This window comes from Panthera tigris, chromosome C2 (genome assembly GCF_018350195.1).
Source record: "Panthera tigris isolate Pti1 chromosome C2, P.tigris_Pti1_mat1.1, whole genome shotgun sequence".
In the NCBI taxonomy this organism is placed as follows: Eukaryota; Metazoa; Chordata; class Mammalia; order Carnivora; family Felidae; genus Panthera; species Panthera tigris.
In genome coordinates, this window is record NC_056668.1 from 81,427,017 (window position 1) to 81,571,195 (window position 144,179).

The 144,179-nt window shown below is 39.8% G+C and overlaps 2 protein-coding genes across 11 annotated transcripts in view; one reads left to right on the top strand and one right to left on the bottom strand.

Annotated features, from left to right (window-relative positions):
- Nucleotides 1-2,907: 2,907 nt before the first annotated feature.
- CC2H3orf70 (chromosome C2 C3orf70 homolog) lies at nt 2,908-96,096 on the top strand. 3 transcript variants are annotated; one of them, XR_006207566.1, is made up of 3 exons: nt 2,908-3,324; nt 91,141-91,780; nt 94,224-96,096. XR_006207566.1 is itself a non-coding variant. In XM_007083647.3 (2 exons), the coding sequence occupies exons 1-2, from the start codon at nt 3,129-3,131 to the stop codon at nt 91,695-91,697; spliced, it is 753 nt and encodes a 250-aa protein (XP_007083709.2). In that variant the 5' UTR covers nt 2,908-3,128; the 3' UTR covers nt 91,698-96,096. The 3 variants fall into 3 exon arrangements, 1 of the variants encoding a protein (XP_007083709.2); XR_006207567.1 differs by having other exon boundaries at nt 91,141-91,776; XM_007083647.3 differs by having other exon boundaries at nt 91,141-96,096.
- Nucleotides 96,097-111,788: 15,692 nt separating this feature from the next.
- VPS8 (VPS8 subunit of CORVET complex) overlaps nt 111,789-144,179 on the bottom strand; it is a 250,022-nt gene continuing 217,631 nt past the window's right edge. For 7 of the 8 annotated variants that reach the window (XM_007083608.2, XM_042956660.1, XM_042956662.1 and 4 more), the window contains 2 exons: nt 115,348-115,428; nt 111,789-112,505 (listed from right to left, as the gene is read on the bottom strand). In XM_007083608.2, coding sequence (XP_007083670.1) covers nt 112,356-112,505; nt 115,348-115,428 — 231 coding nt within the window. In that variant the 3' untranslated portion in view covers nt 111,789-112,355. Of the gene's footprint in view, nt 112,506-115,347; nt 115,429-126,660; nt 126,742-144,179 lie in introns of all 8 variants that reach the window. The other variant, XM_042956666.1, reaches the window with a different exon arrangement.

A 144,179-nucleotide genomic window follows, 5' to 3' on the forward strand; every position in this document is an offset into this window, starting at 1 on the left:
AACAAGAATGAGTTAATACATTTTTGTGTATTTTTCGTTTTCCATAATAATACTTTAAAAACTTGTATCTGGGGGTGCCTGTGTGGCTCAGTCGGTTGAGCATCCAACTCTTGATTTTGGCTAGGTCATGATCTCATGTTTCGTGGGATCGAGCTCCGTTTTGGGTTCTGTGCTGACAGTGTGGAGCCTGCTTGGGATTCTCTCTCTGTCTCTCCCTGTCCCTCTCCCCCTTTCAAAATAAATAAATATTAAAAAAAAAACAAACTTGTATCGTGACAACACATCCTGAATGCTGTACGTATATATGTTTGAGAGGTCACAGGACACTTATTTCCTCCTGCTCCACTGCAGAGTAGAGGTTAATAGCATCTTTAGGGCAAGGGGATGGAATGAGTTTTGTGTTACAGAAAATGTAAAGGCTTCTCAGCTTCAAATCTTGTGGCTAAACATAAAGAAGGATATTTGGGTAATTTACCTTGCCTCCTGGTTATAAGGTGCTCTATTGCATTATTTCTCATCCTCATTTGTCACTAAGATGGTATGGTTTCATATGTAATAGAATCTTATAACGTGGTTTTTACCCTAGAGTAAAAGGCAGCGGGAGGATGCTGTTTAAATATTAGTAAAATGCTGAAAAGATTCTGTTATAAGGCCTTATATAATCTAGGAAGTATTAAAGAGCTTATGGGTGGGGAAGGAGAAAAATAGGGTAGAAGAGATGGAAATCCCCCTTTGTTAAAAAAAATTCTGGGTTGGCTTGCTACAGCAATACTGGATTAAGGATTTATTTGATTAAGTTTTCCTTTTACTCATGTTATTCTGAGGTGGGTCAGACTGAAATTAATAGCCAGCATAGATAGATTTTATGAGTCAGGGATGTATTTCATTAGGATTTTTTCAGGACAGGGGCACCTGGGGCTGAAGCTGAAGAGCTGATGCTTCATATTTATAACTGTTTCAATGTTATTGGGGGAACTGTATTTCGTGATTTTGATTTATATCTTTGTTGAAAATTCCTTTGCCACCAAATTAAGTCTCTCCCTAACCCCTAATAAATGAAGACTTCACTAGAGTCAGATATATGCAAATTACATTTCCCTTCTCAAGCTAAGGTTAAATAAAAGGGAAAATTATCAAAGATTGCTTATGGCAGCAAGGATTTTCAGTGCTTGAAGATGAATTTCGTTATTTCAAAACCATGATGAGTCTCCTCAGTCAGTGCAAAGCAGGAAAGGAATAAAGTAACGGAGAAAAGCGGACCTGGGCATAAACATGTTCCCACACAACATTTGTGCTGAAAGGCTTTGTTGGTGTTCCCTGAACCTTGGCAATTACAGGCATTTTCCTTTGCTCGGAAAAACGTCTGGCAAATACCGAGAGTAGGTTCCCTCCTATTCTGTGTTCAAGGCTAGGTTCTGGCCTTGTTGCAGGGAAACACTAATTCCTAACCATGCTATGCTCCCTGGGAGCAAATGGTTTGTTTTCTCTTCACTGAATCCAGCCTGGGGTGGGTTCTCAGCAGCTGAGCCTGGCATGGAAAATCTATTTGGAGCAACTTGTCCCCAGGAGGGAAGAAGGCAAGCTGATTGTGCGGAGGAGTCGCAGCCACACTCCGGGTCAGCCACACTCGCTGGCCAGTGCAGGCATCAACACACAGAGGCACACACGAGAGTCCACAGCAAACAGGAGTCCTGTTTGTGTGCCCACACCCGCACGTATCACGCATACCCAGCTCTACCCATATATGCACTGTGCACCCACACTTGACATACCAGTCACATGTACCACAATGACACACAGACACCATACACACATACACAACACGTATATAACCACATCCACCCGCACATCGTGTACAAATACACACACATACACAGCTGCACATACTACACAGACCACATATACTCCACTCCACACACACACCACCCACAATCCACCCTGGTCATATACATCCATACCACATACTCCTGTATACACACACCTCATCACACACCATGTAATGTCACATGCATCACGCACACCACATACATTCCGTACATACCATGTACACACTTGAACACATCCAACTACACACACATACCCACCACACATACTCCGCATAGCAACCATACACACCTACATACCACACACACACACGCAACACATTCCACACACCAGTCCTGTGCACCACAAATGCATCTCTGTGTCTGAGACACCCACACACCCACCCCGGTTACTTTCCCGCTCAGCAAGGCGGGGCTGCAGTCCCCTGCGGGACTGGGGCGGGCGGGCGCGCTCAGGGCCGGCGGGCCTTGGTTACCGCGGGCGGCGAGGCGGCAGGGCTGGGGTCTCGGGGCCGGCGGCTAGAGCCCCGGAGGCGTGGCTGAGCGGCCACACCTGGAGCGGGTGGCTTGCCCTGGGGTAGTGCGCGCGAGCGTGAACGTGCGCGCGCCTCCGAGGGGCCTCTGTGCCCCCTCCGGGAGGTGTGTACTGGGGGAAACGTGAGCCGCTCGAGGGGAGACGCTGTGTGTGCGAGAAAACCTCGCTGGCGGATGCGCAGGGACCGGCCCCCCGAGCGGTTAGGGTGGGCGTGTCCTCGGTGCGCCCGGCCCTCGCTGGAGTTCTCCAGACGACCCAGCTCGGCTGGAAGTGTGTGTGGGAAGCGCGCGCGCAAGCCGCTGTGCGTGTGAACACCAAGCCGCCAAGGCGTGTGTGTGTTCATAATGGCCGTCCGTCGGTTGGGGTCGGTCTCGGAGGAATGAATGAGTGTGTGTCAGAGACTCGCTGTGACAGGAGGGGACGCCGCTAGTGTGTGCCAAGAGGCCAGGCTAGCTGACGGACGCCTGGCATCGGCCGGCGCCGGTCGGCGCGCGCGCGTGTGTGCGCGTGCGTGTGCACGTGGGGACGCGGCGCGCGCCGCGGCGGAGGGAGGCGGGCGGCGGCAGGCCCAGCCCCCGGTCGCAGCGCCCGGGGCGGCTCCTCTGCGAGCCTGGGACCGCCGTGCTCCCGCCACCACCACCGCCGCCGCCGCCACGCGCTGGCGTGACTCCCGGCCCGCGCCCTCCCACGTCTGCAGCCTGCTCGGCTTTTTGCCCGCCCAGACGCCGCTTCTCCCGGCTCCCGGCCTCGGCTCCGCGGAGGGAGCGGAAATGAGTGCGGCGTCGGCGTCGGCGTCCGAGCGGGGTTGGAAGAGCGAGAAAGTGGACGAGGCTCAGGCCCTGGCGCGGAGTTGCGCTGCCCGAAGACCCGACTTCCAGCCGTGCGACGGGCTCTCCATCTGTGCCACGCACAGCCATGGCAAGTGCTTCAAGCTGCACTGGTGCTGTCACCTAGGATGGTGTCACTGTAAGTCGAGTCGCGTCTCCCCTCCTTCCGCCGCCGTCCCAGGGCGCTCGGTGTCCCGGGTCGCGGTTGCCACTCTGCGGTCGCGGGTCTCGGCTCGGCGGGGGCTATCCAGCTGCTAGCTGGAGCCACCCTGGGCTCCCGGCGGGCCAGGCGGGAGCTGCCCGAGGCGCCGGACGCCTCGGTTGGCGCTGCCTTGGCAACGAGATGAAATCCCGTGGGGAGCTTAGCTTTAGCCACTTCTACAAAAGGGGATCTCCCCGTCCCAGGAAAACTGGAGGGTTTTTTTTTCCCCCTTGCTTTTTTATCTGAAATGACCAGGCACTGTGTTGAGAAATGGTAGAGCGCCGTCAGAGTTGACAGCCAGAGGGGAAGCCTTTTTTCAGGGCTAGTGGAAATGCTCCCCTTTCTTTCTCACTTTTGTTTTTTCAGGCTGCTCGTTAAAAGAAAGAGCCCTTGGAAATCGAATTGTGGCCCATTTATTGTATCCAAATTGAGAAAACACTGAAGTGTAAGAGAAAGCTTTCGAGAAGTTAACATTAACAGTTTGGAAGGGTGAACTCCTTCAATACTCAGTTGTAGCGTATAGAGCCAATATATTTGACTGTTTTAAAATTACGAAATAAAATAAAGGAAAGTAAGCTTTAATAATCTCAAACCAATTTACAAAAGCCAGAGCTAACTGGTCTAGACCTTTTCTCTATGTTTATCCTGCCTGTGATTTTTAAAACGTATTAAACTTAAGTAGCCATTTAATCAGAATTCCACAATTTGATTAGTTCACGATATTAGGCCTGCTGTATCCAATAAATCATCATTTAAAGAAATATGTTATAAACTTAAGTTTCAGCATACTCTTATAATAGAGGTTTTTGGAGTGTTTATTCAGGACACACATTCTGGAAGTGATCTTAAGTTAAAATTGTTTTTTCCTTGTTGGTTAGGAAAAAATGGCTCCCAACAAGAGATGCAGTACATTGACAAGTCCTTGTTTACGTTAATTGAACACAGGGGGATATTTTAAATTGAATTTATGATTTGAAGAATAGGAGAATTCCTGCCTTTTGTTTACATTGAACAGTATTGATTTTTTTGTGTTGTCTGCTGAAGGGTCAGGTTCTTCCTATATTTCATTATTCCTATTGCTCTCAGATCCATTCCTCATTATAAAGCATCATTTCAGTGGGGGACAGGATACAAAGTTGGAAGTAGCAATTGTAAGAAACCTGTGATGCTGAAGTGCACAAGTACGATGAATCTGGTGAGAGTCCATTTTCTAGGGAGGTATAGAATCATAGTACAGAATATGAGGAACATTAAAGACGGTCAGGTCAGTGCCTGTCTTATTTCAGCAGTCTCTCCACTAAGTACCAACATTCCTGATAGGAACCTTGCAGTCTTCTCAGGTAGCTTTGATTCTTAAAAATAGTCTCATATGGAGCTAAAATCAGTTACTTTCTAACTTCTTTCCACGGGTCTTATTTCTACCTTATGAAATCATGTAGAACAGTCCAATCCTTTTTTAGATCATGTTTTGGTTTTTTTTTCCAGCCCTTCAGATATACATAGACGGACATATACATATTCCACGGACATAGACTGTCTTCTCTCTGTATTCCCAGCCATTGTCACAATGTCTGGCCTGAAATAGATTTGAAATTCATGTTCATTGAGTGACTGAATGAAAGTAGCCATCGTTTTCCTCTCGGGCATTGTTTTGTCCTGTTTATAAATCTCTAGTCCCTTCTGCCTCTCCTTGTGTGGAATAGTATCCAGACTCCAGAGCATCCTGGTTGTTCTTTTCTGAATTTGTGCCAGTATGGTTATGATCCTTTGAAGACTGTGACCCTTAGAAGGGTACGTAATATCCCAATTGTGGTTTGAGTCGAGCAGGACTGCTGTCTCCCATGTGTGAGATACTGCTACTGCTGCATCTAGCAGCACATTAGCTTTTCTCATATCCTCATCATATTGAGCTTGCTGCTGTCAGATTGAACTAAGATTGCTGTCGACTAAAGACATTAAGCCCCTTTTTTGTTTGTTTTACGTACATGGCAGTTAAGTCATGATGCTTGCCCATTGCACAGTTATATATGGATTTCTTTGGACTCTGATACCTTAGATGTTTTTCCCCATTAAATTTCATCTTCATTAGAATTATCCATTTATCTGGCTTATCGTTGTTTTTTCAGATCCCAGCTCTTTCTTAGTCCATATTTGAGCCCCCTAGTTTCGTGTGAGTCCTATATGGGATGCCAACAGTAGTATAGTAACCTTTTGCATCTTCATTCAAATTATCGATAAAATTGTTGAATAGGAGAAGGCCACATATAAGAATCCTGAAGCTCACAGGTAGGACTGACCTTTAAGTTGATGGCAGTTCATTAAGAAGCACTCATTGTTATGGTCATTCAAATAATTAGCTAGCCACTTAGTATTGTATTTATCTTATCCATGTGGTATAATGAGAGCCTGGTCATATACCTTGTTGAAATCCTACCTTGTTGATATCTGACACTATTTATATTGCTTCTTTTTAATACATGATCTATCTATAAACACACTCTCTAAAGAAGAAAGGAAATTTGATTAGTCTGGTTATTTAGTTTGGCTCCACAAATGCTTACCATTTTCTTTTCTTAGGGATTAGAAGCTATTTTTTAAATAAAATATCTGAATTAGGAAAGGATTGATGTCGAGTCTGCTGGACTATCGTCAGTTCTTTTCTTTAAAAATCAGATCTACGTTTATTTGCTTGTTTCCAGTCTTTGGCAACCCTCCGGGTATCCATGCTTCCTCCACTGGCAGCAATTCAGTGATCACATTCACAAGAAGCTTCATTTCATTGAGAGCAGCAGCAAGGTGCTTTGTTACAGTCTTCTGTCCTATACTGGGAATCAATTCTTTCTATCCCTTTTTTAGTCCAAATATCATTTTTCTTGAAAAGATGCAGAGCTCACACATTTGAGAAGTTCTACTTTCTTTTTGGCACTCACAAACATTACAGCATCAGTTCTAAGCCGAATTTTTAAATTCTGTTTAATGTATATTGAGCACTTTTTTCTTTGTGAGACATTATTATGGAAGTTAGGGATATAAATATGAATACAGCTGGACCGTGCCATTTAAGCAGAGTATAAGGACATGATTAATACTATATTTATTTTTGTATTCCTTTAAAATCACAAATGAGGGACATCTGGGTGGCTCAGTCGGTTAAGTGTCCGACTTCAGCTCAGGTGATGATCTCATGGTTCATGGGTTCGGGCCTGCGTCAGGCTCTGAGCTGACAGCTCAGGATTCTGTGTCTCCCTCTCTCTCTGCCCCTTCCCTGCTTGCACTCTGTGTCTCAAAAATAAATAAACATAAAAAAATTTTTTAAATAAAATCATAAATGGTAAGGGTGAGAAAACTATCAACTTGTTCACCAAATCAGAAAATGGTAAAATGAGAGGACCACTTTGATATTTGAGAGAGGAATTTCAGAACAAATGAAGAAAGTTCAGTTATATATGGTTCGTGTTAAACTTGTGAAATTCATAACCTTAGGAAATAGAAAAGACTGAAAATATATACATGTTCATAAAAGACATATAAAACATGTATATATTCATAGATGTGGTACTTGATGTATTATTAAAGGAAATAGTGTTTGGATAATGGCAGAGTTTGAGAATCATGTCTGGGAGGAAAACTATGATACATACTGTAGGTGTCACTATCAAAAATAGGTTATTTAGTTGAAGAAACTATGGCCCTGAATGTGTAACTTTTTTTCTTCCCTCAGTAAAGAGCGATATTGGATGGAATTACTGAGTGAAGGATTCCAAGAGGAGTTTTGAGAGGAAAAAAAAGACATAGCTTGGCTAGGGAAGAGGATTGGGAAAGAATAAATCACATGCAGAGACAAAGTAGATTTTGTGGCGAGAATAGGTAGAACATGTACAAGGCATAACAAATTAGATTGTTGAAATGAACAGGGAAGGTGGGAAGTCTGAGGTTTCAGTTGATAGAGACCTTAACATGATAGCAGTGATATGGGCAGTAGAGGAATGAAACTACCAAGGGAGATTATTTTGTTATTAGTGTAAAATAGAAATTCATTCAATAATATCCATAAATGGAAATTGGAATAGATTATTAATTTGGAGATAGAGGAAGAGAAAAGTTACAAAGGATAACTTCTAGACTTCCGCCTCATGCATATAGGATGGATGGTAGTGCCATTCATTCACTAACAAAAAGAAAATATTAAAGAAGAGCTAGGGTTTGGCTGAGCATGGATTGTGAATCCAGTTTTGAATCGTGAATCCTGGGAGACCAGGAATTCAGTTTTGGATCTATTGAGTTTAAGCTGCCTTGTCATCACATAGTAATAATGTGAGTAGGCAATTGGATGCAGAGATCTAGAACTTAGAGGAGAGGTCTTCACTAGAGATAAAATAGAAGTCATTTACTTATTTTTAGATTACAGTTGTGGCCATGGTGAAGCCAGAAGATCACCAAGGGAGGGACTATGGTATGAGAAATGAAAATCTTTAGGCTTTCCCTTTAGAATGCTAATATTTAGAACACTAATATCTGGGTACAGGAGGATCAGCTTGCAGCAGAGTCCGGGAGGGAAGAAAAATATGGAAAGTTATTTTTTTGCATATTTTATTGCAGAAGCAGAGGGAAATGAGTGTTTTAAGAAACAGTATGAAAATTAGGGGTGCCTGGCTGGCTTAGTTGGAGTGTGTGGCTCTTGATCTCGGGGTGGTGAGTTTGAGCCCCATATTGGGTATAGAGATTACTTAAAAATAAAATCTTTAAAAAAAGGAAGTATGAAGACTAAATCAGTTTTCGGCAGCTTATTTCTTAGAAATTGGCAAAATATACAAAGAGTGATTTTCTTTATTGCTGAAAAAGAGGGTAAAAGGTTTAGTCTCACAACAGTAACTTCAAAAATATATTTAATTGCAGGGGCACCTGGGTGGCTCAGTTAGGCATCTGACTTCAGCTCAGGTCATGATCTCACAGCTCCTGGGTTCGAGCCCTGTGTCAGGCTTCTGTGCTGACATGACAGCTCAGAGCCTGGAGCCTGCTTTGGATTCTGTGTCTCCCTCTTTCTCTGCCCCTTCCCTGCTCACACTCTGTCTCTCTCTCCTTCAAAAATAAATAAACATTAAAAAAAAAAAAGAATATATTTAATTGCAGTATTAGTCAAAGCTATTTGAGACAGTAAATTCTTCAAACTAGAAAGAAAAGAATAGAATGACAGGAGCTGAGAATTAGGACACAGAAATTACAGTTAATATTTATTGAGTGATTACTGTGTACCAGAGTAAGCTTATTATGCTAAGCACTAAATAGACAATTATGTCATTATGTCCATTCTACAATTGAGGAAGGAGGCTTAGGGAAGTTAAGCTAGTAAAAGTAGAGCCTGGATTTGGGTCCAGGCCTGTCTGATTCTAGGACCGAGACTCTTAACCACCATAGGTTCTACAGAGTAATTTAAAATTAATGCACAAAATCAACAGTTTTTGGCTCCACCAAAGCCAGTGATGGGAAAAATTGTTAAAGAAATGAGTGGAAAATTGTAACACTTGCAAAAATGAAATACAGAAGAATGAGAACTGTAAAGAGGTCATGAGATGTGATGGGGAATGACATCTAAGTTAAGAGTTAAGGAAGAAAAAGTGATTAGAAGGTGACAGGGGTGGGTGGGTAGTGTACGTGGTATGATGTTGGTGCCACCAGCAGAACTCAGAGTTGGCTTAATAAAATCACATAATAGATTAGTTCAGTTTTTTGCAGAAGACATCTTAAAAGATGTCTGTCTTTTTCAGATTGAAAGCAGGAAGAGTGGGACTTGATGTAGTCTAATAGATGGTATTAACATATCTAAAGAAAGACTGTCGCAGCAGAAGGTGGATGGGCAGCATGGAAATATAGAAAAATGGGTATTGGAGAGGCAGAATTTGGAAGTGTGTTTTTCAGAACTGTTCAGAGAAGGTGATAGCACTGCCTAGAACTTAAATATCTGGTCTGTATGATTGGACTGTCCTACAAATATTTGGCTATAAGTTGGTTTCCTATTTATAGATTTTCTATAGAGAGAGGAGCTGATTAGAGAATTTAACTCTTACGACCTTTTAGCAAATATACTTGTCTCCACTAGGTAGTGTATTAGCATTGTGGTTTTTGTGTCATTGTATTTGTTTTGGTTTCCTGCTTCTATACAACTTAGGGTAAATCCACAAAATCAAGTTCTGACTTAGCCAGGGTAATGCCTGCTGGTTTTCCTAAGGGGCATCTCAATCATATCAATAGCAGTTGCTACAGAAAAATATATTTAAGAAGTTTGATGGTGAAAACTATCAAAAAAAAAATGGAGTGGTAGTTTTATTGGATGAAGGAGTCAACGGAAGCTTTTTTTTCCCCCTAAGAATGAGGCTTCTTATCATGTCTAGTGGCTGAAGGAAGAGGATATGGATGTTAAGAAGACAAGTGTGACGTGAAGTTCTGAGTGAGATTCCTCAAAGCCTTTCAAAGAAAGAGAAAACTGATGGGTGTTTTTCCATCCACATGGTGCTTCAATCATAACACATCAACTTCAACAGTAACAATAACGGTGCTTATTGCAGGCATCTCTTTTTGCATGCAATCTTTATATATGCAGGCATCATCTTTTTGCATGTGTCACCTCACTTAAACCTTAGAACAACCCTGTGAGGTAGGTATTGCTACTACCCTCATTTTTTAGATTAGGAAACTTGCTGAAGGGTTACCAGTAGTCGCTTTGGCTGTATATGGCAAATGTACATCAGAATCTTACAAACCAAGTGCCAACCAGGGCTCTGGGGCACTTGGTTCCACTCAGGGTACAGTGAGGATGACCTTCAGCTGTTTTAAATTCTTTCTGGAAAAAGCAGGAATTCAGTAAATAAAGTAAAATAAGAACGGTTTCTGATTTTAAAAGAAGGGCAATTGTATGCAGTATGAGCATTTTCAGAGTGGTTGCAAACACTATAAAAACTGTGCTTTTAAAAACTACTTAACAGTGTATTGTATAATATGAATCTTCAGTCACCTCATATCCTCAGCTGATCCCTAACTGGTGCAAACCCTTTTGGTTGTTGTTAGATTTGCATGCATACCATTAATTATTGCTGGCTTCCAAGCCTGTTGCATTTAGGGATTTGAACTGGATAGCTTTTGAGGATGTTTCTGTGGTAATTTCCTACATTCCAAGACCCCCATTTTGTTTAGGTTTATTCTCTCATACTGTAGAATTTCATTTATTAAAAGAATATTAAAGAGAAATGTTATTAATTCCAAAGAATAATAGTAACACATGTTTAACAATCAAAAGTTGTCTAGTAGAAGATTGCTTTATGTAAGATTTGCTTACATAAAACGAGGAAGGCACAGTATAATCCTAGAAGGGACAAGGGCCATGGAGTCTGATACACCTTAATTGGAATCATGATTCCTCCATTTATTGGCAGTGTGACCTTGGACAGGTTAGTCAGCCTCTCTCAGTCAGTCTTAATGTTCCCTCTGGAAAACAGGAATAGAGGTTCCTATTTCACAGGGTGGTTGTGAGGATTAAGTGACACACGCAAAGTACTTAGTGCAAGTATTTAGTAAAAGTGGCTTGAGCCCCTCCTCAAGAAAACCAAACAAACAATATATAGAAATACCAGCTAGTATAATCATCCTGAGGGCAGGCTCTGGCTTGGACTTGGTGTTTGAATGCTGGATCTGCCCACTTGACCAGTTATATGGTTTGAGGGAAGTTAACCTCTTTCAGTTTCCTCACTTTTAATACAGAGATAATAATAGCACCAGTTTCATGGTGTAATGACTGCCAGTCTCCAGCTCCTTCTCCCTTCCACAAATGTTTAATGTTTAATCTGAAATTCACTTTGTGACCATACTCATTTGTTCAGTTAAACACTCAAAACAGCAAAGGTAGTATATACATTGTGAAAAATATATTTAGAAATTAATCAGTTTTTTGTTACCCTCCATTGGAAGGTCTGTTTTGTAATAGTTACTATGTGATGATTATCTACTTCTTGTCATGAAATCTGACAATGTCCTCCAACTCCCATGCCCCTCCTGCATCCTGTTTTCCACCATTGTTAAGCAATGGATAGTTCTGGTTTATTAGATATACCAGTTAATAGCTTTCATATATAGCAAATAAGGGTCAGAAGGTTTCAAAGGATCAGAATATAAAAGTTACATTGTATTAAAGTGAAATGAACATGTTTAATTTTAATGATTTAGAAGCTTTGTTAGGATCCTGTGGTCATACTTGGCCATCATTTGGAATGCTGATTTTATATGGAAAAATGGCAAAAGTACTAGTTGATACAGTAGTCCTGGCTGCTAGAATGTTGGACAAAGGACACTTAATTGTAGTCTTTGCAAATTACTTTACTTAGGTTGACAGAATTTTCATTCTGTGTTTCTCCTGTTATAATTGTTGGTTCTTCAATTTTCTGATAGTTAACAATATTCTGTCAGCACACTGCCAAAAACGTTCAGTACCGGAGTGCCAACAATATATAATAAATCCCTCCAGCTGTGTCTGCACAATGCCCTAAAACAGTCCTTTCAGGACAAATTCTTTAAACTTGCCTAGTGCTTATAAAACTAGATTATTTTGGTGTGATACAGATGTGTATTTCTTCCTCTGTATCTCATTACAACAGACTTTAGTGAAATAAAAACACTAAGAGTGTAATGATTTGGTATTTTCAGCATGCCTTTCTTAAGAATGAGGACATTTTCCTATATAATTACAATACTAGTCACATCTAAGATAATTAACACGAACTCAGCAGTGCTATCTGATATACAGTTTCCTTAATTGTCAAAAAATGACTTTTATAGCTGACTTTTTAAAAAATTCAGGGTCCAATCAAGATTCATACATCGGATTTCATTATTATATCGTTTTATTTTAATCATTCTAGAATAATCACACTTCTGGGGGGATGACATTGAAATTTTTGAACAATCCAAGTTAACTGCCTGTAGCATTTCACATATTTTAAGTTTGCCTAATTGTTTAATCATGATTAGATTTAGGTTAACATTTTCATTGAGTTATTACAGAGGTGATATTGTATCCTATCACATGAGGAGACATAGACTGTTGAGGTGTTCCACTACTGCTAATGCTAAGGTGGTAACTGACAAGTCTTTTATAAAGATACATTTCCCCTTTATTGTTTTTCTTTTTAGAAACCTTTTTTATTCCTTTTGTTTTTAACATACTATCTGTGGGATACTTTGACAATGAATATTCTGTTCTCTAACAGACTTTATCCTAGTCATTTTAGTATTGACTGAGGAGTCTTAAGTGGATCACTTATTACATTGGTGGTTGCATGACAGTGATTTTCTAATTCTGCCATTCTTTCTACCATTGATGGAATTGTTTTATAAAAAAGAGGTTGGGGGGGGGCACCTGGGTGGCTCAGTTGGTTAAGTGTCCGACTCTTAATTTTTCGCTCAGGTCATGATCTCACAGTTTGTGATATCAAGCCCTCATGTGGTACTCTGCCCTGACAGCACTGAGCCTGCTTGAGATTCTCCATTTATTCATTCATTCATTCATTCATTCATTCCCTCTCCCTCCCCCTCTCCCCTCTTTGTGCGCATGCCCTGTTCTGTCTCTCAAAATACATAAATACACTTTTTTTTTTTTAAAAAGAGGGTTTTCTTTTCTACCTGCATACCATCTTTTTTAAGTATTACTATAGATTACTTGGTTCTTTTTTATTCGTTGTAAGTAAACATCATAACTCTTTTTGATGCTCAAACTGTCTTAAATTTGGTCAGTGAGAGCCCCTTCAAGCTGGCTTCTGTGTCCTTTTGACATGTTCCTGTCAGTTTTTTTGAGTACTTCCCTATTTTCTGGAACAAATTGTTCCAGGCTTACCTAGTAATTTCTGTGCCTCAGACCAGAAATGCATTGTTTTTCTAAGGATCCCAGATTCCGTTTAGTGATGAATGGCATGGAAACCATTATCTGGGCTTTTGGTGTGCTTATTTCTCCTGAGATGTTACTGCATTTAGGCCCTTTCAGTGGATAGGGTGTGTGTGTGTGTATGTGTGTGTGTGTGTGTGTGTGTGTCCGTCCGTCCGTCCGTCCGTCCGTCCGTCCGTGTGTGTCCGCCTGTGTGTGTCCGCCCATGCCCATTCCCATCACCTTTCCCCAATACATATTTGTACCTTGCTTCTCTCTGGGTAAAAATCCTGGTTTCCAATACATCATAATATTTACTCATTTCCTTTATTCTCAGCTACACACAGGATAGTTTAGGGATTAGTACATTAGTACCACTACCAACAACAAACTGATGAATAAAGTTCAAGAATCTTTGCATGTTTTGGTCTTTAGGCTATATCCTAGGTACAATGTATAGTCAGAGCACTCTGTTCAAAAGTTTCTTGAGTTAATTTTTTTTCTGTGTTATCAAGTTCATTGATTTCTGATTCTAATCAATTTCATGTTCACATTTTAATTTTTTTAATTGGACTTTTTATTTAGAAATAATTTAGCTTTACATGCAGTTGTGAGAAATAATACAGAGATCTGGTATATCCTTATCCAGTTTCCCAGTGGTAGCATCTTGCAAAACTGTACTATGGTGTCACAACCAGGAAATTGACATTGATACAGCCAAAATAATATTTCCATCATTGCAAGGCACCTCGTGCTGCCCTTTAATTAGTGTTTATTTTCAAGAGAGAGAGAGACAGAGGGTGATCAGGGGAGGGTTAGAGAGAGGGGGAGACACAAAATCTGAAGCAGGCTCCAGGCTTCAAGCTGTCAGCACAGAGCCCGATGATGCAGGGCTCAAACTCACAAACTATGAGATCATGGCCTGCGCCGAAGTCGGATGCTTAATTGACTGAGCCACCCAGGCGCCCCTGGTGTTGCCCTTTTATAGACATACTTTCCCTCTTGCTCCAGCCCCTCATTAATCTCTGGCAATCACTAATCTGTTCTCCGTTTCTATAATTTTGTCATTTCCAGAAGGTTTTATAAATGAAATCATACAGTATGTAACCTTTTGGGATTGGCTTTTCTTCACTCAGCATTATCTCTGAAGATTCATCCACGCTATTGAGTGTATCAATAATTTGTTCCTTTGTACTGCTGAGTAGTATTCCATGGCGTACATGTACCATAGTTTAATCATTCACACATTGAAAGGCATTTTGTGTTGCTAGTTTGTAGTTATAAATAAACCTGACATAAACAAATGTGTACAATTTTCTGTTTGAGGAGAAGTCTTCATTTCTCTGGGATAAATGCCCAGGAGTGCAACTGCTGGGTTGTATGGTAGTTGCATGTTTAGTTTTTTAAGAAGCTGCTAAACCATTTTCCATAGAGATTGCCCCATTTTATATTCCCATCCACAATGTATGAGTGATCCAGTTTCTTCGCCACATTCTTGTCAGCATTTGGTGTTGTTGCTCTTTTTATTTCACTTTTATTTCAGCCATTCTGATAGGTGTGTACTGATAGTTCATTTTGATTTTAATCTGTATTTACCTATTAACATTCATGTGCTTATTTGCCTTTTGTGTATCCTCTTTGGTGAAATACATTTTATCTTTTTTTTTTTTTTTTTTTTTTAGGACTTTACTTTCTTAGAGCAGTTTTAGGTTTACAGAAAAATTGAGATGGAGGTACAGAGATTGCTCACATATTTTGCTGCCACACATGTGCAGCCTCCCCTACTCTACTATCAATATCATTCATCAGAGCAGTACATTTTTTACCAAAAGTGAACCTCCGTTGACACATCATAATCACCTTGACTATAGTTTACCTTATGGCTCAATCTTGGTATTGTACATCCTATTTGGACAAATGTATAAAGACCTATATCCATCATAATATCACTGCCCTAAAAATCCCTTCTGCTCTGCCTCTTTATTTCTTCCCACATGTCCCTGGCAATCACTGATCTTTTTATTATCTCCATAGTTTTGCCTTTACCATAATGTCATATAGTTGGAATCCTATAGTAGCCTTTTTAGATTGGTCTTTTTCACTTAGTCATATGCATTTTAAGGTTCCTTCATGTCTTTTCATGGCTTGATAGCTCGTTTTTTTTTTTTTTTTAAGTGCTGAATAATATTCCATTGTATGGATGTATTCCATTTTATTTATTCACCTACTGAAGGATATCTTGGTTCCTTCTAAGTTTTGGCAGTTACAAATAAATCTGTTGAAAATACTCATATGTGGGTTTTTGTGTGGATGTTTTTTCACCTCCTTTGGGTAAATACCAAGGAGGGAGCACTATTGCCAGATTCTATGGTAAGAGTATGTTTAGTTTTCTAAGAAACTGACAAGCTATCTTCCCACCAGCAATGTATGAGATTTCTTATTGCTCTGCATCTTTGCCAGCATTTTACGTTGTCAGGGTTCCATATTTTGGTCATTCTAATGAATGTGTAGTGGCATCTCACATTGTTTTAATTTGTGTTTCTATGATGACATATGATGTGGGTGGACATATGATGTGGGATACTCTATGTGGAGTATCTTTGACATGCTTATTTGCCATCTGCATATCATCTTTGGTGAGTTGTCTGTTAAGATCTTTGGCCCACTTTTAAATCAGAGTTTTAAGAGTTCTTTGTGTATTTTGGGGGCACCTGGGTGGCTTAGTCAGTTGGGCATCTGACTTTGGCTTAGGTCATGATCTCACAGTCTGTGAGTTCAGGCCCCGCGTCGGGCTCTGTGCTGACAGCTCAGAGCCTGGAGCCTGCTTTGGATTCTGTGTCTCCCTCTTTCTCTGCGCCTCTCCTGCTTGCTCTCTGTGTCTCTCACTCTCAAAAATTAATAAACATAAATTTTTTAAAAATTTAAAAAAGTTCTTTGTACATTTTGGATAATAATCCTTTATCAGATATGTGTAATTCTTTTTATTATGTATTACTGAATTTTATTTGCTAATAGCTTTGTAAGGATTTTTATGTCTATATTTATGATGGGTGTTGGTCTGTAGTTTTCTTTTTTGTATTCTCTTTGGTTTTGGTATCAGGGCAATAAAGGTTCATACAATGAATTGAAAAGTTTTCCTCTCTTTTTTCTGAAATAAAGTGTTTAGACATGATGTGAATTTTTCTTTTAACATTTGGTGAATTCTCTAGTGCAACCATCTAGGTCTAGAGATTTTCTTCTTGGGAGTTTTAAATTACTAGTTCAATTTCCTTAATAGTTAAGAGGTTCTTCAAATTATTACTAATGAGTAAATTGGGGTAGTTCATTTTTTAAAGGAATTGGTTCATTTCATTCTAAGTTGTCAAATTTATATGTGTAGAGTTTTTGTAGTATTTCCTAATTATACTTTTGATGTTTGCATGGTCTGTAGCGATACCCCTTACTTCATTCCTAACATTGCTAATTTGTATCTTGTTTATTCTTTGTCAGTCTGCTAAAGGTCTGTCAATTGTATTGATCTTTTCAAAGAAACAGTTCTTTGTTTCCGTAATTTTCTCTGTTGTTTTTGTTTTCAATGTCTGATTTCTGCTGTTGTGTTTATTATGTCCTTCTGCTTGCTTTGGGTTTGTTTTATGCTGCTTGTTTTAGCTTCTTGAGGATGAGAATTTAAGATTGTTGGTTTGAGATTTTTCCTCTTTTCTAATATATGCATTAAATTTTTTTTAATGTTTATTTATTATTGAGAGAGAGAGACAGAGTGTGAGCAGGGGAGGGGCAGAGAGAGAGGGAGACATAGAATCCAAAGCAGGCTCCAGGCTCTGAGCTGTCAGCACAGAGCCTGACATGGGGCTCGAATTCACAAACCGCGAGATGATGACCTGAGCGCAAATTGGTAGCCAACAATTTGAGCCACCGAGGCACCCCTAATATATGTATTTGTTGCTGTAAAATCCCTCCCACAGCACTGCATTAGCTGTGTACCACAGATTTTGAGATGTTTTATTTCCATTTTCATTCAGTTCAGTGTATATTTTGATTTCTTTTGAGACATCTTTCCGACTCATGGATTCCTTAGTGTTGGGAGACTTTTCTGTTATTTTTATGTCAATTGATTTATAGCTTGATTCTGTGTGGTCAGAGAATATACTGTGTACGATTTTAATTCTTTTAAACTTGTTGAATTTTGTTTTATGGCCCAGTATATGGCCCAGGTGTCATGGGCAATTGAAAAGAATGGGAATTCTGCTTTTGTTGGGTGAAACTCTCTCTATAAATGTCTGTTAGATCCTGTTGGTTATTATGTTGTTGCTTATTTTATGTCTATGTATTATGTCAGTTGTCAAAAGAAGAGTGTTGATGACTCCAACAAAATTATGAATTTGTGTATTCTCCTTTCAACTCTGTCAGTGTTTGCTTCAGCTCTGTTGTTTGGTGCATATACATTTAGAATTGTCATTATCAAATGTTCCTCTCTGCTATGGTAATGTTCTTTGCTCTTAATTCTACTTTATCTGATATAAGTATAACATAACTGCTTTCCTTTGATGTATGCCTCCATAATATATCTTTCCCCCACCTGTTGCAATACCACTGACTAGATTTCTTACTCTGTACCTCTTATTCTCATGACTTACTCATTCTGTAACTGGAAGCCTGTACTTGCCATTCCCCTTCGCCCATTTAGCCTATTCTCCCACTGGCAGCCATCAATTCTCTAGGTTTCTAAGTCTAATTTTTAATTTCTAGGTGTGATTCTGCTTTTTGTATATTTACATGGTTTGTGTTTTAGATTCCACATGTAAGTTAAATCATAAAGTATTTGTCTTTCTGTGACTGACTTATTACCTTAGCATAATACTCTCATGTTCCACCCCACATGGCAAGATCTCATCCTTTTTTATGGCTGAGTAATATGCTATTGTACATATATACCACTTTTTCTTTATCCATTCATCTATTGATGGACATTTGGGCTGCTTCCATAATTTTGCTGCTGTAAATAATACTTCAGTAAACATAGGGATGTGTATGTCTTTTTGAATTAGTGTTTTTATTTTCTTTGGTTAATACTGAGTGATAGAATTATTGGGTCATACGGTATTTCTGTTTTTAATATTTTGAGACCTCCATACTGTTTTCCACAGTGGCTGTACCAATTTACATTCCCAGCAGTGCACAAGGGTTCCTTTTCTTCCACATCCTTGTCAGCACTTATTATTGTCTTTTTGATTCTAGACATTCTACCAGGTGTGAGGTAATATCTCAATGTGGTTTTGATTTGCATTTCTCTGATGATTAGAGCATCGTTCCATGTGACTGTTTGATATCTGTATGTCTTTTCTGGAAAAATGTCTATTTAGGTCCTCTGACCATTTTTAATCAGATGCTGATGCTGATGGTTTGGTGTTGACTTGTATAAGTTCTTTATATATTCTGGATATTAACTCCTTATTGGTTATGTCATTTGCAAATATCTTCTTCCATTCAGTAGGTTGCCTTGCCATTTTGTTGATGGTTTCCTTTGCTCTGCAGAATCTTTTTATTTTAATGTAGTCCCAATAATTTATTTTTGATTTTGTTTCCCTTGCCTTAGGAGACGTATTTAGAAAAATATTGCTACCGCCAATGTCAAAGAAATTACTGCCTGTGTTTTCCTCTAGGAGTTTTATAGTTTTAGGCCTCACATTTAGGCCTTTAATCCATTTTCAGTTTATTTTCGTTTATAAGAAAGTGGTCCATTTTAATTCTTTTGTGTATAGAATCCAGCACCATTTGTTGGAGAGGCTGTCTTTTCTCCATTGTGTATTCTTACCTACCTAGTCATAGATTAGTTGATCATTTGTGTCACACTCACACATTTGAGTGTGAGTTTATTTCTGGGCTTTTTATATTCTGTTCTATTGATCTTTGTGTCTGTTTTTGTGCCAGTACCATACTGTTTTGATTACTGCAGCTTTGTATTGTAGTATATCTTGAAATCTGAGATTGTGGTACTTCCAGTTTTATTCTTATTTTTCAAGGTTTCTTTGTCTCTTTGTGGGTCTTTTGTGGTTCCATACAAATAATAGGATTGTTTGTTCTGGTTCTGTGAAAAATGCTGTTGATATTTTGATAGAGATTGCACTGAATCTGTAGATTGCTTTGGGCAGTATGAACATTTTAACAATATTTTTCCAGTCTGTGAGCATGGGATATCTTTCTATTTATTTGTGTCATCTTCAGTTTCTTTCATCAGTGTTTCATAGTTTTCAGAGTATAGGTCTTTAACCTCCCTTGGTTAAGTTTTTTTGGCATTTTATTCTTTTTGGTGCAACTATAAATGGATTTGTTTTCTTAATTTCTCCGTCTGCTACTTCATTATTAATGTATAGAAATGCAACCAATTTCTTGGTATTAATTTTGTATCCTGCAGCTTTACTGAATTGATTTATTACTTCCAGTAGTTTTTTGGAGGAGTTTTTAGGGTTTTATGTAATAGTATCATGTCATCTGCTGATAGTGATGGTTTAACTTCTTTCTTTCTAATATGAATGCCTTTTATTTTTTTCTTGTCTGACTGCCATGGGTAGGACTTCTGTACTGTGCTGAGTAAAAGTGGTGAAGCGGACATCCTTGTCTTGTTCCTCATCTTAGAGGAAAAGCTGTCAGTTTTCCACCATCAAATATGATGTGAACTGCTGTTTTTTCTTATATGGCCTTTATGTTGAGGCACGTTTCCTCTAAACTCATTTTGCTGAGAGTTTTTATCATCAGTGGATATTTAATTTTGTCAAAGGCTTTTTTGTATCTATTGAGATGATCATACGATTTTTATTCTTTGTCAATGTAGTGTATCACGTTTGTGAATGTTAGGTCATCTTTGTGTCCTTGGATTTAATCCCACTTGATTGTGGTGAATTATCCTTTTAATGTATTGTTGAATGCAACTTGCTAATATTTTGTTGAGGATTTTTGCATCTATGTTCATCTGTGATATCGGCCTGTAGAGTGTGTGTGTGTGTGTGTGTGGTGTCTTTGTCTGGTTTTGGTATCAATGTAATGCTGGTCTTGTAAAATGTGTTTGGAAGCCTTTGTTCCTTTTCTACTTCTTGGAATATTTTGAGGAGAATAGGTATTAGCTCTTCTTTAAATGGTAGAATTCACCTGTGAATCCATCTGGTCCTGTCCTTTTATTTTTTTGGTAGTTTTTTGATTACCAGTTCAATTTTATTACCAGTGGTTGATCTGTTTAGATTTTCTGTTTCTTCCTGATTCACTTTTGGAAGACTGTATGTTGCTGGGAATTTACTTATTTCTTCTAGGTTGTCTAATTTCCTGGCATAAATTTTTTTTTTTTTTTTTTTGTGGTAGTCTCTTATAATTCACTGTATTTCTGTGGTGTCTCTTGTTACTTCTCTTTTGTTTTCGATTTTCTTTATTTGGGTTCTTTCTCTTTTTTTCTTCATGAATCTGGCTAAAAGTTTATCAGTTTTTTTTTTCTTTTCAAAGAACCAGCTCTTGGTTTAATTAATCTTTTTTTGTTTGTTTAGTTTCTATGTCATTTATTTCTGCTTTGGTCTTTATTATTGTTTCACTTCTCACCTTATGCATTATTCTTTTTCTGGTTTGTTTAGGTGTAAGGTTAGATTGTTTGAGCTTTTATTTGTTCTCAAGTTAGGCCTGTGTCACTGTATTTCCTTCTTAGAACTGCTTTTGCCATATCCTAAAGAATTTAGATCATAGTGTTTTCATTTAAATTAAATTTTTTTAACATTTATTTATTTTTGAGAGAGAGAGAAACAGAACATGAAAGGGGGAAGAGAAGAGAGAGAGGTAGACACAGAATCTGAAGAGGCTTCAGGCTATGAGCTGTCAGCACAGAGCCCAATGCAGGGCTCAAACCCACAACCTGTGAGATCATGACCTGAGCTGAAGTCAGACACTTAATTGACTGAGCCACCCAGGTGCTGCTCATTTAAATTTAAAGTGGCTGTCTTATATATAGCATATATTATGTCTTTTTTAATAATTAAATTTTTTTTCTTAATGTTTATGTATTTTTGAGAGATAGAGACAGAGACAGGACATAAGAGGGAGAGAGGCAGAGAGAAAGGGAGATACAGAATCCAAAGCATGGTCCAGGCCCTGAGCTGTCAGCACAGAGCCTAACTTGGAGCTCAAAGCCATGAACTGTGAGATCATGACCTGAGCCAAAGGTGGATGCTCAATCCACTGAGCCACACATATGCCCCATATTAGTCATGTTTTCTAAGCCACTCTGCCAGTCTTTCTATTTTAATTGCTGTGTTTAGACCATTTATATTTAATGTAATTATTGGTAAGTTAGGGATTAGGTCTGCCACTTAATTTTTTGCTTTATTTGGTCTTCCTGTTTTTTGTTTCTCGTTATTTTCCCTGTTTTGCCATGAGTTACTTGGCCATTTATTTAGAATTTCATCTTGATTTATCTGTAATATTTCTGAATATTCTCTTTATGTAGCTTTTTAAGGTTTGCTGTAGTTACTACATTATATATCTGTAGATTATCGTAGTGTATTAGTGTCCATTTTGAGTGAAGTATAAAAACCTTCCCTTTTTGTCATTGTTTCCTACACTCATTTATAATATAACTATTTTAATATAACTATATCTCTATATACTTAGAACCATGTCACACAGGGTTATAATTTCTGTATTAATTGTCAAATATAATTTAGAAAATTCGGGGTAGAGCAGGAAAGTATTTTTCTACATTTCGCTTATTGTTTTTTATTTTTTCCTTTCAAAAGTTTCTTCTTTTATTATTCCCTTTCTGTTTATAGAACTTCCTTTAGCCATTCTTTTACAATAAGCCTGTTGGTGACAAATTCTCTTAGTTTTTTTTCACATGAGAATGTCTTGATTTCTCCTTCATTTTTGAAGGATATTATTATTATTGGGTATAGGATTCAGGATTGATGTTCTTTCCTTTTTGGCACTTGAAAAAATTGTGCTACTTCCTTCTGGCCTCCATGATTTCTTCTTCGTTTTTTTTTTTTTTAATGTTTATTTTTGAGAGACAGAGACACAGGGTGAGCAGGGAAAGGTCAGAGAGAGACACACACACAGAATCTGAAGCAGGCTCTAGGCTCTGAGCTGTCAGCATGGAGCCCAACATGGGACTCAAACTCACAAACCATGGGATCGTGACCTGAACTGAAGTTGGCCACCCAGACACCCATGGCCTCTATGATTTCTGATGAGAAATCCACAGACATTTGTATTTTTTCACCTTATAGGTAAGGAATTTTTTTTCCCTGGCTGCTTTTAAGATTTTTTTTCTTTTTCTTTAGTTTTCAGAAGTTTGAATATGATGTGTCCTGGCCTGGATTTGTGGGGGCTTACCCTGTTTGTGGTTTGCTCAGCTTCTTGAGTTGGTATAATATGTCTCTAGCCAAATCTGGAAGGTTTTCAGCCATTATTTCTTCAAATAGTTTCTCAGCTCTGCTTTTTTTTTTCTTCTGGCAGCTTCATTAATGCAAAACATTAGACTTTGTTGTTATAATCTCATGGCTTCTGAGGCTTTATCCCTTTTTTAAGTCTATATTCTCACTGTTGTTCAAATTGGGTAATTTCTATTGTATCTTCTAGTCCATTGAAACTTTCCTTTTCCATTCTTCTGTTGAGCCCATCCACTGAGCTTTTTGTTTTAGTTGTGTTTTTCAGTTTTCATATTGGTTTGGTTCTTATTTTTCAATTTCTTTGCTGAGACTGTTTCTTTTCTGGGGCTTGCTTTATTTGCCACTGCTTCAAGCATATTTATAATGGCTCACTGAAGTGTTTTTTTTGAAATAATGGCTGCTATAAATTCCTTGTCAGATAATTCTAACATCTCTGCCATCTCAGTGTTGGCATCTATTGTCATTTTTCATTCAGTTTGCATTCTCCCTGGGTTTTTGGTGCAACAAGTGATTTTTAGTTGAAACCTGGACTTTTATAAGACTCTTGATTCTTTTTTTAAAGTTTTTTTATTTTGAGAGAGAGAGAGAGCACACGCACAGGAGGGGCAGAGAGAGAGAGAGGGAGGGAGAGGGGAACCCAAGCGTCTCCACACTGTCAGCATTGGAGTCCAGTGTGGAAATTGAACTCATGAAACATGAGATCATGACCTGAACCAGTCAAGAGTCAGTCACTTAACTGACTGAGCCACCCAGGTGCCCTGTAAGACTCTTGATCTTAAACCCTCAGTTTTGACTGGATATTTTTTTTTTTTTGACAGTGCACTATGAAGGGAAAGGGACACTGCCTCATTACTGATAGGAAGAGGTAGAAGTCCAGGCACCACCTTCAGCCTTTACTGACACCTAGTGAAGAGGAGTGTTCCTTGTCTCCTTGTTTCTGGTGGATGGGAGTGGGTTCTGGCTCTCCATGTGGTCTCCACTGGCACCACAGTAGAGATGACCTCATTACCAGACTTTCCACTGGGTCTCTGACACCACCAGGCTGGAGTGTTGAGAAACCTTTATTAGAGCCTCTCCAGATTAGAAGTGCAGATTCTTTCTCTCCTCTTGGTCTTTGCTGTCATGGATTGGGTGGAGTACACAGTTTTTTCCCCTGATGTTTGGTTGGAATAGAGTGATAATTGTCTTAAAGTTTTCTGCTCCTTGTCCTTTGGCCAGAGAGAGCAGACATTTGTTGGGGTATCTTTTGTCTGGTTCCATTGGCTTTTTGTGGTTGACATTTTCTCCAACCCTGGCATATAAACCCACACAAAGAAACTGGGAACTAACTGTCATGTTAGTCCCTGAGGACGCTTGGGCCCTGAGGTCACTAACTGGTCAGCCTTCTTTTCTCCCTTGTTAGAGTCATATTCTTTTATATTTAATGTCTAGGGTTTTTAGTTGTACTTATTAGTAAGGAAGAATAGGAAAAAGTATGTTTACTTAATTTTGCTGGAAGTATTTGTTTCTATTTTCTTGATTTGATGTTAATTTTTGGATACATATTCAAAAATCAAAACTATATAAAAGAATACTGAGAAAAATCTCATTTGTATTTCTGTGCCTTCAACCCTATTCCAATTCACCTCCTCCTATTCATTTTTTATTAATTTTCTGTTGTATTCTGTGTTTCTTTTTGCAGAAGTATGTGTATTATATGAGTGCACACATACATTTGTGTATTTATGTATGCATACATATTCTTATTTTTCCTTCTTAAACAAAGGCTTATCATACTGTATTACTTGTGTATTTATATACACATATATATTTTTTTCTCCTTCTTAAAATCCTATATATACTCTTATTATTTACTGCATTGTGCTTTTTAATTTTGCTATTTATTCCTAAAAACCATTTCATAGCCAGATCCTTCTCATTTCTTTATGCCTGTATAGTGCTCTGCTGTGTCTATATGTGCAATAGGTTTTTAACTTATTTTTTATTGCTGGATATTTTTTTGTCATATTTTGTTACAAATAATGTTGCAGTGCATAACTGGCACATATACTGTTATATTTTTGTGGTGGTGTTTCTTTAAAGTTTTAGAAGTGACGTTGCTGGACCAATTATAAATGCATGCATATATTTATTTATTTTGGTATTGCCAGATTTTGCTCCATGTGGGTTGTACCATTTGCCTTCTTGCTAGCAGCATATAAGCATACTTATTTTGGGGGCACCTGAATGGTTCAGTCTTTTTGAGCATCCACTCTTGATTTCAGTTCAGGTCATGATCCCAGGGTTGTGGGATTGAGCCCTGCCTTGGGCTCTGAGCTGAATATGGATCCTGCTTGAGATCCTGCTTGCCTGTTCTCTCACAGCCTTTCCAGTAGAGTGTATTGTCAAGCTTTTGAGTTTTGGCTGGTGTGATTGGTTAGAAATGGTATTTCATTTTAATAGCTTTAGCTTTCATTTCTTATGTTATGAGTGAGGTGGAGAATATTTGTTTTCACCCCCATTTTTCAAAGATATTTCCATTGAGTAGAGACTTCCAGTATATTGAATATATCATTCCACTTTCTTCTCATCTCATTGGTACTGTGGAGAAGTCAGCTGTCAGTTTGTTCACTTGAAAGTTATTTCTTCACTCTTAAGGTAGTCTCTTTGTCTTTGGTGTTCTATATTTCTTTGTGTGTCTATATGTGGAATTATTTTTCTTTATTCTGTTTGGGATTTGTTTAGAGTCTTCAGTCTGTAGATTGATGTCTTTCATCAGTTTCAGAAAATGCTTGAGCACTCTTCAAATTTTATGATTTCCCTATTCTCACTATTTTCTTCTGAAACTCTAATTATTGAATTTTATATTTTCACTTTATCCATGTCTTTTAACTTTGGTTTCATGTTGTGAATCCGTTTGTCACTCTCTCTTGCATTCTCAATGATTTCTTTTTTTTTTTTTTTTTAATTTTTTTTAACATTTATTTATTTTTGCGACAGAGAGAGACAGAGCATGAACGGGGGAGGGTCAGAGAGAGGGAGACACAGAATCTGAAACAGGCTCCAGGCTCTGAGCTGTCAGCACAGAGCCCGACGCGGGGCTCGAACCCATGGACCGTGAGATCATGACCTGAGCCGAAGTCGGCCGCTTAACCAACTGAGCCACCCAGGCGCCCCCTCAATGATTTCTTTAGATATGCCTCTGACTAGCTCTTCAAGTGGGTTTAAGCTGTTATTAGTTTAATCCATTGAGTTTTTTACTTGATTATGTTATAGACATTCTATTTGATAGTTTATGGAATAATCATTTTGAAAAGACTTGCTCATTTAATAGTTAACTTGTTTTTACTCATCTTTTCAGTTCCTTTTATTTCTATAAATATAACAAGTATATTTACTTTATATTGTTTCTGATTGGTCCAGTAGTTGAAACTTTATAGATCTGATTCTACTGGATTTCCTAAGAGTCTTGTTCATTTGTATATTTTGTGATTTTTTTTTTTTAACTGTGAGTGCCTCCTTCTTGGGATGTTACCCATAGGAATCCCTCCAGACAGGATTTGTGTTTATTTTTGCCTGATGTCATATGGGTACTATTAGTACAGGATTGCTTTAAACTAAACAAATAGCTTGATGTATTTGGACAACTTAGGAGGATGAAGTTTGGTTAAACCTGTTGAAGGACAGCTTTTGCTTATGAGATATTATTTTGCTTCCTTCTCTCCTCATATGTCTTAAGTTTCAGATTTGTAAAACCCCTGCAGGAATATGTTTATTTCTAATTTTTGTTACTACACTGATACCAACTTTATGGGGAGTTTCTTCTTAGACTATTTATGGCAAGAATTAAGCTTTGTCTCTTGGACCCTGAGCTCCCAAAAGGTCATAAACCAAAGCTCAAGTTCACCTGTTTCTGCAAATGTCTGCAAAGTAAAAATCATGTTCATTCATACACTTATTTTTCTGAATTTCTACTTTTAATTAGATTTTGGCTTGATAATTCCATACTTTTTTAAGTTCATCAGCGTAGTGGGAATATTAAAATTTTTTTTGGCTTTTAAAAATTGTTTTTGTCAGGATTAGTTTGGTTGCCTAGTAAACCATACAGTCAGAAACAAGTCTATTTTTAAAATTCCTAACATATGGTATGTCTTTTTAAAAGTTGCTTCAAAGCTTTTTTGGAACAGCATAGAATATAAATACATTCACATATGAATTCATTATAGTAAAAGGTAGTAAGTATAATAATGATCTGGTTAACAGACATTAGACTGTAGGCAAGCTCTAACTATAACAAAATATCATCACTTGGTTCCTTTTGTGGAGTAGTAAGTGCTTCCATTCAAACATTGAAGAAATTATCACCTGATCATAGACTTAACTGTGGTTAATTTTTGGGTCAAATGATCACTTCTGTAAAATTATTTTGATTTGGGTAAGGCAATAGTCATTTGATTGCTTATAATTTTAGGCCAGCAGGTCATTTAAGAATTACTTTTTAAAGCCACAGTGCGATACCACTTCACACCCACTATGAGGCAATAACAAAAGGGAAGATAATAACAAATGTTGGCAAGGATGTAGAGAGGTTAGAACCTTCGTGCACTTTACATTGGGAATGTAAAGTGGTATCCATTTTGGAAAACAGCTTGGCCATTACCAAAAATGCTAAACATGGAGTTATCATATGACTTAACAGTTTCACTCCTAAATATATACCCAAGAGAAGTGGAACATGTCCACACAAAAACTTGTCCAAAAATGTTATAGAAGCATTATCCATCATGTCCAAAAAGTAGAAACAACCTAAATGTCCGTTAGTTGATGAATGAATAAACAATATGTGGTATATCCACACATGGACTGTTATTTGGCAGCAAAAATGAATGCATTACTACTGGTACATGACTACAATATGGATGAACCTTGAAAACATTATGCTAAGTACAATAAGCAAGCCACAAAATCCACATATGGTATGAGTCTTTTTATATGAAATACCCAGAATAGGGAAATCCATAGAGACGGAGAATAGATTAGTGATTGACACTAGCTGGAGGAGGGAAGAGTTGAGAATGTTTTAGGGTTCTCCAGAGAAGCAATCTGTAAAAGATGTGCATGCGCACACACACACACACACACAACACAACACACAACACACAACACACACACACAAAAGATTTATGATGGTGAATTGGCTCATGTGATTGTGGAGGCTAAGTCCTACAGTCTGCCATCTGCAAGCTAGAGACCCAGGAAAGCTAGTAGTGTAATTCATTTTGAGTCTGAAGGTTTGAGAACCAGGGTAGCTGATGGTTTGAATCCCAGTCTGAAGTTTGGAGAAGATGAGGTGTCCCGACTTAAGCAGGCAGGCAGGAAGTAAAAAGGAAAGAGTTCTTTTTTCCTTTTCTTTTGTTCATTTTAGGCCCTAAAGAATTGGATGATGCTTACCCACATGGGTGCAGGGGGAAGATCTTCTTTACTAATTCCATCTAGTCAAATGCTAACCTTATCTGGAAACACTTCTACAGACACACCCTGAAATACTGTTTAACCTAGGCACAATGTGATAAGTCACGTTGACATAAAATTCATCACAGAGAGTGACTGCTAAGGGGTATGGGGCTTCTTTTCAGGCTGATGAACATGTTATGGAATTAGATAATGGTGATGTTTGCACAACTTTGTGAATATACTAAAAACTGCTGGCTGATACACTTTAAAAGAATGAATTTTATAGTGTGTGAATTATATGAATAAAAATTGTATGAAAAAATTTTAATTTTATGTCTTATATTGAGAAACAGATTTCCTTCATTATATTTATTTTTAGCCCAAACCTCAGGAAAATATTTTTACAGGGTTATTTTGTTGTATAATTTATATAACATGAAATGACTTCATAAGAAGAAATCAGCAGGAAGAATGTGTTTTGTGTATGTGGGTGTGTTTTGTTTCTTGTGGTTGTTTTTTTAAGTAGTGTCAATTTACTTTAGTTAAAAGATTATGTGTGTGTGTGTGTATATACATATATATATATATATATATATTTTTTTTTTTTTTTTTTTTTTTTTTTGAGAGAGAGAGAGAGAGTGAGTGCACATGGGGAAGGAGCAGAGAGAGAGAGAAAATCCCAAGCAGGCTCTGTGCTGTCAGTATGGAGCCTGCTGTGGGGCTCCAACTCAAACCATGAGATCACGGCCTGAGTCAAAGTCAAGAGTCATACGCTTAACCTACTGAGCCACCCAGTTGCCCCACTTAAAAGGTTATATTTTAAGAGGTGCACGGAAGGATAAGCCAGCTCTTATTTTAGTTGCTCACTTTGAGAATGTCTGTAAACCAAATTATCAGTGGATATTTAGCTTTCATTGTATAACTAAGGTAGAAATATTACTTTTGTTTTAATCTGTTTATTCTTAATATAGACTTTCCTTTTTGGGTGTCATATCTTTTATTACTCTTAAGGCTTCTCTTAACTCAGAATATGAACAAGTGTGTTATAATTTTTTGTTTGAATATTTATATATTTTGGTAATAGAAAAGGTCTAAAATTGCCTTCTTAATAGTAAGAAGATTAATATTATCAGATTTGTTGTTAAAATAACTGCCTTTTTTATATTTACCTTTAATAAGTTTATACATTCATTATATTTCCACCTCACCTTTTTGCCCTGGTAAATTGTTAACCTTGCTCTTGTTATTAATTTTGTTGGATGGCACAGTGTTTGTCTTGTTAGCCATGTTGCTCTGCCTATGTTATATAGTGGCTATTTTTTTTAAGTTTATTTATTTATTTTGGGAGAGAGAGAGAGGGAGGGAGGACAGGAGGGAATATGAGTGGGGGAGGGGCAGAGAGAGAGGAAGAGAAAGAGAATCCCAAGCAGGCTTCAGTGCAGAGCCCAATGCAGGGGTTGAACTCAAAAAAAGCAAGATCATGACCTGAGCTGAAGTTGGATGCTTAACCGACCGAGCCACTCAAGTTCCCCTATACTGGCTGTTTTTATAAAATAATTTTATTTAAAAAAAATTTTTTTTTAACATTTTATTTATTTTTGAGACAGAGAGAGACAGAGCATGAATGGGGGAGGGGCAGAGAGAGAGGGGGAGACACAGAATCGGAAGCAGGCTCCAGGCTCTGAGCCATCAGCCCAGAGCCCGACGCGGGGCTCGAACTCACGGACCGCGAGATCGTGACCTGAGCTGAAGTCGGACGTTTAACCGACTGAGCCACCCAGGTGCCCCTAAAATAATTTTAGATTTATAGTCATAATTCTGTTAATTCATCATTTAGTATATAACATATGAGAGCCCTAATTATTTATGAATAATATTGACAAGAATGTAAAATTGGAGAAACTTAAACTATCTGAGTTTAACTTGTTACTTTGAATATTTTCTATAATCCTTTTTCAAAATGGTCATCAGCCTCTACAGAGGCTTAGGATGCTATGGATTCTATCTTTGGCAGTATAATTATTAGCAAGTTGTTTCTTAAATTGAGAAGTCCTACTTCTTAGTCCACCTCTGATTTCTGCTCTTTGTCCTACCTGTCCCTACTATCCATCCACTATTTACTTAGCACCACCTGTGTGTAAAGCCCTGAGCTAAGTGCTGGGAATATTGCCTTGAATAAGATACCCATGATTACTACGTCGTGGTGCTTGCATTCTAGCAGGAGAGGCAGGCATTAAACAACTTATTACACAATTAAGTGTTTAATTACAAGTGCCATTTTTATTATGAAGGAAAGAGAGCTTAGAGTGTGATACCAATGGGTGGGGTGACAAGGGGAAAGGCTTGTTTGAGAAAGTGATGCTTGAGTTGAGAGCTGAAGTACAGGTAGGAACTATATAAAGGACTCTGGGGGAGTGGAAGGAAAAGAGAGAGCCATCATAAAGGGGTGGTAGGGAGGGAAATGCATGAAGATCCCTTGGGAGGAAAGGAGATTGGTTTCAAGGAGTCAAAAAAAGGCCAATATCAGTCTTCATTGTTGTCATTTATTTGCTTGTTGGACATGGAAGTGATCTAATCAAGATTTGTATTTTATTTACTTTTATTTAACTCTTCATTTTGAATAATTTTAGACTGAGGAAAATACTATAAAATCAGTATACATTCTTTACCCAGATTTCCCCAAATATTAATATTAATCTTATATATCTATGGTATAACTATCAAAATCAGGCCTACCGCATGTTTTGTAAGACCTGTAAGTTAAGATTGATTGTACATTTTTAAAGAGTTATTAAAAAAGAAAAGGACTGTGTGATGGAGACCTTATGTGGCCTACACATCCTAAGATATTTATTATCTGGCCCTTTACACAAAGGTTTGCTGATGCCTGATCTAATCCATAGACTATTCAAATTTCACCAGTTGTCCTACCAACATCCTTTTTCTGCTCCAGGATCAAATCCACGATGCCATGTTGCCTTTAGTTGGTATGTCTCTTTTACTATGGAACAACTCCTCAGTCTTTCATGACCTTGATACTTGAATGACTACTGGCCAGTTATTTTATTGGATATCCCTCAACTTGGGTTTGTCTTGTATTTCCTCATGATTAATTTCAGGGAATATACAATTTGGTAAACTAGCTTTTTAAAAAAATGAACATTTTATATAGATTGCAATCACATTGTTACAGAATTATATCTCTAGGTTTTCAATATGAGAGCAATACAGTCATACCTCATTTTATCATTCTGTTATGCTTCACTTTACAGTAGTACTTTGCAGATACTGCATTTTTTACAAATTGAAGGTTGGTGGCTACTATGGAGCAAGTTTATTGGTGCCATTTTCCAACAATTTTGCTCACTTCGTATTTCTGTGTCACATTTTGGTATTTCATTACATATTTCAAACTTTATCTTTCTAATGGTGATCTGTGCTCAGTGATCTTTGATGTTACTATTGTAATTGTTTTGGGGTGCCACAGACTGCCCATATAAGATGGCAAACTTAATAAATGTTGTGTGTTCTGGCTGCTCTACCCATTGGCCTTTCCCCCTATCTCTTTCCCTCTCCTCAGGCCTCCCTATTCCCTGATATACAACAATATTGAAGTTAAGCCAACTAATAACCCTCCAGTAGTCTGTAAGTGTCAAATTAAAGGAATAGTCAATTGATATGGCAAACTTCATTGTTTTCTTATTTTAAGAAATTGTTGGAACTCCTGGGTGGCTCAGTTGGTTGGGCATCTGACTTCGGCTCAGGTCATGATATCACGGTCTGTGCGTTTGAGCCCCGCGTTGGGCTCTGTGCTAACAGCTCAGAGCCTGGAGCCTGCTTCGGATTCTGTGTCTCCCTGTGTCTCTGACCCTCCCCCGTTCATTCTCTGTCTTTCTCTGTCTCAAAAATAAATAAACATTAACAAAAAAAATTTTTTAAAAGAAATTGTCACAGCCACCACCTTGGTCAGCAGCCATCAACATTGAGGCAGGACCCTCCACCAGCAAAAAGATAATGACTTGCTGAAAGCTCAGATGATGGGTAGTATTTTTAGCAATAACATATTAAAAAAATTTGTTTAATGTTTATTTTTGAGAGACAGAGAGTGCAAGCGGGGGAGAAGCATAGAGAGGGAGAGACAAAATCAAAGAAGGCTTCCGGCTCTGAGCTGTCAGCACAGAGCCTGATGTGGGGCTCGAACTCGTGAATCACAAGATCATGATCTGAGCTGAAGTCTGACGTTTAACCAACTGAGCCACCCAGGTGCCCTAATAAAATATTAAAAAATTTTTTTTTGTTTTAATATTTGTTTATTTTTGAGAGAGACAGAGTGTGAGTGGGGGAGGGGCAGAGAGAGAGAGGGAGACACAGAATCTGAAGCAGGCTCCAGGCTCTGAGCTGTGAGCACAGACAAGGGGCTCGAACTCACGAGCTGTGAGATCATGACCTGAGCCGAAGTCAGATGCTTAACTGACTGAGCCACCCAGTCACCCCTCCAATAAAATATTTTTAAGTTAAGATGTGTATATTGCTTTTTTTTAGACATAATGCTATTTCACACTTAATATAGTATCACATAAACATAACTCTTTTATATGCACCAGGATACCCCAGAATTAATTTGATTTGCTTTATTGTGATACTTTATTGCAGTGTTCTGGAATGTAATCTATGATATCTCTAAGGTATGATTGTACAAACCATAGATGACTCCTCTTCTGTCCCAGTGTTAGAATGATTATTTTTCTATAGATTCTGAATGGTGCTAGTCTTTTGTTTTGTTTTCACAATAACAGGAGATAGTCTCTGATGTTATTTATAATGGCTTTTTGTTCAAGAACTACTGACTACATTAGCACTGTTACCAAAAATGAAGTTTTGTTTTAGTTTTGTTGGTTGCTTTTTGAGATAAAATTATTATATTTAGATTAAAGAGCTAATAAGGGTTTTATTATAATTTGGTTTAATTTGATATTGACTGATGCTACCTGTAAAGTGCTTTTATTATTTTATCATTTAGCAATATCAAGCCTCATTTAAATAACAAAGACTTATTAACAGTTTCTAGCAGCTTGAGAAGCTGTTTTAGAATTGATATGCATTTCATATCATGCATGTGAATTTAAGTTGTGCAAATTTGCTAAAGTGGTGATACTAATATTTTATATTCAGGCTATGATCAGTGTTGTTAATTTCTGTATTTAAATTTGGATTTACTTTAAACAGAATTATGGATTCATAGGAACCTCCATGAAAAGTACAACTGTTTTATGTACAACTATCTACTTTATGTACAACTATCATTTTGATAGACCTTTATTTTGAGAAGTGTGTAAAAATGGTAACTTAATCACTAATCTCAATCATTGCATTTCTCAAAAATGTAATAATTTAAAAATCAAGCTTATATACTTAGAAACTTTCTGTTTAGGAAAAACAGGTAATTGAATTTAAAAATGTAATCAATGTGGAAGACCCTCAGTGAATATTTGTGGAATGATTTAACACAGATAACATTATTTTAAATTACTTGATTAAATACCATGCATTCATAGTGTGATAGAACTTAACTCTTAAATTCTGTAGAATGTAGAAAAGAAAGTACCAGAGATCATATGTTTCAGAGTTTTTCAAATTATGCTACAAAGTAGGGTCACCCTTCCAACATGTGAAAGTAACCTATTTATTTATTTATTTTAAAAATATTTATTTTTGAGAGAGAAAGAGAGAAGGAGCACAAGTGAGGGAGGGGCAGAGAGACAGGAGACACAGAATCCAAAGCAGGCTCCGGGCTCTGAGCTGTCAGCACAGAGTGGGGCTCAAACCCATGAACAGTGAGGTCATGACCTAAGCCAAAGTTGGACGCTTAACTGACTGAGCCACCCAGACGCCCCAATTTATTTATTTTTTAAATATTTATTTGTTTTTGAGAGAGAGAAAGTGAGAGCTCGTGTGCTTGTGCACAAAAGTGGGGTGGAGCAGAGAAAGGAGGCACAGAATCTGAAGCACATTTCAGGCTCTGCGCTGTTAGTGCAGAGCCTGATGTGGAGCTCGAACTCACGAACCATTGAGATCATGACCTGCACCAAAGTTGGATGCTTAACTGACTGAGCCACCCAGATGCCCTGAAAGTAAACTTTTTATATCAAGTTCTAAGCATACTGGCTTCTTATTTTATAAACAAAGTACAATAATAATAGCATCACCACTAACATTTCTTTTATATCTTTTTTTTTTTTTTTCTGTTCCTCTCTCTTCTTCTTTTTAACTTGTAACCAGGAATACTGTTTGATTTTTAAAAATAGCTGGTTATTTTGGGCTTTTTTTTTTTTTTACTACTGGGCTCTTTTGAAAGGAATTTCTACCAAAAGTTTGCTACCAGATTTGAGTACAGTGATTGCTGAAGTAATTGACTTTACTGCCTCTTGGATTTTTGTTTCCCTTACCATACTCAGTATTCTAAAACGTACAACCATTATTGTTTCTTACAAAGTCCCTTTATTTGTTAGTTAACTCTTCAAAGACGTTTTAACTTACATGTTTAATGCCTTTTGGCTCTAAGAGCTCTTTTTTTAAATTAAGTTTTTATTTTAATTCCAGTGTAGTCAACATACATTGTTTTATTAGTTTCAGGTGTACCATATAGTGATTCAACACTTCCATACATCACCCAGTGTTTATCATGACAGGTGCCTTCCTTATTCCCCATCACCAATCTCACCCATTCCTCCACCGCTCTCCCCTCTGATAACCATCAGTTTGTTCTTTGTGGTTAAGAGTCTGTTTCTTGGTTTCTCTCTCTTTCTTTCTTTTTTCCTTATCTCATTTGTTTTGTTTCTTTTTTCTTTTATTTATTTATTTTGAGAGTAAGCGTGAATGTGGAGGGGCAGAGAGAGAAAGGGAGAGAGAGAATCCCAAGCAGGCTCTACACTCATAGTGATGAGGGTTTCAGTCCCATGAACAGAACCATGAGATCATGCCCTGAGCTGAAATCAAGGCAGACACTTAACTGACTAAGCCACCCAGGTGTTCCTCATTTGTTTCTTAAATTTCACATATAAATGAAATCATATGGTTATTTGTCTTTCTCTGATTTATTTCACTTAGCATTGTACTCTGTAGCTCCATCCACATCATTGCAAATGGCAAGATTTTATTCTTTTTTATAACTGAATAATATTCCATTATAAATATATATGTATATATTATACAGATATATGTATATATGGATATATATGGATATATATATATATTTAATTTTTTTACGTTTATTTATTTTTGATAGAGAAAGAGCACAAGTGGGGGAGGGGCAGAGAGAGGAGGAGACACAGAATCCAAAGCAGGCTCCAGGCTCTGAGCTGTCAGCACAGAGCCCGATGCGGGGCTCGAACTCACAAACTGCAAGATCATGACCCGAGCTGAAGTCGGATGCTTAACTGACTGAGCCACCCAGGTGTCCCTATGTATATATTATACACATATATACCACATCTTTTTTATCCATTCATCTATCAGTGGACACTTGGACTGCTTCTATAATTTGAGTATTGTAAATAATGCTGCTATAAACATAGGGGTACATGTACTCTTCTGAATTGGTGTTTTTGTATTTTGGGGGTACCCAGTAGTATGATTACTTGATTGTAGGGGTGGTTCTATTCTTAACTTTTTGAGGAATCTCCATCCTGTTTTCCACAGTGGCTGCACCAGTTTGCATTCCCACTAACATGCAAGAGTGTTCCTCTTTTTCCATGTCCTCGCCAACACCTGTTGTTTCTTGTATTGTTGAGTTTAGCCATTGTGACAGGTGTGAGGTGATACCTCATTTTAGTTTTGCTTTGCATTTCTCTGATGATGAGTGACGTTGAACGTCTTTTCATGTGTCTGTTGGCCATCTGAATGTCTTAGAAGTGTCTGTTCATGTCTTTTGCACATTTTAAAATTGAATTATTTTGCAGTGTTGAGTTTTACAAGTTCTTTATATATTGTGGGTACTAACCCTTTATCAGGTATATAATTTGCAAATATCTCCTCCCACTCAGTACGTTGTCTTTTAGTTTTGTTGATTGTTTCCTTTGCTGTGCAGAAGCTTTTTATTTTGGTGTAGTCCTAATAGTTTATGCTTGCTTTTATTTCCCTTGCCTCAGGAGACATATCTAGAAAATTGTTGCTATGGCCTATATCAGAGAAATTACTGCCTGTGCTCTCTTCTAGGATTTTTACAGTTTCAAGTTCTTAAATTTAGGTCTTTAATCCCTTTTGAATTTATTTTTGTGTATGGTGTAAGAAAGTGGTCCAGTTTCATTCTTTTGCATGTAGCTGTCCAGTTTTTTCAAGAGCATTTATTGAAAAGACTTTTTTCCCACTGGATATTCTTTCCTACTTTGTTGAAGATTAATTGATCATCTAATTGTGGGTTTATTTCTGGGCTTTCTATTCTGTCTTATTGATATGTGTGTCTATTTTGGTATCAGTACTGTACTGTTTTGATTATTACAGCTTTGTAATATAACTTGAAGTCTGGAATTGTGATGCCTCCAGCTTTGCTTTTCTTTTTCAAAATTGCTTTGGCTGTTTGGGGTCTTTTGTAGTCCCATACAAATTTTAGGATTGTTTGTTCTAGTTCTGTGAAAAATGTTGTTAGTATTTTAATAGGGATTGTATTAAATCTGTAGATTGCTTTGGATAGTATGGACATTTTAACAATATTTGTTCTTCCAATCCATGAGCATGGAATACCTTTCCATTTATTTGTGTCATCTTCACAATTTCTTTCATCAGTGTTTTCATTTTAGAGTATAGGTCTCTCACCTTTTGGGTTAAGTTTTTTCCGAGGTACTTTATTATTTTTGATGTAATTGAAATGGGATTGTTTTATTTATTTCCTTTTCTGCTGCTTTATTAGTATATAGAAATGGAATCAGATTTCTGTACATTTATTTTGTACCCTGAGACTTTACTGAATTCATTTATCAGTCCTAATAGCTTTTGGTGGAGTCTTTTGGATTTTCTATGTGTAGCATCATGTCATCTGCAAATACTGAAAGTTTTATTTCTTCCTTACCAATTTGGATGCCTTTTATTTCTTTTTTTTCTTTTTTTTTTTTTTATTTATTTTTGAGACAGGGAGAGACAGAGCATGAACAGGGGAGGGTCAGAGAGAGGGAGACACAGAATCTGAAACAGGCTCCAGGCTCTGAGCTGTCAGCACAGAGCCCGACGTGGGGCTCGAACTCACAGACTGCAAGATCATGACCCGAGCTGAAGTCGGCCGCCCAACCAACTGAGCCACCCAGGCGCCCCTGATGCCTTTTATTTCTTTTTGTTGTCTGATTGCTGTGGTTGGGACTTCCAGTACTATGTTGAATAAAAGTGGCGAGAGCGGACATCCTTGTCTTGTTCCTGACCTTAGGGGAAAGGCTCTCAATTTTTCCTCTTTGAGTATGTTTGCTGTGGGTTTTTCATATAAGGCCTTTAATATGTTGAGGTATTTTCCCTCTAAACTTACTTTGTTGAGGGTTTTTATCATGAATGGATGTTGTACTTTGTCAAATGCTTTTTCTGCATATATTCAAATGATCATATGGTTGGGGTTTTTTTTATTATTATTATTTTAGACAAAGAGTGCAAGCAGGGGAGAGGGGTAGGAAGCAGAGGAAGAGAAAGAATCCCAAGCAGGCCCCATGTCCAGTGCATAGCTAGAAGCAAGGCTCAATCCCACAACCCTGGGATCATCTGAGCTGAAATCAAAAGTCAGATGCTCAACTGATTGAGCCACCCAGGCATCCCAATCATATGTTTTTTAGCCTTTCTCTTATTGATGTGTCACATTTGATTTACTAATATTAAGCCACACTTGCATCCCAGGAATAAATCCCACTTGATCATGGTGAATGATTCTTTTAATGTATTATTGGATTTGGTTTGCTACTATTCTGTTGAGGGTTTTTGTATCTGTGTTCATCAGAGATATTGGCCTGTAGTTCTCTTTTTTTGGTGGTGTCTATCTGGTTTGGGTATCAGGGTAATGCTGGCCTCATAAAATGAGTTTAGAAGTTTTCTGTCCTCTTCTATTTTTTGGGAAAAGTTTGGGAAGAATAGATATTAACTCTTCTTTGAACATTTGATAGGATTTGCCTGAGGATCCATCTGGTCCTGGACTTTGTCTGTTGGGAGTCTTATGATAACTGATTCAGTTTCTTTGCTAGTAATTGATCTGTTCAAATTTTCTATTTTTTCCTGCTTCAGTTTTGGTAGATTATATGTTTCTAGGAATTTTTCCCTTTCTTCTAAGTTGTCCAATTTGTTAGCATATAATTTTTCATAATATAGGCATATTTTTTATTGTATTCTCTTTTAATTGTTTTTAATGGTATTGGTTATTTCCCCTCTCTCATTTGTGATTTTATTTGAACCCTTTCTCCTCCTCCTTTTGCTTTTTTAAAATTAATTTATTTTTTGAGAGAGAGAGAGAGGGAGGGAAGGAGGGAGGGAGGGAGAGGCAGAGAGAGAGAGAAAATCCCAAGCAGGCTCCTCACTGTGAGTGTAGAGCCCGATGCAGGGCTTGAACTCCTGAACCGTAAGATCATGACTTGAGCCAAAGTCAGATGCTTATCTGACTGAACCACCCAAGTGCCCCCTTTCTCGTTTTTTCTTGATTAGTCTAGCTAGAGGTTTATCAATTTTGTTGATTTTTTTTTTTTCAGAGAACCATCTCCTAGTTCCACTGATCTATTCTTTATTAAGTTTCTGTATCATTCATTTCTGGTCTAATTTTTATTATTTCCTTTCTTCTGCTGATTTTGGGTTTTGTTTGTTGTTCATTTTCTAGCTCCTGTAGGTGTAAGCTTGGTTGTTTATTTGAGATTTTTCTTGCTTTTTTTTAAAGTTTATTTATTTTTGAGAGAGAGAGAAAGAGAGGAGCTTGCATAAGTGGGGTGGGGAGAGAGAGAGAGGGAGAGAGAGAATCCCAAGCAGGTTCTTCACTGTCCATGCAGAGCCTGATGTGGGGCTCAAATCCACAAAACCATGAGATCATGACCTGAGCCAAAACCAGGAGTTGGACCCTTAACTGACTGAGCCACCCAGGTACCCTGAGATTTTTCTTCCTTCTTGAGGTAGGCATGTATTGCTATAAACTTCCCTCTTAGTACCACTTTTGCTGCATCCCAAAGGTTTTGGACCATTGTATTTTATTTTCATTTGTTTTCATGTAATTTTTGATTTCTTCTTTCATTTCTTAATTGACTCATCTATTGCTCAGTAGCATGTTATTTAACCTCCATGTATTTGTGGTCTTTCCAGATTTTTTCTTGTGATTTCTAGCTTCATAGTGTCAGGAAAAAATGCGTGGCATGGCTTCAACCTTTTTGAATTTGTTGACTTGCCTAATATGTGATCAGTTCTAGAGAATGTTCCATGTGTGCTGGAAAAGAATATGTATTCTGCTCTTTTAGGATGGAATGTTCTGAATATGTGTTAAATCCATTTGGTCCAGTGTGTCATTCAATGCCACTGTTTCCTTGTTGATTTTCTGTTTAGATGGTCTGTCCATTGGTGTAAGCTGGGTGTTAAAGTCCCCTATTATTATTGTATTACTGTCTATCAGTACCTTCATATTTTTTATTGACTTTTATATACTTGGGTGCTTCTATACTTGGGTGCATAAGTATTTACATTTTTTATATCTTCGTATTGGATTGTTTCCTTTATTATTATATATTATTATTATATATTATTATTATTATTATTATTATATAGTATTTTTTGTCTCTTGTTACCATCTTTGTTTTAAAGTCAATCTTGTCTTATATAAATATTGATACCCTGGATTTTCTCAGAGTTTTTTTGGAGAGTCTCTGCTCTATGACAGTGAACACATGGGCTGTGTCCCTTATGATCTTCCTTGAACTTTAATGTCATATTTGTACAACCTCTCAACAAGGCAGACAATATGTATTTGCAGTATTTTATTAATTTTAATACAAAGCTAAAGTATTTTTTTTCTATTTCAGTTTTCCTAAAATATGAACTATGGAGATATTGTAAAGTTTATATTACTTACCTTTGTGAATTTGTTCTTTCTTTAATTACTTCAAGAACTATTCTTTGATTTGTTGATTCTTGTGTATATTCCACTTTTAGTAGCATTCTGACTTGGAAAAGACTTACAGAATGTGTGTTGTAGAAGGCATGGTGCTTTTTATTATTAAAAAAAAAAGACATTTTTGTTATTCAACAAATTGCTCTTGAATACCTAGTGGTGCCAAGTACTGTTCTAGAAGTTGAGGCTTTAGCAGTGAACAAAACACAAAAATGCCTATTATTCTAGACTTTCTAGTGGTCATTAACAATGAGGTATACTTTTGATTATGAGATTATGAGATCATAGTCATTTAGAAAATACTCGTCTTTGGGTATTATCTTAGGTACTAGGAAGATAATTTTTGTGTGTGTGCATTTTCTTTTTTTTAGTTAATGTTTGGATAACATGATCACAGAGATACTATACAAAGCACAGAGTTTGGGGAAATCATAGTCTTTATTGTCAGATACACCTGAGTTTGAATTCTAGCTTTACCACTTACATTCATTTGGCTGGGCAGTGTTGGATAAATAACTTATATGAGCTTTAGTTTACTAATTTGTCAACTGGAGATAATAGTTATATTGTAGAGTTATTGTGAGAATTAGAAATAATGTAATATTTTGTAGCATCAGCAGCTACCATTATCTTGTCATTATATTCTTTATAATCCAGGTTCATAGCCAACAATGACAGCAACAATAGGAAGGCAAGGGCCTAGGCCCCAAGATTCAAAGGCTTCTGGATATCCATCTAAGTATTCATTGGGATTGGGACTAGGTACTGACAATAAAGGGACATTGGGGGAGGCTGGTCAGGCCTTTTAGATTCAGAAAGATTGGTCAGGTTAATGTCAACAGCATTGTCTTAGAAACATTGTTCTAACTTGCATTTAGGGTCCTAAAAAGCTATTACATTTTACTCAACACTTAAAAATTTTTTGAATGTTGATTTTATTGTGCTAATACAGGATACCTAAACTTGGGGTTCTTTGGGCAAGAAGAACAGATAACCAGGCACTGTAGAGCAATAGCTATGTATTTGCTCCTGAAAGAATCTCTTTATATAAGCCTGAACCAAGGACATGGGTGCCTTGACAAGGCTTTTACTTCAGCAATTTTCTAAACTGATACTGTTTATTTTGTTCAACATTTATTTATGGGGAGTGAAGAGAACTAAAAAGTTGTATATCTATGTTCATAAGTAGAGTTTATTGTAGATTACTAAATGGAATATAACATTTTATTCTCACCTGCAAGTTGGAAAATACAGTAAAACCTTGGTTCGTGAGCATAATTCGTTTCGGAAACATGCTTGTAATCCAAAGCACTTGTATATCAAAGCAAATTTCTCCATAAGAAATAATGGAAATTCAAATTATTTGTTCCACAACCCAAAAATATTCATATAAAAATGATTACAACGGGAACCCTCTTGCACTGTTGGTGGGAATGCAAATTGGTGCAGCCGCTCTGGAAAGCAGTGTGGAGGTTCCTCAGAAAATTAAAAATAGACCTACCCTATGACCCAGCAATAGCACTGCTAGGAATTTACCCAAGGGATACAGGAGTACTGATGCATAGGGGCACTTGTACCCCAATGTTTATAGCAGCACTCTCAACAATAGCCAAATTATGGAAAGAGCCTAAATGTCCATCAACTGATGAATGGATAAAGAAATTGTGGTTTATATACACAATGGAATACTACGTGGCAATGAGAAAGAATGAAATATGGCCTTTTGTAGCAACGTGGATGGAACTGGAGAGTGTGATGCTAAGTGAAATAAGCCATACAGAGAAAGACAGATACCATATGGTTTCACTCTTATGTGGATCCTGAGAAACTTAACAGAAACCCATGGGAGAGGGGAAGGGAAAAAAAAAAAAAAAGAGGTTAGAGTGGGAGAGAGCCAAAGCATAAGAGACTGTTAAAAACTGAGAACAAACTGAGGGTTGATGGGGGGTGGGAGGGAGGGGAGGGTGGGGGATGGGTATTGAGGAGGGCACCTTTTGGGATGAGCACTGGGTGTTGTATGGAAACCAATTTGACAATAAATTTCATATATTGGAAAAAAAATAAATTAAAAAAAATGCAAAAAAAAAATAAAAATGATTACAGTACTGTAATATAGTACAAAACAATAAAGAAAATACAAAATATGAAGAAAAATAAGTTAATCTGCACTTTACCTTTGAAAACCTTCATGGCTGGTGTGAGGGAGACGAGAGGAGAGGGTTATTGTGTAGGACAGCTTTCACTATCACTAACAGAATCACTGCTGTATATTGGCTCAATGGAATCTTTTTCTGCACGGGGTCATTGTATACATTTGCAAGGTTGTTGACTATAGTATTGATAAACTCTTGTCATATCTTGTATTTAATGTAACTGGCGATAAGGCAGCAGAAGAAAGGGTCTATTATCTGCAGGCAGTCTGACCCAGAATGAAGCAAAGCATTCCTAAGCTTACTCTTGTATGGAAAGCAAAGGACTGTCTGTAGGTGCTTTGAAGTGACAAAAAATACACTAGGGCCAGTTGTGGGCACCTTCCAATGTTCTGAAAAATCACTGGTTTCTGCCAGACACTGGCCTGACACTGAGCATCTGAGCATGGGAGACAATCACCCACAATCCCACAGAGAGAGAGAGACAGAGACAGAGAGAGAGGAACCATTGGCTCAGTTGTGATCATGTGACATTTGGCGTCATGTACTATTCTTATTGCAAGACATCGCAGGTTTATCAAGTTAAAATTTATTAGAAATGTTTGCTTGTCTTGCAGAACACTCGCGGAGCAAGTTACTCGCAATCCAAGGTTTTACTGTAACAGAAATAGGTGACCTCAGCACTTTCCATATAAAAAGCTGGGGTACCTGGGTGGCTTAGTTAGGCATCTGACTCTGGGTTTTGCTCATGTCATGATCTCATGATCTCATGAATTGGAGCTCTGCACTGACAACACAGAGCCTGCTTGGGATTCTCTTTCTCTCTCTTCCTCTTCTTCCCTCCCTCCCTCTCCCTCTCTCTCTGCCCTTCCCCACCTTGTGCGCACTCTCTCTCTCTCTCTCAAAATAAATAAATAAACTTTTAAAAAAAAGCTATCTACTTAGTATAACACATTCTAGCTCCATCCATGTCATTGCAAATGGCAAGATTTCATTCTATGTTAAGTGAAATAAGTCAGAGAAAGACAAATACCATATGATTTCACTCATGTGGAATTTAGGAAGCAAAATAGGTGAACATGTGGGAAGCAGAGAGGTGGGAAGAGAAGAGAGGGAAATAAACCATAAGAAACTCTTAATGATAGAGACAAATAGGATTAATGGAGGGAGGTGGGTAGGAGATGGTCTATATAGGTAATGGGTGTTAAGGAGGGCGCTTGTGATGAGCACTGGATGTTGTATATAAGTGATGAGTCACTGAATTCTACTCCTGAAGCCAATATTGCACCTTATATTAACTAATTAAAATTTTTAAAAAGCTATCTCTTCAGCCACAACAGTTCTGGTTTGTACTTCTGTTTTTACTATATCTTCATAGGAAAAGAACCTTGTTAGGCCAGTAGTACCTTAAATTAGAAATAAAAGAGCATTGTTCCTATGCCCATGTGGAAGATGGGCTCTATGAGCCCTATGGACATGGGCTCCTATGTCTCTGGAAGAGACAGATCATTCTGCTATCCATTTATATGGACAGTTTATCCCTATGTGTCAAGTGCATGCACACTAGACTTACTTTTTGAGCACCTTTTATCTACCAAGCTCAGTACTAGATTTGTTAGAAAATAAAAATATGAGTAAGAAACAGCTGCTTCTCTTAGGAATTTAGAGTCTCTTAGAGATGGAAGAAAACTAACATTTATGAGCACCTACAGTGAAAAGCTATTTCACCTACAGTGAAAGCTGTTTACATGCATTGTCATATGCATTGTCTTATGTGGGTCTCTGTAAATGGGTAGATAGTATAGGGGTTCAGAATATGGAATCCACAGTCAGACTACTTGGGTTCAAATTTAGACTCCCAACACTACTTTTTCCAGCCTATCTTCTATCTTCTCTGGACTTCAATTTCCTCATCTGTAAGATGTAATAATACAACTAACCTCATAAAGCTATTGGGAGGATTGAATAAATTAATATGAACAAAGAGGTTAGAAAATTATGTGGTATGTAATAAGCACTAAGTAATTATTTATTTAAAAGTTAAATAGCTATTCGTCAATTGATGGAACTGGAATTCAACTATCTCTTTCCCTTTCCCTTTTAGTGGACATTGATATAAGACAAAGGGACAATTTACTTCTTTTGTTAGAAGAAATAAAAAAAAGTTAATAGCAATTCAGAGGAGAGAGTACTTAGTTCTGCACTGGGGATTAGAAGGAGTCCTTAATCTGGGTCTAGATGGATGAGGGAAATTCCATTTGGGAAAGGGATATTCTAGAAGGCAAATTCCTATAAAGCAGATACTATGTTTTTTTTGATTGTTTATTTTTTAATTTTTTTTAACGTTTATTTATTTTTGACACAGAGAGAGACAGAGCATGAACGGGGGAGGGGCAGAGAGAGAGGGAGACACAGAATTGGAAGCAGGCTCCAGGCTCTGAGCCATCAGCCCAGAGCCCGACGCGGGGCTCGAACTCACGGACCGCGAGATCGTGACCTGAGCCGAAGTCGGCCGCTTAACCGACTGAGCCACCCAGGCGCCCGATACTATGTTTTTATAATCTTGTACCTCTCATACCCCAAGTAGGAAGATAGTAGGCACTCAATAGCTAGTTATCAAACTGAATTGAACTTAATAAGTGGAGAATGGAGAATGTATTGAAGGAGAATAGCTGAATGGGTCAAGCTGTGAGGGTGCTAGATCCTTGGTTACTTCCTTCTCTGTCTGTTCTGGAGTTTTACTTTTTGTTTTCATTTATCACAATCAGGAATGAGCTCAATTATCCATATCCTATATGAATGTAAGTAAAAATCAGTGTAGGAAAAATTTCACAGTACTTTGTTATTCTGGTTTGACAGAGACTTGAAGAGAAGATCTGATAAAAAACAGTTGTTTCCCTTTCTTTGAAAATGTGTAAACATTATTTACTACTCTGGCCCATCAATGAAGTGAATCAGCAGATTTCTCTGGCTGGATACTTTGTATCTGGGTCTGAAATGATATAATTTGTTACTCCTAAAAATGGGAAGTGGAATAAATTAATTTAGAGAGACTAGCAGGGTGGAGGAAGTTACCTAGTGTCTAGATATATTTTGAGCCATTTTTATTGTTTTGATATCATGGCATAGGATTTTTTTCTATTCTCACATTTTATATCCTAATTTCAAAGATGTGACAGGTTACATGTTATTTCTGCTTGCTTGTTTTAAAGTTATTGAACATTGGGATTTATTTGCAAGTTGTTTATTTGTTTTAAAGCATTTTTAGGATAGGGTAGGGATAAATTATTAAATAATTTCTGAGATTAAAGACCTTTCTTTCCACATGGATGTACACTATTGTTTCATGACCTTATTTTAAAAATGTAAAATGTAATGTTTTTAGAAGTATTGTTTCTACAACTACAGTTGTTGCTTAGTATCTGAGAAATGAAGGGTGTAAGTGTTGTGAATAACTTATTTACAACAGAATATAATTTAAAACTAACTTCTGATTAGGTTTTAAAAATAAGAATTTGAGGGGGAGGGGCCAACATGGTGGAGAAGTAGGGGGAATCCATATTTCCCACGTCTCTCAAACAAAGAAGTGTAGAAGCCAAAGGACTTTGAACACCAGAGCCTGGGAGGAAAAGAGACTGAATCTACTAGGAAGAAAATGGGAAAGCGGAGATAAAAAAGGCCACGTGGGCATGGAGGGGAGGGACCCCCTTCTGTGGAGAGACAAAAGGAAGAGAAAGAGTGGCTAGGGAAGTGTAGGACCGTATCTGGACAGGAGAAAGACCTGGGACTGAGACTGAGAGGGATCCGATCTCTAACTGGGGGGCCTTCTTCGGACTGGAGCTGCTCCCTGTTTGTGCACCTGGGGAGGAGGTCTTGGGTACAGTGGTAGGTCAGGGGCTCAGTCCACAGCTGGAAAAAGTGATTCCCTCCCTGGAAGGCTGCGTGATAGTACAGAACCTGCCTGCGTCCACCACTCCCCGGCACAGTGGCTGGATTGAGGACGCAGTCTGCAGGAGGAAAAGGAGGCCATCTCCCTGTAGTGCTGTGGGAAAAGACAAAGCCTGCCTGCGTCCGCCATCCCAGGGGCTCGTGGCGAGGGCAGTGGCTCAGTCCACAGTAGGAGAAGGCTGTCCTCCCTGAAGTGCGGCGACACAGACAAAGCCAGCCGGGACCACATATTGCCGCACTCAGAGGCGCTTCCCTGGTGCCAGAGCACATGAAGCGGGACTTTGAATCCTAGCCAAGCGCAGGGTTAGGGGAGCTGGTGGAGAGAGAAAGACCACCCCCTCTGCGCCCACAGCACAGTGAGGACGACTCAAACAGTCCACTGGGTCCGGATCCATGGAGAAGAGACTGGGGAACCACCGTTTCTAACCCCCTGCCCCCATCACCACCACCAAGGTGGGGCCTCAGGGATCACTCCCAGGGCCAATAGTAGAGATGGGTTCGGATTACGCCAAGCCACGCCCCTTTGCACTGGGTAACTGCGTTTCCATTGGAGCGGCACAGACCCTGCGGACAGCTACTACCTACAAGCGATGCAGCATTTCCTGGATTAACTCTAGGTCAATTCTGGATATATAGATATATGCTACCTTACCCTGCCATTTCTCCTCCTCATATCTTCCCTCCCCTAGGCTGGTTACTCTGGTTATTGGTCTGTCTAAACAGGCTTATTTAATCCATTGTCTTGATATATGTTCTATACCTCCTTCTTTACACTCTTTTCTCTCTCTCTCAAATAATCAAGCCATATAGTTTGGGTAACTTTATCTTCATTTCATTTTCCCTGCCTTCTTTATTTTCCTTTCTCTCTCTATTAAGCCTTTTAGTCTCTCTGCCTAATCAGTGTTTATTCCCCCTGCCCCCGTTCCTATCATTTCTCTTTGTATGTGCTTTTCATCAGCACCGCCTCCACCCTCTTCTTTACTTGTAGTCAGTGTCTTTGGGTTTTTGTTTTTAGTCTTTAGTTTTTCGTTTTTGTTTGTTTATTTGTTTGTGTGTTTGCATGTTTTTGTCTCCTGTTTGTTTTCCTTTACAGGGCTACTCCAAGGAACAAATCAAAGCACACCTAGTGGAGGGTCCGAAATATCACTACGAGTAGGGTAATAAAATAACCAAAGTCACGACAACAGAGGGCAAGTAACAGTCTCGGAAAAGACACCTCCTGAAGAGCCGGGCCATGGACAGTGTATGACCCTCCTTTAATACAGTGGTGCTCACAGGTGCAGAGCACACAACAAGCTTTTAAAATGCATAAAGGACAGAAAACTAGCCAAAATGACAAAATGGAAGAATCCTCCTCAAAAGAAATACCAGGAAGTAGCGACAGCTAATGGATTGATCAAAACCGATTTAAGCAATATAATGGAACAAGAATTTAGAATAATAGTCATAAAATTAATTGCTAGGCTTGAAAAAAGCATAGAGGACAGCAGAGAATCTATTGCTACAGAGATCAAGGGACTAAAAAATAGTCATGATGAATTAAAAAATGCTATAAGTGAGGTGCAAAATAAAATGGAGGTGGCCACAGTGCGGATTGAAGAGGCAGAGGGGAGAATAGGTGAATTAGAAGATAAAATTATGGAAAAAGAGGAAGCTGAGAAAAAGAAAAATCCAGGAGTATGAGGGGAGAATTAGAGAACTAAGTGATGTAATCAAATGGAACAATATCCATATCATAGGAATTCCAGAAGAAGAGAGTGAGAAAGGGGCTGAAGGTGTACTTGAACAAATCATAGCTGAGAACTTCCCTGATCTGGGGAAAGAAACTGGCATTGAAATCCAAGAGGCCCAGAGAACTCCCTTTAGATGTAACTTGAATCGATCTTCTGCACAACATATCATAGGTGAAACTGGCAAAATACAAGGATAAACAGAGAATTCTGAAAGCAGCTAGGGATAAACAGGCCCTGACTTACAAAGGTAGACACATAAGGGTAGTAGCAGACCTATCTACCGAAACTTGGCAGGCCAGAAAGGAATGGCAGGAAATCTTCAATGTTATGAACAGAAAAAATATGCAGCCAAGAATCCTTTACCCAGCAAGTCTGTCATTCAGAATAGAAGGAGAGATAAAGGTTTTCCCAAACAAACAAAAACTGAAGGAATTCATTACCACTAAACCAGCCTTATAAGAGATCCTAAGGGGACTCTGTGAGTGAAATGTTGCAAGGACCACAAAGTACCAGAGATCACACTACAAGCATGAAACCTACAGATATTACAATGACTCTAAACACATATCTTTCAATAAGACTGAATGTAAATGGACTAAATGGCTCTAACCAAAAGACATAGGGTATCAGAATGGATAAAAAAAAACCCACAAGACCCATCTATTTGCTGTCTATAAGAGATTCATTTTAGACCTGAGGACACCTTCGGATTGAAAGTGAGGGGATGGAGAACTATCTATCATGCTACTGGAAGTCAAAAGAAAGCTGGAGTAGCCATTAGTAGCCAGTAGTAGACAAACTAGACTTTAAAGGTTGTAACAAGAGACGAAGAAGGGCATTATATAATAATTACAGGGTCTATCCATCAGGAAGAGCTAACAATTATAAATGTCTATGCCCCAAATACAGAAGCCCCCAAATATATAAAACAATCACAAACATAAGCAACCTTATTGATAAGAAAGTGGTAATTGCAGGGGACTTTAATACTCCACTTACAACAATGGATAGATCATCTAGACACAGAATCAATAAAGAAACAAGGGCCCTGAATGATACATTGGATCAGATGGACTTGACATATATTTAGAACTCTGCATCCCAAAGCAACAGAATATACTTTCTTCTCGAGTACACATGGAACATTCTCCAAGATAGATCACATACTGGGTCACAAAACAGCCCTTCATAAGTATGAAAGAATTGAGATCATACCATGCACACTTTCAGACCACAATGCTATGAAGCTTGAAATCAACCACAGGAAAAAGTCTGAAAAACCTCCAAAAGCATAGAGGCTAAAGAACACCCTACTAAAGAATGAATGGGTCAACCAGGCAATTAGAGAAGAAATTAAAAAATATGTGGAAACAGATGAAAATGAAAATACACCAATCCAAATGCTTTGGGATGCAGCACAGGCGGTCCTGAGAGGAAAATACATTGCAATCCAGGCCTATCTCAAGAAACAAGAAGAATCCCAAATACAAAATCTAACAGCATACCTAAAGGAAATAGAAGCAGAACAGCAAAGACACCCCAAACCCAGCAGAAGAAGAGAAATAATGAAGATCAGAGCAGAAATAAACAATATAGAATCTAAAAAAACAGTAGAACTGATCAGTGAAACCAAGAGTTGGTTTTTTGAAAAAAAAAAAAATTGATAAACCTCTAGCGAGGCTTCTCAAAAAGAAAAGGGAGAGGACTCAGATAAAATCGTGAATGAAAATGGAATTATTACAACTAGTCCCTCAGAAATACAAGCAATTATGTATGCTTTATGAATTATGAATACTATGAAAAATTATATGCCCACAAACTGGACAACCTGGAAGAAATGGACAAATTCCTAAGCACCTACACACTTCCAAAACTCAAACAGGAAGAAATAGAAAATTTGAACAGACCCATAACCAGTGAAGAAATTGAATCAGTTACCAAAAATCTCCCAACAAATAAGAGTCCAGGACGAGATGGCTTCCTTGGGGAATTCTACCAGACATTTAAAGCAAAGATAATACCTGTCCTTCTCAAGCTGTTCCAAAACATAGAAAGGGAAGGAAAACTTCCAGACTCATTCTATGAAGCCAGCATTACTTTGATTCCCAAACCAGACAGAAACCCAGAAAAAACAAACAAACAAAAAAAAACTACAGGCCAATATCCCTGATGAATATGGATGCAGAAATTCCCAACAAGATACTAGCAAGTTGAATTCAACAGCATATGAAAAGAATTATTCATCATAACCAAGTGGGATTCATTCCTGGGATGCAGGGCTGGTTCAATATTCGCAAATCAATCAATGTGATACGTCACATTAATAAAAGATAACCATATGATCCTGTCAATCGATGCAGGAAAAGCATTTGACAAAATTCAGCATCCTTTCTTAATAAAAACCCTCAAGAAAGTTGGGATAGAAGGAACATAAACATCATAAAAGCCATTTATGAAAAGCCCACAGCTAATATCATCCTCAGTGGGGAAAAACTGAGCTTCCCCCCTGAGATCAGGAACACGACAGGGATGTCCACTCTCACTGTTGTTGTTTAACATAGTGTTGGAAGTTCTAGCATCAGCAATAAGACAGCAAAATGAAATCAAAAGCATCATAATTGGCAAATATGAAGTCAAGTTTTCACTTTTTGCAGATGACATGGCACTATACATGGAAAACCCGATAGACTCCACCAGAAGTCTGCTAGAACTGATACATGAATTCAGCAAAGTTGCAGGGTACAAAATCAATGTACAGAAATCAGTTGCATTTTTATACACTAATAAGCAACAGAAAGACAAACTGTTCCCATTCACAATTGCACCAAGAATCCTAAAATAACTAGGGATAAACCTAACCAAAGATGTAAAAGATCTGTATGCTGAAAACTATAGAAAGCTTATGAAGGAAATTGAAGAAGATACAAAGAAATGGAAAAATATTCTGTGCTCATGGATTGGAAGAATAAATATTGTTAAAATGTCAATACTACCCAAAGCAATCTATACATTCAGTGCAATCCTAATCAAAATTGCACCAGCATTCTTCTTGAAGCTAGAACAAGAAACCCTAAAATTTGTATGGAACCACAAAAGACCCTGAATAGCCAAAGTAAAATTGAAGAAGAAGACCAAAGCAGGAGACATCACAATCCCAGACTTTAGCCTCTACTACAAAGCTGTAATCATTAAGACACCATGGTATTGGCACAAAAACAGACACATAGACCAATGAAATAGAATAGAGACTCCAGAATTGGACCCACAAACGTATGGCCAACTAATCTTTGACAAAGCAGGAAAGAATATCCAATGGAAAAAAGACAGTCTCTTTAACAAATGGTGCTGGGAGAACTGGACAGCAACATGCAGAAGGATGAAACTAGACCACTTTCTTACACCATGCACAAAAAGAAAGTGGATGAAGGACCTGAATGTGAGACAGGAAACCATCAAAACCCTAGAGGAGAAAGCAGGTCAAAAACCTTTCTGACCTCAGCCGCAGCTATTTCTTGCTTGACACATCTCCAAAGGCAAGGGAATTAAAAGCAAAAATAAACTACTGGGACCTCATCAAGATAAAAATCTTCTTCCTGCAAAGGAAACAATCAACAAAACTAAAAGGCAACCTATGGAATGGGAAAAGATATTTGCAAATGACATACCGGATAAGGGCTAGTATCCAAAATCTATAAAGAACTCACCGAACTCCACACCCAAAAAACAAATAATCCAGTGAAGAAATGGGCAGAAGACATGAATAGACACTTTTCTAAAGAAGATATCCAGATGGCCAACAGGCACATGAAAAGATGCTCAACATCACTCCTCATCAGGGTAATACAAATCAAAACCACACTGAGATACCACCTCACACCAGTCAGAGTGGCTAAAATGAACAAATCAGGAGACTATAGATGCTGGAGGGGATGTGGAGAAACAGAAACCCTCTTGCACTGTTGGTGGAAATGCAAACTCTGGAAAACAGTGTGGAGGTTCCTCAAAAAATTAAAAATAGATCTACCCTATGTCCCAGCAATAGCACTGCTAGGAATTTACCCAAGGGATACAGGAGTACTGATGCATAGGGGCACTTGTACCTCAATGTTTATAGCAGCACTTTCAACAATAGCCAAATTATGGAAAGAGTCTAAATGTCCATCAACTGATGAATGGGTAAAGAAGGTGTAGTTTATATATACAATGGAATACTTCTTGGCAATGAGAAAGAATGAAATCTGGCCATTTGTAGCAACGTGGGTGGAACTGGAGTGTGTTATGCTAAGTGAAATAAGTCAGAGAAAGACAGATACCATATATTTTCACTCATATGTGGATCTTGAGAAACTCAGTAGAAGACCAGGGGGGAGGGGAAGGGGGAAAAAAAAGTTACAGAAAGGGAAGGAGGCAAACCATAAGAGACTCTTAAATACTGAGAACAAACTGAGGGTTGATGGAGGGTGGGAGGGAGGAGAAAGTGGGTGATGGGCATTGAGGAGGGCACCTGTTGGGATGAGCACTGGGTGTTGTATGGAAAACAATGTGACAATAAATTTCATATAAAAAAAGAAACCAATTTGACAATAAATTACATTAAAAAAATAAAATGCTAAAATAAATAAATATAAATTAAAACAAAAATGAATTTTACATTCTTAACTGTATTTCATAGATTTGTTGATCATAAAGGTATGACATCTGGTTTGATGAAAAATTTCACTTTTTAGAGCTGACACACTCAAAGAACATGTGCTGTGGCAGGAGTACCATGGTCAGGTTTTAAGCAGTAATTAACTGTCTAAAACTCAGTATTATTTGTCACATTAAATTAATTTAATTAATTATACAATTATTGGTTTTGTTGCTTATATATTTCATTTGGAAATTAGTTTCTGCTTTGAAGTTGTATAAGAGCTATAAGCATAAGAGGTTTATATTTAATTTTGTGTTTCGGTGTTAGCATACTAATAAAATAATTGAAGCTTGAGCAGAAAATCTTCTGGGTAAATTATCATGTGACTTAACTCATTAAAATCTCTGTCTCTCAGTTTTTTGCTTGTGTTGATCTGCTCTCCTTGTTTGCCACGTGTCGGTTATATGGATTTTCTGAGGGGGTTCAGTTTACTTGTACATTAAAACAAGTGTTTTTATAAGGAATAATTTGTAGATCTTCTTAGATCCTTTCTGTAAGTTAATCTTACATATCTTTTCAAAGAGTTGGAGGTTAATTAGAGTTTTTCTTAAAAATTGAGATAAAAATGATAAAAACCTTACAGTTCTACCATACTTTTAGCTTTTCAGTAGTACTTTCATGTTTATTATATCATTTTTAGATCCACTGTTTAAACTGATTAATTTCTTTCCAGAAGAGTTAGCTTGTTTTAGGCTTAAGGACAGAATGCATTGGTGTTTTACGTTTATTATCACATCCTGTGGTTCTGGATAGACAGCCCCTAATGCTTTTCAGGCATAGAAAGGGACATGATATAGGCAGTGATGGAAAGATGTTTTCTGTTTTTCCTGGGTATGAGATAAAAGAGATGGAGAATTTCAATAGAAAAGATAAAAGATACCTGGAGAACTTTTCTGACACAGTAAAATGAATTTTTAAAAAGCTGTGGAATCTCCTCTGGAGATTTGAATGTGAAGATTTAAAATAATATTTTTATGGTATAGTTATCAGTGCAGTAAGGGAATGGACAAGAGATCTCTTGCATGTTTGTGAATTTGTGCACTGTACCTTCTCCCTGCAGCTGGTTTTGTGGCCATGTGACAGGGCAGTTGGACAGGCCCTACTCTTAGAAGGGCTTTGTGCTCAGTTTAATTATTTGCTGTTATCATCTTGAAATTCTGAAAGTTTGAGGAAGTCTGGATTTTCATTTTGCATTAGGAACTGTAAATGATGTAGCCTGTTTCCCAGCATTGTTTGAAGATGAGTTAAACATGTGAAAGTCCATTCTGAGCCTCCCCCAGTGCACTGTGAGTTCTCTTTCCTATGTTATTTCCTGGGTCTCTCTTGTCAGCTGCATGTACCTTGAGGCACCCAGAGAAGTTATTTGGGACTCCTTGCTCTAATAGTAATGACTCTTTTCTATAGCTATTTTGTCACTTATCCCTGAATTTCACTTATCTGAAAATACAGTTCCTTTAATGTGGGACTCACGTATCCTTTCTATCATCTTGCAACAAGTTCTCTAAGCTGTCTTACCTACAAAAACAACCCAGAGCTTTCAGCTGTCAGATTTTGTTAGCTATGTTAAGACACTGGCAGCCTGAACTCAGACTACTATATTATGTAATTTGGTATTTTTTTAAATCAAGAAATTAGTTAAGTTAAAGATGGTGTTACAATGATAAAAATATATATAAGAAACTGCTTAGTGAAGTTGAACATTATAGAATTGTAAGATACTTCTCATTTTTACCTTTATTTTTTCATTGGTGCCCTTTTTGTACTTTCATGAGCTTTGTTTTCTTTTTTTTAGAAAGTAAGGCTTGTTGACACATCTCACATACAGTAAAATTCATACATTTTAAGGTGTATAGTTCTGTGCATTTTCTACAGACATATGCTGTTGTAAAACCACCCCCACATCAAAGTGTAGACTATTTCTGTCACCCCAAAAGATTCCCTCAGGCCCCTTTGTGGGCAGTCCCCCATTCCTGGTCCCAACCCTAGCAACCTTTAATCTGTTTTTGTTCCCTGTAGTTTTGTGTTTTCCAAAATGTTTTATAAATGGAATCATACAATATGCAACCTTTTTAGTGTACTTTTTATAATATTCTAGACTGTTATATAAATGGAATTACATAATATGTAGCTTCTTCCACTTGACATAATGCTCTTGATATTCCCATGCTGTTTACTAATGCAGTAGTTTGTTCCCATATATTGCAGTTTAGTATTCCATTGCACTAATATACTACAGTTTCTTTATCCATTCATTAATTAGTTGTTGGACATTTAGGTTGTTTATAGTTTTTGCTGATTAATAACAAAGAAGATATAGACATTTGCATGCATGTTTTTATGGGGACATAAATCTTCATTTCTGTCGAGTACATATCTAGGAATGGGATTGCTGGATTGTATATGTTTAGTTTTCTCCAGAACTGCTAAGTGTCTTCCAAAGTGGCTGCACTATTTTGCCTTCCCACCAGTAATGAATGGGTGTGCCTTTCGCTCTGCATCCTTGTCAGCACTTGGTGTTGTCAATTTAAAAAAATTATCCATTTAAATATGGGAGTACTATTATCTCATGGTGGTTTTAATATGATTTCTCTAATGAATAATGATATTGAGCGTCTTTTCATGCATTTATTTGCCATCTGTTATAATCTTTGGTGAAATGGTTAAATTATTTGCTTAATGATTTGTTTGAATAATTTATTTTTTACTGTTGAGTTACGAGAGTTCTTTATGTATGTCAGTTATCAGTCCTTTGTCAGATATTTGTTTGCAAATGTTTTCTCCCAGTCTGTGGATTGTCTTTTCATTTTCTTGCAGTGTCTAGAAAGGGGTTTTAAAATTTCATGACACCCATTTTAACAATATTTTCTTTTATGATATGCTTTTTTTTTAATGTTTATTTTTGTGTGAGAGACTGTGAGCGGGGGAGGTGCAGAGAGAGGGAGACAGAGGATCCGAAGCAGGCTCTGCACTGACAGCTGAGAGCCTGATGCAGGGTTCAAAATCACAAACCCTGAGATCATGACCTGAGCCAAAGTTGGATGCTTAATTGACTGAGCCTCCCAGGTGCCCCTCTTTTATAGTTTATGCTTTTTGTGTTCTCTTTTATAGTTCTTTGCCTACTCTAAAGTCACAAAGACTTCTTCCCATGTGTTCTTCTAGAAGTTTTATAGTAGAAATTTCATATTTAGTTAATGTGATTCTTCCATTTCAAGTTAGTGTGTACCTTGTGTATGGTGCTAGATACTGGTTGAGGTTTTTTTTTAAACACATGGATATTCAATTGTATCAGCACCCTTGTTGAAGATTCCTTTCTCCATTGAATTGCCTTAGTCTCTTTGCTGAAAATCTATTGGCCATAAATGTGCTGGAGCCATCTATTCTCTTCCACCAATATCAAAGTGTCTTAATTACTGTGGTTTTGTTATAGGCCTGAAAGCAGGCAGTGTGAGTCCTCCAGCTTTATTGTTCTTTTTCAAAATTGTTTGGGCTATTGTAGTTCCTTTTTCTTTCCATATATGTTTTGGAATCACCGATTTTAAAACAAATCTCCTGGGATTTGAATTGGATTTGCATTGAATTTGCAGATCAGTTTGGAGAGATTTGATTTCCCTTCATGTATTTTGAAGCTCTGTTGTCAGGTCTATACATATTTAGGATTGTTATGTCTTTTTGGTCAGTTGGTCCTTTTATGTAAGGGACTTTATGTAGCATCCCTCTTTATCCTTGGTAATTTAACCCTTGTTCTGAAGTCTGCTTTGATATTAATATAGTCATTGCAGCTTTCTTTTGATTAATGTTTGTATGGCATATTTTTTTATCCTTTTACTTTTAATAAGTTTATATCTTTAAAAAATTTTTTAATGTTTATTTATTTTTGAGAGAGACAGAGACAGAGTGTGAGCAGGGGAGGGGCAGAGCGAGAGGGAGACACAGAATCCAAAGCAGACTCCAAAGAGCTGTCAGCACAGAGCCTGTTATGGGGCTTGAACCTGTGAACTGCTGGAACATGGCGTGAACTGAAGTCAGATGCTTAACGAACTGAGCCACCCAGGTGCCCCTTAACCAGTTTATATCTTAATGTTTAAAGTGGGTCTCTTGTAAATAGCATATTGTTGGGCCTTGCATTTTTTATGCAGTTTGGCATCACGACTTTCTTTGGTTGTCCTGCATGATCTGGCTTTGTCGTTTCTCCAGTCTCACCTATCTCATTGCACTGTCTCTCCTCACTGCTGTCTATCAGACTATCATTAATTTAGTTTCTGGAACTCCTACCATGCTTTCTTGCTATAAACCATTGTTCTTGCTGTTGTCTCTGCCCTGAATATTCTTATCCTACCACTCTTTTGCCCTGCAGCCCCCGCCCCATGCCATGCTGTAAACTTCTAGTAAATACCCTTCTTGTCCTTTAAGTCTCTTCTTCATAGACACCTTTCCTGATTTTCCTATCTAGAGCAGGCCCTTTATATCTGTAACAGAGTCATGCTTATTTCCTTCTAGCTATACTCCTAATAGTGCACGTCAGTTTGTTTACCATACGGGAGATACGTGGGAGATATTGTAAGTTTAGTTCCAGACCACCGCAGTAAAGTGAATATTGCAGTAAAGCAAGTCAAATGATTTTTTTTTGGTTTTCTAGTACATAAAAAGTTATGTTTACACTGTACTGCACTCTGTTAAATGTGTAATAGCATTATGTCTAAGAAAAGTACATACCTTAATTAAAAATACTTGTAGCTAAACAAATGGTAGCCATCAGCTGAGCTTTCAGTAAATTATAATCTTTTTGCTGGTGGAGGGTCTTGCCTGGATGTTGATGGCTGCTGACTGCTCATAGTGGTGGTGGTTGAAGGCTGGGGTGGCTGTGGCAATTTCGCAAAATAAGACAATAATGAAGTTTGCTGCATTGATTTACTCTCCCTTTCATAAACAATTTCTCTGTAGCATGTGAGGCTGTTTGAAAGCATTTTACCAACAGAACTTCTTTCAAAATTGGAGTCCGACTTCTAAAACCCTGCTGCTGTTTTGTCAACCAAGTTGATGTAATATTCTAAATTCTTTGTTGTCATTTCAGCAGTCTTCACAGCCTGTTAATCAGAAATAGATTTCATTTCAATACACCACTTTCTTTTCTCATCCATGAGAAGCAACTCCTCATCCATTAAAGTTTTATCATGAGACTACAGCGATTTGGGCTCAACTTCTACTTCTCTTGCTGTTTCTACCACATCTGCAGTTACTTCCTCCATGGAAGTCTTGAGCCCCTCAGAGTCATTCATGAGGGTTGGAATCCACTTCTTCCAAACTCCTGTTAATGTTGATATTTTGACTTCTTTCCATAAATCACAAGTTTTCTTAATGGCATCTAGAATGGTGAATGGTGAATCCTTTCCAGAAGGTTTTCAATTTACTTTGCACAGACCCATAAGAGGAATCACTGTCTATGGCAGCCATAGTATTATGAAATGTATTTCTTAAATAATAAGACTTTAAAAAATTATTCCTTGATCTATGGGCTGCAGAATGAATGTTGTATTATCAAGAATGAAAACAACATTCATCTCATTGTTTGCCTCCATCAGAGTTCTTGAGTAACCAGGTGCATTGTCAGTGAACAACACCACTTTGAAAATCATCTTTTTTTTCTGAACAGTAGGTCTCAATAGCAGGCTTAAAATACTCAGTAAACCATGTGTAGACAGTTGTGCTCTCATCCAGGCTTTGTTGTTTCACTTCTAGAGCACAGGCAGAATAGGTTTAGCATAAGTTTTGGGTCCTAGGATTTTGGGGATGGTAAATGGACAGTGGCTTCAACTTCAAGTCACCAACTACATTAGCCCCTTACAAGAGAGTCAGCCTGTCCTTTGAAGCTTTGAAGCCAGGTATTGATTTTTCCTCTCTAGCTATGAAAGTCCTAGATGGAATCTTCTTCCAATAGAAGGCTGTTTCATCTGCACTGAAAATCTGTTGTTTGGTGTAGCTACCTTCATTAATTATCTTAGCTAGATCTTCTGGGTAACTTGCTTGCAGCTTCTATATTAGCACTTGCTGCTTCACCTCATACTTTTATGTTACAGAGATGGCTTATTCTCCCCTAAACCTCATGAACCAACCTGAGCTAGCTTCAGACTTTCCTTCTGCAGCTTTCTCACTGCTCTCAGTCTTCATAGAATTGAATGGAGTTAGAGCCTTGCTCTGGATTAAGCTTTGGCTTAAGGGAATGTTGTGGCTGGCTTGATCTTCTATCGAGAACATTCAGACTTTCTCCATATCAGCAATAAAGCTGTTTTTGCTTTCTTATCATTCATGTGTTCACTGGAGTAGCACTTTTCATTTCTTTTAGGAACTTTTTCTTTGCATTCACCATTTTGATCGCTGTTTGGTGCAAGAGGCCCAGCTTTTGACCGGTCTCAGCTTTTGACGTGCATTCCTCACTAAGCTTAATTATCTCTAGTGTTTTGTTTAGAGAGAGAGCTGATTAGGAGAGATGGGCAGAGGGAGAGAGAATCTCAAGCAGGCTCCACGCTCAGCACAGAGCCTGATGTGGGGCTTGATGCCATGACCTTGGGATCATGACTTGAGCTGAAATCAAGAGTCAGGTGTTCAACCAACTCAGCCACCCAGGTGCCCCAGTCATCTCTAGTTTTTTATTTAAAGTGAAAGACCTACAACTCTTCCTTTCACTTGAACACTTAGAGGCCATTGTCGGGTTATTAATTGGCCTAATTTCAATAGTTTTGTGTCTCAGGGAATAAGGAGTCCTAAAGAGAGGGAGAGAGCAGGGAAACGGCTGGTCAGTGGAGCAGTCAGAACACACACAATATTTATTGATTAAGTTTGCTACCTTACATGGATGTGGTTTGTGGCATCCCAAAGCAATTATAATAATAATATCAAAGATCACTGATCATAGATCAGTATAATAAATATAATAAATAAAAGGTCTGTTGCCACAGACCTTCAATTTGTACAAAATGCGATATCAGTGAATTTCAATAAATCCAAGTGCAATAAAATAAGGTATGCCTGTATTGTCTACCATCTCCAATTGGAATGCCAATATTATGAAGGTAAAGGGATCTTATTCTGTTCTCCATTGAATGGTTGGCATTCACTAATAAAATGTCTAGCATATAGTATATACTTAATGAACAAATTTCTAAAATTTGGCTCTTTCTAGCAGTTATATAATATATGTATATTTGTATGTGTATGATATATGTGCATATATATGGTGTATGTTTATATGTGTATACATTCATATATATGGTGTGTATGTATGTGTGTGTGGTTCATTGTATATATCCTCCATTAGGCAGAACTGTGTTTATACTTGCTAAATTACTCTTTGCATATTAGCTGTCCCACATCTCAAGTAATCTGTAGTGGTGCTATTATATGACCAAGTATAGGATCTTTGTAAGACACTTTATAAAACTTAGCTTCATTTTTCTAAAAGTACCTGAAATTCTAAAAACTGCAGATATAACCAAGAGACACAAAACTAAAGATAGAGAAGTGATATACTTTTATGACAAATTCAGAATTAGATTAATTGAAAACCTAACTCAAAACTTCATAATCAGACATGCTTTTCTGTTCATTTTCCCATTTGAATATGTAATGAGATGTGGTGCAGTGTTTAAATTTGACATTTGATAACTAACATAAAGTGGTAGTAAACTAGTAGTAAGATGTTAGAGCTAATTTATCGTTAGTCCATTAGGATCAACAAACATTGGTGGTGGGAAGAGGGACAAAGTCTGCTTAGAAAGTAATTAGTACTTCTATTTTTAAGGGACATTAATGAAGACTTTAATGTTATGGGTGACATATTAAAGAGTAACTGATGGTAGTAAGGAATTTTCTGGTGAGATAATGGAATTTAAAGATAAAGGAATGTCCTTTTCCTGCTGCAAACCCAGATACATTTTGGATTAAATATAGCAACAACAAAAAAATCTTTTCACGTATAGCCACGTTTGAAGTCTGGGGAGGCAAATATCCTTGTGCCAGAGGGAACTCAGAGATTGGAAGTTAAAGTCTAGAGGCCTATGAGACAGTAATTGGACTGGAGATTGGCCTCTGGGGTTTTAACCCAGGCTGGGGATAAGAGTGGAGGTCATGGGCTGCATATATAAGTAGAAACTAGACAAAGACAGCTTATTAAAGATTTTTTTTTAATGTTAGAGTGCATGTATGAGTTGGGGAGAGGGGCAGAGGGAAAGAGAATGAGAGTGAGAGTGCGAGAGAGGCGGGGGGGTGGGGAGAGAGAGAGAGAGAGAGAGAGAGAGAGAGAGAGAGAGAGAGAGAGAGAATTTAAGCAGTCTCCACGCTCAGCATAGAGCCAAATGCAGGGCTCCATCCCCTGACCCTGGGATCATGACCTGAGCTGAAATCAAGAGTCAGACTCTCAACTGACTGAGCCATCCAGGGGCCCCTAAAGAGTATTTTTATCTCATGAATCAAATCAGATACAAGAAAGAAACTCAAAAAATTTTAAATTCGTGTAATCCAATTGTTGCTCTTGTTCAGTAAAATAGAGTGATTGGGCAATGGATTATCTATTCAAATTTGAATGAAACTCAGTTTTTTGCCATTATTCTTCTTTTAGGTCTTATCTCTGCCTTCATTGAGTTTTCATTTTATTGTATTTTGATTAAGTTGTAAGGTACAGAAAAGGGTAGTGTTTTGGCCATTAGCCTTTTATTTATTTCTTGAAAGCGTCACATGTTCTTGGTTAAGGAGAAACTAGCTCATAAGCATGGCAAATGTGTAGTCATTTATGAGCTGTGACAGAAGCAGCCAAATAATATAAACTTCTATCCTTGTATTGTTTTAAAGATTGTCTATTAAGGAATCATTGGTGGGACACCTGGGTGGCCCAGTTGGTTAAGCGTTCAGCTTCGACTCAGGCTCAGGCATGATCTCTTGGCTCATGGCTCTGTGCTGACAGCTCGGAGCCTGGAACCTGCTACCAATTCTGTGTCTCCATCTCTCTCTGCCTCTCCCCTGCTCGTGCTCTGTTTCTCTCTCTTTTAAAAATAAATAAACATTAAAAAAAAAAGAATCACTGGCAAAACATTTAATGTTTCAAAAGTCTGGAGGGATAGAAAATGTGTTAAGAAAAATGAAGTTGCATTAGCAACCAACTCTTCTCTCAACATAAGGATGTAGGAGAAATTTACAGATACCATTATGTTGCCCATAAAGGGTTAACATCATTTAGAGTGGAATCCTTAAAGTATCCTTTCAATAATGGAATAACATGGTAGAGTGCTTCTTGAGATATCAGTATTTTAAAATGAGTCAGCTTGTACTGAGTGCAACCTTCAACTTTCTTATTTTCCTAGAACTGATTTATTATTTAAATTATTTTTAAATTTTTATTTAGTGTTCTGTTTCTGCTTTTAAGTTTTTTTTTTATTTTTTAGTTTTTTTAATATTTAATTTTGAGAGAGAGAGGGGGAGGGGAGGGGTAGAGAGAGAAGGAGACACAGAATCTGAAGCAGGCTCCAGGCTCTGAGCTGTTAGCACAGAGCCCAGTGCAGGGCTTGAATCCACGAACTGTGAGATCATGACCTGAGCCGAAGTTGGAAACTCAACCTGCTGAGCCACCCAGGCGCCCCTAAGTTTTGTTATTCTTAAAGCACACCAAGGAGAATATTGGTAAAAATGTTTTAAAAGCAATTTTGTAAGGTCACAGCCCTTTCTGGATAAGCTTTAATGTAATTTAAATGTTGGGGTTTTATTTCAGGCTTTATTTTTATCTTTGTAGTGTTTTCACTCAGTAGGAGTTTCTGCAGACAGGTGTGGACCTGTGTAATAAAATGCAGCATATGTACCTCTGTACTCATTCAAACATTAACTGAATGCCCCCTCTGTGTTAGGCACTGTGCTACCTGAAGAGCATATACAGATGACTGACACAGTGGGAGAGACAGGGAGAGATAAGTACAAAGAAAACTACAGTCAAGTGTGTATGCTGTATAAAAATATATTCGGGATGCTGTGAGAACACAGATGTGGAGTATCTAACTTGGCCTTAGAGATCAGGTTAGTTTTCCAGAGTAAATGATGCCGAGCTGCATTTTAAAGGAAAACAAGAACTGGCCAGATAAAGAAGAGAAAGTTGTTCCAGATAGAAAATAGCACCCTGAAAAGACTTGTAGATATAAAAGAACACTCATTTACTTACTTGACAAATCTTCATTGAGCATTTACTGTATGCCCAGCTTATGTGAAACCTGCACTGGGGACATATTGGAGAGTAGAAAATACTTCCTGCCCTGTTGGAGTGTACAGTCTGTAGGAAAAAGAGATAAGTAATCACACAAATAATTTATAGAAACTATAGTTATGATAAATTCAATGAAGGAGAAGTCCAAGGTGTTGTGAAAACATGTAATAGAGTTGGAGTTGGGGCAGTGTTCCTTGAAAAAGTAACACTAGACCAGACAACTAAAGGATAGGTTTGTAAACGAGCATTACACGCGGTTGTATTGATCTCATTTTTCCTGTGGTTATTAAACATAGGTTCTTGGGTATCTGTAAAGATCTTCAAGGAGTACAGAATGGTTGGAATTTAGGGTACATATGGGAGAAGGAAAGGAGATGAGGCTGGAGAGGTGCACAGGAGCAAGATCATGGAAAGCCTTGCATACCAGTCTGGGAAGTTCAGTTTTTATCTTCAAGATGATGGATTGAAGGAACCATTGAAGGACTTAAAGCAAGGCTGGGAGAAACATAATCAGATTTGTGTTTTAGAAGGATCTTTTTGAGAAAGGTTACTGTGGAGGATAGGTTAGAGAAGGCAAAACTACATTAATACCCACTTCATTCTTTGTCAAGTAATACATCATGCTTTTTATTAATATTTTAGTTCCTTTATTTCTGTCACATTAGTGGCTATTCTTCTGTCTTTATTTGTGATATACGCACATATGGTGAGAACCATGGTTTTAACCTTTAGTAGTAGGCATGGCTTTTAAAGATTTCTCACAGGTCTTATAAGAGCAAGATTTGGAGAAAATGCATTTCATATATTTAAAAGTGATATGGCACAGCTCTAGAAATAATACTAATATTTTTAGGAGGAAAAACAAGTAGGGAATACCTAGCTTATGCTTCTGTTTGCATTTTTATTGACATGGTTGCTGATTTTAAACGTAAGAGGTTCTGCTTCAATGAATGACTTACAATAATTATTAATATTTCCTTAACTGTAATTTCTCTTCTATAAAGTGCTGGACTAGTTGAGCTGTAAAGACCTTTCTGGCCATTGTAATCTGTGATTCCGTGTTTGGTTTTTCAACAGGTAGTCACACTTTTGCTTTCCTGTACTGACACACCAAATTGAGGCAGTGATTCCAAACAGTGGGTGATTCTGGTACCTAGGGGACATTTGGCATGTCTGGAGACATTTTTGGGTGTTAGAACTAGGGGAATTGCTACTCCTATCTAATGATGTAGTAAGGGCCCTGGATGCAACTAAACTTAGTAGAATGTAGAGAACAGCCCTCCCCAACAAGCATTAGCCCATTCTTTCGGAGGTGGTGGATATAGTTATGGAATACATTATGGTGATGGTTTCCGTGGGTATATTCTTCTCTCTGAACTCATCAAGTTGTGTACATCAAACATGAACAGCTTTTTGTATGTCAGTCATACTTCAACAAAGTGGTTTTGGGGGAAAAAAAAGAAGAAACTGTTCAGCTCAAAATGACATAATGACAAGGTTGAGAAACCCTAAATTAAGGCAAGATTGTTAAAACTACCTTTGGTTAAAATATAGTCTTTGAATAGATCTCTTCTGTTGTCTTAGTCACCTTGGGCTGCTGTAACAAATAGACCATAGTGGTTTAAACAATAAATCCTTATTTCTCATAGTTCTGGAAGCTAGAAGTTCAGGATCAGGGTGCCAGCACAGTTGTGTTCCTGGTTTATAGATGGCCACTTTCCTGATGTAACCTCAGGTGGTAGAGAGACCTTTTCTTCTGGGTCTTTTCTTATAAGGGCACCAGTCCCATTTATTAGGGCTTCACCCTCATTACCTAATTACTTCCCAAAGGCCCCACCTCCTATTACCATCACAGATGGGGTTAGGATTTCAATGTGAATTTTGGGAGGACACATTCAGTTTGTAAAACGATATTTATTCACTCACTCTGAACATTGCCAAATGATAAGCACATTATCTTTGCATTCCTGTGGAATTGTCAAATACAGAGTAGGCCTTGTTGAGGTATCTGGGAGGACCCAATAAAACAGCATTGCTCTTCATTTACTGAATTCTAAAACAGTTGCGAAGTAGAACAAGAGTAAATATTTGGGAACCAAAATATTATCCTCTTTCTAATAAAATGTGAATTAGAGGATGCAGCTTGTATTTGTTGCCAGGTGGGCTTCTAAATTCTGAAACTCAGAAGCCTTATCAACAGTCATAGCAGCACTGGACTGGGAGGAGTAACGGAGACTGTCCTTAGAGAACGAGGTCAGAATTTGTGTTCTCTGTGCTTGGCTCATTCCCAGGAGGCACAAGGAAGGAGCTGAGCCAAGCATATACAGTTTATTCCTCCAAATTTGCCAACTAATAAACCATTCTGTCTCCTTGGATAGAGGGAGGAAAGACATAGATAGAGAGGGCCAAGACTTTGATACTAATTGAGCTCCCTCCATAAAGAAAGGTACACTAGGGAAGAGGAAGGTTTCTTCATCACAGGACTCAAGTGGTATAGAATCTACACATACCATGAATTTCTGCAGAGTCTAAAAGGGACTTTTTTCTGGATTTGTGTGCATATATGGTGTCTACCCATTAGTTAACCTACAACCAAAACAAGGAAAAAGAAATTTAAATTTTATATGATAAAAGGGACCTTCAAATATTAGTCAGTGGGCCTTAGTCTTGGTTGTACATTAGAATCACTTGGAAACTTTAAAAAATACTGATGCCAGCGGACAATCCCAGAACATTTAAAATAGAATCAGTGTGGGATAGGACCTGGGTGTTGCTGTTTTTAAAAGGCCACTCAAGAAGATTCTGCTGTATAGGCAAGATTGAGTGTCACTAATCCAGTCTAACCTTCTCATTTTATAGATAAAAACTGAATCCCAGAGTTTTGGTGACTTTAAGGCTATGGTTAGTGAGAGCTGGAGTAAGAATCTGGTCTTTTTCTACCTCAGAGTCTATGGCTTGTTATTGAAAACAAAGCTTTTGGTGGGTCCTTTTTTTTTTTTTTTTTTCCCTCCCCAAATTTTAGCTCAGCAAAAGAATTTACAAAAGCACTAGTCTTATGTTGGGAGACTTGGGCTTTAATCCTGGCTCTGGCACTAGTTGGCTGAAACATTTGGCCTCAGTTTCTTTATCTTTTAAAATTAAGGGGTTAGACAAGATCATTTCCAAAGGTTTTTTAGTCAGTGAAACTCTGTGCTTCTTCTGTAGTTTCACAGACTTATTGCTTCTTAGATGGTGTTAATTGCTATTGTGGTTTCAACTTTTACTAAGAATCCATTGTCTCAGGGAAGGAAAAATAACATAAAATAGAGAGGAAGACAAACCATAAGAGACTCTTAAATACAGAGAACAAACAGGGTTGCTAGAGGAAGGTGGGTGGGGGAATGGACTAAATGGGTGAGGGGCATTAAGAAGGACACTTGTTGAGATGAGCCCTGGGTGTTATATGTAAATTATGCATCACTAAATTCTACTCCTGAAACCATTGTTACACTCCGTTTTAGCTAACTTGGATTAAATTTAAAAAAAGAATCCAGTGTCTAGCAAGTGTGATGCTAGCTGCTTTCATATACATGAACTCATCGTAATTGAAATATTTTAGGATAGGGCTAATGGGGAATCTTCAAAATAATTATTAAAATCTAGATATTACAACCAGTTAAAATTATGTGTTGAAAATCTGAGCTGCTTTAATTTGTTTCATTAGTTTACTGTAGAGGTAGCCTCTAGGGATATGTTAACGTGGTAAAGAATATCAGGAAAAATGCTTCTAATTTTTCTTGGCTATTTCCAAGTCTGGGTATATTCAAATATCTGAATAATTATTTCAGTCATTTTAATGTAATCCTAATATTTCTCAATATATAAGTAAAACCTGAAACAAAATTATTTAATCCAGTTATGTTCTTTTAGTTATTTTTGTGTTCATTTCATCATTTTATAGTAATCAACTTAGTATTGTTTGAAATTTAAATTGTTAATTGTTTCAGCTTGTATTTCTAAGGGCAGGGCCTGTTCTATTCCAGGGATTAAGTTATGTACCTTTCCCTTCTGTACCCTACATAGCTCTGTCCCTGCCACTTAAGAAGTGGTTGGCTTAATTACTGTTTTATACTCTGGTATTAACAGTCCACTGTGTCTTGTTTTTCCATATATATCACAAACTGGAATTTCCTTTTGGCACTATTTGATAATGAATTGTAATAGAAGGTCACTATGACTAATGAATAGAATTATTTCATTAAATGTTTCTACTAGTGTTATTTATAGTCACTTATATGCTTATCCATTATTTTATGACTTGATAAGGTTTTCCTAACTTCTTTCTACATAAATCTCAGGTGAGGCAGGAATGAAGATCTTACTGTTTTCAGCCATGTTTGAGAAAAAGGAATACTCTCTTTAGGTGATCATATGTCTTTCAACTCCTATTCCTATAATTCTATCAAAAAAAAGTATGGCACAGTTCATTCTTTAGGAGTCTCATTTGTCTTTCATTTTAACTTTCTACATATTGTGTACCTTTTTTTCTAGTCTAGATAAAAGCTTCCATGGGAAGCCAAATATTAGATATGCTACTTTACTTTTGCTACAGTTCTCTATAGGACTTGTGTGCATGTCAAATGGCAATTATCAGTTTGGAGTAAAAATATTAAAAATTTAACTCCTGTTCAGTGACTCGGGTTTTGAAACAATGCCATAGGAGTTTTTTCCTGAATTTGCAGATTCTGGAATTTTTCTTAAGTACCATGATCATTATTAAGTATTATTTATTACATAGTGTTGGTTTATTACATAGTGAGAGTTGGTTGTATGTACTATACAAAAGGTAAAATATTTTAATTACTGTAGACATATGGGGTCTAGAGATACAATGAAAAATATATTAGATAAAAATTTAAGCAAGGGGTACCTCTTGCAGTGATGGAGTTGGGAGAGGGCGGAATGAAATTGAGAATGAATAAACAGAGACGACTTCAACTATATTGCTAGTTTTATCTTTTAAACTGGATGGTGGGTACATGGGAGTCCTTTATATTTTTCTTTATACTTTTGTGCAAGACAAATATTTTCCAATGATTATTTTTAAAATGCTCAAAGTAAACTGGATGAAAATAGGTTGAATATGCAAACACCATAAGTGTAAATTTTTTTAGCCTATTGGGGATACTAATATGAATTATATATTGAAAAACTTTACAGAAATAAGTTTTCTAGTGAAATTTGAAAATACTGGAATTAGTTGGCAGTATAAGCAGAGTGTTTCCAGTCTAACAGGCAGGATGAAAGAAAGCAAGAATAGAGAAAAGGGATGCTTGCTGGGAAGTAAGGGAATGAGAGCCAGGTGGCAAATGACCATTGACTCAACCAGTTTCTTTTGTGAGTCCGAATATTGTCACAAAATGAGCCATAAGGGACGACTGTGTGCTTGACACAAAAGTCATCAGTGACACCTGCTGAAGTCTTGGGACTGGGAGGAATTTGAGAGTAAGGGAAACCAAAGACCTAACTTTTCTAAAGGAAGACCTACATAAATTTCACTTACGTCTTTGAATTTTTTGTTAATAAAAGCTTAACTTCTACTTGAGCATGTTGCTTTCCATAAAGGCTTAAATCAATACTTTTCACTACATGTGAAATTCCACATCTTTTTGGAGTAAGACTGAGTCAGAATCCAAGCTGTAAATTTCAGGCTGTCTGTGCTGGCAAATGAAGACTACCAGGCTCTTGAGAAGTCATCCAGACTATCTCTTGGCCGGGTTCCAGGGATATCCCAATTAAAACATCTCTTGGGAACTGAATTCCCTTTTGAGAAATTTGAGTTTAAAATACTTAACCATTTCACAAATCACAGAAAGCAAATATGCTTGTAAATTGCATAATGAAATATTTTTGTACAGTTTCTAGATATCTCAAGTTTGATCTTTGACAAAGTTGTGAAGCCTTTTTCTTTCTTTCTTTCTTTCTTTCTTTCTTTCTTTCTTTCTTTCTTTCTTTCTCTCTCTCTCTCTCTCTCTCTCTTTCTTTCTTTCTTTCTTTCTTTCTTTCTTTCTTTCTGTTTATTTTTGAGAGAAACAGAACATGAGCAGGGGAGGGGCAGAGAGAGAGGGAGACACAGAATCGGAAGCAAGCTCCAGGCTCCAAGCTGTCAGCACAGAGCCCGATGCAGGGCTCGAACCCATGAACCACTAGATGAGGACCTGGGAAAGTCAGACGCTTATCTGACTGAGCCACCCAGGTACCCCAAGCCTTTTTAAGCTGTCTTCTCGGTCTGTAGCCTCTCCTTGTTTCCCTTCTTCCTTTCAGTGTTTACCACTGTCTCTACTTTTATTGTCCAGTTACACTTTGTTTTTTCACTCCTTCTCTGTCACAGAGAAAGTATCTGATATTACTTACTGCTAATTGATTGATTATTCTTTAGTCTCTAAAAAGTTGAATGGTAGCTCCCAAAAGATACTGTCCAAATCCTAACCCCTGGAACCTTGAATATGACCTTATTTGGAAAAAGAGTCTTTGAAGGTGTAATGGATTTAAGGTGGTGAGATCATCCTGGATTATCTAGATGGGCCCTAAATCCAATGACGGATGTCTTATAAGAGACATAAGAGGAGAAGACATCAAAAGAAGGCCTTGTGAAGACAGAGGCAGAGATTAGAATTATGTAGCCATGGGCAGGGAAGCCTGGAGCCATCAGAAACTGTAAGAAGCAAGGAAAGATTCTTCCCTAGAACTTCTGGAGGGAGGATGGCCCTGTTGACCCCTTGATTTTAGACTTCTGGCCTTCAGAGCTGTGAGAGAATAAATTTCCATTGTTTTAAGTCACGAGATTTGTGGTCATTTGTTATGGCAGCTACAGGAAGCTAATACAGATTTCATGAGATTTCTTGTTGGTGTCAAGAAAAGTAGGTATTGATCTACTTTTCTGGACCCTGAGTTTTTAATCTGTAAGTTAAGATAGATTATATCTAAGGCCTTTTATTTCTATGAATGCTTTAGAAACAAATAATCTCAAACCAATTAAATGCTACAAATTCAAATTAGGGAGAGGGAGTGCCAGAGAAGCTGGCATTAGCCAAAAGAGGCAGTTTTTTAATAAAATTACATGATTGTTTCTTCATCAGTGTAAGCGAAGAATACAGTTCTTCGTGTATTTGTCAAAACAAAATAAACTCTTCAGATGAAAAGAAAGTTTTAAAACCACCATACTAGAAAACAAAACAAAAATTTAAATATTTATTTATTTGGGAGGGCAGAGTGAGGTAATTCTACTATATGGTAATTCTGTTTTTAAACTTTTAAGGAACATATTCTCTTCCACAGTGGCCATAAGAATTTGCATTCCCACCAACATTCCACAAGGATTCTTTTTCTCCATATCCTCTCCAACACTTGTTGTTTCTTCTGTTTTTGATTTTAGCCATTTCAGCAGATGTGAGGTGACACCTCATTGTGGTTTTGGTTTGCATTTCCCTGATGATGAGTGATGTTGAGCATCTTGTCATGTGACTATTGGCCATCTGTAGGTCTTCTTTGAACAAATGTCCATCCATGTCTTCTGCCCATTTTTATTTCAACGTTTTTTATTTTAGTTTTTTTTTTTTTTTTGGGGGGACAGAGAGAGACAGAGCATGAACGGGGGAGGGGCAGAGAGAGAGGGAGACACAGAATCGGAAACAGGCTCCAGGCTCCGAGCCATCAGCCCAGAGCCTGACGCGGGGCTCGAACTCACGGACCGCGAGATCGTGACCTGGCTGAAGTCGGACGCTTAACCGACTGCGCCACCCAGGCGCCCCTCTGCCCATTTTTAATCAGATTATTTGTTTTTTGAGTGTTGAGTTGTGTAAATTCTATCCAAATATCCAAAATATATTTTAGATATTAACCCTTAATTGGATATGTCATTTGCAGATATCTTCCCCCACTCACTAAGTTACCTTTTAGTTCTGTTGATTCTTTCTTTTGCTGTACAGAAGCTTTTTATTTTGATGTAGTCCCAATAGCTTGTTTTTGGTCTTCCTTCCCTTGCCTCAAGAGACATATCTAAGAAAATGTTGCTGTGGCTGATAGAGAAATTACTGCCTGTGCTGTCTTCTAGGGTATTTATGGTTTCAGGTCTCACATTTAGGTCCCTGATCCATTTTGAGTTTATTTTTGTATATGGTGTAAGAAAGTGGTCCAGTTTCATACTTTTGCATGTAGCTGCTCAGTTTTGCCAACACCATTTGTTGAAGAGACTCTTTTCCCATTGCATATTCTTGCCTCCTTTGTTGAGGATTAATTGACCATATAATCATAGATTTATTTCTGGGTTTCTTATTCTGTTCTATTGATCTGTATGTTATCTGATCTGGTACCATACTGTTTTGGTTACTACAGCTTTGAAGTATATCTTGAAATCTGGAATTATGATACTTACAGTTTTGTTCCTCTTTTTCAAGATTGCTTTTGCTATGCAGGGTCTTCTGAGATTCCATACAAATTTTAGGGTTGTTTATTCTAGTTCTGTGAAAAATGCCGTTGGTATTTTGATAGGGATTGCATTAAATCTGTAGATCATTTTAGATAGTATGGACATTTTAACAGTTCTTCCAATCCATGAGCACAGAATATCTTTCCATTTATTTGTGTCATCATTAGTTTCTTTCATCAGTGTTTTATAGTTTTCAGAGTACAAGTCTTTCACCTCCATGGCTAAATTTATTCCTAGGTATTTTTTTTTGTTCAATTGTAAATGAGATTATTTTCTTAATATCTCATTCTGCTTCATTACTATTATATAGAAATGCAACAGATTTTTTATATTGATTTTTTAATATTGATTTTGTATCCTGAGACTCCACTGACACTGAGCATCTTTTCATGTGTCGGCCATCTGTATGTCATCTTTGGAAAAATGTCTATTCATGTCTTGTGCCCATTTTTTAATTGGATTATTCATCTTTTGGGATGTTGAGTTTTCTACATTCTTTATATATTTTGGATACTAATCCTTTATCACATATGTCATTTGCAAATATCTTCTCCCATTCACTAGGTTGTCTTTTAGCTTTGCTGATTGTGCTTTGCTGTGCAAAGCTTTTTTATTTTTGTATAGTCCTAGTAGTTTATTTTTGCTTTTGTTTCCCTTGCCTCAGGAGACATATCTAGAAAGAAGTTTCTATGGTCGATGTAAGAGAGGTTTCTGCCTGTGTTCTCTTCTAGGATTTTTATGGTTTCAGGTCTCACATTTAGGTCTTTAGCCCATTTTGAATTTATTTCTGTGTATGGTATAAGAAAGTGGTCTAGTTTCATTCTTTTGTATGTAGCTGTTCAGTTTTCCCAGCACCATTTGCATTTCTGTAAATATTCTTGAGCTTAGTTCTGGAAGCTAAGTCAGTTAATTAGAAATAATTTTATCCTATCAGCAATAGCCAAACTATGGAGAGAGCCCAAATGTCCATCAGCTGATGAATGGATAAAGATGTGGTATATATACATACTTGGGGTGCCTGGGTGGCTCAGTTGGTTAAGCATCCAACTTTGGCTCAGGTCGTGATCTCACAGTTTGTGGGTTTGATCCCCACATCGGCCTCTTTGCTGACAGCTTGGAGCCCGGAGCCTGCTTCAGATTCTGTGCCTCCCTCTCTCTCTGCCCCTCCTCTGCTCACACTCTCTTTCTCTCTTTCTCAAAAATAAATAAATGTTTAAAAAAACTTAAGAAGATGTAGTGTGTGTATACACACACACACACACACACACACACACACACAATGGAATATTACTCAGCCATCAAAAAGAATGAAATTTTGCCATTTGCAACGACGTGAATGGAGCTAGAATGTATTATGCTAAGTGAAATAAGTCAATCAGAGAAAGATAAATACCATATGATTTTGCTCATATGTGGAATTTAAGAAACAAAACAGATGAACATGTTGGAGGAGAAGAAGAGAAGAGAGGGAAACAAACCACAAGAGACTCTTAACTATAAAGAAAAAACTGAGAGTTGATGGAGGGAGGTAGATGGGAGATGGACTAGATGAGTGATAGATATTAAGGAGGGCACTTGCTGTGATGAACACTGGGTGTTGTATGTAAGTGATGAATCACTGAATTCTACTCCTGAAATCAATATTACACTGTATGTTAACTAAAATTTAAATAAAAAAAAATAGTTTTATCCTTTCTGGTTTTGCTTTTATGATTTGTTAAGTAGGTTATAAGCAGTGCTCACTCAGGGCTAATTTTTCTCTAGTACGAGGCAAGACCTTCCTTAATACTGTCCTCAATGCCCTGAAAATTATGAATTTTTCTAATCTACCTGGTGGGGCCAGCTCTTTACAAGTGAGTAGTAGACCCTGTTCCCTCTGATCCTTTTCAGTCTTTTCTTGGCTGTGGTAGTTTCCTCATCAGTATGCTATTGAATACTCAAGGGGACCCTCTACAGGTCTCTGGGCTTATCTCTCTATGTAGCTCTCTCCTCCATGGTAGTCTAGCTTTCTTAGTTTACCGAGACTTTTAAGCTTTGTTTTTTTTACATTAATGAGAAATTTTTTGAGGTTTTTACTATTTTCTCCTTCCCTGTGCTGTGGCCAGGAAATTATCTCAGGGCAGTAAGTTTGGGGACTTGTAAGGCTTACCTTTTTTTTTTTTTTTTTTTTTTTTTTTTTTTTGTCTTTTGGCATAATTGTCTTTTGTTCTCTGATGTTCATTGTCTTGAAAATAATTGTTTCATGTATTTTGTTGGGTTTTTTTGTTAATCTTGTTGTGAAAACTAATAACGTGGGACTCACCTTTGTCCCTTCATTTTCCCTTCCTTTACACATCAAATTAGCATGTCTCACAGAATTTATCCCTTTCTAACCTACTCCTTTGCCATTGCCTTAATTCAGTCTCTTTCTTTCTCTCCTGCAACCTAAGTTGTCTTCCTGACCCTTTAGTCTGTCTTCATACTGTTGACAGAATGGTCTGTCTAAAACATAAATATTATCTGGCCCCATTCTTCTTTATTTAGAATCCTTCAGTGATTCCACATTATCTTCTGGATAAAATCTCTATACCCAGTCTCTATAGCATGCTCTAACACAGACTTTTGTGATCAGGGCGTTGCTCATCTATTTGGACTCTTTTCCTTCTTAACACCTACGACTTTAAAGTGGTACTAAAGTGCTTTAATTCTTTGAAAACCTTTGCTTTTGTGCATCTTTGTGCTTTTACACGCCACACTGTCTGCTTGGAATGTCTGACCTTTCCTAGCCCCACTAAGCCTCCAACCACCATACTCTGCTCAGACATCACCCCTTATGAGTGTTTCCTGAACCACCTGCCCTCCTGTGGTTGATTCCTCTCCTCTTTCTTTGTTCTTCCTCTGTGCTCTATATATCATCCTATTAAAACACTTGCCACATTGTAGTGCAGTTGATATTTCTGGACTGTTATCCAAGATAGAAATGACAGCCATTTAATAATAATCGTGAGTTATATAGGCATTTTGTAACTAGAAAAAGGATAAAGTATGCAAAATTTGAACTAGAATCCTATGAACAGTATCAAAACTCAAAATTCTTTAACATAATAATTGAAAATAAGTAAAATAACTGAAAGTATTTTAGGTACTTTTAACATACTTTTAATTTGATTTTACAGCGTTGGATTGGAACATAATACTCAGAATGCAGTTTGTCCTTATTCACTGTCACACCAGAATGAAAATGCATAAAGAATAATGTCAGGAAAAAAATTGGTATTTAAAAATACTTAAGAATCTACACTGTTGGTAGCCAAAGTAAGTGGGGAAAAATCATGCTGACAAGCAATATTAGAACACGTGATGGAAAAATCTGAAAATAACCCATCAGTGTATATGAATTCTGTCATTTTGTTATATGTGAATGAGACTAGATCTAGGTATATAATTTAATTTATTTAAAAATGTTACACATGTATGTATGCCCTTAAAAGAGGGAAATTGGGACTTCTCAGTGCTACTTCTCACCAGCTGGCAGAGAGACAATGATGAGGTAGAAGATCCCCTTTCGGGGTGGTATCAAGAAACAAGGGCACTGGAATAAGGAGTTGGGTATGTATTTTTCCTTATTAGTGGAAATTCACGTTGAACATATTTGATTATATTGCCATGCCAGTATCTTACAATCTCTTATTATCATTGCAGGTAAGTTGAGTCCTACTACATTAGAGGTTTCTCTAGAGAACAGAGCAAAGAGGATATGTGTGTATATAGAAAGGTTTATTATAAGGAATTGGCTCATACCATTATGGAGTCTGGTGAGTCTAAAATCTGTAGTGTGAGTTGGCAGGCTGCAGTCTCAGGAGGGCCAATGGTGCGGATGAAGTCCAAAGACAGTCTACTAGAGAAATCCCTTTTGTTCAGGAAAGCTGGTCTTTTTGTTTTAATCAGGCCTTCAACTGATTGGATGAGGCCTACACCCACATTATGAAGGACAGTAAGCTTTACCCAGAGTTCACTGATTTAAATGTTAATCTCATACAAAAATACCCTCCAAATTGACACATGAAATTAGCCATTGCACCCACTGAGTGGCAAAATGAGTAGTTTTGTAATCAGTTTCCTCGGGCATTATATTAATGCATCTTTTTTTTTCTTTGCGGGTTCATAAAAATGTTTACTGTAAAGGAAAATTCTATTTGCTTTTATCACATCATTTTGTAATCATTTGACATTTTGTGGGAAAACTATAGATCTTCTGAATTATCATTAATGAACTCTTGGGATATTTGTTTTGGTTAGAATGTGGCCTGCTTGTATTCTAGACAGAAGCAGTAATAGCCTCATTATTCTGTTTGACACCATCAGGAAGATCCCACCTAACATTTTAGGTTCATGGTCTGCAAAGGATTCACAGAAATAATATTTGGTTCTTCATTAGCAACATATTTTTTTAAATCCATAATTAGTATGCCTCTATCAAGAACATTTGGGGATCTCTGAGCCAGCCAAATGCACAGTTAGATAATTCCCAGGATGGTTTTATCTGCTTAGATTATCCTAGGCACGTCAGAACCACTGCATCTGGACATGCTTCATCCTTGCTATGGGGCTGGTGACCCTGGAAGTGTTTTTAACCACAGCCTGTCTGTCAAAGGCCTGTGGCTTTGTTTTTCTGCAGGAGACCTATTTGTATTAGTGATATCTTTGTTCCCTTATATTTTCAAGTGATAATTTAAAAAGTTCATCAAACCCATAGAAATCTTATTTGGCCTTGAAAATCTGCATTATCATATTATCAGATCTCATAGATGTATCACTAGGCTAAAACCATACAGACATGTGCTGTGGTCATAAGTTACCATACACACAATGTGGGCAAACAGCTCCCACAGTGCCCATCATGGTGCTGAATGTCTTAGGCTTCTTTTGTATGCTGCTCCAGTTTGTTACTTTACCTGTAATCAGAATTTCTTTTCTTAAGTGGTTGATTCTGCCTTACTTTACGGGTATGGGTGATTCCTCCTTGTCCGTCTCCATTGTTCTCTTCCTAGGCAGTTGTATCCCAGGCTGTAGGGAAAAGAGCTGTATTACTATACTTTGCCAGCCACAGTGATGATCTGTTCTCATTCATAAAACTACTGAAAACCTACCCATTGATTTTTTTCAGTCTGGAATTAAGATTAACATATGTTGGTCTATTATGAAGCCTGGTTCAGAATATTCTTTCCTGTTATTTTTTTCAGGGAAAGCACTTTTACTTCATAAGTTTTATATGTCATTCCTATGGAGGAGCATACTCAAGGATATTCAATAAGCTCTCTTTGTTTTATTGTTTTTTGACATTATTGATATAGAAATATTAAGCAAATATAGCAAAAACAGTGCTTCTTTAAAAAAATAGGTTTTAGAATGCATTCTTCCAAAATCCCCTTCTGTTATATTAAAGTTAATTGTTTATCAGTTTTCTAATTTTCAACATCTAAAGAATTATTAGTATATTAATACATAACAGTATCTATTAATAGTCTAGGTTCCAAATCTATACACAACTTAATTTCTTAATATCGTGCTTATATTTTCTCAGTAGACAAATCAGGAAAGTGCCACCTACCAGAAATCCCACACCTTAACCTTGATCACTGAATCAGTTTGAGTCCAATCAGGAAAATGGAAACCACACAATAGATTACTCGGGAAGTTTAATATAAAGAATTATTAAATTCTAAGAAATAAGTTAGTATAAGATGTAAGGAAAGTCTGTGTGGTTCCCATGGGCTGAAGGAAAATACCCACGAAGGATAAAGGTAGAAGGCAGTACCCTCCCCAAGGTTGGGGTTCAGCCCTCTGTTGGAAAAAATGTCATTCTCCCACAGGACAGCAGAGAAGCTTGCTGCTTTACCAGGCTTTACTGGTATGCAGTTACTTGGCAAGCAGGAAGCAACCCTCTGGAGTGCAGGGAAGGCACAGGCAATCAGCAGTTAAGGGTGTGGGTGTGTTGAGGGAGTAAAGGCTTGGGTGGGCAGGAGGGCTTTGGAATGCTGGTTTCAATGTGGAGAGGGCCATGGGAAGCCTATCACCAGGCCAGGCCAAGACTGCAAATTTGCTAAGGCACTGCATGTTCTGAGTGCCTGGCTGGGGCAGAGCTCCAACAGATTTCTTCATGTCTGACCCCTCACATGTGCGGCAAACAGTAGAAGAGCCCCTTACTTCTGCAGTGTCCCTCCAGTACCCTCTCCTGAGGAAATTTACCATCATGCCGACTGTAGTGGAAAATGCATTAAAAGCCGTGGGGGTGCCTGGGTGGCTCAGTTGGTTAAGCATCCAGTTCTTTATCTTGGCTCAAGTCATGGTCTCATGGTTCCTGGGATTGAGCCCCAGATCAGATTCTACGTGGACAGTGCAGAGCCTGCTTGGGATTCTCTCTCTTGAGCTTTCCTCTGTCTCTGCCCTTCTCCTGCTCATGTGCGCAGGTATTCTCTGTCTCTCAGAATAAACTTTTAAAACAATTCTGTGCATTATAGCAGAGTGTATATTGAAGGGAATGTTTGGAATCGAGAGGCAGTTAATTGATATGTAGCACATTTCTTAAAATATTTTTGAGAGAGAGGGAGACAGAGTATGAGCAGGAGAGGGGCAGAGAGAGAGGGAGACACAGAATCTGAGGCAGGCTCCAGGCTCCGAGCCATCAGCACAGAGCTGGAAATGGAGCTTGAACTCATGAACCACGAGATCATGACCTGAGCTGAAGTCACACACTCAACCAACTGAGCCACACAGGTGCCCCGACATGGTAGCATATTTATAATCTCATTGTAATCTGGACCCCTTTTTCCCTCTTTACTATTAGTGTGAAGTGGGGAGTGACTCCCTCCATATATTTACAACCCAACTATTGTCATGAAGAAGTAGTCCACAACACAGCTCCAAGTTGGGTTTTGGTGCCATCATCTGAGCCCCCTTGTCCCCATTCAGGAGGACAGGCATATCTCTTTCTATTTTGCTTCCCTTATTGTACTGTTTTACAAATTGAAAGTTTGTGGCAACCCTGTGTCCAGCAAGTCCATCAGTGCCATTTTTCCAACAGCATTTGTTCATTTTGTGTGTCTATGTCACATTTTGGTAAGTCTAACAGTATTTCAAAGTTTTTTTATTATTGTATTTGTTCTGCTGATCTGTGATTAGTGATTACAGCTCACTGAAAGTTCAGATGATGGTTAGCATTTTTTAACAATAAAGTATTTTTAATTAAGGTATGTACATTAGCATAATGTACATAGACATAAAGCTACTACACATTTGATAGAGCACAGAATAGTGTAAACATAATTTTTATATATGCTGGGGAACCAAAAAATTCTTTTGAGTCACTTTCTTTCTTTCTTTTTTAAGTTTATTTTGAGAGAGATAGCACAAGCGGGGGAGGAGAAGAGAGAGAGAGAATCACAAGCAGGATCTGTGCTGTCTGCACCTGACACAGGGTCAATCGCATGAACCACCGTGAGATCATGACCTGAGCTGAAATCAAGAGTCGGACACTTAGGGGCGCCTGGGTGGCTCAGTGGGTTGAGCGGCCGACTTCGGCTCAGGTCATGATCTCGCGGTCAGTGAGTTCGAGCCCCGCGTCGGGCTCTGTGCTGACAGCTCAGAGCCTGGAGCCTGTTTCAGATTCTGTGTTTCCCTCTCTCTGACCCTCCCCCGTTCATGCTCTGTCTCTCTCTGTCTCAAAAATAAATAAAAACTTAAAAAAAAAATTAAAAAAAGAGTTGGACACTTAAATGCTTAATCGACTGAATCACCCAGGTGCCCCGTCTCACTTTATTTCAGTATTCACGTTATTGCAGTAGTCTGGAACCGAACTCACAATATCTCCACGATATGCCTGTAGTTAAGTGGATAGTTAAGTAGAGACCTGTTTAGTTGTGAATACCAAATTTGTTACTTCTTACTCCTTAACTCTTTGGATTCCGTGATTGGCACTGATTTTAAAATTGGCTGGCTTAGAGGCACCTGGGTGGCTCAGTTGGTTGAGTGTCCGACTGTTAATTTCAGCTCAGGTCATGATCCCAGGGTCAGATCCCGTGTCGCACTCTTCAGGAGCATGGAGCCTACTTGGGATTTGCTATCTCCCTCTGTCCCTCTTCCCTGTTCATGTGCGTGCTCGCTCTCTCTCAAATTAAAAAGAAAATAATAGTAAAATTAGCTGGCCTAACCACAGGTCCAAGAGAAATGAAAGGTAATTATTACAACTGATTAAAGAAAAAACATACTTTTATATATCAAGAAATATAAATTCTTGTATATAATTAGTAATAATTTGATTTGAAATTACATCTCATTGATAATTTAGAATATTTCATTGTGATTAATAAAAAAGTTCTAGAATGCCATATTGGTTTGTATAAATTTGAAAATTAAGTTTTTGAGTATGTACATACATGTTCCCTACAAAAATAACCTACAACAAAGATACATTTTCAAAAATTCAGTAAAAATCTGCTGAATCCCTGCTGAGGCCCTGTGCTAAGCAGATACTTCAGATGTTTCAAGATGTTATTTTTCTTAAATCAGGTTAACTGGTTAGCATCCTTTTCTTGTGAATTTCTGAACTTTTCATCCCCAGATCAATAGATAAATGTGACAGATGTCTTATTCCATTTCCCTTAGCATTAGTCTGTCAAGAATATCTGTCCGGGGGCGCCTGGGTGGCTCAGTCGGTTAAGCGTCCGACTTCGGCTCAGGTCACGATCTCGTGGTCCGCGGGTTCAAGCCCCGCGTCAGGCTCTGGGCTGATGGCTCAGAGCCTGGAGCCTGCTTCCGATTCTGTGTTTCCCTCTCTCTCTGCCCCTCCCCCGTTCATGCTGTGTCTCTCTCTGTCTGAAAAATAAATAAACGTTAAAAAAAATTAAAAAAAAAAAAGAATATCTGTCCGTTGAATTAATGGCTGCTAATAACTTATTTGGGACCTGTAGAACTATATAGCTGTATGCTAGTAGAATGGTAGAAGCCCCACCAGGGTCATCATGTTCTAGCTCTCCAGTTTTGCTGCCTTCCTTAGGGAATTTCTTTGTTCTCAAATTTTTCTAACTGCAGTTTTAGAAATCTGTTGCCTAGTTTATGGACTGGGTAACTCAGCCCATATACTAGTGGTTTTTGCAGAAAAAGGTAGGAGGCTGAGATGGTCACATAAAATGCCCATAAGGTCAAGGCTTGTTATAAAGAAATCAAAGGTAATGACTATTATTATGATCATGCATCTTTAGATTAAAAAGGGTAGCACTCATAAAGCTTTTCTTACCTTGTAATGATCCGTAATTAGCCATTTTCTCATTAATTCCTCTTTCTCTCCATCAGGCTTATTAGTGTTTTCGTGCACTGTGATGTACAGACCCTTAATACATACTGGTTGAGTCTCTGTGTGCCCTGTCAGCTGCCATCTTTTTCTTTTTGAACATACTGTTTTCATCATGTCACTGTCAGTGGCTGACCCATCCTTGGGAGAAGACTCCCTCAGCTGTCCCTTTTTCTAAACAATTTACTATGTTTACAAACGCTCTACAGAGCAGCTCTAGTGAATAAGTAGGACTTACAAATTAAGTGAAAAGAGGTAGACCTTTATACGCTCCTACATGTGAAATAATGTTTGGCCACCTAAAAGGAAATGGTCCCTTGTTTGTGGCCTTATTTGGTCACCTAAGAGGAAATGGAAGCCTGAGAGTTCTCCTTCTCTGCCCATTTTGTTTTGTTTAACTGTGGATTGTTTTAGCCAGACTTATCTGTTAGGATGTTTCTGAACTCTGGCCTTAGAAGAGGCTCTTTCCCAACTGGAATCATCTGTGTCTACAAGTCCAGGGAATTCCATTGTGCCAGCTTACTTAGCAGAGTATCTCCTATTGTATATAGTCTTCTAAGGCAAGGGAAGGGTGTTGCTCTCTTTCCAGATTATCTCGGTGGTGAGACTGGTCTTGGTCATAGGAGAGCCTTGTGTTCCAGTCAGGCTGGTCACCCCACCATCCCTCCAATATCCCATACTTTTTCCACCCCTGGATTTTTGGAATGCCACTTTCTTTGGTCCAAGTCCCAGCTTCTCTTCAGTTTACATTCCATATTTTCTCTCTCTTTTTTTAAAAATGTTATTTTGAGAGAGAGAGAGAACGCATGTGCGCATGCACATGCGCACACAAGTGGGGGAGGGGCAGAGAGGGAGAGAAAGGATCCCAAGCAGGCTCTGTGTTGTCAGCACAGAGCCCAGTACCAGGCTCCATCTCATGAACCGTGAGCTATTGGCCTGAGCTGAAATCCAGAGTTGGATGCCTAACCAGCTGAGCCACCCAGGTGCCCCCATTCCATATTTTCTAAGCCCTTCCAGCCCTCACTTTTCTCTGCGGTCCTACACTGTGTATAGTACATGCCTTCACAACTTAATACTTACCTTTCCTCTTGTGCTGTTTTGGATGTTTTGTATGACCCAACTAGATTGTAAGAGGGATGAATTTTATACTTCTTCTCTTTCCCCCTTGTTGTTTACTGGCAGGTATTTGTAGAGTTTTTATTTCTTTTTCTTTTTTTTTTTTTTTGTTTTGGTATTTGTTAAAATACACAAGAGAGTGTGTTGTATGGAAACCAATTTGACAATAAATTTCATATATTAAAAAATAAATAAATAAATAAATAAAATACACAAGAGTGTGTTACTTTTATCTGTCCTTAACTGTCCCTTAAACCAGAAGAATTGGCTTCAGGTAGAACCAAACATGGTTTAAAAAAGTATAGAGCCTTCACTATACCTCTGTTCAGACTGGTTGCTTTATAAAATGATAAATGTGGCAAACAGCTTCTCTTTCTGTTGTTGGTTTATGGCACTTTCAGAAATGATATTTTTAGGGAAGGTCTCACTATAACACCTGCCCATACCTCAAGGTGTCAGAAGTGTGGCTCAGAGCACTGTGGATTGTAGAAGTCTGTTGGTAAAGGGCTCCTGCGCAGTACCAGCTGCTAAGTGGTATTTCTTCTACCTCCTCCAGTTCTTCTCCCACTTATTTGACTGAAGTCCAGATCTGAGTGTGAAACTGGGAGAGAAGATGGTAGCTTAATTGTTAAGTCTGTTGAGTGCTTTGGATTAGCTTTGTGCCAAACTGTGAGAGGAGCAGATAGAAATGGAAGTGAGTAGAAAGGCAAAGCTGGTCACATTACTCTCTCCTTAAAGCTGTGCGGTGTCTTTCTAGCGTGCAGGATAAAATCCCCAATCTTTAACATGGTCTCTAGGGCCTTACATGGTCTGGCCCCCTCTTATTCATCATGCTTCAGCCACTCTGGCTCTTCTCCTTCTTTGCCTGGTAACCCCCACTCAGTCCTGAGGGGGCATTACTATGTATGGTCATCTCAAGGATGGCTTGCCTGACACCACCCTCCCCTCCTCCCTCCCCTGGTCCAAATCATGCATCCCACATGTAATTGCTAATCACTAATTTTGCTTTTTCTATCGCTTTTGTCTATCACTTTCTATGGTTTGTAATTGTATGTTCAAATATACATATTCCTTCCATAAGGGCAGGGATGTGGTCCCTCTTCTTGCTATTTTAACCCCCTGACCCCTAATTTAAGGCCTGGCACACAAGTGAGGCTCAGTAAATACTAGTTTGAGGGAGAAGTGAAAGCATATGTAAAAGTGGATTGTAGGGTTTGTAGGGTAGGTGATGAAGGTAGGGTGGCAGACAGCTGTGGTCAGAGAGAAGTTTACAGGCTAAACTGAATCAGGAAACTGGGTGCATTCAGAGAGTTGTAGAAACTGAGGACTAGGGGTGGTTATGGGCTTTGCAGGGCTTGGCCACATAGCAATCTGAAAAGCCAGTAGAGTGGCTTAGAGACTGGTAGGCAGCCCCTGCCTTCTGTAAGTAACACCAGTAATAGAATGTTTACAGTGTGCCAGACACTGAGTTAAAGCTTTTAAAAGGTAGACTCTGTGAACCTCCAGTGCCAACTGATCCTTCCAGCTCTGCAACTGGTCTGGAGCAGTTCTATGTGCTACTCCACAGGTCCGTATCTTTTACTAGCCGTATAAATTCCTTCAGTGAAGCCTGCAATCCTATTCTGGTGCTCGGTGAATGCCCTTGTATATTCTTACAGTTTTACTCAGTTATTGATTTCATTTTACTTTTTATCTTCTACCCTAGTTTGGAAACTTCTTGAAGCATCACTACATGTTGTATTTCTTTTTATTTCCCTGTAGCACCTGATTTAGCGGTATGAACTTGGTAGATATTCAATAAATGTTTGTTAAATGAATAAATAATTCATGCCTCTGGTATTCCGTCTCACTAGGGTTTTGTTTCACATTAATAAGTTCCATTGCACTAAAGGTTATGTAGTTTGAAGAATGAAGAAACTACGATCTTGCATAAAGTTCTCATTGGGGACTTTAACATATTGGGCAGTATATGAACTTCAGTGTTCTCCTCGATTGAAGTACAAATACATGGTAGGGGCACCTGGTGGCTCACTAGGTTAAACGTCTGACTTTTTTTTAAATTTTTTTGATGTTTCTTTATTTTTGAGAGAGAGACAGTGCGTGAGGGGACAGGGTCAGAGAGAGAGGGAGACACAAAATTGGAAGCAGGCTCCAGGCTCTGAGCTATTAGTGCAGAGCCTGACGTGGGGCTTGAACTGATGAACCACAAGATCATGACCTGAGCTGAAGTCAGACACTTAACTGACTGAGCCACCCAGGTGCCCCTTGACTCCTTTTTTTTTTTTTTTTTTTAAAGTTTATTTATTTGGTGGGGGAGGGTCAGAGAGGAAGAGAGAGAATCCCAAGCAGGCTCTGCACTGTCAGTGCAGAGTCCGACACAGGGCTCAAATTCACAAACTGTGAGATCATGACCTGAGCTGAAATCAAGAGTCAGACACTTAACAGATTGAGCCACCCAGCACCTTAAGCATCTGATTCTCGATCTTAGCTCAGGTCTTGATCTCAGGCTTGAGTGTAAGCCCTGCAGTAGGCTCTGTGCTGGGCGTGATGCCTACTTAAGAAAAATAAAGTAAAACAAAAATATGATACATTGACTGCCAATGGAGCAAGGTACAAGGTAAGGCCACAAAAAATGTTGGTTATAATAAATATGTTCCTTTGTTTTTAGTTTGTGATATGCTGCTCAACTTAGTAAATGTATATTGCAGAAATAGCTGAATAAGGATATTTAACATTACTTTCAGTGTAATGAATGCCCTTGGGAATAAAATAAACATAATTGTGATTCACTATATAAAATCAAAGAACTGAACTGTGGATGCAATTTCCCTTAGGCCACTCAATTTTTTTTTCACTAGATTTACCTTTCTAATTATGTTTTGCTTAGGCTAATTTTAAAATTACTTTGCATTCCCTGAGAGCAGTGTACTTCATGTGTCAAGGGGACACACATTTAATAGTCATAAAACTATCTGTAAAAGCAAAAAGCTCATTTCCCTCCCAAAGGATCTTTTTTAAGAATCAAAATGCACAACTGTTCTTTAAAACATAGTTTAACAAAGTGCATACAGTAGCTTAACAGGGCATATAAATTATTTTTTACATTTACTGGGGTTTTATTTTTCTCTTCCCTTTGCGCTCTAGAACCAAATGAAAGAAACTCCTTCAAGGAAATAGATCTGCTGTTTATTTTTTTAATTTTTTTTAATGTTTATTTTTGAGATAGAGACAGAGCGTGAGCAAGGGAGTGGCAGAGAGAGAGGGAGACACAGAATCTGAAGCAGGCTCCAGGCTCTGAGCTGTCAGCACAGAACCCCATGCGGGGGTCAAACCCACGAACTGCGAGATCATGACCTGAGCCAAAGTCGGACGCTTAACCGACTGAACCACCCAGGCGCCCCAATCTGCTGTTACAAATTGGAATATTAGCTGTAGTTAATGGTAGAGAACAACAGTATAAGCTAATAAGAGCATTATCTAAACCTTATTAATGAAGTAATGAGTGCCCTCATAAAGAACACAGATGTCACAAGGCTTGGGTCTTAGAACTGACTTCTGTTGTGTTATGTGATGTTGAAAAAGTAAGTCTTCCGTTTCTTCTTCCATTTTTTTTTTTTAAACCGAAGAACTAGGATGAGAACATAAATCTTTTTTAGTGTCTCATCGAGGCATTGTTTAAAAAGTATGTATTGGGGCACCTGGGTGGCTCAGTTGGTTGGGCGTCCGACTTTGGCTCAGGTCATGATCTCATGGTCCGTGAGTTCGAGCCCCGCGTCGGGCTCTGTGCTGACAGCTTAGAGCCTGGAGCCTGTTTCAGATTCTGTGTCTCCCTCTCTCTCTGACCTTCCCCCATTCATGCTCTGTCTCTCTCTGTCTCAAAAATGAATAAACATTAAAAAAAATTTTTTTAAGTATGTACTATATATTATTGCTAAACACCAAAGGGGAAGAATGATAAGGAAAGTTATGAACTCAGACTCCTAAAGAATACTAGAAGTTACTTATGTAGTGGTTTTGATCAGTCCTTGGTTGAGAAATAGCTGAAGGTGTTGGGCCAGGTTCCCAAAAAGAAACGAGATGTATGAAATTTATTTTTCACTTACAGATCACAACTGTTTTTTTTTTTTTAATCTTGCTGTTGTATAGTCTATTTCATTATTAAGAAAGTGATTTCAGCTCCCTTGAAAAATATTCCAGATAAATTAATGGGTTTGTGACATTAATTTTTTATATTATTTTTAATGGGAATTAAGTACTGTAATGAGATTTAGTATTCACTTTCCTCTGGATGAGTTTAGTGAGTGATGGAATGAGTCATTAGCAAGCAAAGACTCTGCTTCATGGGAATATTTTGAGAACAAACTTAAGAATGTGTTTAAGTTCGTAAGTGAAGGACTAGGGCTCCTTGGAGAAATGACTGATTCCTGGACTGGGGCAGGGGAGTACCAGATAAGCCAGTAACATCTATGGTGCCAGAAAGCATGGAAGTCTTCAAAAAAGGATGATGGGGGCACGTTGAAAGGACTCAGGTGCTAACTTGAAGGAACTGCCAGCAGTTAAATATGGGACAATTTGAGGAGCAAAGTAAATATGATAGTAATGGATTACAATCCATAGAACAAAATAAATAGCTGTGAATCATATTTAATTTAAATAATTGAAAAAATAAAGGGGAATTGCTTACATGGAATTCTATTAATAAATATAGGAGTAATGATGGAAATAGGAAATAACTGTTGGGAAAAATACTAACTCTTCAGTGGAGAAACCTGGACAGATACCATATTAAACAAGTGTTCAAAGTTAATATGAGATGGAGCCACAGCATGTTACCTCCTGATAAATAATGCACCAGAAAGGGTACAACATCACTTCTATAGTGATTTTTCCCTGTTGTTTTGAATTATATTTTTTAGTTTGAAAAAATTGAGATTCAGATGTAGTTTTACAAATAATACAGAGATTCCATGTATCCTTTACCTACTTTCCCCTAGTGACAACTGTAGTTGCAAAACAGTAGTTCATTGTCATAACCAAGATACTGATAGTGATGTAGTCAAATTACAGAGCATTTCCATCACGACAAGGATTCCTGGTGTTGCTCTTGCATAGCTTCACTGCTTTTTAAAATTGGGCTGCTTGTTTTTTGTTACTGAGTTGTAAGAATTCTTTACATATTCTGGATCATATGGAGTTTCCCCTCCATATAATGAATTATACTAATTATACTATTAAAAATCATGTTAAAATATACATAAAATATACCATCATAACTGTTTTAAAGTGTTCAGGTCCGTGGTATCAACTACATTCATATTGTTGTACAACCATCACCACTATCCATCTCCAGAACTCTTTTCATCCTGCAAAACTGAAACTCTGTACCCATGAAACAGCTTCCTGTTTCTTTTATCTACTGGCCCGTGACAATCACTACTCTGTGTTCTGCCTATATGATTTGATTAAATTAGGTGGCTTATATAAGTGATACCATACAGTATTTGTCTTTTTGTGACTGGCTTATTTCACTTAGCATAATAGCTTCAAGGTTCATCCATGTTGTACCCTGGATTTCCTTACTCTCTAAGGCTGGATAGTATTCCGTTGTATGTATATCCCACATCTTGTTTTTCCGTTCATTGATCTGTCAATACACAGTTGGGTTGCTTTCTCCTTTTGGCTACTGTAAATAATGCTGCTATGAACATGGTTATGCAACTGCTGTCTCTTTGAGACCTTGCTTTCATTTGAGTATATGCGCAGAAGTAGGATTGCTGGATTATATTATATCTAGATTTTTCTTTTATTCTCCCTCTACTTTCTACTTCAAGCCCTGTCTATCTCTGAGTACCTTTTCCTTTTAGAGATTTAACTTTTAAAAGTTCTCATCTACTTCTTTCTTTTTTTGTTTTTAAAAGTTTATTTATTTTTGAGAGAGAGGGAGAGATAGAGTGTGAGCAGGGGAGGGGCAGAGAGAGAGGGAGACACAGAATCTGAAGCAGGTTCCAGGCTCTGAGCTGTCAGCACAGAGCGTGATGTGGGGACCGAACTTACGAGCCATGAGATCATGACCTGAGCTAAAGCTGGACATTTAACCAACTGAGCCATCAAGGTGCCTGCCAGTACTTATTTCTTTAAATAACATAGTAAACTCTTAATTAAAAGGACTATTCAGAGAATAAAGTATAGTGGTTGTGGAGTTTTGGCCAGGACCCCCCCCCCACCCTTTGTCCATGGTATTGTAGTGTGTTAGTTCATTTTATTCCCTTAGTAAGTACAGTGTAGCAGACATAATTGAATTTCTCTGATAATTCAGGATCTTGTGATGCTTTGGGGCTATCATTACAAACATAGATTCACAGTATAGTAAGCCACAGGGCAGAAGTTACTGGGGAATGGTGCAAAGTACAAACCCCTCTGGACTCTTTACAAAACTAAATCCTTGATTTCTCCTGTTATGTATTTATAAGAAAATTAAACAATATAGTTTTATATAATTAATTGATGTTTGAAAGATGTTTACTAAACTTAGTTTCTCATCTGGCTGCCTCTGCTATTTTTCTTCTCTGCCTTCCTCTTTGCATCTGTGTCCCCATATCACCAGATAAATGGGCTGTCACCTAACTCAGAGTAAGCATATTTAACAAGTACAACTTATAGAAGCAAATGAAGTGTAGAATACAGTATTCTGCATACTTTGTCTCCCAGCTGCATTTCCCTTTCTTTTACTACACTTCAAGGAAGAAAAACAGTTTTCGAGAAGACAGGGTTAGAGAAAGGAAGAGGTGGAAGAACTGAGATGAAGAGAAAGAGCAAAGAAATTATGAAGAAGCAGAAAGGAGGAGAAGAGAAAGGAGGGTGGGTCGAGGGCAAATGAGAGTAGGACAGGGTGGTTACAAAAGTTCCACAGTCAGTCTTCATGGAGTTCCTCCTTCTTTGAACTAAATAAAACCCTGATCCCTGTGAGTCTGAGAAAGAATTTTCAGGAACTTCTACAGTTGTGACAAGTGGATAACTAAACCAGAGGTCACTTGGGCCAGAAACTTAATCAGCATTTTGCAAAAGGCATTTCTTGAGTGCCTATCATCCATAGCCTCCTGAACTCAGTAACCACCAGTCCACTAACTAAGAATAGAAAAGACCAATGTCCATTCCAGATGATTAATTCACCACTGTGAATATAAGGGACTGGAAGATTAGAGGGGAGGTTTGAAGTTCTGCCTTCTTTGCCCCTTCAGCTGATAACACCAGTGATGCTTGGATGCAGAGGTCCTACTATACCAAACTCTAGTGATTTGAACTTTTCTTGAAAGAAATAATACTGTACTTCCTTACAGATAACAGAGAAATAAAGATACTGGCATATTTGAAACCTACTCCCCCAGGCAGGTGTGATGGATTCCTCTCACCTCTGTTTTTATCAGACCATTTAGGGTTTACATGATACATGTCCATGCTTTGAAGCAGACCTAGGAACCCAAAGGACTAACAGTTTTAAATGTACCTTTTCCATGTGTTACTCCAGAATGAAACTGAATATATTTTTGAGTAATTTAGTTACAATGAAATTATAGCATCTAAGCCTACACTTTTGTACAAGAGTCAGGAACCAGAAATAAAAAAATATAGGCAAGTTGATTGATCTTAATAGATTGCTGATGTTGTACTATTTATGGCCTAGTTTGCTTTTCTGATCTTAAATTGCTTTTCTTCCATGGCCTAAATAAATTGTTAAAAAATCTAAGGTAATTTTCCATACAAATGTGATTTCTGTCCTAGAATTTCCAGTCTGACCGAGAAATAAACAGGAGCCAGGTGCATGCACAATGAGTGAATTGCTTGCAAAGAGATGCTCATGACGGGATCATAAATCAGTAGTTCTCAGCCGGGGCGATTCTGACCCTTAGGGGTCTATGATAATGTCTGGGAACAGTTTTGTCATACCTGTGGAGGAGGTGCTCCTGGCTTCTAGTGGGTAGAGGCCACGGATGCTGCTAAACATCGTACGGTGCATAGGACAGCCCCCTACAACAAAGAATCGTCTGGTCCAAAATGGCAATAGTGCCATTAGGTTAAAAAGCCCTGTCATAATTATGTGCTGAAGATACAGTATGGACTGGTTGATACTCAACTACATTAGGAGAAACCCAAGATGGTGCCTACAGTTGTGGCCACTGTTTCTGAGTTTTTCAGGATTTTTTTTTTTTACTTCCAGATTTCTATATTGAAATCATTTTAGATTTACAGACTGGATAATTTCCATCTCTATCTCTGTTTCCTTAGCACTTGGTACACAGGATCCTGGCTTTGCAAATGTTGAGTGAAGTGAAAGAACAAAGAAAGACACACATTAGGACAAGATCTGTTTAGGTTGCACTTCTAGGTGTGCTGTGTGAAGCCCTGCTCAGAGCAGAGGGGAAGGTGTGGAGATAAGCTTCTTGGTTTCCTAGAAACACTTGGTAGGTTACCCCCTACACCACCTGTGCCTTTGTTTCTGCTTGGCCTGGGCTGCTTAGTACCAGGGGAGCTGGTGTCAGGGAAAACATCTCCTAATTAGGCCATTGATGCACTTGGGCCTTGAACGAGATCATTTCCCACCTTATACCTTACCCCAGCCCTTGCCAGTGGCTGGGACAGTCCTGTAGGCCATTACCTGTTAAATACGCATGTGTATATGTATTCCGATTAAAACAGAAACCTAAAATGTGAAAGTCTTCTGTAATCCTGATAATAAATTGGTATATATTTCTCCAGTTTTTAAATGTATGTATTAGTATATATATTAGCATATAACTATTAAAAATAAAATGGAATTATAATTTTATAGTATGCTATTTTACAGTGTGTTTTTACCATACATACTTACAATACATATATTGTGGGCTTTCTTTATTCTAGTGTAAGGGATAAATCATTTAAGACTGTTGTTAAAACAAGAATTTTAGTATATACCCACTTCAGAAGTACTAGAAAGACATCAATATAAATTAAAATGTGTAGTGTGTGAGTTTTCTTAGATGGAAATACCATGATGTTATTATGTATCATGCTGTATTTTTCATTGATTATAACAATGTAGAATGATTCTATTACTGGTTTCTTTTGATGGTGAAATATTTTTAAAAACATTCTGAATCCTCAGAAGGAAACCATTATAACTGTGTTAATGTACTTTGTGTAATACTCTTAGATTTCAACCACTTTTTTTTGTGTTCCTCACAGGCAAGTATGTGTATCAGCCTATGACCCCTGTGGAGCAGCTTCCAAGCACTGAGATTCCTGCAAAGCCTCGGGAACCCACAAACACCATTCAGATCTCAGTCTCACTCACTGAACACTTTTTGAAATTTGCATCTGTCTTCCAACCACCCCTCCCCCCTGATTCACCAAGGTACTGTATGATCTCAGACCTCTTTATCGACAACTATCAGGTTAAATGTATTAATGGGAAGATGTGTTACGTGCAGAAGCAGCCGGCACCACATTCCCACAAGATGAGCCCTGAGGAGGTCTCTGCACATGATGCCTTAATTTCAAGAGAGAGCAGTACACCAAAAATAGATCACTGCTCTTCTCCCTCAAGTTCTGAGGACTCTGGGATCAATGCCATTGGGGCTCACTATGTGGAATCATGTGATGAGGACACAGAAGAAGGAGCAGAACTGAGTTCAGAGGAAGATTACAGTCCGGAGAGCAGCTGGGAACCGGATGAGTGCACCCTTCTCTCCCCTTCACAGTCAGATCTGGAAGTGATTGAAACAATAGAAACCACCGTGTGAGAGTCCAAGCAGGAAGCCACGGCCTCTGATCCATGCTGAGCTTTTGTACTTTGGTCTGATGGATCCTTTTTCCACTGCAGTTGGTATTTTCTACCCCTCTCTGACAACCATAGTGGTTCAGTGGTCTGCTGATTAGCTTCTCTCTTAAATTAGTCTTAGAACTAAGACCTTCTTTTTCTTATAAATGGTTTTCTTTTGTATCTTGACTTATTTTCTATGTAGCATCTGGTGTCATGAATTGTGACCCAGCCTTAATTTCACTGGGAACTCTGAAAGCAGTGAAGTGATGATTATCATGGATCAGGTTGAGGAGCTACCTACAGCGAACGAGACAGTATTTTCTACATAGCCAGTTCTTGACACACACACACACACACACACACACACACATACCCCTCTTGGCATTCCTTTTGGTGTGCCCACAGGCACCCCTACCCTGCTAGTCTCCTATGGGAATCAGCTCAGGAGCGGGGAACAGAGTGTGCACTGTAGATGCCATTCTGTCTCTTTTCTCTTCTCACCACCTGCATGGGTCTGGGCCCCTGTTGCCTCAGTTTATTTCTGGGAGGTTACTGGAGGTTCGCTCGGCCCCTAGTTATGGCTAGTGTCTGCATACCCTGCGTGATCTGGGGCAGAGCCAGACCTTCATTTAAGAAGAGATGACGCCTTCAGTTTCATGTTCAATCCACCTTTAGCTGCGTGCCTACGCTCTGCAGGGTGCACAGTGGGATGCAGACTGAGTAACACCTGACTCCTACAGGAAGGGGCCCACAGTCCAGCAGAGGGCTGTGCTAACACATGCGGGTAATGGTACCCAGAATGCTCTGGAAACCCAGGGGAAGGAGAATACTAGGCATGCAGCTGGAGAACATGTTGCCACGTTTGAGCTGGCCTCTTGGGTGGATTCCTCAACATTTCCCCATTTTTCTTAATTGTTCTTCACATCTGGGGAAAACTTTTAGGAAGTTATATAGGTATTATATTTAGGAGGCAGCCACATCTAACGTCTTAAGAAAAAAATCAATAGTTTTAGTTAGCATGGAAATGCTAAACACAGCAGTCCTTTAGGGATTAGGAATGAATCTAATAGGTTTGATTAATTCTGCTTCATTTGGTTGTATGAAGCATTAGAATGGCTTAGGTGAGAAATGGATTAGAATTCAGTCTGATGCATGGATTTTTTATGCAAATGCAAAAGCAGTTGAAATAGTTTGCTGCTAAGTCAGAAGATATTTTGTGTAATATTCATTCACTTTACTACAGTAATATTCATTGTCTGTTGTACATGTTCTCTTTTCTCACACACACAAAATAGAGAATAATTCTTTCTTACTTAGCTCTCTTCTGAATTCTCCTAATTTCCATTTATACAAGGTGTTATTGTGTAAGTTGCTTATCTGCCATTTCTCCACGTCTCCTCTCTGTGAGGCGTAGTTAAGAGTTCAGGAAGTTTAAAATACAGCCTGATACACCTGCCAAAGTTTGGAGGTTGAGAAATACTTCTTATGCCCTCACTTTCTGTAAGCATGCTCTCGTGGCACTATCTCGTGCTCTGTCCGGATTTTGGCACATCTCTTCTGTGTCACATTAGTTTGTATTTTAAGAAATAAGACGAGGCCTGTTGTGTTCCACCCTGAAGCCTCCATTTGGCATCCTTCACAAATCACTCTAGGCAGAGTCTGCTGTCTTGGTTGTACATGTAGTTCAAGTGATTGGCTAGAACACTTTGTTAGGTCTAGGTGCCCAAAACAGCGCTAGGGTTTAGAAAACAGAGTACACATATTCCTTTGAAAGCAGTGGCAGTTAAAGCTTCCTGTGCTAGATGAGAATGCAGGATAAAGTTCCCACTGACTGAAATGTAAAGACTCAACAAGTCAGACCAGTAAGGTGGTGAGAGGAGCTCCAGGAACAGCAGGCTCCAGGAAAGGGCAGGTGGAGGAGGGGTGCAAAGAGGGCCTTCCCCGGCCTGATGGCTTAGGGACAGACATCTGATGAGCCTGTCTGAGGTTCTCAGTGCCTCCCATGATTTACTAGCCAGCTGAAGGCAGGCATGGAAGCCCAAATCCCGTGAGCCGAGCAGTGTAGCCAGCCACTGTGTACTCAGGATCCAAGCAGCGACCCCAGGGTCCTGTCTGCACCTACCCTGTGGTTGAGCTCAGTGAAGCCCCTGGGTGGGCATATGGAGGGTCTCCTTTCTCCGTACCATTTTATCAGTTCTGTACTCTGGGCTCACATTCCTGTTCATTAAACTGATCAGAGTCAACCACCAGGTCTCCAAAGCTGTGGAAATACGTGGTCACAGGGCCATGTTTCTGAAGCTGGCTGTGTCAGGGTTGGGGCCTTCATCTGTAATATCTATGACTTTTGCCTAGGTTCCTGTTTTTTAAACTCCTGAACTGCCATTCAGGTTACCCATGATTTTAATGAAATTTTTGGATTTAATAATGGTTGATAATCACTTTAAATATTTGCACAATCTCTTTATAATTAAAAATTCACTAAGCTTCACTTACTACTCTTTTATAGAATTGAAGATGTTCCACTGGATTCTAAATATCAGATGCTCCTGGATCTCAAAATAGCCTTTTCTAAACAAGCACAAGCAAGGGTTTCTTTGTCATAGCACTGTTAATAATTCTCTGAAAATCATACATGATTGAACCAGAATTGTTTCTTAATGCTTGCATTCCAAAAACAACTGATAAGGATATGAAAATGGGTATTTACAACTTAAATTCTAGGCCTATCTGTTATATATTATATAAAAGAGTTTCTCTGTAAATCTGATATTATATTGCTCATTTGTATAAGCATATTTATAGGCACTTTAGAAAATGTTTAGACTGCAATGTGTATTATAGACATCGAACACAGTCATGTTAAATAGTCTTTGGGTTGATACTTGTACGTTGACAGGTACTAAAACTTAATAATTTGAACCTGGTAGTTCACTTGGAGTGAAGGGGTGGGCTGTGTGGATGGAGAAAGTGCTTTGGGGGCTTTTATGGAAGCCTGGCACCATTCCCACTTCCTGAAAGTTGATGTAAGAGCTGTTAGGGTGGAAGATGCAAAAGAAGTGCTGTATGGAATTCGGCTTTATTACCTAACCAAGACTTACTTTGGAATTTTCCAGTTTCAGATATTCTAACTCTTCTGAGAAATGACAAAGCAATTAAAATGCTTTTGTGGTTATAACGATTTGGTACATTAACAAATGAGGCTTTTACAATCAAACCTAGGTATTTTTTACCTTGTAATTTTTAAGATTTGAAGTAAGAATCTGAGGAAACCCATGAAGAAAAACGGTTGCTTTCCTGGGAAAGGAAGACTTGTACTTCAAGGTAATACAATACAAAATAAAACCAAATAAACCACCCAGACTAAAACAAAACGGTGAAGTCGTTGTCCTCAAGTACCTTTTAGATTTGATCTCAGATTCGATACTGTTGTGGGGCTGGTGCTTTTATTTTTTAACCTCTACTTCCTGGCCTATTTGAAGCAGTTCTTTTGAGACTAATCAGGACAAACTCATTTTATACAAATTTCTCTATTTGGGTATAGGACACAACCTATTTTAGAAAACTGCCAAAATACCCAGATAGGTTTTGGCGGTATAAATACTATTAGGCAGGGGGTCAGGGGAAAGCACAAATTAAACTAATATTTATGTGTCAGCTCTTGATTATTCCATCTTGTTTGCAAAATTGTATTGACATGTTTTGGCCTTTCACATGAGGGAAACAACATTTTAACAGTTTTCTTTCCTATCCCCTCTCCACAGGAGGTGAGGGCCAGAATTGAGGAGGACAGTTGCATTTTAGGTTTGTCTGAATAGTCTGGGATTGTGTCTGTTCCCACAGGGGAGGAGAGGGGAAGGAGGTGGGAGTCCTCACTGTCTCAGTGCCATGAACTCCAGGGATGTCGGTATTTCTCACATCCAAACATAATTACGAGGGCACGTCTCAAAATTAATTTTGGGATTACCTTTTAAAAATGTTATGTCACTGCTCCCTTTCATTACTCTAGAGACTGGAGAGTTGACTACTGTGAAAGGGCCATGCTTCTGTTAGTGCTTTGAGTTCCTTCTTCTGTTAAGATTGAAGCAGTGCTCTCTTCATAGTATGAACAATTCTGAAAGCAGATCATCACTAGAGGCTTTAATATTGAGCTTCTGTATCGTCGTGTCCACATACACTTTTTAAGGCTGTTCATACCTTGCAAAATTCACTTACTGTGCTAATTTTTTCACCTATTTCAAAGTTTTAAGCACAATGTTGACCCCTCTGTAATTTCCTAAAATTATATTCTGTTTTCCTAAAGACAGCTCAAGTTTCCTCTATGTATAATACTTTAGGAAAATACTTACCTTGTAAAATAAATGTAATTTTTTTCTTTTGTACCAGCACAAATCTGATATTTTGGAGTCTGGAATATTCTCTCCCCCTCACTTTCTCCTTTGGAGAGGTTCTGTCTGATTCAGATAACATTGTGAACTAAAGAAAACAACCCGCATTTATAAAACATGAAACTTGTATACTGAGTGCTTAGTTTTTGCTAAGAAATAAGCAGTTTACATCATTATCACGCTTAGACTTTATAAAAACTATGAAGTGCAGGTAAGTGTTATTATCCATAATAGGCACTCATGGTCAACTGCTCACAACGACTCCCAGAACACTTTGTAATAGGAACTTTGTTATCAGCCACATGAGGTTTATGCAAATAAAACTTACATTCCCCCATGGTCTTTATTTCACACACAGCTACAGGCTTGCATGTCGTTTATATGTGCCGTGTGAGACACTTCTACCCACAGGTCCCAGGCGGTGCACTTTGTCACCCAGGCTCAGGGTCCAGACCTCAGAGTGGCAAATCCAGAAGCTCAGTTCTTTAATTCACACCTGGAAAAGAGCAGCTTGTGGGCTGGATTTCATTAAGTAACTTCACTAGGGACCGCTAAGTAAATTCATTTATCAGTAATAGTAATAATGCCATTGTTAATATTATTAATAGTTATAGCCCAACCTTACTGCTTTCCACAAGTAATCCTTAAAGCAGCCCTCTGAGGGACATTTCAGTACTGCATTTCACAAATCAGGAACAGTGTTCAAGGAGGAAATATTTTTGCCCCAAATGGCACAGCTTGTAGGTAGTAGGAGTCAGAATTGAACCCAGTTACTTTGGCTCCAGAGCTCACGTTCTTGGCCCTCTGCCTGAGTTACTCACTCTTATAGCACCTCTTCCCACCCTCACGGTAGTTGGAGGCTGAGTCAGGAGGCTGCTAGTGAACCTGGGAGCAGAGTGGAGGGTGTTCCATCCCTGTCCCTAACCCAGCGAACACCTTCCCACGGGCTGGTGGCTCATTCCTCACCCAGTGTGGCTGCTCTCCAGGCGGTGTTGGAGAAACACCAACAAGATTCCTTCCTCCCTCCCCCTTTTCTGTGCTCCACACAGACCTCCTCCCAGCGCGTGTGTGTGTGCACACGCCAACTTACTGCAAATATCTCCATGCTTTGATGAGGCTATTGTTTCTTCCATATTTAATCACATCTTGACGAGCATTCTAGCTCTTTCTGCCTTCCCAAAAGATGACTTGTCTCAAAATGACTTTTGCCGACAGCTAATCTCATCTGTGTGTGCATTTTACTCACTTAACTCTACATAATTGTATTGCCAAGTTCTAGAAGGCATCTCATTGTAGCCTCTTAAACAACTGCTGACTACATACACTTTTATTCTGCAATAAACTTTAATTTAGCATCTCGTCCTCATTACAATTCAGTCATTGAGAACTGCTAATGCCTTTAACCTGTGCTGTGCTGCCTCAGTTCTGCATTGAATGCAAGGAGTGAGGCAGGACCTAGGGACTCAGGCTTGTTGCAGTAGAGTTCAGGGAGGTGTAATCAGAGGTCAGATGGAATTCTGCAGGAATCAGACAGATATAGGAACTGTTGGAAATAGAAGCAAAAACAAGGCAAAGCAAGTATGCCGGATATTAGTGGTGTTTTTGTTTGCTTTTTTGAATTTTCCTGGTTCTCTAAAATGAGTTGATACTACTTTTATAATCGGAATCCCAGTAAATTATTTTGAGGATGATGAGTCCTAGGACAGTGAGTACAGGTGGAGCATTTGCTGGGTATGTGGGGTGGAAATGGAGAGCGCGCAGGTCTGAACAGTGACTCACCTACTCAGGCACCTGCTGGACAAGACTAAAGGCTGGACAGGGGAGTGTGTGTCCTTGAACTAACTGGCCTCCACAGGAAAGTGACCCCATTCCAGCCCTCCAACCATAGATGGAAAGTTCTCGCACTGGTGGGTTGGAGAAAGAGGAGAGGATTTGCTTCTCATTGTCTTTCTCAGTCTGCAGCCTGAAGCTCTGCGTGTGAATTTGGAGATGGCAGATCAGAAGGCTTGGCTTTGGTGGGAAGCCTCAGCCCACTTTATCATCTAGTGTAAGACCCCAGATAATTTATCCCAAGAAAGAGATCTGGAGCATCATTGTGAGATGATGACCGCACAGCACCGTGAATCAGCAAAGCACTGCGACATCAGAATGGGATGTGACCAAGCATTTCCCGAGAGGTCAGCTTATCAGCCACACCCAGTAACTCTGTGTGGTCGGAGGGACAGGATAATTTTGTGAGTTTATGGCTGAAGCAACCAATAGTTAAGTCAGCTCTAAAGGTGGGTAAGTTAGTCATACATGGCTGGTAAGTGGCAGGGCTAGAGCTCCAAATGTCTGCTGAGATTCCAAATCCAACTGGGGTGACTTCCTCATTTGTTGAGCCTGTGCAGTCAAACCCTCCTCAGGCCTACTCCATCTGCTCTCCCTCACCTGTCTGTCTCTTCCTCACTGCACGCCCAGGCCTACCACAGTCTGGACCAGCCCTGGCTCTAGGTGGAGGCATCAGCGAGCCACAGCTCAGCCCTCTGGGCATCGCCCGGTGTTGCCGTTGTTGCCAAGTCACTCTGGCTTGACCTGGGCCTGGGTCTGGCCTTGGACCCCAGATACTGACGTGTGCTCAGGGGTGGTCCTGGATCTAAGAGCTCTGTTGGGGATTGCCCTCAGATTGTAGCACTTTTTAATCAGCTGCTTCTGCCTTCTCCCCTTCCTAGCCCAGTTAGGGTGGGGCCTTTGATACCAACTGCTCTCTTAGATATTGCATGTCCTCAGTCATCACCTGTTTTGGATTTGCCTCTTGGGGCCAGTTTGCTTCAGAGGACTGTGTAGACACTGACTCCGATTCCCAGTGACGAGTATCAGATGTCTGCTTAAACAGGGCCCCATGCAGTAGACAAAGTTTCTGCCTTCATGTTTAGAATCTGTATGAACTGTGATGCCAAAATTCACAGAGCAAATGTAGACACATCCACATATCTGTAGAAGGACCTGGAAATGCCATTGCAGTATGTCCACAATGCCTAAGAGGCCACACAGGCCAGGAGCTTTTGGGAAGACCCTGGGTGGGAAACTGAATTAATCCAGCTGTACACATAGGGTTTCTGTGTCTGTAGGGAGTGCTCGCTGAGGCTAGGATGAGATTTTCACAGGGATCTACACAGCCTGTCCAACCTTAGAGCCTTGAATAATGAGAGGTGACCACAACGATGCACTGAGTGTATGGAGAGGACACCAGGGATTTGGGTTTCCCAAGGAACCCAAGGCCCTAGATAAATGTGGGAGCCACAGTGGGCATCTCTGGATAGGTCATTGAGAGGGCAGTGTAAGATCATTGGGTGCAACTAGAATTCACTGAACATCCTTTTAGATTACTGGGGGTCTCAAAGGTGTCAGTTCTACCCCAAAGGATTTATTCTCACCCCATAATCAACGTATCCAAGAGTCAGGCTATGAATTCCTGGAGCTGTAGTATGTTCCTGGAGTCAAACAGGAAATAACGTGGGCCCCATGTTATGTCTGATAAAGCCATTCAGAAAGGCTGTATGGGGTACAGAGAGGTCAGCAAAGGGGAGGGTGAAGAGAGAAATCACCGTCTCAGGTGGAAGTGAGGGTGAGTGTGGGAGTGTTGAAGGGTGATGGCCTAACAATGTCCTTCTAGAGAGAAGAGGCTGGGTTCGCAAACCATGAGGTACTGGGGCATGGCACGCCCCCCAGACCATTAGGAACAAATCCTGATCTTTGAGATGGATGTGGTACAGAGTTCTGAGGGAACAGATGTTAAGCAGGAATGGGGGCTACCAGGCTATTCAGTTAGGGAAGTGCCCCAGTGTGAAGCCGAGGCCCAGCCCTACCAGCAGCTTAACAAGCAGATCCTGCCAGGCTCCTGAGCCAACTACCTACCCCCTGGTTGGGGCAGGAGGTAGATGTCAGGGCCTGTGCACCAAAGCCAAGCTTAGGAAAGGACTGTGCAAGGGTGGTGTGCACATCTCCTGTCTTACTATCCCATGGTCCCCCGAAGCTGTAGACATTCGTTAGTTCATGCAGGCAGGCTGTACCCTTTGACCCTGAAAACTCATTCCTAAACTTATACCCAACAGAAGTGTGTACATATATTCAGCAAAAGACAGGAAGAAGAATGGTAATATCTGGAAATAATCCTAATGCCCACGAACAACAGAATGGATAAATTATGGTAGATTCATATAATAGACTACTATACAGCAATGAGAATGAATAACAATTCTCACAAACATAACTGGAGTGAAAGAAGTCATTTCCAGAAGAGTACATAATGTATTTTTATAAAGTTCAAAATAAGCAAAACTATGCCAATGGAAGTCAGGATAGTGGTTAACTTGGGGGACATGAACAGAGAATTCAGGGGACCTCTGTGGTGCTGGTCATTTCTTTTTGCTTGATCTGGGTGCTGGTTCTACAGGTGTGTTCACTGAATTAATCCAGCTGTACACATAGGGTTTCTGAACGTTTTTGGCCCATAAAAAAGTGACTTGAAAGAAAATGTGACATATTACATTTTAAGCACTGTGCTGTGGAAGACATGGGAGCGTACAGAACACAGTTCTGCTCTCAGGAGTGATGGAGACAGGCAGGAAGCCACCCAGGTGTGGACAAAAGGTAAGTCAAACTGCCATTTTCCTCACGGAGTTGTGGAAGGCTTCATAGAGTATCAACGTGTGAAGGAGGCTCGTGGCAGAAAGAGGGACCCCTGGGATGTAACCTGATGAGCCAGGGCTGCCCTTTGGGAGCTCAGGGGTGCTCAGACTCCCCAGGGCCTGGAGTTGGCTGTGGGCTGCCCAGAGGACAACACACACAGGCCTGCCCTGCATCTTTGGGTACATCACAGGCTTGTGATTCTGGAGATGCACCTTTGGAAAAACATTTTCAGTGGGCAGAGCTAAGTGGAAACATACTGTTTCTAAAAGGATCCCCAAAGCTCTGAATTATTTATTCACTAAAGCATTCATCATTGATGAGGCCCCTGTTGGCTCTCCTCTTCCACAAATGCCTTCCCTCCTCCTCACCACAGAAGGTTCTAGTTGGCAATGTTATCCTTGTAAAGCATCTTCCCACCCATCACTTGGACCTTTGCTATAGATGGAGCAGATTGCTTTTATTTTTATTTTTCAGAAGAGCAAACAGCCTTCCTCAGCTGACAAGTGGGCCCATGGTGGGGCTGTGCCTGCAACCCCAGGCTCCTGATTGGCAGCCCAGGGCTCTTTCTAGTAGTCCATTCTGGCTCTTGTGGAGAACTGAGTGAGACCCTGTCCCCCTGATGGCAAGAGCGAGGGGCAAGTATGGTGGGAAGGGGAGCATTCAGTGGAAGCTGGGAGTTGAAAGTAACCGTTTTCAGGAGGGCCAGAGTAATATTCAAATACTTATCATTTACCAGGTACAAGGAAGAAAGAAAACTGTGATGGACACTGCTGTATTATTGGCCAACGAGAATCCACTAACCTCTCCCATCAGGGCCTTAATGTCCTTTCAGAGGATCATCTCTCCCTCCCCCACAGGGAGCAGCATGAGAAGAGACTGTTTAGACCAGGTACCTGCCCTCCCCAAATGGTAGCTGAAGGGTCTATGGAACCTTCTCTCCTAGATCCTTCCTTTACCGCCTGTCACAGCCAAGGGGTGAGCATGGGACCTAGCAAAGCAGCTGGGGCTCGGCACTAGGGCTGGAGTGGGGGTACTTAGAGCTGTCTGCTCTTCGTCTGCTCCTTGATCTTGTGAGTTCCTCCATTCCTCTCTGTGAGCTCCATGGAGATGTCAGCAGAGCCACTGCTATTGTTGACTGGAGTCTAGAAAGATTTCCAGACAAATCTTTGCCCCCGAGGAACTGCTATGAAGCAGGACCTGACATCACTGCAAGGTAGAACATCTGCTCAGTGCCATGGGAGAGGTCAGGGACAGTGGCTTCCAGATGGCAGGGATTGGGGCTCAGCTCAGGCCTGCCACCCCCCCAGTGCCCAGTGCTGCCCAGCACTCAGAGTCCGTTTCTCATCTACTCTGAGGTGAGACCAGAGGGCTCTTCAAATCCAATCCAGAGTATACTCTTAGGAAGGCATGACCTGAATATAAAGATGCTGTAATGTATCCATTGGTGCTGTGACTTGAATGAGAAGGTGAAGAACTAAGGACTGATAGAACAGGACAGGGGCTAAAGAAGAGTAATTTGCTGTTTACTGGCCCTGATTTGAACAGAGGTTCTGATATTCCAACTGCTTTTGCTCTTTAGACTATATAATGAAGAAGGGCAATCACCAAATTTTGCTTTGAGAATATCAAGTGCCTTTGTCCTTAATTTTAGACTCATCAAGAAACTTTCTGATAGGTAATTTGGGCAGGGAGCATCACTAGCTCTGGAATCACAGTTGAGTTCAAATCCCTGATTTGTTCCTTGAAATATATATATATATGTTTCATGTGTGCAGCTTTATAATTCAACATCTGTATGCACTACAGAGTGATCACCGCACATCACCAAACAGCTGGCCCCTTCACACATTTTGCTCACCCTCCAACTCCCCTCCCCTCTGCTGGTAACCACGAGTCTTTTCTCTGTATCTATGAGTTTGTTTTGTTTTATCTTGTTTGTTCATTTGCTTTTTTTTTAGATTCCACAAAGGAGTGAAATCACACAGTATTTGTCTTTTGCTGTCTGACCTATCTCACTTAGCATAAGTGAATAAGAATATCAAGGTCCATCCATGTTGTTGTAAATGGCCAGGTCTCATTCTTTTTTATGGCTAATATTACATTAAAAAAATATTTAGTTTTGAGAGACAGAGAGCTAATGGGGGGAGGGCAGAGACAGAGAAAGAGAGAGAAAGGATCCAAAGCAGACTCTGTGCACTGACAGAGTGTGTCTGTTTTTGTCCAAAACCATACTATTTTGATTATTCTAGTTTTGTGGTATGACATCAGAGAGTACAGAATCTCTGGCTCTGTTATTTTTTTCTCAAGATTGCTGTGGCTTTTGGGGATCTTTTGTGGTTCCATGCACATTTAAGAATTATTTGTTCTAGTTCTGTGGAATATTCCATTGGTATTTTGAATCTGTAGATTCCTTTGGGTAGTATGGACATTTTAACTGTATTAATTCTTCCAATTCATGAGCATAGAATACCTTTCCATTAGTGTCTTCTTCAGTTTCTTTCATCAGTGTCTTACAGTTTTCAATGTACAGGTCTTTCACCTCCTCACTTTATTTCTGGGTGTTTTTAGATGCAATTATAACTGGGAATGTTTTCTTAATTTCTATGTTTTGTTGTAAGTGTGTAGAAATGCCACAGATTTCTGTGTGTTGATTTTGTATCCTGTAACTTCACTGAATTCATTTATCAGTTCTAGAAGTTTTTTGGTTTTTGTTTTTTTTTTGTTTGTTTTTGTTTGTGTTTTTTTTGTAGAGTCCTTAGGGTATTCCACATAGAGCATCATGTCATCTGCAAATACTGGCAGTTTTACCTCTTCCTTTCTGTTTGGATGCTTGTTTTTTCTTCTTTTTGCCTAACTGCCTTGGCTTAACTGCTTTTGGCCTAACTTCTTTTTGCCTAACTGCTTCCAAGGTACTTTGGATTGGACTTGAAGTATTTGACTTCCAATACTATGTTGAATAAAAATGGTAAGAGTGGGCACACTTACCTTGTTCCTGTTCTTAAAGGAAAGCTTTCAGCTTTTCACCATTGAGTGTGATGTTAGGTTGTAAGATTGTCATATGTGACTTATTATGTTGAGGTACCCACTTGGGTACTTGATACCCACTTTGTTGACAGATTTAAAAAAAATGTTTTATTATTTATTTTTGAGAGAGTGTGTGTGTGTGAGCGAGGCAGGGTCAGAGAGAGGGAGACACAGGAACCAAAGAAGGCTCAGTGCTGAGTGCAGAGCCTGACACAGGACTCCTACTCACGGACCATGAGATCATGACCTGAGCTGAAGTCAGACACTTAAACTGAGACACCCAGGCGCCCCTATTGAGAGATTTTTTTTAAACCATAATTGGATGTTGCATTTTGTCAAGTGTTTTTTCTGTATCTATTGAGATGAACATATGATTTTTATCTTTCATTTTGTTAACGTGGCATATGTTGATTGATTTGCAGACACTGAACCATCCTTGGATGGTATACCAGGAATAAATCTTACTTGACCGTGGTGTATGATCCTTTTGATATACTGTTGGATTTTATCTGCTAATATTTTGTTAGGAATTTTTGCATCTATGTTCATCAAAGATACTGGCCTGCAATTTTCTTTTTTTGTGGTGTCCTTATCTGGTTTTGGTATCAGGGTAATGCTGGCCTCATAAAATGTGTTTGGAATCTTTCATTCCTCTTCAGTTTTTTGAAATAGTTGGAGAAGAATAGGTAGTAAATCTTTGAGTGTTTGGTAGAATTTGCCAGTGAAACCATCCAATCCCTGACTTTTATTTTTATTGCGAGGTTTCTGATTACTCTTTCAATCTGCTTACTAGTAGTTGGACTATTCACATTTTCTGTTTCTTCATAATTCAATCTTAGAAGAATGTATGTTTCTAGGAATTTATCCATTTCCTCTATGTTGTCAAGTTTGTTGGCATATAATTATTCATAGTAGTCTCTTACGATCCTTTGTATTTCTGTGGTATCAATTACAACTTCTCTCTCAGTCTATTTTTAAAGTTTATTCATTTATTTTGAGAGAGTGAGAGCATGTGTGAGCTGGGAAGGGGCAGAGAGAGAAGAATGAGAGGGAGAGAGAGAGAATCCCAGGCAGGCTCCACACTAGCAACATGGAGCCTGAAGCAGGCCTTAAACCCACAAACCATGACATCATGACCTAAGCTGAAGCCAAGAGTCGGACACTTAACCGACTGAGCCACCCAGGAGCCTACTTCTTCTTCATTGTTGATTTTATTTATTTGAGTCCTCTCTTTTTTTCTTGTGCTGTCTAGCTAAGGGTTTGTGGATTTTATCTTTTCAAAGAACCAGCTCTTAATTTCATTGATCTTTTCTATTGTCCTTTTAGTCTTTATTTCATTTATTTCCATTCTGATCTTTATTATTACCTTTCTTTCACTCCTTAGGTGTGAAGTTAAATTGAGATTTTTCTTGTTTTTTGATGTAGGCCTATATTGCTATGAACTCCCCTCTTAGAACTGCTTTTGCTGCATGCGATAAATTTTGGTATGTTCTGTTTCAGTTTCCATTTGTCTCTAGGTAATTTTTTGTTTCTCCTTTGGTTTCTTTGATGACCCATTGGATGGTTAGTAGCATGTTATTTCCACTTTTTTGTGGTTTTCCCCCTTTTCTTCTTGTAATTTCTAATTTCATACCATTATGATCAGAAAAGGTACTTGATGTGATTTAAATTTTCTTGAATTCAGCGAGACTTGTTTTGTGGCCCAACCCACGACTGTCCTGGAGAATGTTCCATGTATATTACATCTGTTTTTGGATGGAATGTTCTGTATATATCTACTAAATCCATCTGGCCTAATGTGTTTTTTAAGGCCAATGTTTTCTAATTGATTTTTTGTTTGGATGATCTATCCATTGATGAAAGTAGGGTATTAAAGTCTCTTACTATTATTGTATTGCTTTCAATTTATCTCTTTAGATCTGTTAATATTTGCTGTGTATACTTTTATGCTCCTATGTTGTGTGTATATACGTTTACAAATGTTACATTGTCTTGCTGGATTGACCCCTTTATCATTATGTAATGCCTTTTTGTTCTCCTATTAGTCTTTGTTTTAAAGTCCATTTTATCTGATGAGTATAGTTACTCCAGCTTTCTTTTCATTTCCATTTTCATGGAATATCTTTTTCTATTGCTCCACATTCAGTCTGTGCATGTCTTTAGATCTGAAGAGAGACTTTTGTAGACACTGTATAGATAGTTCTTGGTTTAAAAAAAAATCTATTCACGGGGCACCTGAGTGACTCAGTTGGTTAAGCCTCTGTCTCTTGGTTTGGGTTCAGGTCATGATCTTGCAGTTCGTGGATTTGAGCCCCGCGTCGGGCTCTGTGCTGAGAGCTCAGAGCCTGGAGCCTGCTTTGGGTTCTGTCTCCCTCTCTTTCTATCCCTCTCCCTTCTCAAAAATAAATAAACATTAAAAAAATATATTCAGCCACCCTATATTTTTTGACTGGTGAACATAGTCCACTGACATTGAATGTAATTATTGGTAAGTATAAATGTATTGCCATTTTATTGTTTTCTGGCTGTTTGGGTAGATTCTCCCTGTTCCTTCTTTTCTTGGTCTCTTCCTTGCGGTTTGATGTCTTCCTTCCTCCCTTCCCTTCCCTTTCTCCCTTCTCTTTTTTGTGTATCTATTGCAGGTTTTTGGTTGTAGTTACCATGGGGTTCATATATATTGACACAAAGAAACACAGAGCAGTCTATTTTAAACTGATAGTTGCTTAAATCTGAACACATTCTAAAAGCACTACACTTTTACTGCCCTTACCCAGTTTTTTAAAAAATTTATTTGGTGGGGGAGGCGCAGAGATGGAGAGAGAGAGAGAAATCCATGCTGAGCATGAAGCCCGATGTGGGACTCGAATTCACGAACTGTGAGATCATGACCTGAGCTGAAGTTGGATGCTTAACTAAGCCACTCAGGCACCCCCAGTTTTGTTTCCTATGTCCTATCTTACATCTTTTATTTTGTGTATCTAACTACTTATCATAGGTACAGTTGATTTTATTATTTTTGTCATTTGACCTTCATACTAACTTTGTAAGTGACTGATCCACTGCCTTTATCATGTGTTTGCCTTTACCAGTGATAATTTTTCTTATGTTTTATTTCTGGTTATAGCTTTTTCTTTTCCACTTAAAAAAATTGTTCTTTAACGTTTATTTTTGAGACAGAGAGAGACAGAGCATGACCGGGGGGGGGGGGGGGAGGAGGGTCAGAGAGAGAGAGGGAGACACAGCATCTGAAATAGGCTCCAGGCTCTGAGCTGTCAGCCCAGAGCCCGATGCGGGGCTCGAACTCACAGGCCGTGAGATCATGACCTGAGCTGAAGTCAGATGCTTAACCAACTGAGCCACCCAGGTGCCCCTCCACTTAAAGAAGACCCTTTAGCATTTCTTGGAAGGTTGTTTAAGTGATTAACTCCTTTAGGTTTTTTGCTTGTCTGGGAACCTTCTATTCTAAATGATAATCTTGCTGAGTATCCTTGGTTGGAATACTCCCAGTGCTTTAAATACATCCTTTCAGTCCTTTTGGGCTTGCAAAATTTCTGAAAAATCAGCTGATAGTCTTATGGGATTTCCTTTGTATGTGACTTTTTTTCTTCCTTGCTTTTAAGGTTCTCTCTTTAACTTTTGCAATTTTAATTATGTCTTCATGTGGCTCTCTTTGGGTTCATCTTATTTGGAATTTTCTGCTTCCTGTACCTGAATGTCCATTTCTTTTGCCATGTTAGTGAAGTTTTTAGTCATTATTTCTTCAAGTTTTCTGCCCCCCCCCCCTTCTCTCTCTTTTCTCTTTCTGGGACCTCTATAATGTGAATTTAGTATACTTGATATTTTCGTAGAGTTTCCTTAAATATTGTTTTTACAAAATTCTTTTTTCTTTTTCCTGTTCTGGTGATTTCCACTATTCTATCTTCAAGATTGCTGATCCATTCTTCTGCATCATCTTATCTGCTGCTGATTCCATGTAGTGTATTTTTCATTTTAATTATTCTTCAGCTCTGATTGGTTATGTCTTACATTTTCTTTGTTGAAGTTTTCATTGTGTTCCTCTATTCTCCCAATTTCAGTGAGCATTTTTATGACTATTACTTTGAGCTCTTTATCAGATAAATTACCTCCATTTCTTTAGGGTTTTTTTTTTTCCCCTGGGATATTTATCTTGTTTGGAACATACTTCACTCATTTTAGTTTTATTTTCTGTGTTTGTTTCTATAAATTAGGTGGAATAGCTACCTGTCCTGGTCTTGAAGGAGTGGCCCTGTACAGGACCATATCCTGTGTAGACTGGGACTGGAAGCTTTGGCAGGCTGGTTGGAGCTAAGCAAGTGGGCTGGGTTTGGGGTGGGTGCGGTGTCCCAGGGCACTCACTTGGTATGGTGGTTGAAGCTGGAGTGGGCATAGGCCAGGGAGTCCTGGATGCACTGTGCTAGGGCCACCTTGATGCCAGAGTGGCATGGACTGGGGGATCTAGGGTGTGCCTTGTCAAGGCCATCTTGTGGGTAGTCCCTGGGTACCCTGCCTAGAGCTGCCCTGGCAGGATGGCTGGAGCTGGAGCAAGCTGGCAGTCCTGGGGTGAATCATGCCAGGGCCACCCTGGTGAGATGGGCACAGGCCAGAGGCATCCTGGGGCACACCATGTCAAAGCTGCCCTTGCAAGACAGCAGGCATGGGCTGAGGGGAATCCTCAGATGCACTGAACTGGGGCTGTATGGCTGGTGGGATGACTGGGTTCCGTGTGTGCTGGGGGTGGAGGGAGGAGTCCCAGAGTGCACTGTGCCAGAGCTATCTTGGGGGGATGGCTGGAGCTGGTGTGGGCCAGGGGTTCAGGGTCCACTGGGGCAGCCCTAACAGGCTGGCTTAAGCACCTGGTCCCTGCTCCTGCTTGTGCTGTCAAGGTGGAGGAAGAGTGTAAAAAATGGCATTCACCGTGCCTCTTATCCTGGAGAGTTCCAGCAGTTCCCTGCCAGTTTGGTGGATGCCCTAAGGTTAGTAAACGGATTTCCTTTGCTCATAGTTTAATTAACCTGTTTTTCACTGTGCCTCAGGGTAGATGAATCTGGACTGGGCCCCTCAAGTGACATCTCTCCCTATTGCAGGTTGCTGCTTTGAGGGTGGGGTTCTCATGGTATCGTGTCTCCTACTGTTCTCTGTGTGGTCCCTCTATTGTTTGTTGGGCAGAGACTGTTCAATCAGCTCTCACTTCTTCCTTAGGAGGAACTGCTCTATTATATGTGTGTCAGTGGGAAGAGATGAGTTTAGGGTCTTTCTGTGCTGCCATCTTGGGCCACCTCCCTTAATTTTACTACTTTGGTCTTTTAACCTTCATGCTGGCTTTATAAGTGATTGATTCACTGGCTTTGTTATTTTTCCAGTGAGATTTTTACTTTCCTATACTTTATTGGTGCCATTTCTTCTCAGCTTAACGAAGTCCCTTTAAAACATTTATTGTAGGGCTGGTTTAGTGGTGATGAACTCCTTTAGCTTTTACTTATCTGGAAAGCTGTTAATCCCTCCAATTTGGAATAATCTTGCTGGGCAGAGGATTCTTGGTTGGAAGTTTTTTCCTTTCTGCACTTTGAATATGTCATGCCATTTCCTCCTGGTCTGTAAAGTTTCTGCTGAAAAATCTGATAGCTTTATGGAGTTTTCCTTATATGTAATAAGTTGTTTTTCTCCTGCTGCTCCTGATTTTGTCTTTATTCTTAATTTCTACCATTTTAATTATAATGTGTGTTGGTGTGGATCTCTTTGTGTTTATCATGGACTTGGATGTCTGATTCCTTTCCCAGAGAAGTTTTCAGCCAGGATTTCTTCAAATTATTTTTCTGGCCCTTTCTGTCTTCCCCTGGGATCTATATAATGTGATTGTTATTCTGCTTGATGTCTGTTAAGGTATCTTCATTTTTCTTAATGCTTTTTTCATTTTGCTGCTTTGTCTGGGTGAGTTCCATAGCTCCTCCTCCAGCTCACCTGATCTATTCTACTTCATCCAGTCTGCTTTGGAACCCCTCTAGTATATTTTTTAGTTGTTATAACTTCTGTTTGGTACTGTCTTACTCTCCTTGTTGAAGTTCACACTGCGTTCATCTGTTCTTCTCCTGAGTTTGGTGAGCATCTTGATGACCATTTCTTGGAACTCTTTATGAAGTAGTTTGTGTATCTGTTTCCCTTTTTTCCTGAGGTTTTGTCTTGTTCTTTTGTTTGGAGATATTCTTCTGTCCCCCTCATTTTGTCTGTGTTTCTATTTATAGGTAGGTCAGTGACCTCTCTCAGTCTTGAAGGAGTGGCCTTATGTAGGAGATGTCCTGTGGGGCCCAGAAGGGCAATCTCCTTTTGTCACCAGGCCAGGTGCCTAAGGGTGTCCTCTATGTGAGCTGTGTGCTCCCTTCTATTGTGGTGGGCTGTGACTGTGGTGCATTGGTAGGCAGGGCTGGCCCCTGGCCCATCTGTGGGGTGTATCTAGGACTACTGAGGTGTGTTGGGTGGGGCTGTCAGTGGAGTATACCCTTTCTGGGGCTAGCAGATTAGAGGGAGAATTCCAAGATGGCCCACGAGTACTGGTATTATTGAGGTAGACTGAGGTTGCAGAAGTGGCTCATACCAGTGTCTCCGTCCCCAGGGGGAGTTTCTGCTGTTTCCCGCTGCTGTGACAGATGCTTTAAGGTTAGTAAATGGATCTCCTTTACTTATGGTCTGCTTTTTAAAATGGTGTTTTTGCACTGGTCTCTGGGTACAATGAGTCTGCAACTCAGCCCTTTAAGAGTGGGTTTTCCATTCTCTACAGTTTTATAGTTTTCCTGAACATAATCCTCATTGAGTTTTCAAAACCTGGTGTTTTGGGAGCTCATCTCTCCTGTGGAGGATCTAAGGTTTGGGGTGCCTGATGTAGAGCTCAAATCCATCACTCCTCAGGGAAAAGTTCCATACCTTTGAGATCCCTCCTAGTTGTGCTTCCCCATGGCTGATGTGTTTTCCCCCCTGGCAAGTCCCCATCTCTGTGTCTCCTCCTTCCCATCCTGATGTTACCCTTTCAGCCTTTGTCGTGGAGGCTTTGGTCATCCAATTTTCAGGTTCCTTTCAGAGGGCATTATTCCATATGTAGTTGTAGATTTGTTGGTCTGTGGAAGGAGGTGAATTCAGGGTCTTGTTACACTGCCATCTTGAGACCAATTCTGTTCTGCCATTTCTTGAGTGTGTTGCCTTGTAATAACGATTGTTTATCGTGTGGGTCTCAGCTTTTTTATCTGTAAAATAGGGTTGAGACTATGTCCTGTAACTGTAACCAGCATCCAATTGGTGATCACTTAATGCTCAACCACCTCCCCCAATTTGACCTCCTTTCACATCCCCATCACGAGGCAGCTAGCTGCCTGTGCAGCCAGGTCTTGGGAGGAGTTCCATAATGAAAGCTAAACTCACATTTTGGGGGCATCTGCCATGTGCCCACACAGTGCTAAATGTTAACATGGATTGTCTCATTCAGTCTTCACAATGGCTTTGTTAAAGTCGAAGCTTAGAGAAGTGATCTGCTCAGGATCACAGCACATGGCAGGATCGATTTTCTATTCAAAGTCAACATATTTGCTTCTAGTTTATGTATCTATTTCCTGTGGGCTTGGTTAGTGTAAGCCAGTGTTGATCCCTGAGTGAACAGATGAAAGGAGCACCTCGACCTGTGAGGTGGAAACCTGGTCTCTGCAGTTGTGACCTCCTGTGGCTGTTGGTTCAAGGATGTCCAGAGTCCCAGGGCCAAGGAATGGAAAAATACTGCTCTGGCTCACCTACTCGCTGCCATAGGAGCACTTGGGTGGCTGGGCCACTCTGAATGGAGCCTGTGATGGAGCTGATCATGTGAATAAAGGCAGGGTTGCCACAATCAGGGTCCCTGACTTTGGATTAATAAAACCAATTGTGGCAACAAGGGTTCTGAATGTCCTTCGTGACTTAGACTGAGAGCTAGACAGCCAGCCAGAAGGCCTGCAGAACTTAAACACAGAGGCATTTATTGTCAGAGAGGGCAAATCTTACACTCAAATGGGTTTTGCCATATACGCATCAAAAGGGAGATGCCCCCACCTCCCCCCACAGTGCAGGTTCCAATTATCCTGTGGCCTTGCAACCCCTGTTCTCTTTTCCCAACAGCAGCAGAAGTTGAAGTCCTTCCAGGTTACCCAGCAGCTAGAGGGGATGAGGCAGGACAGACTCCTGAATGCCATCTGCCTGAGTCCCACCTATTCTCTAAGCTTCAGGGAAACTGGAAAACGTCCCAACTGGCAAAACGTACTTTCTTAAAAAGCTGGACAAAAGTATGGGACATTCCTTTGCTTAACAAAACAAAATCAACTGGTCTGGTGACCTGATGCTGCAGCAACATCTTGGAAGAGACAGGGAGTCTCCCTGGGGAATGAGGGGCAGGAAGAAAGGCCCAGGCATAGATGTCCCCCTCGGAACCTCTGCTCAGAAGGGGGCAGACGGAGGGGCCAAGCCAGTTAGAGAGGGGGTCCCTCCCTGGCTGCATTAGGATGGTCTCTGGTCTTCAGTGCCAGGCCTCAGTCCTCAGTCACAGGTGGGGGAATGAGCTGCAGCTGGAAGTTCTCATTCTGGAAGATGCTGTTGAAAGCAGGGCCACTCTGGGAGCCACTGAACGGCCTGTAGCTGTCGCTGCTGCGATTCTGGGAGAGTTCTGTAAGGAGGGCCAGCTGCAAAGGAGGGGACACACATCAACCAAGGTGAGTAGGGGAAGACAACGTGGGTGGGTTTGGCAGGGGGTGTGGAACAGAGTGGAGGGTCCTCAGTTCCTTGGCCTCGAATACACAAGGGACAGCACTGTGCTGCAGGGTATAGACCCCAGGGTTGCATCTCACAAACAAGTAATGTGACTTCGGGCAAGTTCATTTCACTTTCAGGGCCCATATTTCCTCCTTTAATAATGATGAGACTGCACTGGGGACATCTCATTCCGAACCTCCCTTGGTCTGAGCACTCCCACCCTGGCTAGCACAGGACCCTGCCGCCCCCTCCGCACACACGCCCTGAGCTGAGGTTCTCAGCAGAGCTTGTTCCACACTCTGCCTCTGACCTCTCCTTCACAACCAAAGGAGAGTCCAGCTGCCACTTTAAATTCAGGGACTCTACCTGTCCTCTTAGAGTCCTGCTTCCACCAATGACACCAGCAAAACCCTCTGTTAGTGGCTCTGTTCCGAAAGATTAGGTAAGGTTAATACCAACCCACTGGGAAGCCAGACTGTCACTCTGAGGGCCATCCCTTTTACCTCAAAGGCTTTCTGCAAAAGTAGGGAGCAGAGAGCCTGGCCCTCATGGTCACAGAAGAGACAAATTTTACACCCAAAGTCCTTCACCTGGACAGGGCAGCTGTGAGGAGTGAACCATCAAAGTCTGTCAGGCTCTGGACCCAAAGTCCACAGGTACTTCTGATAGTCCAAGGTAACTGCAATGAGTGCCTTCTAGGTGCCAGGCACTGTGCCAGGTCCTTTACATATGTACTGTTTTTTAAAAACTTATATAAACATTAAAAAATATGGTATTTTGAGAGACAACGAGCATGTGCGTGAGTGGTGGAGGGGAAGAGAAAGACTCCCGAGCAGGCTCTGCACAGTCAGGGCAGAGCCCAACATGGGGCTCGATCCCACAAACCATGAGATCATGACCTGAGCAAGAATGAAGAATTAACCAACTGAGCCACCTAGGCGCCCCCACATGTGTACTATTTCTAATCTTCCACAACCCTCTGGGTAAAAAACCCAGAGCCCCAAGAGTTTAATTCACTTGCCCCAAGTTACTCTGTGGTGAGTGGCAAAAGGTAGTGTGGGATTCAAACTCAGGTCCATGTGGCAAGTTCTGCTCAGCTGAGCCACTGACAGTTGTGCCTTCCCTAGAGGTAACTTGTCTATCACCTGCTCCCTACTCACCTACCCTGCCAGGAACCCGGTCTTCTGGCTGACCCAGCAGCTGTTCTCTGATCCTGGCAAGGGGTTCTCTCTCCATCCAAGCACTAATGGCACAAGACTCGCCTGTCTCCTTTGTCACTTTTGTTGAAAACTTACTACCAGGATTATGGTAACTGGAGAGACACCCAAAGGACCTCTAAGTTCAAAGTGCCAATTCATCTAAAGCAATCGAGTGACACGTGTGGGGCCCAATTCACAGCACTGGCTCAGAAGCTCCAAGTCACTCAGCTAAGGACACACAGGAGGTACACTTGCTCAAGTGTATGCACTGCTGGTCAAGCAGGTTGCAGAGAGATGTCCCTCGCTCTGCTCGAGCCCCATCTCGTGCCACTTCTTATCCTCTACAACCCTCTCAGCTGCCCATCGGCCTGTGAAGTTCTCCGCAAGAACAATTCTGTACAGTGCTGGGAACAGAACGGGCGACAGATGTTACATAAACTCAAAGTTCTTTCACATTCAGACACTGTGAGGTAGAAAGATCAACCACAAAGATATTTTCTATTTCCTAAGAGAAGACATTTCTGTGTTCTACTTCTGTAACTTTGTGATCTGGAATCAAGGAGTCCTGAAAAATGGCTCAACAGTTTGAAGCCGTGGACCTTGCTGAGAAGGCCCAGAAAACCAACTCCTGGGGCAGAGCTTGGCTGAGGCTGAGAAGGGACACAGGTGATGCCAGTTCAATAAAGCTGCTGGACCACATTCAGGAGACCCCTGGAGAAGTCCCCTGGGATAAAAACCAACTCTCAAAGAAGGAACACAAGTTTTCCTCTGGGCTACCAAGCCACCCAGCAGGCATCTGCATAAGAACAGGGTGGGAGAAGGGAGTCCAGGCCTAAAAGACACACAGTCTGTGCAAGCTCAGGATAAGCTCAGAGAACAAATCTGGCCGAACAGGAATTTAGGTATGACTTGGGGAATGGAGAAGGTGGTAATCTGGACTCCACCTTCAGGTTACAGAGGTCCAGGAAAGTGTTTAAACAAGAGGGTAACAAGACATTGGGGTCTGGAGTGAGCACCCAGACAGAGGCATGGAGCAAGGACAGAAGGTCTGCAGCGGCCTCTGTGAGTGACAGTTTGGAGGGGAGGGGAAGGGAAGAAATACAGAGGAGGAAAAAAAAAGATGCCTACCCGATCTCTGGGGGAAAGGGCTGTTGTGGGGTTTCTGCTCTGGGTGACTGGACAGGCCACCTGGAGATAGGCAGTAGGCAAGGAAGGACAGGCTGAGAAAGTTACTGAGCACACCTGGGACGGGCCTGTGGGGCACCCAGACAGACGCTGGGGCATGACTGCTAGCAGCTCTTCCAGTCTGTTCTCTTCTACAGTTCTAGACAGGTACTCAGAGTTTGAGCCCAGGGCCTTTGGAATGAAGACCAATCTTCCTAGTCTCCACTGCAGTTCCCACTGCCTCTGTATCCTCTGCTAAATCCAGAATGCTCCCTGGGGCTGGGGCTCCACATGGCCTTAACCAGGGTTCCAAACTGAAGAGGCAGCGGGAGGACCTGAGGACACCGCATTTCCCAAACAGTATCTATAAATAGGGAAATACAAGTCTAAACCACTACATAAACATTACCCGGGAACTTCCTCGGTAGAGACGGCAAAGTTGATCAAACGCTTGGATTTGCTGTGGGTCCAGAACAGGTTCTGAGGCTGCCTGTAAATTAGAAAAGATAAGGTAAACAAAACCCATGGGCGGCCTCTGCACGTGGCCAATGCTGAAACAGAATACGGTCTTCCTTTGTGCTTTTTCAGAGGAAACCCACGCCACCAGCAAACAGATTTTACTGAACATTGATTAGAATTGGGCGCATCTTTTCCTCCTCAATATTTTTACTATCTTTGGGGGGGAAACGTACTAAGAGCTCAGAGAGAATGGAAGCAAGAGTACCCTTGAAATCACTCATGCCGGCCTAGGGTGGAACTATGTTACTGCTTCAGCCCCTATCTGGGTGAAAAGGATCTCGTTTTCGGTCCAGAGAGCAGCTGTCAGTGAGGAGGCTCACACCTCATGCGCTTCTGGAATCCCACAGTTGTGGCCCCAAAGTAACACTTAGTTCTTGTGATGCTGTCAGTGGTGTGGGGATGGCTGAGGACAAGGTGGCTCAGTGGAAATCCTGGGAGGGGCGGTATGATCCAAAACAGCCTGAAAGAAAACAGTGGACCCATGGAGGCTCTGTTTTTCATTCTGTTCCATGTCTCTGAGTCTGCCAGACACATGGAGAGATCATTCTCTAATGAGAACGTTTAAACTTGCCTTGACACTTTTTATTTATTTTTAAAGGGGTACCTGGGTGGCTCAGTTGGTTAAGCAACCGACTTTGGTTCAGGTCATGATCTCATGGTTTGTGGGTTCGAGCCCCCACATAGGGCTCTGTGCTGACAGCTCAGAGCCTGGAGCCTGCTTCAGGTTCAGCGTCTCCATCTCTCTCTGCGCTTTGCCTGCTTGTGCTCTTTCTCTCTCTCAAAAATAAACAAACAGAAAAAAAAAATGAGAGAGAGAAAGCGTACCTTCAAGTGGGGGAGAGGTAGAGAGAGAGGGAGAGAAACAATCCCAAGCAGGCTTAGCACCGAGCACAGAGCCTGACACAGAGCTCCATCTCATGACAGTCAGATTATGACCTGAGTTGCTATCAATAGTCGGATGCTCTTGTAGGAAAAATATCGTATTTTTGGAGATAAAGTGTGTGGAGTGTTACACTTCTGACAAACACTAGGTAAAATACGCAGGGGAGAGCCAAGCTAAAGACGATCTGTAAGTCTAAGAAAGACTATACACCTAGCTCCAACAAAGCAAAACAAGAAAACAATATAATTATCTTTGAGACACTTAACAACGAAAAACATGGTTTTGCCACCTGGTTTCCTGAATCCCTTTAGTATTACTGGCATAAACTGGGGAGCAGGGTGGGTTACGGACAAGGGTGATACGTGCCTTTTATTAGCCATTCAAAACCTCAGCTGTGGGCTTGCCACTGCCACAGTCCATATGACAAGGGACCAGCCACCCCCATTTCACCTGTGCTTATTCCCTGGTTATTCTGTAATAAGGTTTAACTAGGAAGGCCCACCCAGAAACAAGTCAGCAGTAGACTGAGGAGGGTGTTGGGAGGTGGGGGTGATGGTGAGGGGCAAGGCAAGTTAATTAAAAAGAAGATTAAAATGTCAAGTTTGCATATGATCAAGCGGCAAGAGCCAGAAAAGGTCTCCCCTTATAGAAGTATTTTTATAAAACAGTCCTTTGCCTTGAAGGGATATTGTAAGAAAAAAAACTCATGAAATGTACTATTGTACTTGCTACAAAAGTGTGGATGGTACAGGCCACTTACAGCGATCCACTGAAAAAAGTCCCATCAGACTCTGCACTGAGGAGAGCTGTACTGGACCCAGACTTGCTAATAATTGTATTTTCTTTTCTGCTTTTATCACTAGGGAACGCAGGGCTAAAGAGTTAGCTGCATAGACTAGCAACTGCTGAGGACTTGGTGGCACACATTTATGTATGCAATTACAACCCAGTTTTATATTATTCTTCAATCACATAGTTTTTGTTTTTTTTTTAAATCTAATTTCCTCATTTATTTACTTCATTTATGGATGTATTTTGGAACCAACTCAAATCATTGAGGCCGGAAAGTGAAGGCCGGGTCAAGTCATAAGTAGAAAATGCCACTGCTAAAAACAGAATCATGCTTTCACCACCCCCGCTGCCCCCCAGGAAATACTATGTGGCAGAAGAGTCTATTCCAGGCACAGAATAAATGGCTCCAGCCTCTGGGAGTTTGCTCACCGAGGCAGAAAGTGCAAAAGTCAAAAATGATGGTCCAGCTCATGTGTTATGAGCCAGTACCTCTCAGATTTTAAGATGCATAATAATCACTGAGAGGTCTGGTTAGCAGGTTTGGGGTGGGGTCTGCGATTCTGGGTTTCTAGCATATCTCCTCCCCCCCCCCCCCCCCACCCCCCGGAGTGCTGAGACTGCTAGCTAGTCTAGCTAGTGTCAGTCTGCACTTCTGGGCCTAGGTGCTAATCTGTACTCCAAAAACAGTTCAGGGCAGCCAGAGACATCCCGTCCTGAGTCCTGTGGTAACAGGAGGCTCTCGGGTTACGAGTATTTTGCCCCCCGTTGATTCAACTGTACCAAATCAACCACTCAATTAGCATTTCTTTTTTTCTAATGCACTCAGACTAGGGATGTTGGTTTTCAACACTTACTAGGTTCACACACGCACCTTACCAACCCTTGGATATTATAAGAAAATTATTTAATAAGGATGTTCCTGCCACATGCTTTATTTTGAATCTTATGGAACTGCAAGCCCTACACCTATTTTACTAAATAAGTGCTCACGACTGTGTAAACTGAGGAAGAGAAGGCTAGGAGACTTGCCTAATATGAATAAAAATTTCAGAACCAATTAAGGGTCCATAAACAGGGCCTTTACCTTATTAACCCTAGTTCTCCCCTTGTCTGAGGAAATCCTCAGCATCCTAGAGCCTGGAAAGCAAGTGGTTTTTGGTGAATGTACTGACTTCTTCCCAGCCTGCTGTTGTGGACCTGAGCTGCGGCCTCCAGCCCTGCCATCCCTCCTGCACACTGGCTCCCCCCACAGCCATTTCTCTGTTCTCATGGAGTGTTTGCACAGCCTTTCGTCCATGGGAAATCTTGGGAAACCAAGGACTGGTTTTCCCTCTGACATCTGTGAATGCCTTAACCTCCTTTATTCTACATTAAGTCCTAGTTCAGGTTCTTTTGAGAAAGGGTGGGGGCGGGGGGAAGGGGCAGAGAATCCCAAGCAGGCACTGCTCTGGTAGGTTAGCTCAATGCAGAGGGTCACCTGATCTGAAACCAAGAGTCCACATGCTTAACTGACTCAGCCACCCAGGCACCCCAGTCCTATTTTAGCCTTAGAACTCCAAATGGTGAAACGCTTCAATAAAATAACCATGATTTTGAAAACAAAAACAAAACTCGAGTTCTCCTTTGCTAGGAGAACACATAAACACTCAGAATTTCCAACAATATGACATGCCCAGATCAGTGTGCAGTGGTGGCTTGTCAGGGCCTTCTCCTCGAGGCCCTTAAACTCCTTGGAAATACCAAAAGAACGAGTTTCCAACAATGGCATCTTTCAGAAACTGAAAAATGCAGTTGTTCCACGGGTGTGAAATAACTGAGGATTACAGGTTCTATCTTACAATGCAAGCCATCATCCTGGACAACCAGAGACTGAACTAAGGAGTGACTGCTGGGGCTTCCCCGGAACCCCCTGGAAGCAAAGTCACTGCAGGTTGGAGACGCCCTGTTCTTGCCTGGGCCATAACGCTGTCACTGCGGTAAAGTGAAGGCAAGTCATTTGAGGCAAAATGGGAGAGCTGGTTGTAGACGTGCCTGGGACCTAGTAGACGTTCACCTGATTTAAAGGCCTTCCTAGAATAAGACAGTATTTTTAAAAAGGAAGCATTCAGGAAATGACTAGTCAATCACTGAGGCAAGCATTTCTGTACTCTTTTTCCTGGTGCAGGCTTGAAGAGTGGGATGGGGAGACGATGAGAAGAGGGACAGGGCCTCTGGGATGGCAGCTTGTGCGCTGAAGACCCGTTTAGCTGATTTGTGCCCTGGCTATGCAGGCTCCTGCCCTATCACCTCCAGGCCTCGTGAGCGGAAGACCCATTTCTACGGTTTAACAAGTATCTCTGGAGTCCCTGCTATCATCAGGCCTGAGGCACAAAGATGAACAAGAAGAGCCTAACGTCCCAGCATCTGTGGGGCATGAAAACCCTGCAAAAAGATTTCACCTTCTCCACTGCTGATAAAATAATATATGGTTGTTATTGTGCCTCAGCAGCCTCTCAAGCTCTGCTTATTCGCCAGGGCAGGCCTCGTTTGCAACATGCTCTCACATCGTCTACATAAACCAACAGGATGTCCCTGCTATTGCAACATTTTTGGGCCCAGATTACACCCTTGCACATGAGACATGGAAGTGTCAGGTCAGCACGCTCTCCGGAACGCCTCCTCCATGCGCCCCAGTCGTGTCGACCGATCAGCTTCCGCGTGAACCCTGCAGAACCGTTACGTCACACTCACTGTGGTGTGATTCTGTTAGACCGTGAGCTACCTGAACACCAGCGCGGTGTCTTGGTCACTTTTCTGTCCCCCATGCTCCATATCCAGCAAACGCTCAAGAAACCACTGCTGAACAACCACATACCCTGGTCTATTTGGAACTGTCCAGTTTAGGTGTCTGAACCCACAGTCGCTTGGCTCTCCTGGTCCAGTGTGAAATCACTGACCCTCGTCTTCCTGTTTCAAGAACTCGGGACCTGTAAAGATTTTTTTGTGATTTCTGGCATATCTGCCCTATATCTCAGAGAAGACGTCAATTTCATTTTATTTAATTCGCTTTCGGAGCAAGGATTATTTTTAAAATATCAAAAATATAGGTATCAACCCTTTTAAGAGGTAGGAAAATTTACCAAGCAAGTGGGGACTTGTAGTTAAAAGCCTCTTTCTGTTGTTGCCTTAGTACTTTCAAGGGCAGACCTTCCACTTGGTGTGACTGTGGCCTGTGGAGGGGAGACCAGGCCTGCTCCCCATGTGTGGCTGGTAGTTAAGAGCCTACACACTGAAGCCATCTGCCTAAGCCCAAACCTGACATCGCCAGCCACCAGACTACACTCGTAGGCAGGTTACCTGTTCTGAGCTGGTTGGTTTTTTCGTTTTTCTTTTGTAATGTGGGATAAGCTAATAGCTATGCCACAGAAGGTGGCTGGGATTGGGAAGTGATGCATACAGCACTTGGGAAATGCCCAGGGAGCTGTAAGTTCTCATTTGGGGTTATTTATTAGACGAGGCACACAAGGGCCCTGCATGCACCACCACACCCAGAGTCAGTCTAACACGGGAGTCTGGTCGTGCACACCTCCTCCTAATGTGGCCAATGAAAGGGAAAGAAAGCAGACATAGAGCGCAGTGCAGTCCAAAGTGGCAAAGGTGGCAAAGGAAGGGGTGTCAAAGAGAGGGAGTGGGGGGAAAGCTTTACAAAAAGGAGAGCTCCCCAAGGACGGGGCCTCTGTCTTCTCCTGCCTACCGGCACCCGCACTGGATTTGGCACAGAGCACGTGTGAAATAATTGCCTGCGGGTGAGATGCAGGAAGGGACAGGAAGGGCAAGCAAGCATTTCTCTCGGTCACATGCTCACAGGAGCTTTCTCAAGCCCTCTGCAGTGCAGCAGGAACACAGGCACGGACTCTGGCAGACCTGGGCTCCATCAGGATTCTGCAACAACTAGCCGAGGGCCTCTGGCCAACTTATTTAGCTTTTCTCAGTCTCTGTCATTATCTGTAAACTCTACATTGCAGAACTGTTGGAGGACCGGAGGTAACATGTGGGCCTGGTGCCTATTTGATGTTCAATAAACGGCAGTGATTACTGCAACTGTGTCATCTATACGCCCAGGAGAAGAGCCTGGGGGAAAGAACAATGGGCTGGGACTCAGGAGCCCTGAGCTCTAATTCTGTCACAGCCCCTTACATAACTTGAGCAGGTCATGGCACTCCCCCCGGGTCTATATTCTGATCAAGAGGCAAGGTCACCAGGGGCCACTCTCTACCACCAGGGAGAGATTACCATGAGATAATAAGCATTTAGGGCACAAAGGTTTCAAGTAAGTAAGTAAGTAAGTAAGTAAGTAAGTAAGTAACATTTACTGAAATTACTCATGGCAAAGGAGGAGTTAAGATGGTGGAGAAACACGGGGACCCTGGGCTTTCCTTGTCCTTCAAACAGAGCTGTTTTGAGGTCAGACCACTTGAACACCCAGGAAACTGATCTGCAGAGTGGCAGAAGGATCTCTACGGTTGGAGGGAGACAGGTGGCAGGTGCACGGTGTGTGGATACGAATGGGGGAGAAAAAACAGCGTTGCCGCAGAGCGGAGGGAACTCTTCCGTGGAGAGACAAAAGGGAAAGAAAAAAGAAAAGGGTTGAGAAAGTGCAGCATTGGATTCACACAGGAGGAAAACCTCTCTGAACCACAGACTGGGCAGCGAGAAGTACTGAGTGTCCCGGATCTTTTTTGCAAACAGCGTTTGGAGCTCAAAATCCAAGGTTTTGGAAGTGCGTGACTTTTTCCAGAATGGAGCCTTGGCATGTGCTCCTGGGCAGGAGGGAGCTGGCCTAGAGAGCATAGCATAGGGTGGTGTAGAGCTCTCTGGGGCACACTGGGAAAAAACATTCCCCTTCCTAGAGTACTTTTGGAAGAGGGTTTTTGTCTCCCCTCGGATAAAAGACCCTGTAGGTGCCAGCCAAAGGCCTTTCATCAGTAGGGGGGAAAGCCTCTACTCTGGAGGATGGGGGAGGATCCATGTGGTGCCGGCTCCTTTAAGGCTGGGTTTTGAATCCCAGCCACACGTCAAAGAAAAAACACAGGAGATCTGTGGCACAGGGCAAGCTAAGTGCCCTTGCTACTCTGTGAGGGGGGCCTGACAGCAGGGGTTGAGATCCTTGGTCGGTCCAGGATGAGAGACTGGGGTGGTGCCATTTTCCCCCAATGCCAACATGGTGGGACCTCAGAGAACACCACAGTGGCCCCAGTGAAGGTGGGACCTACTTACACCAAACACCCTCCCCCCAACCCGTGCCTGACAACTGTTCATTTACTGGGGCAAGAAGGACTCTGAGCCAGCACAGGGGACCTCTCCTCCAAAGACCAGCATGGGCAGCATTCCCTATGCCCTAAGTGCACTGAAAATCGTGCCTCAAAATGACACTGACAGTTCTTTTTTCTTTTGTTCTTCCTTCTTCTTTTCTTTTGGAATCAAGCTCAGAGTTTCTTGTTTGTTTTTTTCAATTCCTTTTCTTTTTTTTTTTTTTTTGGATCAGGCTTTTTTTCCTTTTTCTTTTTTCTTTTCTTTTTTTTCCTTGTCTTTGTCTTTGGAATCAGCCTTATGGTTTTTGATTCTGTTTTGTTTTTGTTCTCTTCCCTTTTCTCCTTTTTTGGGATCTGGCTCCCCTGCTTTTTTCCAGGATTGTTTTAACAAACAAATCAAAGCACACCTAGTAAAAGGTCCAAACACTCTTCATGGCAAGGAGGAGGTCTGCAGAGGACTGAGCAGCGGGAAAGGGCAGCCAAAACCCAACAGCAGAGTGCACACAACATACACCAGAAACACTTCCTGAAGTGCCAGGCAGGCCCCGGGCAGTGTACGACCCCTTTTTGATACAGCAGTACGCTCAGGTGCAGGAAACAGGCAAGCTTTTAAAACACACACAAGATAGAAACTTAGTCAAAATGACAAGACGGAGGAATTCTCCCCCAAAAGAAAGGTCAAGAAGAAATCACAGCCAGGGACGCACTCAAAACAGATGTAAGCAATATATCTGAACAAGGATTTAGAACAACAGTCGTGAGACAAGTGGCTAGGTTTGAAAACAGCATAAAAGACACCAGAGAGACCCTTGCTGCAAGAGACGAAAGGCCTAAGAACTAGTCAGGATGAAACAAAAAATGCTATAACTGAGATGCAAAATAAACTGGATACAGTGAGAATGAGGAGGAAGCAGAGGAGAGAATAGGTGAAACAGAAGATAAAATTATGGAAAATAAGAAAGCTGAAAAAAAAGAGCGAAGAGAAATAACTAGAGCACGAGGAGAGACTTAGAGCAACTAAGTGATTCCATGAAATGAAACCGTATCTGTTATCAAAGGAGTCCTGAAGAAGAGCAAGTAAAAGGGGCAGAAGTTTTATTTGAACAAATCATAGCTGAGAACTTCCCTAATCTGGAGAGGGAAACTGGGCACAGAGACCCCCCTCAAAATCAACAAAAACAGGCCAGCACCATGACATATCATAGCAAAACACAAAGATAAGGAGAGAATTCTGAAAGCAGCTAGGGACAGAAGGTCCTGAACCTACACGGGTAGACACGTAAGGTCAGCAGCACACCTGTCCACTGAAACTTGGCAGGCCAGGAAGAGTGGCAGGAAATATTCAATGTGCTGAATGGGGAAAAATATGCAGCCAAGAATTCTTATCCAGCAAGGCTGTCATTCGGAACAGGAGAGATAAAGAGTTTCCCAGACAAAACGAAAGGAGTTTGTGACAACTAAACCAGACCTGCAAGTAATTTTAAGGGGGACTCTGAGTGGAGGAAAAAAAAAAAAGAAGACCAAAGCAGCAAAGACTACAAGGGACCAGAGGACATCACCAGAAACACCAACTCCAACACGATGGCACTAAATTCATATCTTTCAATCATGGAATTGGACTAAATGCTTCAATCAAAAGACATAGGGTATCAGAATAAAACAAAAACAAAAAACCCCAAGATCCATCTAGATGCTGCCGACAAGAGACTCATTTTAGACCTAAAAACACCTGCAGATTCAAAGTGAAGGGATGGAGAGCCATCTATCATGCCAAGGGACAGCAAAAGAGAGCCGGAGTAACTATACTTATATCAGACAACCAGATTTGAAAATAAAGACTGTAACAAGAGATGAAGAAGGGCGTTACATCATAATTAAGGGGTCTATCCATCAAGAAGATCTAACAATTGTAAATATCTATGCCAACTTAGGAGCACCCAAATATATAAATCAATTAGTAACAAACATAAAGAAACTTACTGATAATAATACGATAACAGGAGACTTTAATACCCCACTTATAGCAATGGACAGATCATCTAAGCAGAAAACCAACAAGGAATCTAGGCTTTGAATGACACACTGGACCAGATGGACTTAACAGATACATTTAGAATATTTCATTCTAAAGCAGCAGAATACACATTCTTCTTGAAATTACTCGTGGCTTTTACTGCACAATTATATACAAACTAGGGAAACCAACTACAGGCATTAGAGACACTGTCACAAAGACCCAAGACAGCCTTGAAGAGGAATAACAGATTTAGTCTAAGATGCTGTACAGAGAATGTGATTTGCCAAATCACTGTCATGCACAAAATCAAAGTGGGAGCAAGCAGATTTGAATTCGATCCCAGTATGGCAAATCTATAAACACAAAGCACCCTTCCCAGTGTTCCCAGACCATCTAACCCCCCAGCAGAGGACTGATTATGAGTGATTTTCCAATTGGAAGAGAAAGAAAAACACATTTGACGCTATCTGCTAGAGCACATTTCTTTCTTCCCATGTAATATAGTGACAAAAGCTGAAAATTAAACTGCAGCTAAACATGAGAGGGATAAACGGCGACAGCCCTGGAAATGACCTTGTAACACTCAGTGTTAAAGTACATCTGGTGGAAAATGAGGTCCCGATGATGGAGGAAAGCCCTGGGCAGAAGGACACTGGGCTAAGATAGTGTGCCAGCACATGTCAGAGGCTCAATGACTCACATGGGGTAGAAATGAGAGCTGTTAATTACCTCAGCTGGAAGGAAGGAAAACAACCTAAGACTTTCAGGAATCCACAGACTTAACTAGAGCATCAAGCTTCACTATAGGAAAGCCGCCATGATCCACTGTCGCCCTGAAGGCTGGATTCCTAGGAATGGGGATAACATAATACTAGGGATCCTGGATACAAAGGCTTTCAAATCACACATGAAGCCAGGGCAGTCACAGAATCTCTACAATAATTAAGGTCATGAAATCAAAACCCCAACATTTCTTCTCCTAAGCATCTTCCCACACTAGCACACAAGCAGGCCAAACCTAGTTTACCAGAGATGTGGGATGCTGGATATGATTCTGGAACAAATTATTTGTCTTTCCTGCATTCCAGGAAACTTCTGGCATTTTTGTAACGTGCTGGTAGAGGTGGAGCTGGAGGTGGAGTAGGATGCGTGGAATGAGAATCGTATTTTCTCACTTCTCCCCCTCCCTGCCTGCTATTGGCCTCGCTTTTAAATCTTTCTGTTACAGGCTTCAGTCAGACTTTTGCTACAACCTAAGCTGTTTCAAACTAGAGGTCCTTAATATTTTGCCTGCAATGAAACCCTGGCCTCAGAGATACATATGAGTGAAGCCACATTTCCTTTCTCCCTGCAAACAGGAAAGGAAACACCCTTAAAATTCCCATCCCCAGCACAGTCTGCTCCAGACAGAACCCTCACCTCTCACTCATCTTTATTTCCTAATGTCACAACACTCTCAATAGGTCACAATTAATAATGAACTAGGTAACGAAATAATAAAATAAGCACATGTGTTGCTGAGCTGAATGGAGAGAGGAGGGAAACACCTGGCAGAATCTCTCTTAAGGAGATTTCACATAGAGTAGTAACCATACCTTGCTCTAGAATGAGCAGCTCTCGGGCAGAGAGTGCGTCAGGTGGGAGATGGAAATTATGAATATCTGACTAGAAAATACCCATAAAAACCCAAAACCTTTAATACTACAGTTAAAGAGAAACAACACAGGGGCGCCTGGGTGGCTCATTTGGTTGAGTACCCAACTCTTGATTTTGGCTCAAGTCACAATCCCAAGGTCATGGATTAAGCCCTGTGTTTAGGCTCTGTGCTGAGCATGGAGGCTGCTTAGGATTCTCGCTCTCACACCCTCTGCCCCTCTCCTGCTGGTCTGCTGGATCTCAGCATGACAATAAAAAAAAAATAATAATAAAACAATAAAAAAAAGAAACAACATAGTGACTTCTCAGCAGTACGAAAAAATGCTGGATTAAGTCAGCTAGGATATGAAAGGAGTAACAATAACCACTACTACAGCAGCTAAGTTATGGAGCAATGACTACTGTCTGCCACTGTTCCAAATACTGTGCATGTATTATCTCACTTAATCACCACAAAAACCCTATGAGGCCAGTACTTTATCCTTATTTTACAGGTAAAGCAAGTAAGGTCCTGGGGTGCAGCGCTGTGCCTGAGGTCACTGTGGTTGGTGGTGGAACTCACACCTGAATTTGGGCAGTCCAATTCCAGAAGTTTCTTTCATTTGCCTTGCTCTTGGCATCAGTCTGGAAGAGGTGGGACAGTCCCTTTCAAGGGACACAAAAGGTGATGTCAGGAGCAGAGTAGGACCAACTGGGGATCAATATGCCAATGCCATGCTCTTAAAACACTGATGGCCTCTGACCTCTTTCTGGGATTTTTCATGATTCTGCTTTCTAGTTAAGGAAACTGGGCCTACGAAGTCTTAATAAAAGAACCAGGACGGAGAGCAGCTGATGAAATGAGCTACAATGATTAGCGTCACGCTTAAAAATACATTTTGGAGAAGTAAGCTGCAGAAGACCAGTGAAAGCTGACAATATTAAGAACTAAGCTAAGTTTTTAGAACAAATTATCCTAAAATTTGTATGGAACCAGAAAAGATCCCCCACCCCCAGAGCAGTCTTTAAAAAGGAGAACAAAACTGGAGGGATCACAATCCCGGATTTTTTGTAGTATATTTACAAAGCTGTAGTAATCAAAACAATATGGTATTGGCACAAAAACAGATACAGGGATCAGTAAAACAGAATAGAGAGCCAAGAAATAAACCCATGATTATATGGTCTGTTAATCTCTGACAAAGGAGGCAGGGATATGCAGTGGGAAAAATACACTCTCTTCAAGAAATTGTGTTTACAAAACTGGACAGCAACATGCAAAAGAATGAAACTGGACCACTTTCTTACACCATACACGACAACAAAATCAAAATGGATGAAAGACCTAAATGTGAGCCTGAAACCATAAAATTCCTAGAAGAAAGGACAGACAGTAATTTCTCTGATATTGACCATAGCAATGTTTTTCTAGATAGGTCTTCTCAGGGAAGGGAAACCAACAAACAAACAAAAAGCTATTGGGACTACATCAAATAATTTCCTTCTGCACAGCAAAGGAAATAATCAACAAAACTAAAACACAACTTACAGAGTGGGAGAAGACTCTGCAAATGACATATCTGATAAAGGGTTAGTATCCAAAATACATAAAGAATTTATACAACTCAACACAAAACCTCAAATAATTAAAAAATGGACAGAAGACACGAACAAATATTTTTCCAAAGAAGACATCCAGAGAGCCAACAGACATGAAAAGATGCTTAACAACACTCCTCATCAGGGAAATGCAAATCAAAACCACAATGAGAGATCACCTCACACCTATTAGAATCACTGAAGTAAACAACTCATGAAACAAATATTGGTGAGGATGTGAAGAAAAGGGAACCCTTGAGCACTGCTGGTGGGAATGCAAACTGGTGCAGCCACTGTGGAAAAAAGTATGGAGGTTCCTCAAAATATTAAAAATAGAATTACCATATGATCCACTGCTGGGTATTTACCCAAAGAATATAAAAACACTAGTTGAAAAAGATATATGCACCCCTATGTTTACCACAGTATTATTTACAATAGCCAAATTATGGAAGCAACCCAAGTGCCCACTGATAGATGAATGGATAAAGATATGGTGTGTATATATAACAGAATAATATCCAGCCGTAAAAAAAGAATGAAATCTTGCCATTTGCAACACTGATGGATCTAGTGGGTACAGTGCTAAGTGAAGTAAGTCAGAGAAAGACAAATAACATCTGATTTCACTCATATATGAAATTTAAGAAACAAAACAAATGGACAAAGAAAAAGAGAGACAAACCAAAAAACAGACTCTTAGCTATAGAGAGCAAACTGATGGTTACCAGAGGGGAAGTGGTTGGGGAGCAGGGGGTGAAATAGGTGAGGGGATTAAGAATACACTTATCACGATGAATGCTATGTATAGAACTGTTCACTTGAAACTAATACAACACTGTATGTTAATTATAGTGGAATTTAAAAAAACAATCTAAATTCTTCAGTGACAGATCTCACACACAACACACAATGAGAAGGCAGTTTTGTACACACACTAGGTGCTCATGAACATTTTCTGCAATTACAGAAGAAATTCTGAACTTGGCTCTGACACTAACTAGTTGTGTTGATATCCCTGATGTTAGAATATCTCGTTTATAAAACAGAGAAAATATCTGCATAGCCTACCTCATGAGGCTCTTGTAGGGATCAAAGTGGGGAGGGGGAAATGGAGAAAATACATTTTCTGTCATCTCTTTAGTCTCTGGCCTTACTCTAGCTGCTTCCATGTTTAATGCATACATTAGCCCAATGAGGTAGACCTTACTGTCTCTAATGTGAGGAAACTGAGGTTCAGACATGTCAAAATTACATGCTTGTAAGGCGCATGTTAAATTACCTCCTGATGACCTATAACCCACTATACACATGTTGGTGACAAATATAAGGTGCTATGTATGTATGAAGTGTTATGGACTTCCCATGGACCATCTCAGCTGCTCGGTGTGCTGGGAGTGCATTTACCTGAATACCCATCAGGATCCTTGGTGGAATGACTCATAACACTAGCACCATGTCATGCTGCGTCATTAAATAAAGGAACGTGATAAGTTTTGTTTGGCTTGTCTATCCTTTTTGCTTCCTCACAAAAATTATTGTCCCCACTTGGGTTTAAAGTCTCCGATACCTGAACATTCTACCTGTTCATGCTTGCCTACTCCTTGCCTAACGTGCTTTAAAAGGCAACAACCTGGGGAAATCTGCCGTGGCAAAAACTGAAAATCTCATTATACCTAAAAAAAAATGGACTTTTAAAAAGTTTTAGACAACTGCAGAATGTAGTTTTAAACTTTAAATAACTGGTATCACTCCTGGGTCAAATTCATTAAAATCTGTCAATTATCTTGACAGGGATTATTATAATTATTACAATTATTACAAAAGTTTGGTCATCTTAGTTTAAATGCCTCACGGGCATGGGAAACTCAAATTCCCAAACACATTAAAGAAGAACTGCTTGGGTGTTGCTGCCCCCGGTGTGATGCAGCATTATAAGCAGAAATAAAAAAAGGCAATACTGGGAAATAAAATGGTTGACAACTGGGCTAGGACCCCCACCTCCTTCCTTCCTGAGAGAACTGTCCTGTGCAAACTCAGGTTCTTGCTTCATGGTGTACTGTGGTCTTTCCTTTTTGTCAGCAGAGGAAGATCTAAAAAAAGTCCAGTAAGGGCTTTATTGTTGCTTAGTTAATTTCATTTCACCATTGGCTTCAAATATACTGGAGGTGGTGTCAGGATTCTCTTGTCTGGAGAGCTTAGTATCTGAATATTGGCAAGTTTTCAGACATCTCTCAGAAGCTGAGTCCCCAGCTTTCTGAAATGCAGAAGATTTCTCTCTGTTTCATTGCCTGTCAAATGTTTTTGGCTTATCCTTCCTGTGTTTATTCTTTAAAGAAATTTGCATATACATGCATATTTTTATTTCCTCTTTCTTACAGAAAAGGTAGCATAGTATACTACTCTTTTGCGTTTTGCTTTTTTTTACTTAACAATATACCTTGAAAATAATTTTATGTTACAGAGATGTTATTTCCTTTTTTTTTTTTAAGTTGTATATAGTACTTCATTGTGTATATGGGCCATGATTTATTTATTTGATCTCCTATATTTGGATATTTACGTAGTTTCCAGTATGTGGCAATAAAAAAATTGATAAATTTTTTAATGATAAATAAAAAATTAAAAAAAAAATTAAAAAAATAAAAAAATAAAAAAAGTCTAGTAAGGTTTATTTTTATGGTGAGTTAAAAGAAAGATTCTTAGTGGAGTGGAATTTTTCTTTTCCTTTTTTTTTTTAATATGAAATTTATTGTCAAATTGGTTTCCATACAACACCCAGTGCTCATCCCAACAGGTGCCCTCCTCAATACCCATCACCCACCCTCCCCTCCCTCCCATCCCCCATCAACCCTCAGTTTGTTCTCAGTTTTTAAGAGTCTCTTATGGTTTGCCTCCCTCCCTCTCTTTTTTTTTTCTTCCCCTCCCCCATGGTCTTCTGTTAAGTTTCTCAGGATCCACATAAGAGTGAAAACACTTTCTCTATATGACTTATTTCACTTAGCATAACGCTCTCCAGTTCCATCCACATTGCTACAAAAGGTCATATTTCATTTGGAGTGGCATTTTTCTAATGCTAATCAGAAATCCTCCTTTGTCTTATCATTGACCTTTTTTTAAAAAAAAGAGAGAAACAGGGAAATCATTCACTTCATATATGTAATTAAGGCCTGCTACCCTTTGATTATCTAACTGTTGCCTACTTAAGAAGAAAGGTGAACAATTATCTTGATGGATGTCACTGTGGGATAGCAATTATGACAAAGAGCTCTTCTGAGGGCAGGGTCCTTAATGATTTTCTATCAGAGCCATGATTGCTGGAACATTTTCAGTTCTAGTATTCCTGCCTATCTTAACTAGATAGACCTAAAAAATGATTACCTAACAAGAGGAATATAGAATCATATGGAAAAGCACATTTAACCCTGAAATTAGCAAAACCCAATAAAAGTTCACAATGTAATTACAAATCAAAAAAAAAAAAAAAAAAAAGAGCACTGATGCACTGTGGTTGTACTCTACCTAGTTTAGATGTCAATTCACTGGTGAAAAGAGAGAAAAGCTTTTGGACCATTTCTCTCTGTAGAACTTGGTTGTTGGGAGGAAAAGGGCAGGAAGTGGAGTGATAATATGGAAACTGAGTGAAATTAATAAATTAAGTTACTGTTTACTGTACCTTAAAAATCTCCCCCCAAACTGCAGAGATTTCCAAATCTTGCCATTATAAAGTAACAGTACTGAACTAGCCTAGCTCTCCCATAATAATATAAAACCAGCCAAAATACATATACCTGTTGTTTTCTAACTTTGGACAAAAGGCGGAAAAGGACTATAATCATTGACAGAAGAGAAACATTCAAAGTGAGTCCCATGATTTCCCTGGAATTCTATCTGGAGACACTTTCTGGATTGTGGCACAGGGAGGGAGAACCTAAGGAGACCATGGAAGTCTTGCTGAGCTGAGGAAATAGGAGTTTGGGGATAGGAATTAGGTAAATTTGAAGAGGAGGAAGCTGAGTTGAAATTGAGCTGAGCTAAAAATCTATGTAGGAGTCCTCTGAAGTTTATGGCCTGATACTCAACTGCACATATATGGGCAAGACTCCAGAAGCCTTGCAGAGAACAGGTGCTAGAGAGCTATGAGTTAAATGGAGATTCTAGAGGTTGCAAAGTCCTAGAAGATATGGGAATACTAACCAGGCAGAGTGCAAGGACCTTGAAAAACACTCTGGGTATCCAATGAGACCATCAAGATGCAGGGGTATTCTAGACCTGCCTGAACACAACTCAGAAGTCTCTGAAGGAAGACAACAAAATCCAGATGCTCAACAACACTGCATTCACAATGCCAACCACACAATCAAAAGTTTCTAGATACGTGTAGTAGGAAAACATGATTTATAGCCAGGAAAGCAATTGATAAAAGCAGACTCAGAGAGGACAGAGGTACTGAATTAGCAAACAAGGAATTTAAAATATCTGTTTTTTAGGGGTGCCTGGGTGGCTCAGTTGGTTAAGTGTCTGACTTTTGATTTTGGCTCAGGTCATGTTGTCACAGATTGAGCCCTGCATTGGGCTCCACGTTAGGCATGAAGCCTGCTTGAGATTCTCTCTCTTTTCCTCTCCCTCTGCCCCTCCCCTGTTCATACTCTCTCTTGCTTTCTCTCTCTCTCTCAAAAAATAAAAAAAAAAAGCAAGACCCAATTATATACTGTTTTCAAGAGATGCACTTTAATCCAAAACAAAAATAAACAGCTAAAGGATGGAAAAAGATATATAATCAAAACATGATCACATGAAAGCTTGAATGGCTTATGTATAGAGAATAGATTTTGATACAAGGAGTATTACTAGAGGTAAGGAAGAACTAAAGACAGACAAATCAATAGTCATAGTTGGAGATTTTTAACATTCTCAGTCAGTAGTTACTAAGATAACTAGATAAAAAAAAAAAACCAATAAGCATACAGAAGATCTGAGTAATACTAACAACTGCCTTCACTTAACATTTACAGGAATTATACCCAACAACTGCATATTACAGTTTGTTTCAAGTGCACAAATAATGTTCAGTTAGGTAGAATGTATGCTTGCCCATAAAAAAGTCTCAGTGACTTTCCAAAGAATTATATCATACAGGGCACGCTCTCTGACCGCAACAGAATTAAAGTAGAAATTCTTAACAAGATATCCAAAGACGCCTCAAATATTAGAAATTAAGTAACCAATAAGTGAGAGAAATAAATCACAACGTAAATTAGAAAATACTTCAAGGTGAGTTCTAATGAAAATACAACATTAGCAAAATTTGTTGGATGGAGCTAAAGTAGTGCTTACATAGAAATTTATAGCTTAAAAATTTCATATTGGGTAACAAGAAAGGCTTAATGTTAATGACCTAAGTCTCCACCTTAGGAGGCTAGAAAAAAAAAGTAAGTTAAACCATAAGTGAAGGAAGACAAAATAATAAAATGGAAATTATAGAAAGACAAGTGTAATATGTAATATGAAAAACTGAGCAGATGATCTAGACAGCAGATTTGATAATGCAGAAGAGAAGATCTGTGAATCTGAAGACAACAGAAACTATTCAATTTAAGCAGACAAAAAAATAAGGTAAAAATAATGAAAAAAGTGTCAATGACCTGTGGAACATTACACTAACATACATGTAATTACAGGTTGAGAAAAAGAGATCTTGGGGCAGAAAACATATTCAAAGAAATAGCAGCCAACTGTTTTCCAAATCTGATGAAAATCATAAACATACAGATCCAATATATTTAATGAACACCAAGAAAGAACACAAAACCACACCTAGTCATACCACTGATGAAAACAAAAGACAAAGCAAAAAATACAAAAGATACAAAAGATGGGGAAAAAGATGCATTATAAACACACAAGGTGTTATTGGTTGGCTTCCCTGGAAAAAAGACTCTGAAGTGGAGATCTGTGTGCCAGAACTTACTGGTGGGTAAGTTCTTACTTACTTGGAATGGAAACCTACGGAGAAGTAAAGGAAACAGAACTAGGCATAGGGAGAAGTTCTATTGCGATGCGATTACCACAGAGGCCCTCAGGTGATCCCAAGGAGAGCTCTGGAGCTAAGATGGCCTTGAAGAACTATCCTGCATTAATTAATTAAGGGGGTTCTGCCCTTTTTAAGTCTTCAATGACTAGTCATCAGATGCTGGCTGCTCTCAGGCAGAGAGGCTGTCATTGTTGGCAAGGTAGATGTCTTTAGCTGAGGACATTCCTAGAGAAGGAAGAGCTGATAGCTATCAGTTGCTAAAACTCCCAGCAGCGAAGGGAAGGAGAACTTCTCATTCTCCTGAAAGATGGGAAAAGAAGGTGTCATTGCAACCAAAAGAAGATAACAGTAAGAATTACCGCCAATGACTTATTAGAAACAATGCAAATCATGAGACAGTGGAACAGCATTTTAACATGAGCTGAAAGAAAAAAATATACAATGTGATCATCATGGACATTTTTCAAGTAACAATCAATAAAAACTTCTCGAGGAGGAAAGTCCTTACAGATCCCTTTGTGGGATGAACTTGCACTTTGGCTCAGGAGATTCTTGGGTCCTATAGTGCCTGTCCAGGACTCCTAGGGGCCTGTGAGTAAACTGTGCCAGACATTTACTCCCAGCACACAGGCCTCTGCACATGCTCTTCTCAGTAAGTTTCATGGCAACCACTGTAGTCCTTACCAAATATTTCTGACACGACAGTGTAAATTGTAAGGAATCACTATCCTGAGTACATATAAAACATTTTCCCTGGGAATCAAGGTGAATGTGAGGGGCAAAAATTGAGGCAATGCAAATGTGGGTTTCACTGTAATGTTACAGGAATGCTGTGAAGATTTTCCAATTTCAATAAAATGTGTTTTAGGTATTGGATATTTCACAAAGTTTCATTCAAGATTCCTCCTCCCCAAATACATTAAGCTATTACTGAATTCTACTCAGATATATTTTCATTATTTTTTTGACACCTTCAACTGTTCATTTTTGTCCTTTTCTGCTGTGTGCATATTGAAAGCTGCCTAAAGCAGCAGAGGAGCCAGGTGAGGTATAACATTTACGAAAAACAACAAATCACAAGTTAGAAACTTAGTCCAGACACCAAACCTGTAATAGAAGAAAGTGCACGCCAAGTGCCAAATGAAGAACGGGCAATGACTGCTGCAAGAATTCAGAGTAGGAGGGGATCGGTTCAAAGCCATTTAATTCACGACTCTGAAATGCAAGTGGCCTGAGACTTCCCTAGTCTACGCACTCCACCACTATGCCAGGTGCTTAGTTCAGATCTTGACCTCTCTCTTCAAACCTCCAACATTTCTCACCCCCCCTCTACATTCTCAATTATTTCCACAGATTTCTATTCTCTCAGTGAACTAGAAAACAAGGATGAAGAGAACCTCCAAGAGTGTTCACCACCACACCCACCAGGCTGCGTGCCCATGCACAGTGGCCCATTATTCCTGGGACACACCAGGAATTCTCCTGCTTCAAGACCTCTGCATTTGCTGTTCCTTCTGCTTGGAATGCTCTTTCCTCTCATGTTCACATCGACTGTAACTTCACAGTTTTTAGACAGAAAATATGACCTATCAACATTCCATGACCACTCTGTATAAAACAGCAATATCCTTTTCATCTCCCTCATCATGCTTTTCTTCCATAGCCTTATCAAAATCTGAGATACCTTCATATCTTCATATCATATCATATCATATCATATCATATCATATCATATCATATCATATCATATCATATCTTCATTTGTTTAATATCTACCCCCTGCCACCAGAATGGGAGCTCTGTGAAGGCAGAGACTGGTCTTGTTTCCTACAGGATCCCTGGCACTTAGACCCATGCTTGCTACATAGTAAGTGCCCAATACATATTTTTTGGTTTTTTGTTTTGCTTTTTTAGAGAGGGAGAGAGAGAGAGAGCTGGAACATGAGCGGGAGCAGGGGAGAGGGGCAGAGAGAAAGAATCTTAAGCAGGCTCCATGCTCAGCAGAGAGCCCAACACAGGGCTTGAACCCACAACCCTGGGATCATGACCTAAGTTGAAATGAAGAGTTGGGTGCTCAACTGATTGGGCACCCCCAATACATATTTTTTGAATGAATGAAGCAGAACTTGAACTGGAGGCTAAAAACAAAGTATTACCTAAGAGGGGAGAGAAGGAAGGACATACCAGATTATGAAAAGGCAAGGAAGAGTAGATATATGGACATGGTATTGGTTATGTTTAGGAAACCATGAGAAATTTCCTTTGATTAAAGAAGAAAGAAAAGAAGATTAAGATATGTGGGCTGGTGTTGCATCAAAAGCTGACGCTGTCAATCTAAATCAATTTAGACTTAACTTTGTTAGCGATGGGGCACCACTGAAGTTTTCCAAGCATTAAAAGAGGTGGAGAATGAACTGGAGCCCCAGAAGACAGAGACTGTGGGGTAGATGAAGACTTTTGGAACAGTGGAGGTACACACTGACTGGGGATGAAGACACTGTGGAGGTAACTGGGAAGCATAGAAAGCCTCTGGGAGCTCAGTGAATGCAGACAGAGGGCACTGTAACTGGAGAATTTCTTTCTTCCAAGGAATGCAAAGACATTTCTGTATAATTTTATTTTATATTGCTATGAAGTTGCCAGAGACAGACATGGACTGTCCCATTTAGTGCCATATAAACTGAGTCAATAAATGAAAAAGTGATGTGACTTAAGCATATAGAAAGGAGTCTCTCCTTTTAAAAATATGCTGTATCTGAAATAATATCTACCATTAGTAGATATTTCACTACAAAACAGGGAGCTATGGCTTATTTATGGCACAGGGGAAGAGCCAATGTAATTGCAACTAGAATGCCCCTAGAATAAGTGCAGAAAACAACAAAACACAAAAGACCCAGGGCAGTGGCTTTTGATAGAACAGACTGTAGTAAGGACCAGCTTACATTTCATCTGCATCTTTTCCTTTCCTTCTACTTTAACCAACGATTTCTCACTGTTTCTTAAACATACTCAACCCGTGTTCTGATATTACATGAAAGGAGTATAAGCTCTCAGGGATGGCACATTCATTGATTCGGAACAGCAGTCCAGACAGAAAGCTATATTCTATGGTAACAGTCTATCGGACACTCAAGAACAACACATACATTAGAGCAGCTCAAACTCTGCAAAGCTCTGCTGTCTGGATTCTATGACCTTTACAAATGGATGATCATTCAGCACAGTGCAATTAAGAATGGCCTACTGAGTTGTTTTAATGCAAGATAATAGGCTGTTAGTTGCTCTGTCAAATATACTGAAGAGAAAAAAAGACACCTGCCACGTATTGTAGGAAATTCCTAAAAGCTTCATCTGGAAACACTGTTGGAAGGGAAAGGCCCATTTGTAACTCGATCAATACTCTTAACTTCAGTAGGGTCCAAAATTCCAAGGAGATGGTGGACATGATGACATTATTTCTTTTGATAAGGGAGTTCACTTCCATACACTGAGAGGGTACAAAGATGGAGTAAAGAACCACCATTGGCCCTGACACAGTCTCAAATACAATCCCATTGGGAGAAAAGAAACTCTTATGATCTGACTCCATTCAGTGAAAACAATCTTGTCAACTGTTCATGATGGAGTGTCATATTAGAAGCAGAAAAATCACACCCATTAACTCTTAATTAACATAGCATGGTGACTAATAAATAATACTATCTAGGTCTCTACCCTTGGCTTTGTTTTATACAAATATTTTATCAGTGACATGGAATGAAAACACGTGATCCCCAAAGGGATAAACTGAAACAATAAGAGTCTTGCACTTGGCTCTACAAACCAACAGGAGTTACATAGGATGGGATCAGTACCATGTGTGAACAGATTCAGGAGTTTGCGATCAATATAATGGCTGCTAAAAAAGCTAATATGCTTCTGGTTTCATTCATAGAGCCTAGAATGAGGAAAGTGATGATCTCATTCTGCTCTAAATTGACCTCCTGAAGCACGTTGGTGATGGCTGGAGATGAGGTATGACAGGGTAGAGGTGAGTAAGGAACAGAACTATGAATGTTGTGCCTTGACAGGAGAAGACTAGGGGTTGGGGAGTCATGATTTCAATTACATAAAGCACTGGGATGGTTGCTATCTAAAAAAGGACTTAGACATCTTTTTGATGGCTTCTAGAGGCAGGGCCAGGATCAAAGGGTAGCAAGGTGTCACCCAGAATAAGGAAGAACTTTCAAAGATGGAACGTCCTGCCTTAGGATGTGGTTTTCTTTTTCTTCTTTTTTTTTCAAGTTTGTTTGTTTGTTTGTTTATTTAGAGCAGAGGAGGAGCAGAGAGAGAGAGGGAGAGAGAGAACCCAAGCAGGCTCCATTCTGGCAGAGCCAGACATGGGGCTCATTCTTATAAACGGCATGATCATGACTTGAGCCGCAATCAAGAGTCTAATGCTTAACTGACTGAGCCACCCAGGTGGCCCAGGAGGTGGTTTTCAATCAGATGCAGGACACTGCTTGCTAGAAATGGATGAAGAAAGAGATCAACTCCTACTAGCATGGCAGTATGAGATACTCTGATGACCTTTTCAGCACTGGCGCTAGCTAGCTACTGTCTGTCTGTCTGTCTGTCTGTCTGTCTGTCTATCTATCTATCCATCCACCCATCCGTCCATCCATCCCAAATCAACCATTTATAGACCTTGGAAATTGTCCTAGGGGCAAATAGCAAATGAAGAAATAACTCCTTCAAAAAAAAAAATCTATGTAAATTCAGTAAGAAAGTGGAGTGTGTGGTTTCTGAAACAAGACCTCTCCCTCCTCCCACCTCAGCTTAATGAGGTAGAGACTCTACTGCAGAGTGTTGCAGTCAAGAACACAGGCTCCTTCTCTCCCAAGCTCCTAGCTGGACGGCTTTGGACTTTAGCACTTCTCATCCTGCCTTTAGCTACATGCTGCTGAGACCAATTAGGCAAGCATAGTCAAGGAGTGTTGGGGCTCCATTTTCCCACCCACACTCCACTCACAGAATACAGGCTTTATCCTGGGTGCTGTCCACTGAAAATACTGGCTCTCTGATCAGCCCTGCTCCAGTCTGTGAGGCAGTGGTTCCATGACAGGAAAGGCAAGCCAAGCAGACCTCAGGCTTTTCCCCCTTGCAACAAGAATATAAATCCCACAGTGGGCATGCCATTCAGAGAGAATCTTGCCATTGTACCTACTTCCAGAAACAGAGTCCTGGTTCACAGATTATTCCTTGGGGAAGAAGCACGCAGTACAACAGGTCCTAAACTCTTCTCAAAGGAACTGACTTGGTTTTCAACTGTGTGGAGAAGTTCAAACCTAAGTGTATCATAAGAACAGTGGAGGGTGTGGTGAAAGGCAACTGGGAGGAGATTCATGGATTTAATGTAGACACAACCTAGACTAGATGAGCTACTCTGTAGAAGAGAACTGACAGAAATGATAGCTGGGAGGAGCCCTAACAAGGTCAAAACAAGTATCAAAAACAGACCTCAGAAACCATTCCTTTTCAAAGGAGTCACAATTTCACTGGATGACTGTGTAGAGCAATTTTTGCAGCCAGGACATTGTTGAAAACAACAGAGCAATCAGTGGAGTTTAATGGCTGGGTGTGGTCAAGGAAAAAGAGAAAGAGAGCCCTACCAATACCACTGCCATCCCCCCAGCGACTTTGGGTCAACCCAAGGCCATACCTCCTAAGGAGCAATATGAGAGGCTTAACACTTGGGGATGAGTAGAGGCACAGACTTCACTAAAATAACCTAGCCAGTCACTAAAAGTAATAGTTTGGGCTGCAGCAGTCTGGAGTGGAGTGGAGCAAATAAGAATAATTCCACGAGTGGGGGAATGAATGCAGAGTTTCTAACCAGAAATTACAGTTTCTAACCAGAAATTACAAAGCATGTAAAGAAATAGGAAAGTACGATCACATACTAGGGGAAAAAAGGCAAACAAACATAACCTGCCTGAGAGAGTAGCCAGATGTTACATTTAACATAAAGACTTCAAACCAACCATTATAAATATACTTGCAGAACCAAAGGAAAGCATGATTTTAAAAGTAAAGTATGATGCCAATGTTGCACCAAATACTGAGTGCCAATAAAGAAACAAACTACAAAAAAGGATCAAGTGAAACTTCTGGAGCTGAAAAATAACTAAAATAAATTCAGGAGAGGGGCTCAACAGTAGATCTGAACTGGCAGAAGAAATAATTAATGAACTTGAAGATAAATCAATAGAGTGTATGCAAGGGGCACCTGGGTGGTTAAGTATCCGACTCTTGATTTTGGCTCAGATCTCATACTTTGTGAGTTCAAGCCCCACATCGGGCTCTGAGATAATGGTGCAGAGCCTGCTTGGGATTCTCTCTCTCTCTCTCTCTCTCTCTCTCTCTCTCTCTCTCTCTCAGTTCCTCCCCCGCTTATGCTCTCTCTCTCAAAATAAATAAATAAACTTCAAAAAAAAACCCACAGAAAAAACAGAGTATGAAAGCTAAAGAACACAATGAAACAACGAAACTGGACGGAGAAATTCAGGACACCATCAGTACAACAACAAATATGTAATGGAAGAACAAAATGAGAGGACAGAAAAGGGAAAAGAAAAAATATTTGAAGAAATTATGGTTGAAGAGTCCCAAATTTACTGAAAAACAGTAACCTACCCACCCAGGAAGCTTAACAAACTCCAAGCAGGATAAGGGCAAAGAGATCCATAAATACCTCACAGTAAAAATGCCACGAGTCAAAGTCCTGGAAAAAAGCTTGAAGAGAAAAAAGACTAATCGTTTACAAGGGAACCCCAGTAAGATTAATAGCTGAATTCTCAGCAGAAACAATAGAGGCCAGAAGACAATGGGATAACACAGTCAAAGTGCTACAAGAAAAAACCTGTCTATCAATAATCCTATATCCAGTAAAGCTATCTTTCAAATATGAAGATGAAATAAACACTTAACCAAGTGAACAAAAACTGAGAGAATTTGTTGCTAACAGACTCACCTTATAAAAAAATACTAATGTAAATTCACCAGTCACTGTTCACAGGGTCACTAGTGGAAAGCAATTCAAATCCACATAAGAAAATACAAAAGAGAACTGGTAAATATAATTATGTAATTTTAATATACAGTACAAATAAGTGTATTTCTTCCTTCTCAAAACTGATTTTATAAGGCAATTATATAATAATACAATTGCATACATTGTACAATGTAATGTTGGCCTATAACATGCAGAAATGCAATGCATGTGACGCATAATATGTTTGCACAAAGGAGATGAGTAGGGGCAAATGCTTTACTGGGTTAAGAAAATGGCTACAGACTATAAAGCAGTAATTATCACAATGTGTTATTTGGTTTGTAACATTAATACATGTATTACGTATAAAAAATATCACAGAATGCAGGAAAAGGCAATAGAGCTAAATAGGAGTAACAATTCTCTCTATATAACTGGAATTAAGCTAGTTTAGACCAGAAGCTGAATCAGAAGAGTTAAGCTGTATAGGGTAAACCCTAGAGCACCACTATAACAAATAAGCAAAAACCAGAAAAAAAAAAAAACCCTCAAAAACATTTAAAGATCTCACCAAAGAAGATATAGAGATGGCAAATAAGTGTATGAAAAAATACTCAACATCATATGTCATTAGGTAAATGCAGATTCAAACGAGACACCGCTTCACACCAATAGGAATGGCTAAAATCCAAAACACTGACAACACCAAACACTGGCAAGGATGTAGGGTAATAGAAACTCACATTCACTGTGTGGGAATGCAAAAATAGTGCAGCCACTCTGGAAGATGGTTTGGCAGCTTCTCAGAAAACTGAACATTCTTAACCATACAATCTAGCAGTTGCTCCTTGGTATCTACCCAAATGGGCTGAAAACTTATGTGCACACAAACCCCTGTACACATGGATGTTTATAGTAGCTTTTTGACAACTGCTAAAACCTGGAAGCAACCAAGATGTCCTTGAGGAGGTGAATGGATGAATGACAAACTGTGGTATATCCAGACGATGGAATATTATTCAACGCTAAAAAGAAATGAGACATCAAGACACAAGAAGACATGGAGGAACCTTAAATGGGTATCACTGAAGTAAGAGAACCAATGTGAAAAGGCTACATACTGTGCAACTATATGGCACTCTGGAAAAGGCAATACTAGGGAGACAGTATAAAAAAGATTAGCAGTTGCCGGGAAGTCTGGGTGGTGGGAGGGAAGGATGAATAAGTGGAGCACGGGATTTCTGGGGTAGTCTAACTATCCTGCAAGATGCTGTAATGGTGGCTACGTTTCAGTCTACATTTGTCAGAACCCACAGAATGTACAACACAAGGGGTGAACTCTAATACAGACCATGGACTTTCATTAATAATAATGTAGCTATGTTAGCTCATCAATTATAATAAATGTACCAGGGGAATGCAAGATGTTAATGACAGGGTAAAGTGGAGGGGAAATTTATGGCAACTCTGTACTCTCTGCTCAATTTTTCTATAAATCTAAAATTGCTCTGAAAAATAGCCCATTAATTTAGGAAATCGTTAAAGAAATCCAAATGCTACATTAGAAAATATTCACTTAATACAAAAGAAATGGGTGAGGCATTGATGTGCATACTGGGTAAGATCTCTGAGATCCTTTGAAACCCTCAGCTAGTCTTACTTTTTAGGCCAGAAGATGTGCATAATTATCAGCAAGACAGTACCAGAAACAAATCGTCCCCAGTGTCCCTCTCTGTAACTATTTACAGCTGACATTCTCTCCCTCTACAGGAGGACTCGTGAGCAGGTTTCAGAAAGGCCCAGGCCATGGACTGCGGATCATAACCATGGAGAAGAATAAGAAAAGAACATGGCAGCAGCAGGAAGGCCCAGGACTGTGTTAAACTTCACGTGAGCCCACAGTTCCTGGAAAACAGCTACAGTTAAGGAAATCATCATACCCTGTTCTGGGAAAGAGCTTACTGCAAAGAGCCCTCCTTTGCCCTAAGTCTGAGACAAAATCCACCATGCTACCAAGTTCATCTATGACAAAGCCAGACACAGACCCACCAAATTTCCATTCTTTACCTCCTAAAAGACTAATGGAACTGTTTGTCCCGATTCAGGGAACAAAATGTTAACTGATGACCAAGCTTTAGTTAAGCTTCTTTCCTTCCCCAAGCCTTTGACACACCCTCAACCTGAGCCAGCCTACAACCCCTCAATGGTTCCTTCTGAGAATAGGCTGACTGTAAGGAAACATTTCTAGTTAACTATCTGATTCTACCACCGACTCCCTCATATCTGATTCTTTCTAGCCCTGTTTACTAGCCCCTGTAAATAAATTCCTTTCTGCCTTTCTTTCTTTCTTTTTTTTCTTTAAGTAATCTCTATGCCCAACGTGGGGTGGGGCTCAAACTCACGACCTCAAGATCAAGAGTCGCATGCTCTACCAAATGAGCCAGCCAAGCACCCCTGCCTGATTTTTTGACACGCTTGTAATCTTAAGGTCGGACTAGTCTCCTAATGGCAAAAGCCCCTCCTTTTACTGCAATGATTCTTTTTAATAAAGTCTCCCCTGACTAAAGTCAACATTTTTGTTTTTGTTATTTTTTTAATAGACAATATACTCTATTAGCTCAGGCTAGATGTTAGGGTCCAGCTGAAATCACCCAGCACATCAATGAAAATGTCACTTGAGTTTTATGCAACTGTAGGCTCAGAAAAGCAGCCCAACTTCTCACCCATGGCAGGAAAAGCTCTGCAGGAGTTCTGAGTGGCAGACATCCTGCCAAGGATCAAACACCTCCACTAACAGATAACGAATGTGCCATCTCAGAAGGTAACTTCGTCCCCTATTAGAAAATTCTCATAATTAAGCTGACATTTCCATCTCCGTGGCTGTGACCCACAGGCACCAGTTCTGTCCTCTGAACTACACAGAATTCCTATGTTTCCTTTTAAATCTTTCCACTGTCTGAAGGCAGCTGCACCTCATCTACTTCACATCGGCATAACAAGGCACCTGGCCCATAGAGACTGTCCACCCTGTCTACGCCAAAAAAAAAAAAAAAAAGACCAAATCTTGTCCTCAGTTTGCTTATTTTAAAGAAATTTTTAAAATGTTTTTTAAAGCTTATGTATTTATTTTGAGTGAGTGAGAGAGAGAGAGAGGCAGAGAGAAAAGGAGAGAGACAATCCCACGTAGGCTCTGCGCTGTCAGTGTTGACCCTGACGTGGTGCTCGAACCCATGAACCATGAGATCGTGACCTGAGCCCAAATCAAGATTTGGATGGTCAACCAACTGAGCCACCCAAGGCACCCCCTTTTAAAAATCAGCAGAGGCATGGAAGTCACATTTGGATATTAAGTTCTACTAAGAAAAATTAGGAAAGAGGCAGCACACATCCAGCAAGGGCTATCTATCACTATTTGTTCAGGAGGGTCCAGTCAGC

Excerpts from the sequence above, each read along its gene's own strand:
- CC2H3orf70 (XM_007083647.3), top strand. The coding sequence starts at position 3,129 with ATGAGTGCGGCGTCGGCGTCGGCGTCCGAGCGGGGTTGGAAGAGCGAG. Across the intron at positions 3,325-91,140 it reads TCACCTAGGATGGTGTCACT|GCAAGTATGTGTATCAGCCT; the intron begins GTAAGTCGAGTC and ends TGTTCCTCACAG.